General features: G+C 39.5%; 2 protein-coding genes and 1 long non-coding RNA gene across 6 annotated transcripts; 2 read left to right on the top strand and 1 right to left on the bottom strand.

Moving 5' to 3' along the window:
- Window positions 1–929: 929 nt before the first annotated feature.
- On the top strand, window positions 930–55662 carry RICTOR (RPTOR independent companion of MTOR complex 2). 4 transcript variants are annotated; one of them, XM_087715438.1, is made up of 39 exons: window positions 930–1002; window positions 1184–1231; window positions 8807–8904; window positions 13286–13350; window positions 15559–15690; window positions 18344–18407; window positions 20123–20249; window positions 20784–20953; window positions 21758–21825; window positions 21954–22021; window positions 23293–23375; window positions 24403–24490; window positions 24967–25057; window positions 25206–25272; window positions 25399–25479; window positions 26206–26306; window positions 27990–28152; window positions 28422–28523; window positions 28629–28675; window positions 30322–30457; window positions 31255–31302; window positions 31944–32143; window positions 32800–32926; window positions 34193–34357; window positions 34489–34565; window positions 35777–35855; window positions 39687–39796; window positions 39903–39990; window positions 40497–40589; window positions 42091–42197; window positions 43068–43297; window positions 44559–45582; window positions 47200–47380; window positions 47626–47710; window positions 48874–49107; window positions 49549–49707; window positions 51073–51196; window positions 52113–52251; window positions 52354–55662. In XM_087715438.1, exons 1-39 carry the CDS (start codon window positions 954–956, stop codon window positions 52426–52428), a joined length of 5193 nt encoding a protein of 1730 aa, XP_087571564.1. In that variant the 5' UTR covers window positions 930–953; the 3' UTR covers window positions 52429–55662. The 4 variants fall into 4 exon arrangements, with proteins under 4 accessions (XP_087571564.1, XP_087571563.1, XP_087571566.1 ...); XM_087715437.1 differs by having other exon boundaries at window positions 31941–32143; XM_087715440.1 differs by lacking the exon at window positions 31255–31302.
- A 30766-nt stretch (window positions 55663–86428) lies between these two features.
- On the bottom strand, window positions 86429–135597 carry LOC148045304 (oncostatin-M-specific receptor subunit beta-like). Its single transcript, XM_087715436.1, has 20 exons — window positions 134960–135597; window positions 123707–123886; window positions 122498–122617; window positions 121131–121209; window positions 117934–118106; window positions 117052–117211; window positions 114969–115229; window positions 111863–112001; window positions 111277–111425; window positions 109442–109569; window positions 108376–108535; window positions 104086–104162; window positions 102671–102896; window positions 100732–100917; window positions 98303–98404; window positions 95646–95822; window positions 92854–93021; window positions 92381–92462; window positions 90754–90811; window positions 86429–89659 (listed from the first exon to the last, which is right to left on the bottom strand). The coding sequence occupies exons 4-20, from the start codon at window positions 121198–121200 to the stop codon at window positions 89252–89254; spliced, it is 2724 nt and encodes a 907-aa protein (XP_087571562.1). The 5' UTR covers window positions 121201–121209; window positions 122498–122617; window positions 123707–123886; window positions 134960–135597; the 3' UTR covers window positions 86429–89251.
- LOC148045305 (uncharacterized) lies at window positions 132750–133544 on the top strand. Its single transcript, XR_015696556.1, has 3 exons — window positions 132750–132843; window positions 132916–133029; window positions 133282–133544. It is a non-coding gene; the product is annotated as an uncharacterized LOC148045305 (long non-coding RNA).
- Window positions 135598–144179: the final 8582 nt, after the last annotated feature.

Here is a 144179-nt window from a genome sequence, read left to right as displayed (position 1 = left end):
AATTTATATTTGGTACTTGAGAGACCGCCTACTACCAATTACCTCCTCCCGACCAATCAGATCCCATAGATTAGGCCTCCTCCAGGTTCCATCGGCCGGTCAGTGTCGACTGGCAACCACGCGGAGGAGAGCCTTCTCGGTGGCAGCTCCGACCCTATGGAACGATCTCCCCGTGGAGATTCGTACCCTCACCACCCTCCAGGCCTTCCGCATAGCCCTCAAAACCTGGCTGTCCCGACAGGCCTGGGACTAAAGACTCCAACCCACCCGAATTGTATGAATGTTGTGTTTTTAACGATGTACTGTCTTATGTGTTTAATTTGTATGTCCTCCCTTCCTTTTGAACTGTAAGCCGCCGAGTCCCCCCAGGGAAAAGGGCGGCATATAAATAAAACTACCTACCTACCTACCTACCTACCTATATTTGTAAATTGTAGTTATGTTGAAATAAAAAAAAATTACAATACTATTTTTGCGTTGTATGAACATTTTTAACCCACCCACCCACCCCCACCCCCGTCAAAGGTGTCCCTCTTTACCAATCTGAAAATCTGGTCACCTTAAAGTACACTAATTAAGCTATCCACAGCGAGCTACACATCCCGAATCGCGCACACCCAAATACCACCTACAATGGTAAATAAGACGATGCGTGTCCCGCCACCTGGCTAGAAGAGGGGCGGCGGCGGCACTGCTATTGCTTTCCCCCTCCCTCTTGGCCTTCCATGCAGCTTCCCCTCGAGAGGCACCGCTGAGCGCGGGCGGGTCCTTTCCGCCCTCCAGGAGCCCCCCCAACAACAGCGTCTCCGCCGCTGCCGCCTTCGCCCCGCCCTGCTCCGCTCAGACTGCCGGCCCGAGCGCGCCCGGCGGGCGAAGTCAAGCGGCGTCTCTCCTCCGCTCGCTCTCGCGAGATCGGGCAAGGTTTCCGGTGTTGTGACTGCGGGACCGTAAACATGGCGGTGAGTCTCCGCGCCCGCTCGCTGAGGCACCTCCGCATCCGAGGTGAGGAGAACCTGGGCTAGGCCCAGACCGTGGCGGGCGGGGAAGGGAAGGGAAGCGGCGCGTCTTCCAGCTCTTCGTCCTCTCTCTTTCTTGCCTCAGCCCCGCTGCTCGGCGGTGCGGCTTCCATCAGTAACCGAAGCTTCTGCTCTTGTCTCTCCTTTCTCCCCCCCCCCCTTTCCAGGCCGGAACGACAGCGGCGAGGAGAACGTCCCCCTCGATCTAACCCGAGGTAACGGAGGGCCTGCCGAAAACCAAGCTGGACTGGGAATAACGCGCACCCTCACATACATACATACATACACACACAGTCACACACGCCTCCTCCTCCCCTTGCGTTGCCGGCTCCCATTTTCAGAATTGGAGTGAATGGGGTCTGAGGGTGGAGGCTCGGTCGGGCGAGTCCTCCGCGGGGAGAAGAGGGAGGGTCGCCTAAAAGAGCACCGGGCAGGCGCTTCTCCCTTTTCTCGAAGCGTCTCCCTTCGGAGAGGGAATGGTTGCCAATACACAACCGCCGCCTCCCTTATTTGAAACTCGGCTTGTTTGGGATGGTTGGAAGAAACAAGTTCCCCCCCCCACCCCCGCCGCGCCTCCTTCCTCCTCCTCCTCCTCCTCCTCCCTTATTTGAAACGAAGCTTGGTTGGAGTGGTTCACTTCCCTGTGAGTAATATTTCATTCAGCCTTGGTTTGCGGTGTCTGAAGCGGACCTTGTGGAGTGAATGAGTTCCTCAATGGAAGGCCCGGCCTTTCCATTTACTGGTCTGCGTTGTTTGCTCTGAAGAAATAAGCTTTCCCCATACGCTCAGTGTGTGTGTGTTGTGTCTCCCCCCCGTTTTTCTCCTTCCTACACCCCTGGGTTCTGCAATGGCATTTTTTTTTTACCCTGCTTAAAATAAGTTGGCGTTTATTGGGCCTCTTGAAAAGGGAGGGGATGTGAAGGCTGGGTTGACAGGATGAAAGGCAAACCGGTCTCTTAAAAAAAATCTGCCTTGAAAACAGTGAAAGTCATGGTGTTTTATGGCAGGGTGATAAATGCAAGGGATGCTTCACTCTGGTGAGTTGCTTGCTGAGATAGCCTTGATGTGGGAGGGGGGAAGCATGAGGACAACAAGTAGCTGTGCCCGGCTATTGATAAGTGGCTATTGACAAGTAGTGTATTGCGTTCTCTCCACCCTAGATTGTTTGTGCTACTTAACCTATTTCAGGTTCATTATTTAATCTCAGCTTGCTGTTGATGGCTGTTAGCAGCCGTGTTAAGCGCGTTTGAGTGCTTATGCTGTCACTATATAAATCTCAATGGTCTTTCTGAAGGCTTTCTGTTTCCCTCCTACACTCAGCTTGCAAATTGATTTGGTGAGTCAGTCTACTTGGAAATAGGCCTCCTTTGCGCCTAAGCTTGTTGATAAGCTATAAAAGCTTCCCAACTGACAGTCTCCATAGATAGGCAAAAACTCTTCTACCATTAGACATGGATATTAAGGCAAGGTGGCAGCTGGAAGTATTGTCAGTAACATTTTTGAAAACCTCACAATTTTCAGAGATAATTTATAGTAATATATATGTTCCTTTTAAACTTAAAATATACACAGTTTGTAGTAAAATATGCTACTGACATGCTATCTAGACAAAAAACTATCAGTACAGTAGTGTAACTTATTCCATTGCTTGTTATTTAGCATATTTATATTCAGTATTACATACATACTCCTTAAGGCAGTATCTGTTACATTAAAATAATACAAATTACAATACAAGCAAAACTCAGAAGGTATATATTAGTCAGTCTCAGGACTGTTTTTACAGCGACCTGTTGTTTCTGGAATAAATAAACTGTAGCTTCTCTTAATCCAAATTGATGAAGAGGACTGTGTTTTCTGTTTCCATCATGCTATTTCTGGCCGGCAGAGTTGCAATTCATAACTAGTAAATGGCAAACTAGCATTTGTTTTAGATACAGTTTTGGGGAGATAAAATAATAGATTCTAGTGTACTGCATATTAGGATTTGGAAATCCTTTGTAAACTGAGTGGAATATTTGGTGCAGTCTTGCTTATAAAAAAAAATAGAATAAGTGCATAAGCCTCTGACAAAATATGTAGTACAAAGGATAGCACAGGATAAAGTCAGAAGTGCACAATGAAATCCATAATTTTTGTCTCAACAGATCTAAATGGTTCTACTGAAGACTAAATGCAATAATGTAAAAAGATACTGTTTATTCACACAGGGCATGTGATTTCTATGTTTGGACATTACTGCAGTGATTGCTGGACTTCACTATGGTCGTCTTCATACTGCAGTTGTAAAATCTAAATTAGGGCTAAATTGTTTAGAAAATGACATTCAGTAGAGAAAATGTTCACTTAATTTAAGTGCTACAATTCAAAAAATATTTATCACAGATTGTGTCTAGATATACATTTTGATAAGTTGTAGTTCCAATTAATATGCCAATTTTGTAGATTATTGAAGGAAAAATATACTGAAGTCTCTTAAAAGTCAAGTAGATTGTGGGGATCTTTTGACAACTTTTATGAGGATACTGAAAATGTATTGCACAGGGATGTTTTGTTTCATGTGTATTATTCTATTATTACTTTCTTATTACAAATGTGTTTAATGCATAGTGTAATATGTTCTATTATTTCTTCAGACTTGCTTCAGTAAGATAGTCCATGTTATCTGTGTTCATGAAGGCAGTTCAATTCAGTGATCCTTGGATAATAGTGCTTAAGTATGTCCTCTACTTTTGATTTTTTTTTTACTTTAAATGATGAAAGAAAGGTTGAAGAAAGATATGTTTAGCAGAATGTTAAAGATAATTTGCATATTTTATATCATGGTTAAGTAATATATACCGTAACTAGCAGTATTAATTGCACAGGTAGTGCTTTTAAATGCCTTTACAGATGATGCAGAAGTGGTGCCTTTGGTATTTTTGACTTTATTCTGTGGGATCCTATTTTCTGGGTTGTATGAATTAGATAGTACTGCTTTGTAGAACTCAAGAAGCCTACCTTCTTTGTCACAGTGCCTGCCCTATCAAACCATGCTATTCCAAAGTAGATTAGATTTTATTTTGGGAGTCTTTTGGAAAGCTGTTTAGACCTAAGTATTTTCCCAGGCATGGGGTGGGGGTGGCAGGTGGGGTCAGAATTAAAGAAATTGAAACCAAATGTTGCTGATTTCCTTGGTTGTCCTTTAAAAAAAATCAGTGCTATATGGTTTTTTTAACTTATCAGCTGCCCAGAGTTGTGTTTATGAGATGGGTGGTCATGTAAATGACTGAAATAACTGAAAACAGTTATGAGTAAGCTGCTTTGGTGATATGTTATGTCTGTTCCTTTCCTAAGAAGGAAGGCCTAAAAGAAGACCAAAAAAAAAAAAAAAGGAGAAAGATCATGCAAACTTCTTGGGCGGTTCTTTTCATTGTTATATATAATATGCAGGTCACTTAGAATTCTTTTGAATAGGCTACAATAACTGAGAACTCACGAGCTTGAGTGTAAGCCAATAGTTAGTCATTAAGATCCTCAAGTTGCTTAAAAAATCCAAATTTATTGACTCATGATTAGTTAATGGGCTGGCAGTAACTTGCTTGGATGATCAATTATTTTTTAGCTCTCTGAAAATTATAGAAATTTTTTCTGTATGTGATGGAATCAGGGGCAAGGAAAAATAGCTTAAAGTATGGTATCATTATTTTTCCATTTAAATTAGATAGCATCACAAAACCAAATGCAATTTCAAAGCTGCCTATTTTTAGTTCACTAAGAAATATGTGTATATTACTTAGTTACAAATACAACACACACACACCACACACACACACACACACATATATATATATATATGAAAGAAAGAAAGAAGAAAGAAAGAAAGAAAGAAAGAAAGAAAGAAAGAAAGAAAGAAAGAGATAGATAGATAGGGGGAGGGAGGGAGAGGAATAATGAAATAATGTACTGTCTATTTCACTGAGAGCTTTATGGATTTTAAATTTTAAAACTTACATGATGAGTGACAGAAATATTATGTAACATTCCTAATCAAGTACCATTAGGACATTTTGTAATGCAGAAAAAACCCAGAACATCTATGAATACGATTTATAAACAATCACAGTCTAGGAATTTCTCTGACAATATAATTTTTATATAAGCACAAAGTAAGAAGATGAAGAGGCTGCCCGATGTCAGGATGTGGGAAATAAATCCCATGCCTCTCTAGAGTTACATGAACTCAAAGACTTAGGAATGAACATAGAGTCAAAGTCTATTCCATAGAATTATGTTTCATACAGTGACTATTTTAATGGAAATCCAAACAATTCAAACCTAATTATTTATCCATTTAATCATATACTGTCTTATTTGATTGGCAACAGTCTTCCAGAATTCTTTTAAAAACTGCAATTTTAAGAAAAAGTGAAGGGGATTTACTGTAAGTTAGAACCTGGGGTTGTATTTAGAAGCTTTTTTGGTCTCAAACTTAGTTTCTTTCTTAGTAATTTGATAAGCCCCAGGAAATAAGTTTTATTTTCTATCTCAGATTTCTATTGCCAAATGAATAAAATACATTTTAATGTATTTCTTAGATTTATATCTTGTTTTTTATTTAGAAGCTTAACTTAGTATATATGATCTCCTTCTATTTTTCTTCACTAAAATTAATCTATAAGGTGAGAGCAAGTGATTGATTTACACCCAGCTAGTTACCTTTGATGATTGAGCTTGGACTAAAACCTGCTGCTAGTCTAATATTCAAACTGTTACACCACACAGAACTCTTTGTGGTAACAGTTAAGTGTATTGGCTGATTGGGGATATGAATCTACGTGTATCTTCATACATAAATGATGGCTCAGAGTCTAGTTTATTTGCAGTAAATATTAAATAAAAGTATGATGCAATAAGAAATATAGAATTGAAGATGAATATGACAAATACTAAAGTAATCTTGTATATAGTATTTTGAACCATTTGAAGTTTCTGAGAAGAACTATAACTAGTGGCCATTATAGGGTATTAGTGACTCGGTCTGAAATTTATAGAAAGTGGAATACCTGATGCAATAAACTTAAATGCTTCTGGATTATGAAGCAATCATTTCAAGCATTGAAATATTTTCTTTAGCATCAAAACAAGTGTAATGCCTTGGTTGTTATTTTTAAGATACCATTATAGCTAATATGATCTCTCCTCACAGCATAGACATGAGTAGATTGCTGGATTAGGTGTCATTAAATTGATGTTTAACACTTAATGACATGGATTACTTTTTAAAAAAAAGTTATGTTTTCATTTGTCTCAATGAAAATGCAGGATGACAATGGTAAGACTTTCTGAATGGAGTTATCCATTAATTTATTTTATTCTATTAAATCTTTTTATATAATATATTTTCCTGTTTCATGCAATTCACATACAAGTGCTGTACAATTGTAAACTTGTTAAACAAATATTCAGGGCCAGTTGCACTTTCAGGGTAGCCCCATGTAAAGTGCATTGCAGTAGTCTAACTATTTGGTATAAGTCAGTATAGCTAGGTATCCTTGCAGCAAGAAAGGCCACAACTGTACTATCCAGAGCTAAACTTAAGTTCTTCTGGCTATTACAAGACTTCATGCAGAAGTTATGAATCCAGAAGTATTACATTGTACAAGCAGCAATTCTGTCTTACGTGGGTTCAGATTTTCTCTGTTGTCTCTCATCCAAGTCTTCACAGGCTCCAGGTGCTTATTTGTGCACAGGGTCCTTCTGTGAGGGAGATGGACAGTTTCTAAATATAAAAATGAATAAAATAACAACTTCATCTCTCTTACAGGGTGGGGTAGCAGTGTATAATTAGGCATCCCCAGGATACTGCTATCATATCCAAAATTGTCAAATGACCTCCTCCATCAGTTTACTGTATATGTTAAAACACAGGGAAGGGAGAATTGAATCCTGTGGCATTCCACCCAGTAGTAGCTATTGGATCAATCTCTCCTCCCACAAGAACAATGGTGTCAGAGACTGCAGTCCAGTTCACTTACTTAATTTTCAAAATGTTTCAGACCTTCTTCATAACCAATCCTTGTAATATATCATACATGCCTTTAAAGCTTTGTGACCAGAGGATATTTTATTATTACTTTGAGAAAAGACAAATAGAACTGAATTTTGGCTGTTAATTTGATCAAGCTGGGAAATTTCTGTTTTGTGGAGCCTTATTGAGAAAGCACAGGTAGTCATCATTTAGCTACTGTGTAGTACTGTGATTGCTCAGTTATGAGAGTGATGATGTAACTTTGAAACCAGTCCTTGCATTTTTGACCTTTGCAAGTCTATAAAGCAAATGAAAGCTGAAGTTAAGATCATAAACACGGTCACAGTTTTACTAAGTAATCACCTTGCTTATAGATTGAGTTGCTGGTCCCAGTTGTGCTTGCTAAACAAGGACTGTCTGTAGTTTGATTATTATTTTGCCAGTGAAATAAGATTTTCTAACTTATAATTCTATGAACTTGCAGTTGAAATATAAATAATTTTTATAGCAAAATTATTTGAATCTAGAATTATTTTAGCAATATTCTGATAAAACAAAAGATACCCATATTAGATTGTTGAGAGTGTTAAATTGTAGGAGAACAATTTGTCCCATCCATTATTCATCCTTAAAAATCATAGATTATAATAGTTAGTGGTATTTTAGATATATTGGATATTGGATATATCAATACTATTGTAAACTCTTCATTAATCTCTTTTGTTTGTAGCTTTTGCTTTTTAAATTTTATCAAATATTTTCTCTTACTATTTTTTCTCTTTTTCTCATTCTTTTTACCTTTTCTAATGAAAGCGCTATTCTCACTTTGTAAAAGAATCTTTGGAATCTCAATTTTTTTTACTGTTTAGAAAATAATATTTTTATAGGATTCTCTTCCATCATTTTTTTTAATTTCGCTTATTATTATAGCAGTAACAAAACAATAGGGGTTTTTTTACTCTTTGATTCAATAACCATTCAATTAACAGTGGTTTAAAACAGGGGTCTCCAACTTTGGCTTTGCTGGCTGAGGAAATCTGGGAGGTGAAGTCCACAAGTCTTAAAGTTGCCAAAGTTAGAGACCCCTGGCTTAAAGGTTCAACAACATTGGAACAAGTGGCCAATCGATTCACACACTTGCAACCATTGCACCCCTTCTGCGTTCACATAGCATTTTGGACACTTGACAACCAACTCTCATTTATGACCTTGTTGCACTGTCCTGTGGTCATGGGCTTGTCATTTGCTACCTTTTTTGCCAATTTTCAGCACAACCCCCCCCCCACCACCATTGGGTATTTGCTTAACAGTCACTGATTCACTTAACAACGGCAGTGATTTATTTAATGACCACCATAAAACGTATAAAATTGGATCTGACTCACCATACAACCACATCATCTAACAACAGAAGTTCTGGTCCCAATTGTCATTAAGCTGAGAACTATTTGTACTGGATTGATGGTAGCCGAATGTATAATATTGTTCTGCACCATTGCAGTTTATTATAGGGTGTCTAACATAAAATAAAAGTGGTTATTTTTCAGTCTTCAAATCAGCTTGGTCTTTGTCTTGGATCAGAAAAAGGCACTAATTTATAAATAAATTACAAAATAATAATCTCAGTATAGAATAAATTTGTGTGTCAAAGCATGGCACGAATTCACAAAGATAAATATTAAGATAATTTATGGAGTTACACTCTGATCTAAGGGATACAATTTTCATTGTTTTGGGAACTATATAGTTTCTCTAACTCTATACCATATTTTTTTTCTAGACCCCTCTGATAACTTGAGGGAGATTCTTCAAAATGTGGCCAAATTGCAAGGGGTTTCAAATATGAGAAAACTTGGCCATTTGAATAATTTTACAAAGGTAAGAAATTTAGTGACTATTACATTATATATTATTTTTATTAATGCATCAAATAATTGTTTTAGAAAAATGGAGCAATTGGATAATAATGTCATTAAATAGTAATGGGATGGCTAAATTGTTTGAAAATACTTGGATGTCCATAATTTTGCGGAGCTTGAACAAACATAATAATGTGATAATGAATCATGTTGAAGACGCATATGCATATTACAGTATTTGATGTATACAAAACAATTTTGGATGTGTTTCCAGAAGAAGTATGTTCTGAATATATGTAGTGAAGACTTTGAAAGGACCATGAAGCAGTCAGCTGAGCCTGCGACTGTTACATGTCTCCCTTTTGCAGATCCAGAGAGGCATGTTGGAGGATCTATTCAGCCATATATGAATACATTTTAAGATAGAAATTGAGATGTTGGATATTAGTGACTTATTTTTAGGATTTATTTAGTCCTGTTGACTAGGATTCTAGGCAAGGTACAATATGTAGTAACTAATAAAATAACAATATATCACAATTGCAGATAGTACAGATTAATAAAAAGCATTCATCTGCCAGAGGTTCTACATTGATCAGTTCTCAAAAAGCCAGTTGTTTACAACTTTCTGGCAAACTATGAGAGACAAGCCATCTGTGCTTTGGGATAAGTTATTTAAAGGAGGGGGATCTCACAGGTGCATTAGAGTAGAATAACAGAGTTGGAAGGGACTTTGGAGGTCTTCTAGTGCAACCCCCTGCTCAGGCAAGAAACCCTATACAATTTCAGACAAATGGTTTCAAATCTCTTCTTAATAACTTCCAGTGTTGGAACATTCACAACTTCTGGAGGCAAGTTGTTCAACATTCACCAGGAGGGTAGCTGAGAGCACAGAGTGTTTGTTTATTGTTTTTATTATTTTATTTATTGGCCTAATGATTTTTATAAGGTGCCCAGAGTGGCTTACGATGGGTAGCCATAATGTTATAAATCTTTTAAATAAAATTCATTATTAAGCTACTTTCAATTGAACCTTGTCACAGCAGTTGTCCCCTGGTATCCTATATTATCAGGCAAAAGTGGTTTTTAAAGTACCCAGACTCTGAGTTGTACAGTATGTAACAGATAACAACCAGCACTTTGAATTACACATGATAACCAGTGTAGCCTCCCTATGCAAATTTTGTTCATAGACGATTCAACAAGAGCATATGCCACTCCTGAGACAATTGACTGCTGGTATCATGTGCTGCCAATATGAAGTTTTGCATTTTGAGAATCATTCAGAAGAGGGGCTATATTGTTGCCCCCAAGGCTTTGATGCGCTAGCTCAGCGATGGCGAACCTTTTTTGGCTCGTGTGCCATGGGGGGGAGTGCTCCCCCACATTTTTCCATGCTTTTTTCACCCTCTCCAGGCTCCAGAGGCTTTATAGGAGCCTGCGGAGGGCGAAAACAGCCTCTACCCCTCCTGAGGCCCTCGGGAGGCTTCAGGGGTCTTAAACCGACCCTACGAGCAAACCGAAAGTCCATTCCCAAACTTCCTGTTTGCCCATAGGGCCGGTTTTTTTGCATTTTGGAGGCTTCGGGGAAGCTCCTGAAGCCTCCAGAGGGCCTCCGGGGGGTGGGAGGGCTCTTTTCGCCTTCCCCAGGCTCCTATAAAGCCTCTGGCGCATGCGTGCTGGCCAGCTGACAGAGCAACGCCTCGTGTGCCCTGACAAATGGCTACATGTGCCACCTGTGGCACACGTGCCATAGGTTCGCCATCCCGGCCCTAGGTCAATGTTCATTCAGACTAAAGCTCTTCCTGCTTTTATTTTATATATAAGCTTATTTTATAAACTTTCTTCACAAAACCAAGCACATGCATAAAGTGAAAGAGAAGTGTCTATATTGCTTATTATTTGAGCTGCTCTCTTATGCTTTTACTTCAGGTGTCAATGCATTTTGTCAGTTTTATGGTATTTAAGGCCCAGGACATATTTTCGTTGCCATTGTTTAATGGGGCCAATGACCTAATTTTGTATTGAAGAATGGAACTTTGGATAAAACAGTAGCAGTGAAGAAGCAATCAGGGAATGGTTTTGATGTTATTCTCTCTCTCTCTTTTTTTTTTTTTTTTTGCAGTTTGTTAAAGTAAAAATTAAGGTTTGAAACGAGCAGGAATTTCTGGAAAGAGGTTTAATCTTTTCTCCAAAGTGATGTGTGGTACAGAAAGAGACTGTGAAGATGGCCAAAGCCAGTTTTTCAGAACCCCAAGGAAAAAAGGCTGCTATCTGAATCTTGGGCGGGGGGGGAGCTGTTCTAGTTACCAAAATTCTCATACCACTGGGTGAACATACATAATAGTACTAGTGGTACTAGTGGTGTTGAATACAGTAAAGTTGTGAATATGTTCTAGCATTCAAAGAAAGAAAGAAAAGAAAGAAAGAAAGAAAGAAAGAAAGAAAGAAAGAAAGAAAGAAAGAAAGAAAGAAAGAAAGAAAGAAAGAAAGAAACAGATTCATTTAGTTATTTTTGGATTTTTTTGCAAGACTCGCAGAGATGGTTTAGAAATTGTTTGTGCCTGTATTCATATTAGTGTACAAATGCATTCTATTTCATGGCTGCAGGAACTGGGTATGGATAGTTTAGTGAAGAGAAGGACCAGGGGAGACATGATAGCAGTGTTCCAATATTTGAGAGGCTATCACAGAGAGGACGGAATCAAGCTATGTTCCAAAGCACCTGCAGGGAAGACAGGGAATAATGAATGGAATTGAACAAGGAGAGATTCAACCTGGAAATAAGGAGAAATTTTCTGACAATGAGAGCAAGCAATCAATGGAACAGCTTACCTTCAGAAGTTGTGGGAGCTTTCAAGAAGTTTTCAAGAAGAATATGTCAGAAATAGCGTAGGGTCTCCTGCTTGGGTGAGGGGTTGAACTAGATGATCCACAAGGTCCCTTCCAACTCTATTAATCTGCTACTTTACATAGTATTTTCTACTAGTATTCAAGTGAATATGAGTAAACAGCTACTGTAGAATTCTTCACCCAAATTTCCCCTCTACTGTTAAAATGTTAAAACAGTTTGAAATATGGAAGGATGATGGGCATATTACTGTGGTTAACATGATGATAGTTTTTAAAAGGAAATGTGTGAAACAAAAATTTCTGATATATTGTAATTTAGAAATTCTATGAATTGAATATGTAAAACTGTGGTGCTTCATGTAATGAAACTTACAACTAAACTTCCCAATGTTCTTTAATGTTCTTAAAAATAATATTTTCAGCAAGCCATAATTTATGTGACTTCATTGATATTGTGGAGACAATATGGAGGCAGTTTGAATATTACGTTTTAAATAATTCAACAACTGAATGTGGATTAGGACCTGCAATGGCACAGTGGTTAGAATGCAGTACTGCAAACTAACTCTGTCTACTGCCAGCAGTTCAGTCCTGAACTCAGCCTTCCATCCTTTTGAGGACGGTAAAATGAGGACTCAGGTTGTTAAGGGCGATATGCTAACTCTGTCAACCACTAGGAGAGGGCAGTATAGCACTAGGGAGCAATAAGTAAGTGCTATTGCTATTGCTCTTTTAAGAAAAACAGCAAATTGATTATGTACAAATTACATGTTCCTATTCAGTTCTTTTAAGACCTTTAAGAAGGTGAAGTAACAGTGAAAGAAAACTTAATATGGTGAAAAGCATTAGAAATTAATTATTTACTACTATGTAACTTTTAAGCTATATTCAGAGTGCTTAGACTAGTTTAATACACATTTTCAAATAAAGCATTTTTAAAATAAAGTCTTTTATGTATTTCTTTCTGTACCATTTTCCTAGTACCTGTGCCTTTAAGATTTTCCACCATTTATTATACAATATATCCTTACTATAACAAATAGTTGAACCATTTTTACTATTTTTGTTATCAAATATTTATAGGCAATGAAACAAAATTATATTGGTGACTTTTGCTTTAAAAGTGGTAGTAGCTTTGCAAAAAAAAATTAAAAAATGAATTGGATAAAGGTGCGAGTAATACTATTTTTAAAAAAAATCAAGATTGATGCTGTTTGCAGAGAAACCTAAGAATTTGTACATTTTTAAAATCTGGGTCTTTTAATTGGAATAATTAAGTTAATTGTAGAATCTTGTATACATCTGAAAAATAAAAAAATATTCAGTCAATCCAGATATCAATAGCTTTTTTAAAAAATTATCTTTCAAAATAATTGACAAAAAATAATGACAATAATTCAACCTTTCTCTTCTAATAATATCCTAGAAAAATGTTCAGATTGGTTAATTGGGAAGTAGTGTAGATGTGAGGAAATGATTAGTTGAACTTGCTTATTGAAAGTTGTTTTAATTCTGTTGTTGAAAGTATTGAAATTTATATCTTGCAGCTTCTTTGTAATGCTGGTCATACTGAAGAAAAATTAGGTTTTACTTATGAAGATATCATTATATGGTAAGTGTTACGTATTGTAAATAGTAATCTGGTGATTGAAATTCTGGACTAAAGTAATATCAAACCGGAAAGTAGTTTTATCCAGAGAAGATAGTTTGTGACAGAATTAGAACAAAAGGCTAGAAATTCTAAATTGTGATGGGAGATAAACGTGGAAATGGGTTAAGGTGGATTTAAACTGAGCACCTCTTCAGACCCAATAACAGTTGTGAGTAGTAGAGATTATTAGCTTGACTGTTACTCCTGTCCCTGATCCACAGTTGGGATTTATGCCCAGTTTATATCTTAAACATAAGCCTGTTGTATAATATCTGTTTACTGTTAAAGACCTGAAAGAAAACCTTTAAAATTGTTTTTGTTTAAAATAACCAGACTTTTACCAGACACACATTGGGATAGTAAAGAATTTAAATAATTATAAATGGTGGATAAGCAGATAAATACTACAGAATATGCTGTGACTTGATCTATTTTTATAACAGTACATATGTAATGTGTTATAGTGGTCAGCATGACATACAAGTCCTTGATTTACGACCACAAGTGAGCCCAAAATTTCTGTGAGACATTTGTTAAGCGAGCTTTGCCCCATTTTATAACCTTTCTTGCCACAGTTAAGTGAGTCAGTGAATCTGGCTTCCCTATTGACTTTGCTTTTCAGTAAGTCACAAAAAGTGGTCACATGACCTTGGGACAAGCAATGGTCATAAATATGAATCAGTTGGCAAGCATCTGAATTTTGATCACCTGATCATGAGGATGCTGCAATGCTATGCAAAGCTTCATAACTGAAAAATGGTCATAAGTCACTTTTTTCAGTGCCATTGTAACTTTGAACAATCACTAAAGAAGGGAGGGAGGAAGGAAGACAAGGATTACCTGTATTTTCTTTTGGAGGTGTTAGAGAAATTTAGTATTTTGCATGCATTTTCTTTCCATTTATAGGCGGACAATAATGTCTTACTTATCCTTTACTGCTAACAATTAAATACAGTATAGTGCTGTATTAAAACTCAGAAACAAATTTGATAAGTCCAATTTTATTTTGTATATTAATAAAAAATATCTGTTAAAGATGTCGAATAGGTATTATTGACCTTATTTAGCTCTCAAGATTGGACATATTTGACTAAATATTAACTTTATCCTTTATAATTTTTAAATTATATCATTGTGTTTACTGGAGATTTAATTTAAAAATCACAGCAATGCCGTATTTTAAATCTGGTTCCTGAAAAGTCCCCTAGAACTTTGATAGTATAAACTTAACAACTGTCTGCACTCTAAAGACTGTCATAAGCGTAGAAAAAAGCACAGTTCTTTTTAGACGTTGCAAACATGATTCAGTATGCTTTTTTACCCAGTTGGCCATTTTTCTGACTTTCAAAAACTTAAATGTGCTAAGCTGAAAACCTCTGGGAAAAATATGATATACCAGTGTAATGTTGAAAACATTTAGCTTTGTAGTGATTTTTACCCCATAAATATTTTCACTTTTGATCATTCTGATAACTGCAAACGAATCCAGACAACTAGTACTTTTTAAGTGTGAAATTAATGGATCTTTACTGGCTATAAAATAGAATAGCCAAAGAATTTAAATCTTAATTTTTTGAAATGGCTCCCAAGGTCATCTAAAACCACATGTTACTAGGCCCTGTGTTTCAAGGAGATGTATCTCCTTAATTGAAAACAGTGAATAATTAGCCTTTATTTGTATTCTTGCAACTATAGAGATGAGCTTTGGGAGAATTTAAGCTCTTTAGAACTTTTTAACAAAAGAAAAAAAATAAGTAATTAGGATTGATGAGTTAAATTGTTAAAAACTTTTGCAAGTTTAGAGTTGCATAATTCCTTAAATGTTGCAGCAATGTTTTTTCTGTGGTAATTCTGACTGAGGTTCAATAATTAATATTTACAGCAAAGTGTAAAATGTTTTATGTTTGTATCACTCTCTAGATTCATATTATTGTTTTTAATTTGATTAAATATATAATACATTAAATATTTAACAATTTTCCAATCACATTTATAGGAATTTATACCTTATTAGCTGCTGATGTTGTAAATGTTGTAAAAAACACATTTTGGATAATACAGTGTTAAAAATAGTTAGACGAAGGACAAATCACATAAAATGGGTTTGGGGAATATAGACTAGATATACTTTGATCATTTATAGCCTGAATGACTTATTTATCATCACAGTTTGCGGTTAGCTTTATTAAATGAAGCGAAAGAGGTGCGAGCAGCAGGACTCCGAGCTCTTCGATATCTTATCAGAGACTCCAGTATTTTACAGAAGGTATTAAAACTGAAAGTGGATTACTTAATAGCCAGGTAATTACCAAAATGATACTACAGTAATGTGATTTGGAATTGCTTGGATTTTTTATAAGTATCTGTTGTTTATCTGACCCATCAACAGTGTCCATTTGTATTATTAAATGTGTAACTTGAACCTCCTCCAACAGGAATCATGATTCCATCCTTTATGTTAGGGGTCCCTGGCAGGCCATGGATGGTACTTGTCTGTGGCCTATTAGGAATTGGGCTGTACAGCTAGAGATGAGCAGCAAGTGAGGGAATCTTCATCTGTATTTGCAACCACTCCCCTGCACTAGTATTACCGCTTCAGCTCCACCTCCGATCATCAGGGATTAGATTTCCATAAAAGTGCAAACTGTAAACTCTGCATGTGATGGATCTAGTGAGTATGCTCTTCTTCCCCCCTCCCCCCATCTGTGGCAAAATTGACTTTCCCAAAATCGGTCCCTGTTGCCAAAAAGGTTTGGTAACCACTGATATATATTGTATTGTATGTGTGCTGATAAATAAATAAAGGGAGACTAGTATAGCTCTATTTCAAGCTATTTAGCTCTCATCAGCTGACACTAAATACATACATACATACATACAGTTCCACCACAAAACCGCGGAGGACAAAATCGCGCTCGACGAAAGCGCGCATTTGACGTCATCACAGTGCGACGAAAACATCGCGCTGTGATCGAAAAATGTAAAAATAAAGCGAAAACTTTACCCTAACCCCCCCAAACCTAACCCTAAACCTAACCCTAAACCTAACCCTTAACCTAACCCTAAATCTAACCCTAAACCTAACCGTTAACGTAACGCTAAACCTAACGCTAACCCTTAACCTAACGCTAAACGTAACCCTAACGCTCTAAACCTAACCCTAACCCTAAACCTAACCCTTACCTTTATGTGAATCGGCTTGCTTTAATTTTAATTTTATTTCAATTTTTAATTTTTTTCATCGCGCTGTGATGACGTCAAATGCGCACTTTCGTCGAGCGCGATTTTGTCCTCCGCGGTTTTGACGGGTCACGCATACATACATACATATCCAATGTTTGTACAGGATTCATGTATATACAGAAATTCTACTTTCAGTCACCTAAGCTAACATATAGAAGCATTTGGGAACACTAGCCACATATTAGTCTGATAAAGGCATCTACAAAGCCTGCTGTATATTTTATAACTCCTCTGTTGTTCCTTCTGATGATATAATCTTGTTGATATTATGATTTGGAGCAATAAAGCTGCAGTCATTTATAAGTGAATGCCCTGGAACAATTCATGATGGAGGCTTTGAGGCAAATATAGGTAATTCTCAACTTACGACTGGTTGTTTAACAACTGTTTGAATTTAAGATGGAAAGGGTGCTTTATGGTCTGTACTGCACTTCTGGTCATTGTAAAATTTTGCTCCTCCTCCCCCATGGTCATATGATTGAGATCTGGGTGTTTGGCAATCTGTTCACACTTAAGACTGGTTGCCAAGCACCCCATAATCATGTGATTGCCATTCAGAATTTTCTCTACTGACCTCGCCAGAAAGTCAGTAGGGAAGTCAGCAGGGAAAGTTGCAAGCTCCTGTCATCTGTCCAAGCATTCGTCCTCCCCTCTATGCACTGCAGAGTGCATAGAAGGGAATCCATTGGACTGCAGAAATGAAGCTAAGATCTTTAGATCTGATCTTTGTTTTTGCAACCTGCTGCAGGAGTTTCCTTCTGTGAATGGGAAGAGGGCACTCCTTCACTGGACTGGAGAAATGAAGCTTGCATTCCATAGATCTGAGCTTTGATTCTCCAGCCAATCCCAGGCATTCTCTTCCACATGGAGGGAAAGGCAATTCCTATGGTAGGTTGCAAAAACCTACCTTGAATTGTTGGGGCAATATGCTGACTCTGTAAACCGCTTAGAGGGCTGTAAAGCACTATGAAGCTATAGATAAGTGCTATTGTTAAAGATCTGAGCCACATTGCAGGAATTCCCTTCTGCACATGGAATGGAACTGCTTTCCTGCCTGCGGCAGGCAACTTTTTTTCTTTGTCTACTTAATTATTCACATGGTCATTTAAAGTCTGCAAGTGACTGAGCTGGGGTTGTGGTTGCTGAGTGAAGCAGTCGTGTGGTCATATTACTTAAACATTCCTGTGCTTAACCGATATTCCAGCTCCAATTGTCATAAATCAAGGATTATTTATTTGGATTATTTTATCTCACTAATGTTTAGAAGTTGAATCTCATCATTTTATCCCATAAAATAATTTTCGGTTGATTTGAACATTTTTAGCCACTTGTACTTCAAGAGAAAGTGAAAAACATAGTTCTTGTTGATTCTTTCTTCCCTATGCTACCACTATGCAGTATCCTACACATGTATTAGAAGGTTCCACTTCTCCCTGCTAATCTTTGAAAGTAGATTTTCAAAAAGAATAAGAAAATGTTACTTGTACTATTTTCCCCTCAAAAGTATTCTACAGATAAACTTTCATGGAAGGATGGAAGCCTTTGTGTGTTGAGAGGCAATTTCTAGATCCAAACTAACTAATATTGCTGGTTATTTTAATTCTGAATTGCAATTATAAGGAACGAATACATCAAAACTTTAAGAAAATAAACCATGTTTAATAGGTAGTTATAAATATAAGTACATAAATATATATGTATTTAATTTTAGATGCATAGATATACAGCAAAGTAATGAAGTAGAACGAACACAAGCACTTCGTTTAGTCAGAAAGGTATGTGAAAACTCACAATGTAATACTATTATTTACTAAATTATCCATCTCAAGTTTTATATGATTATAAAATAATATTGCAAATAGCTTGATTATTTAATGTAGAAAACAATTCTGATAACGAAATTCAGTTAACATGGTATAAACAAGATTACAAGTACAAAAGAAATATATGCATAAATATAACGGTTTGCTTGCGTACCTCATCCATGGTCACAGTTCTGACCTATTTGTTAAATTTATTGCCACAATTCTCACCATCAGGCTACTATAGCTTACAACAATAAGGGGGGGGGGGGATAAACATGTAAAAATAACAATAGTAAAGGAATGAAACAATAAAAATAAGCAGTGGAAGTACAGTAATATGAAATTCAAAAGATGAGTGGTGTGGGAGGACGAAGTGCAGGAGGAAGGTGTGGTCAGTAACTTAGTCCAGCAACCATCTTCAGTGATGTATTCTCTCACATGGTTCCTCAGTCAACTGACAGCTATGTCTTCTGTGCCAAAAGGCAGAAGGATAGGGAGAAAATCTCACCTGGGGGGTGGGGGTGGAGGTAGGATGTTCCAGAGTGCTGGAGCTACAGCAGAGAAGACTGTTCTCCTGATCTTATCAGTAGGAGTTCCGTGACTGATGGCTCCTCAGCAGGCCACTACTGCCAACTTGAGTATGCTGGTCTTGCCTTACTGGGACGAGATGGCTAATCCAATAGTCTGGACCTAAGCTATAGAGGGCTTTAAAGGCCATAACCAAACACTGGAACTGCACCTGGAAGGAAACTGCCAGCCAGTGCAGATCAGGAAGCAATGGTGCAACATGGGTCATTCTGTGAGCCCCAAAGACTCCTTGTGCTACTGCACCTTGTACCAGTACACTCCATGTAGTTCCTGTAGTTTCCAAAGCCAATCAATGTCAATGTACTTTCAGAAAAAGCTTAAGATAGGAAGGAGAAATATCAAATAAAAGAAGTATTAAGTATCATTTAGTTCCGTTTAGCTGCTATTTGGGGGGGGGGGTCCTAGTGAATAAATATGATGCATCAAGGACTCTAATATTCAGGGCCACTTTTTAAGAGTCCACTTAACATTGATCAGCTATGTACCAAATGTTAAAGTCCCTTTAGGAATTGGAAAAAGCTTATTGAAAGTCAGGACATGGTTACCTGCAACTAAACTCTGGTTCAAAATGTGTGTATACCATTCTACTTTCTTACCTTATTCATGTCCATGATTTAAAATTCCATCTCAGAAAATTACTCAAATTGGCCTCTATCCAAATAATCTATTTTTAATGGGGCATATAGGACTTCTAGGTTCTGTATGGTGCTCTCATACTCCTAGCTTTTCCATAGACATTATTATTTCTATGAACATTTCAGATGGAGAAATTATTGGGGCACATTTCAGCAGCACTTGAAATAGATTTTGAGTATATTTTTGCTATTCAATTTTTGTGGGTAAAATGAATAAAAAGATCTTGAAGATGCTTTAGCAGCAATGTTTCCTTTCTTGGGGCTGCTTCTTTGTACGGTTGTAATATAACAGTTACTTTCAAAAACTAAAATTAAAAATTAAGATGTTGCTGATTAAGAACAGAATACCAAAACAAAACATTTAAACAGGTGAAATACTATTTAATATGAATAAGTGAATATTTTGCATTGTTCCTTAATTGAGCCATGTAAATACTTCTTTCTTTCTACATTTCTTTGCAGATGATTACAGTCAATGCTTCATTATTTCCCAGTTCAGTTACTAATTCTTTGATAGCTGTTGGAAATGATGGCCTTCAAGAGAGGGACAGGATGGTTCGAGCTTGTATTGCTATTATCTGTGAATTAGGTAAGCATTTTTTAAAGTATTTCAGTTAAATATGAGATTTAGTAGAGAGAATTAACAATCTCTTGGAATGAATGGGCAATCTATACAGTAGATTACAAGGTTGTGTAATTTTTATCACATCCCCTTCCCATATGTCTTTTGAAATAAATTTAAATTTGTATCAAAGCATTTTGTGACTGTACTCAATAATAACTGATTATATATATTTTTAATATTGGATCATTCTTTGCAATATACATGACGTGCAATATAACCAAGGAAAAAGACCCATTCAATTTAAATTTGTTGCTAAATCTTAAATACCTGTTCTGATGTTTGTTTTTGAACAATTTGAAATGAGTCTTAAATATGAGTTTGCAAAGTTTCTGTAAGGAATGTAGTATGAATTGGTGAAGAATTTTGAAAAATGAATTTAAGACTAATTTAATATTAACTTTAAATATAAGATTTTTGTCTGTGGAAATGTGATTAGTTATTAAATATTATCACAATTTTAAAAAAATTAATACTCTAAAATGTTATAATCTCTTTCAGCGATTCAAAATCCAGAAATAGTTGCTTTCCGTGGTGGCCTAAGTACCATTTTAAAAAATGTAATAGATTGTCAATTAAGCCGTATAAATGAAGCTCTTATAACGACTGTTTTACATCTTCTTAACCATCCAAATACCCGACAATATGTGCGAGCTGATGTGGAATTAGAGGTAATTTTAAATATAATTGCATTAATGTGCTTATTTGTTCTAACTTTGAATTGCTTATCTACATGTAATTTTCACTGAACAACCACAATTGGCAGCTAAGGTGCCACTCTGTCACTAAGCAAATCATTACATGACCAGATAGACTTACTATCTCACTTCTATAGTTGTTAAGGAATATATCAGACAGTATGATTTTACTGTTGGCTTTGCTACTGATTATGCTTGTTGGAAGCAGACTGTGAATGTGCAAATGGCAATCACATAACCATAGCATACTGTGACAGTCATAAGTGCAAGGCCTAATCATAAAGTTATTTTTTTAACATTGCTGTAACGTTGTTGCTAAAAATGGCAGCCATTAAGCAAGAACTGTTTGTATATCACATACAGTTTTGAAGCTTTGGCTTTTAAGATTTGAATAACAAAATATTATTTATTAACATTAAAATTTGATACTTCCATATGTGTATGTAAATCATTCTTTTCTTCAAAATCAATTGATATTTATAAAGTTAATAAACAAATTATAACATCTCTCAGTGCCCTTTCTTCCCACACTATTTCCTTTAAAAATAAGAAATTAGATGATGAGTTTAAATGCAGGGACAAGATTTTTATGTTAAAAGCCCAGATCAACTGTATCATGCCAGTTCTGTTAAAAAGTAAGAAGCTTCTGGTTAACAAAATATATAGATAATTATACAGAAAAAGAGGACAATATTTTTTAAGAGTATTTAATAGATTTACATGTGATAATAATATATAAAATGATAATAGGAATGACACCAATCTTCTTTATTGTAGCGGATTTTAGCTCCATACACGGACTTTCACTACAGGCATAACCCAGATACTGCAGAAGGACAGCTCAAGTAAGTACACAATCATTCTCTGCTATTCCCAGATTCCTAATTTGTGGACTAGGCTCTTTACAGCAGTGGCATTTAAAACAAAAACAATAAAACATAAGTCTTTACTCATTAATGTTTTTTTTTAACAGAGAGGACAGAGAAGCACGGCTTTCTGCTAGTAAAATGGGAATTGTGGCAGCATTTCGATCATGGGCAGGTAGGCTATTTGTTCTCACTTTAACTGAAGTTAGTAAGTAGAATAATACACACACACACACACACACACACACACACACACACACGTATATATGCCCTCTCTACTTTGAAAATAACCCATGTGGAACTGTTTAGCATAGTCAAACATCAGCACGGGAAGTGTTTTATGGTATTCTATATTATGTCATAATCTGTTTAGTCCACGGTGAACTGTATAGCACAAACTCTATCAGCACAGGAAACATGACATTTTGTATTATGTCATAAACTGCTTTATGGTAATATTTATGTTATAAAATGTTTTCTAAAATTTACCAAATTTCCACTGGAATTATGGATCTGAGATTATAAAATCTTTCTTTAAGTTAACCCATTTGAGATACCATGGTCCATCCAGTTAAAGGTTACATGAAGTAGAATTTTAGTAGTATATAGATGCTTTAAACTGTAGATGTAAGCAGTGTCACTTGGAAGTTAACTTTCCTATTGTGGGCAAACTAGATTGGAAATTTCTTTAGGGAAGAAAGGATGAATTAAATGTTTGGCTTTCAGTGCAGAAAAAAGAATAACATGAACTAGACAAGTAGATGGTTTAAATGTATTAATGCACTCATTTTTTTCTGATTTTTTTTTAACTTTATGATTTCTTTATAGGTAGCCTTCAACTTACATGTATAATGGAGCCTAACCATTATGGTCATAAATCGTGACAGTCATAAAATGACTTACCTATGAAACTGACCTGATTTTACGACCTTTTTTGCAGTGGTCATTAAATGAATTCCATGGCTGTTAAGTGAACTAATTGTTTACTGTGGGCCAGTTTTGCCAAAAACCAAAAAATAAATGCTGAGCTTTGGACAAAAACATCATAAATGAGTTATGAGAGTGTGGGGTGTTGTAAATGGCTATAATGCAGACCCATTGCCAAGTGCCCAAAATGGGGTCATGTGATTGGGGTGACCATCATAACTTTGGAACTGGGTTGAAAGTGTACTGGGGAGGTCCATCTATACTTTGAACTAGGCGACTGACTGTAAGTCCAGGGCTACCTGCCTGGTTTTATTGGCTCTCTAACTCCAACAGACTACAGGCTTTAACAGATTCTGAAACTGTATAAGTATAATCTTTATTGTCATTGTACTTAAATACAACAAAATTGGTTATACAACGAAAATGGTTGCAACAAAAGTGCCTGCTTATGTGTTCAAACGTAAAAACATAACATAGAATACTACGCTACTGTTATTATGCCTTTCATTTTGTTTTCAGGTATAATTAGTTTATGTAAGCCTGGGAATTCTGGGATCCAATCTCTTATTGGAGTGTTATGTATACCTAACATGGAAGTGCGGGTATGTTTTCAACTTCTGCCATTAATATTAGTATGCAAATAATGAAGATTTGCATGTTCTTCCCAGGCCACACTCAGTTCTCACAATACTATTAATCTAGGCAATTTATAGCATTCATTTTCTTAGGCATCTATATTCTGTGTGAGAACATGTCAGAGGCACTGCCAGACATTGCCATCGGTATTTGTAGGGATTGCTTACATTAAGTTTTGTTTTAAGGGGTTATAAATCGCAGTTTGTTTTAAAGTTCAGTACAATTTTAGAACTTAATGGAAACATGAGAATTGCGATCATATTCAGTAAACTTAATCTACTCATTTTGACATACTGTACATTAGCTGCTATACATTATTTAGTGCAATGCAGATTGTTTATTTTTTTCATTATAATTTTTTTTCTAGGGCTTCTATTACAAAGCACTCCAAAGCAATTTATTATAACCGTTTTTAAAAAATCAGAGTAAAACAAAATTAAAGCAGTTGATTAAATCTAGAGATACTGTCGGTTTAATGGCTGGGAAAGACCATTATTAAAAAGATGGCTTTATTAAAAAAGAAAAAACTCCTAAACCATGGTAATATTGACGTATATCATATGCAATCTAGTGTTTTATTTTGTAGAATGCCTACCTGTTCCATCTCTTTAGCAAAACAAAAATTAGATTGGTACCAAGTATCCTAGGAGAGGGAGCCACATTTGCCAAGTCACATTCTTGTAATGGTTGTTGCTTTAGATGTCCCACCAAGATAGCCATTTTGTGATTGGGCAACCCCATCCCAAGGCAGAGTGTCAGGAGATCCATTACGTGTTCTCAGCATTCACAATGTGCCCACTGCTTAAAAACTAGTTTCCTGCTGTAAATGTTTAATAAACAGTTAATTTTTTGGCAACTATAATAGGACATCAGCTATAACCTGAAAAAGATAGTCCATGTTTTTTTAATGTCTGAATTATATTTCTTTGATATTAGCTTCATATAAATATATTTCTGCTCATCTTTGTAATCCTATTCCTGTTTATGTTACAGCGAGGCTTGCTTGAAGTTCTATATGATATATTTCGCCTTCCTCTTCCTGTTGTGACAGAGGAATTTATAGAAGCACTTCTCAGTGTAGGTTAGTATTGGACCTGCGGAAAGGCTCCATGGTGTTTTTTGGGAAGATCCTTGAGTATTTCTTTATCTGGTGCTGTATAGGGGAACTTTAACCACAGCTGAATTGCAATAATGACGTAGTAATCTTTCTTTGATAAATTTGAATCATACAGCTCTAAGCATTTTATTTATGACATATAAAGGGCCCCTCTGAGGGAAGTCATTTGTTGTCTAATATATGAGATGCTTTTGAAAAATAATTTATATTTGAACCATCACTATCATGGATGAAAGATTTTAAACGTAAGGTTTTTTATTATGTTTGCAAGGCAAGCACGAACTCTCTCCCAGCGCTGCAGAATAGTTGGAAGAACTGCTAAGGAAACCATGAGAAATAATAATGCCAAATTACAGAAGAAATGCCATGTCCTAATTTTACAGCATTTTCAGCTGCCCATCTTTAAACTTAAGTTCTTTTCCACATTTTTATTTGTATAGATCCAAGCCATTTTCAGGACAGCTGGAGACTTTCTGATGGCTTTGTAGCTGCAGAAGCTAAAGTTATATTACCTCACCGAGCCAGATCCAGGTACTTAACTATTACCCACCCTAGCAGAATACATATTTTTGCCTTACTTTGATAAAGAAATAGATTTGAAATTGAATTTTCTTCAAAAAAAATTAGCCAATATGAAGGCTTGTCATTTTTTATTTTATTTATTTTTTATTTTATCCAGGCCTGACCTCATGGACAATTACTTGGCCTTGGTTCTCTCTGCATTCATTAGAAATGGACTCTTAGAAGTAAGTTCAGATTTTAAATTAAATTGCAAAAAAACCCTGTTCTTTAGTACAGTATGTTCAATGTAAAGCAATATGGATGTCATATGTGCACCTCATATTTAGAATTTTATTTCTTAATTATTCCAGGGTCTAGTTGAAGTAATCACAAGCAGCAATGATCATATATCTGTCAGAGCAACTATCTTACTGGGGGAACTTTTGCATATGGTAAGAAAAATTTGCCGTCATTAGCTGATTAGCTGCTATTTATTTTAATAGGCACTAAATGTTGGATATCATTTCCAGTAGTAAAGGAGAAGGAAATAATGTTCAAAACTTAAAAATGATGTCAAGACACATTCAAGTTGCCGTCTTTTTTTAGCAAAAAAGATAGTAACAAAAATAAATTTTCTTTCCCTCTTTTATTATAAATATAAGGCTTTTCTGGGTTTGGTCTACAAATCAAAGTTGCTTCATCTAAAATATGGACAGTTTACTGCAACATTGCTTGTTTTTAATCCATTGTTGATGATCCTGAAATCTCTCTCTTCTTGGTTTAAGACAACACAGTTAAGTTTCTTTTTTCAACTTGAGATCTTCCTCTACTAACGTAAGATTATCAGTCACAAGTTATCATTTCAGCATTTTTATATTAGGATTGACCAATTGCTTGTTGCCTGCTTTAATTAATAGGTAATATTTTACCATGAGATCTAGTAGACTATTTCCTTTGCTGCAAGCAAGGCAAGCAGTTAGGAAAGAGTGTTTTCCAATAGTTTTTCCCACAATTCAGTATTTTTAAAATAATGTATTTTTCTTACTTATATTATTTGAAGTAAGCTCTGGTCTTTATACTATTAGAATAAAACAAGTTGCAGGGTGGGGGGTTGGAGTGAGTAGGTGGAATAAATTGGACTCGGTTTCAAAACCTCTAAAGCTGTTTCTGTTTTTCAGGCAAACACCATTCTTCCACATTGTCACAGCCATCATTTACACTGCTTACCAACTTTAATGAATATGGCAGCTTCTTTTGACATTGTAAAGGAGAAGAGACTGTAAGCATAAATGTTAATAATATGCTTAGATACACTAAGGTAAAACTACACATTCAGCTTTCATGAACATCAGAATACATTTTAGTTATCAAACATTTTAGTTATAAAAATAGAATACTGATGAGTCAGAAAGATAGATAGAATTATGTCTCACTGAAAGTTTCCTACTTTTTTCTATTAATGGAAGTTCCTGCTCTATCAAACAACTTTTCATCAGCGAAGGAATACCAGTTGTATAAATAACACTGCTGAGAGATTTTGCTCCTTGTATTATTATTTTCATCTAAAAATTTCCTTTGGCAAAATAGTATTTAAGACAGATTATGTTTATTTTCAAAATAAAGCAAGTATAACCACCTTGTTTTCCTGTTTTGAAATTGCCAGTTCTCCTTACATGTTATATTTCAGTTAGATTTTAGATGCACATTTTCAAAAAGTCATAACATTTTATAATATATTCTGAGAAGCAAACAACATATACAATGAATTCAGACCTTCTTCACTTCTTCACTTTTGTCAATTTTGTTATGCTGCAGCCTGATTCCAGTAGAATCAGGCTACAGCGTAACAAAATTGACAAAAATGAAAGGGACTGAATACTTTCTGAATCCACTGTATTTGTCTAAATTGTACATCTTTCATAAAGTTTATTTGGCATATTTCTACACCAGCAGCACTTACTCAAAGGCCAATTAGCATTCATTCTCTTTTTTTTTGTTTATGGCCAGAGAGCACTATTGGTAGTGAGCCAATTGTATTTTGTTTTCATCATTTTCAATTTTATTAGTTAACATTTTCAGGAGTTATTTCTCTGTGACTTAAACTTCAAACTATGAATTAGAACTACATACGTTGAATGCTGTATCTTTAAATAGTATTTTTATTTGTAAATAATTTCATATCCACTGCAGCAAATCCTAGAGATGTTGATACTCCTGCATAATTATTCTAAAGACACTAGTCTTAAATCTTGGTTAAGAACCAATAATTTGCAAAATTAATTATCATTGAACTATATGTAAATTATATTCAAATAATTTTGTTTATAGAGGTAGTCCTCAAGTTACAGCAGTTCATTTAGTGACCATTCAAAGTTACAACAGCACTGGAAAAAGTGACTTATGACCATTTTTCACACAACTGTTGCAGCATTCCCATGGTTATATGATCAAAATTCAGATGCTTGGCAACTCATATTTATGACGGTTGCAGTGTCATGGGATCATATGGCATGCAGTGTCATGGGATCATATGGCATCTAACAAGAAGAATCAATGGGATGCAAGATTCAGTTAACAACCATGTTACTACCTTAACAATTGAAATGATTCACTTAACCACTATGGCAAGAAAGGTTGTAAAATGGTGCAAAATTCCCTTAACTCTCTCACTTAGCAGCAGAAAGTTTGGGCTCAAATGTCATAATTTGAAGACTATCTGTATTTGATAATTATTTGTTAATGAAACAAATAAAATGATCAAAAGCCTGCATATTTAAGAATATCAGAGCAATATAATTGCCATTTCATCTAAACTCCTGAAATGGGACTTGGTTTGTAGTGGATTCAAATCAATAAGCTATAAGGCCATGTCAGCATAAAAATCCCTATGTTTTACAGAATATACCAATACTTTCATATCCTTATTAACTATAGTAATTGCATTATTATGTTCTTCTGGTAGACGAGCCAGTGCTGCACTGAACTGCTTGAAACGCTTTCATGAAATGAAGAAAAGAGGACCTAAACCTTACAGTCTTCATCTAGATCACATTGTCCAGAAAGCCATGTCAACACATCAGCGAAGAGATCAGTATCGTGTGCAGAAAGATATTTTTATTCTTAAGGTAGACTTATCTAGGTTCTTTGTCATCAAAAGAACATCTTACTTATATAATTTTTACCCTAGGCCTTCCTTTTATAATAGGTAGTAATTCTAAGCTAACTTTTTTTTCAGCCTGTCTCCCTAGATAGTAGTTCAACTTTGAGGTTTGGGTTTTGTTTTCTTTAAAAAATATAAATTTTGGTATGGTTAATTTGAAATGTGTTCAGTGAGGCAGAGGCAACTCTACATTGGGATTAACTTATTTTTCTTTTCTCTTTCCTGCTGCTGAAGGATACTGAAGAAGCACTATTAATTAATCTGAGGGATAGCCAAGTTCTTCATCACAAAGAAAATCTGGAATGGAATTGGAATCTGATAGGGACCATACTTAAGGTAAGATGTGTACAGTATGATGATACCCTAATTAGCATTTAAGAATTGAAATACAAGAAATTAATTGGAATAATTCTTACCATGCTTTTTATTTGCTGTTTTTAGTGGCCAAATATTAACTTAAAGACTAACAAGGATGAACAGTTGCACAGGTATGAAACACTCTACTATATCGACAAAAATAATTACAAAAATATTTCATTTTGTCTTGGGCTTTTTTGTTGTTGTTGTTGTAACATTTTAGCCAGCAGATGATACATTAGAAAAAAAGAAATTCTATTGTCTTTTCCTCCAATAATTTTGAATTTAGCTTCTTGTAAATGAAACTATTTGCAGCTATTTTAGATTCAGAAAGAAACATAAATTTAGTGTGGCATCCACTTAATAAGAAAACAGGTGTAAACAATTATTTTCAGATGCTGAATTACTAGCCCTCTATAATGGATACATGACACAAGAGGTTATTCTTAAGGGTATTGAACAAATGGATAGGTTTTGAAAGTAAATAACAATTATACTATTGTCTTAGCCACTGAATTTGTGAGATCTTGTCACAGAGCAGGTCATAAAAAAGGATCTTTATAATGCTTCCAGTTATATGAGTATTCTGTTGGCCATTTTCTGATCTAAAACTTCATACAGAAGCATAGTGATGTACACCTACATGGTTTAAAATTTAGTTTTCTAGACAAGGTTTGAGTTGCAAAAAAATTGAATGGGATGCCCACCAAGCTTGATACCTCATATCATGTGATGGCTCTGAAATATTACAGTTCCCATTTACTTTTATAACTTTCAGTAAGAACTGTCTCTTGTTTTGAAAAGTACTTGTTACATTATATTTCTCACATATTTCATTTAGTTAAAAATCAGAATCTATAAGTGCAAGATGGAAGGCAAATAATTTCTTTTTCCTTCCACCAATTAAAAAAAACCCTTACTTTAACTGGCTACTTTTAAATAATATATTCCTCTCAAAATTTCATATTAAATCCTGTCTCTTCAAGAAAAAGATTATACATGTTATACAAGTTAGCAAAGGGATATGAAAAGTTGTTGGTTTGGTTCACATTTGCAGATAAGCAGCATAAAGGAGAAAGATTTGTTAGATTTAAACATTAACAAATTCAGAGTTGAAAATACACACCTGCAGTCTTCTTTAGCTTATATGTTGTTAGAGAAATAAAGTGCATCAGAGTTCCTAATAAATTACTGCTACCATTTCTGTAATATAAAATATAATAATCACCTACTTGCATGGGTTCAGATGTACTGCTTGAAAAGGAAATTTGCTAACGTACATGCTCCTCTGCGCCTCTTGGGGAAGGCAGAAGGATTCATTTTTATACATTTTCTGAAATGCATATTTAATATATCTAATGTGTTTGTAACTGAGATTACAGTAAATTGCAGGTATGAACAACTAAAAGAAAGGATTACTGGACAAAAATCCTCAGTCTAAAAAAATGCCTCATTGGAATAAAGAAAGATGATTTGTTAAATAGGAAGAAACAGTGACAGAGGTCATATTAATCATTTCTTGAAGTAAATGTCTTACAAAAATGAAACAGCTACATAAAAAGTTCTTTATCATTTTTCCAGAGGCTATTGACAGTATATTGACAATAGATCTCACGGACAAGTTATATTTAATGTCACAGATTTTGTAAAAAATTTGTTTTGATTTAAGATTGATGAAACTATTATCTTGTATTATAAATAACCATAAACAGGTACATACATTGTCAGATGCCTTTAGTTATGTTTTTAATTGCCTCATTCTTTTGTTTGATGTTAGATTTGTACGGCGGCTGATGTATTTTTACAAGCCTAGCAGTAAATTGTATGCCAATCTAGATCTCGATTATGCAAAGTCAAAACAGCTCACAGTTGTTGGTTGTCAATTTACTGAATTTCTCCTTGAATCTGAAGAGGTAAAATCTATTTACTTTTTTAGCCATAATTAAAGACTGGCAGATTCCTGTTTGATGCAAAATCATATAATTTTTACCAGGTTAACAAAACTGGAAATATTTCCATGGAAGAATTTAATTCTGAATCTTTACAATTAAGTAAATATAGCTTAATTTGCGGGCAAAAATAGAATTCACAAATATATTGCTTATTCTGGGTCATAGTAGAAAATGTAATATAAAAGATATTGGTAATGTTTTGTTTCAGTAAATTTAAAGTTAAAAGAATACCACATGCATAAAATTCTTTGAAGTGATTATTTCTGTTCTTAACTTTGCTGTATAGGGGAAAATAAAATAACTGTAATTAAATTAAATTAAACTAAGTAGATTTTCTACTGACTGCTTGTCAAGTAGTAATGCCACATCTTTTATTTAAATACCTGAGGCAGCACAATATTTTATAACAACCACATTAGATTAGTTATAAAAAAATAACTAAGTAATGCAGACCAATCAATTTCATAGTTTATTAATCAAAATACATAACACATAAATTGCAATCAGTTCAGAAACAAATAAAATGCTAGTTATATCACCAAAATCTTGCCTTAGTTGATACATTAGCCGAAACCTACATCTTTTATGCTTCAGAAGATGCATTTTAAGAGATAATTACACATTTAGAAATTAAAACTTAAAAGGTGGCATGCACTGGCCTGATCTGCTTCAGAATATTGAGGTACTGGCCTGATCTGCTTCAGAATATTGAGTGGAAGTGATACATGGGTCAATCACCATGCCCTTTTGCCCCTCAGGAAGGAAGACAGGAAGGAAAGAAGGAAGGAAGGCAGGTGCAACAAAAGGTAGATACAGACTTAACAATTATCTACAGTTTCTACATGTTCACCTTTTGCATTCCTAACTTTGTGTGATGTGCAAAAGGTAAATCAGAAATGTTTATTCTGGTTCCTTTTTTTCTTGATTTCTTTGACAAAACTCATTAATAACAGAATAAAACAACAGAAGATTAAATTCACTTTTTGCCAAAACCTGGTTTTGACTTGGTAATTTATCTTCCCATTGTTAGCTTTGGAAAAAATGTGGATTGCCTGTGGATTGTTTATATTTGTTACTGCTGTAATCCCCATAAGGAATGACCTTCAGTTTATGTCAAAATCATTTGAGGCTTATCAAGACTGATTGTCTCCACATTTCACATGTAATTTAAATTTCTTAAAAACAACTTCCCAGCATTGTTGCATACATTTTTGGTAGCTTTTCTGTATTATGTACCCTTTGATTTAAGCACAGATTTTAAAATGTCATATGTTATAGAAATTTTATAATAATTTCCTTTTGTGCTGCTTTTCTAGAGAACTCAGCAGTTGTTCGTTTTATACGCCAGAAAAGTTGAAAATATATTATTGTGCTTTTTTTCATTGAGCAAGGAGAATTTGCGAAAAGTAACCTAAATAAAGTTTTTTGTTCCTTCCTTTTAAAGCAGGATGGGCATGGATATCTCGAAGAGTTAGTAAGAGATATTGTGCACTGGCTTAACATTTCTTCGGGACTGAAACCAGAACGCAGTCTCCAGAACAATGGTTTACTTAATACACTTAGTCAGCACTACTTCTTATTTTTTGGTACCCTCTCCTGTCATCCCCATGGAGTGAAAATGCTTGAAAAGTGTAATGTATTTCAGTGGTATGTATTTAGTTACAAAAATAGTTTTTGAAATGTTGAGTTTCCAGAAACTTAAACATAGAAATTATCTTAATGTGTGTCATCACTGAATATGTGGTAAACTATATTTTACTGTGACTAGTTGACATTAACTTTTTATTTTCAGAGAAGCAATTTATTTTAAATTTTATTTGTAAAAATGTTGAACACAAATTACCAGCATTTTAAAGATTGTTGAAGATAAATATATTCTTAATGCTTTCAGAGTAAACATTTCATATTTATAGAATGTAATGAGAGCTAAGCACTTGTGATTTCCCCTGGAAAAATGGTGGAAAAAATCAATGTATATTCTTTAAATGCCATAATAATATTCTTATATGTTTTATGATGTATACTGCCCTGAATAACTTAGTGAGATAGGCAGCTATAGAACTCATATAAATAAATATGTAAAAATTATTGGAAAGTAACTTAGGCAAAGTTATTCTTTGGCCCAATTAACTTCAAACTTCAACAGTAAGAGACATCAATAGAAGAACAGGAAAATAATAGAAATTTAGATAGAGATCACACTGCTTTTCTTAACTACAATCTCAGCTTTTTAGATTCTGTTTTAGTTATAAGCATATATCCATATCTTATTAGAATTCTATTCATTGTTCATTTCTTTCCAGTCTCCTTAATCTGTGTTCCTTGAAGAATCAAGATCACTTACTCAAACTGACAGTTTCTAGTTTAGACTACAGCAGAGATGGTTTAGCAAGAGTCATCCTTTCTAAAATCCTAACAGCATCAACTGATGTAAGTGAAAGGCAGATTATCTTATTCATGTTTTCATGCTATGGTATAGAAGCTGAAATGATGAACTATGTTTGAATCCTTTCTCAGACATAAGCTTGAAACTAACTGGGTGACCTGAGTCAGCCTTTGTCTTTCACCCTTCATACCCTTATGAAGGAATGTCCTGAAAGATGGTAAGAGATAAATACATCATAATACTGTAGATAAACCTATAAAAGTAAGGTATTTATTTAGCCATCTGTCAAGTTCATGGCTACTCAGCTGGTTTAAGCCATGAAAGATAATGTCAACACAGTAATAAAATCATATAAATATAACCAATTTTAAATAAATTCACTTACAATAAAATGCAGTGAATCATGCTAAACAAAAGTAAACTCTTACATGGAGCCATGGAAAAAGTTGAATTTATAAAACTGCATTATATGTGTCCAGATTATACATTTCTCAGCGAATTCTTTACTATAAATTACCATTTCTGCTGCAGTTTACTTTACTCATCTGCCCAAGTTAAATCAAATCATATTTATGCAGAAATATTGAAAAGTCAAATTGATTCATAAATTTTTAAGCATCACTGTACATATATACACTTACACATGTGATATTTAACCCAAAAAATCTGATTCTAAATTAAATCTTTTTCTCCCTCCTCAAAAATCGCCCACTGGAAAGGTTGATAGAAAAAGCTTATCTGTGACTTTTACTGTAGTTATAGTGAAACTAGTGCTATACCGTCCCCTCCCCATTTAAGGAGAATGTTGGAGCAAGGGACCTAATCTTTCTTTTTAATTTTCTTTCAATTAAATATATTATATTTGGGAAAAATCAATGGTGGGTTAGTACCGGTGCCTGCCGGGAGCACCAGATACCATTCCGGTACGGTGCTCCAGAGGGCCCGCCCATGCTCCTTACTGGTATTTGACGTTTTAGGGGCTTATGTGCATGCCCACGGAGCATACGCCCATGTGTGACACTCCAAGTAGCTGGAGCGTCAGAGGCAGTAAGTACGCATGTGCACGTTCGTGCGCGCGCTGCACGGGTTCATGTGGTGGATGCCCGGCCCCCTTGCACCGGGATCTGGAACCCACCACTGGGGAAAATGTTATGGAAGACAGAAGCTTTTAGATCAATTAGACTCCAACTTTTGATCTGAAATTGACATCATTTGTACAAGAACATGTACGTGTTATATATGTAAACCCAATTGCTAATCAAGTTCCATTTTGTGGTTTTCCAATGATCTGTTTGTTTTTTGTTTCATAGAATTGTAGGTTATATGCTACAAAACACCTCCGAGTACTTCTGAGGGCCAATGTGGAGTTCTTCAGCAATTGGGGAATTGAGTTACTTGTCACACAGCTTCATGACAAAAATAAAGCCATTTCTTCTGAAGCACTTGATATCCTTGATGAAGCATGTGAAGACAAGGTGAGACTTTTTCCTTCTTACTTGGTTGAAGAAGAAATAAGCCTTATTTTTTATATTAATCCTGCTTATATATTATATTAATAATTAAATTGTTATACCATGTTAACTCTGTCCCTCGTTTTCTTTTTTAGGCTAATCTTCATGCCCTCATTCAAATGAAACCAGCACTTTCTCATCTAGGAGACAAGGGAATGCTTCTGCTGCTAAGGTAAACATTTACTGTAGTATTTAGGTGAAAACAAGGTACCGTATTTTTGGAGTATAAGACGCACCTTTTTTCCTCATAAAAGAGGCTGAAAATCTGGGTGCATCTTATACACTGAATGCAGCATTTTTTGCCTCCCGAAGCCCCGCCCCTTCATCAAAATGGCCGTGCATACCCTTATGGACGATTTCAGAGAGCTCGTGGGGGCTGGGGAGGGCAGAAATGAGCAAAAACAGGCCATTTTTTGTCTCCCCAGCCCCCAGCAGCACTCTATAAGCCTCCATAAGGCTATGCATGCAATTTCTTTGACAAAAAACGGGCCGTTTTTTGTTCGTTTCACACACACACACACCTCCGAGGAGCACTGCAAGCCCCCCAAGGCTATACATGCCTTTTTTTGAAGAAAAAAACAGGCGCATTTTCGTGAAAAACGGGCCGTTTTGGGGAGTTTGCAAAGTGCAAAAATGTTTTTTTCCCCTTTTGGAAAGCTCTTTAACTGATTGATGAGAATTACATTGATCAAGTGCTGTGCCAGAAGAAACACCTACCTATCTACTGTATTTCTCTCTATCTCTATTTCTCTCTCTCTGTCCCTCTACCTACTTACCTACCTACACACACTCTCTACCTACCTACTGTATTTCTCTATTTCTCTCTCTCTATCCCTCTACCTACCTACCTATCTACAACACACTCTCTCTCCCTCTACCTATCTACTGTATCTCTCTCTATTTCTCTCTCTCTCTATCCCTTTATCTACCTACCTACCCACTCTCTCTCTCTCTCTCTCCCTATCTATCTACTGTATTTCTCTCTCTCTCTATCCCTCTACCTGCCAAGCTATCTACTCACTCTCTCTCCCTCTCCTTACCTATCTACTGTATTTCTCTCTCTCTTTCTATTTCTATCTCTCTATCCCTCTACCTACTTATCTACCTACACTCTCTTTATATCTCTATTTCTCTCTATCTATCTCTATCTCTTTATCTACCTAACTACTCTCTCTCTCTCCCTACCTACATACTGTTTTTCTCTCTCTTTCTCTCCCTGTCTATCCCTCTAGCTACCTACCTACTTTTTTAAAAAAAATTGCCGCTTCAAAACCTTGGTACATCTTATAGTCCAGTGTGTCTTATACTCTGAAAAATACGGTAATTAATTTGCATTTGTTGTGAATTTATTTTACAAACAATGGTTTGGTTTGGTTTTTTCAGATTTTTATCAATCCCGAAAGGCTTTTCCTATCTAAACGAACGAGGCTATGTAACAAAACAAATGGAGAAATGGCAGAAGGTATTTAATTATCAAATTAGAATCATTCCTTGGAACTCTGTTATATGTGTGTCAGCTATTATTTATTTATTTATTTTATTTATTAATTAGACTTATATACCGCTTCATAGAGCTTTCAGCCCTCTCTAAGCGGTTTACAGATTTTTAGCAAATTGAGTCAGCAAATTGCCCCCACACTCTGGGTCCTCATTTCACCCACCTCAGAAGGATGGAAGGCTGCGTCTTTACCTGAGCCTACTTTGTTACCAGCAAATATTAGGGACACAAGTGTTCGTAAGGAAGACTATCAATGCATTGATTTCAGAATAATTTTAAATACAGGTAGTGCTCACTTAACAACCATTCATTCAGAGACTGTTTGAAGTTATGATGGCAGTAAGAGGAAGAAAACAGCAGGGTGGCCAAAACAGCAGACATGGCGAGAGTTGGGGGGGGGAGTTTAAACAGAGGGGAGCATGGCAGGCAGGAAAAGCACAAGACCCTTGCCTAACAACAGTGCAGTTCTAGTCTGATGACCAAAAACAGGACTATTGAATATTCTGTCACTAAACAGTGTCCTAACTTGATATATAGCTAGAAACCACATCATTTAAGGATGGAAATTTTGGTTCCAATTCTGTTAAGCAAGGATACCACCTGTACGTATTCATCTCCTTCCATGTGACTTCTTGTGCTTAGAAGTGCTGATGTTTGGAAAAATTATACTTAAAATTTACCTTGGTTAATCAGTTTGAATAAATAGTTTAGTGGCATTAACAATATTCAAATTAAAATTTTAGACAGCCATTTCTTGGAGGGTAATAATAATAATAATTTATTTGTCAGTGTACAATATATGTGCAATGAGATTGGTTGAGCTCCCTCAGTGCACCCCCCCCAACACAATACAATTCTCAGTAAAGACAGAAAATCCCTAACCCAATAAATCATATTAATAAGGACCCAATCCTATCGCACCAGTGTGAACATGTTACACATTGCGCCGGCCCTGCAAGTCCATCGCACTATGTAGTTATGATGTTATTTCGCATTCAGGAGTCTGACAGCCCATGGATAGAAACTGTCCTTCAGCCTGTTTGTGCAGCTGGCTATGCTTCTATACCTCCTTCCAGATGGTAGGAGGGTAAAGAAATGCCGTCCAGGGTATGAGTCATCCCTCAAGTGATTGAGTTTGTACACAAGCTCAATTTTAAAAGAGTAGTGCATGAAAATTTTGCAGAATCTTAAAACAGTTTTAATTATACTTAGTATTTAATTTTTATAAAAATTGTAGTTTTAGAATATCGTTCTTAGAATATAATCTTCTTAGATCAGTATTAAAGTGTGGTCTTAGGACTCCTGGGGGTATAAGACTCAGTGGTCCACAAAATCAGAATTATTTGCCAGCCCATGTTAAAAAGTAATATACAGTGAAACTCAAAAAATTAGAATATCGTGCAAAAGTTCATTTATTTCAGTAATGCAACTTAAAAGGTGAAACTAATATATGAGATAGACTCATTACATGCAGAGCAAGATAGTTCAAGCTGTGATTTGTCATAATTGTGATGATTATGGCTTACAGCTCATGAAAACCCCAAATGCACAATCTCAGAAAATTAGAATATTGTGAAAAGGTGCAATATTCTAGGCTCAAAGTGTCCCACTCTCATCAGCTAATTAAGTCATAACACCTGCAAAGGGTTCCTGAGCCTTTAAATGGTCTCTCAGTCTAGTTCAATAGGAATCGCGGTCATGGGAAAGACTGCTGACCTGACAGTTGTGCAGAAAACCATCATTGACACCCTCCATAAGGAAGGAAAGCCTCAAAAGGTAATTGCAAAAGAAGTTGGATGTTCCCAAAGTGCTGTATCAAAACACATTAATAGAAAGTTATGTGGAAGGGAAAAGAGTGGAAGAAAAAGGTGTACAAGCAGCAGGGATGACGGCAGCCTGGAGAGAATTGTCAGGAAAAAGCCATTCAAAAGTGTTGGGGACTTTCACAAGGAGTGGACTGAGCCTGAGGTCAGTGCATCAAGAGCCACCATACACAGACAGATCCTGGACATGGGCTTCAAATGTTGTATTCCTCTTGTCAAGCCGCTTCTTAACAAACAACATCAGAAACGTCTTACCTGGGCTAAAGAAAAACAGATCTGGTCTGTTGCTCATTGGTCCAAAGTCCTCTTTTCTGATGAGAGCAAGAATTTAGAGGAAGAATGGAGAGGCACACACTGCAAGATGCTTGAAGTCCAATGTGAAGTTTCCACAGTCTTTGTTGATTTGGGGAGCCATGTCATCTGCTGGTGTTGGTCTACTGTGCTGCATTAAGTCCAGGGTCAACGCAGCCGTCTACCAGGAGATTTTGAAGCACTTCATGCTTCCTTCCGCAGACGAGTTTTATGGGGATGCTGACTTCATTTTCCAGCAGGATTTGGCACTTGCCCACACTACCAAAAGCACCAAAACCTGGCTCAATGACCATGGGATTACTGTGCTTGATTGGCCAGCAAACTCGACTGACCTGAACCCCATATAGAATCTATGTGGCATTGCCAAGAGAAAGATAAGAGACATGAGGCTGAACAATGCAAAAAGAGCTGAAGGCCACTATTGAAGCATCCTGGTCCATAACACCTCAGCAGTGCCACAGGCTGATAGCTTCCATGCCATACCACATTGAGGCAATAATTGCTGCAAAAGGGGCCCAAACCAACTACTGAGTACATATGCATGCTTATACTTATCAGAGGTCTGATATTGTTCTATGTACAATCCTTGTTTTATTGCTTGCATGTAATAGTCTAATTTTCTGAGATTGTGGATTTGGGGTTTTCATAAGCTGTAAGCCATAATCATCACAATTATGACAAATCACAGCTTAAACTATCTTGCTTTGCATGTAATGAGTCTTATCTCATATATTAGTTTCACATTTTATGTTGCATTACTGAAATAAATGAACTTTTCCATGATATTCTAATTTTTCAAGTTTCACCCATAGTATTAAAATTGTTTGAAGGTAAATCACATGTAATATTGTTTGGATGGAAGGAGGAAAGTGAGGGATTTAAAGGTGGCGCAGTGGTTAAATGCAGCACTGCAGGCTACTGCTAGATCAGCAGGTCAGCGGTTCAAATCTCACCGGCTCAGGGTTGACTCAGCCTTCCATCCTTCCGAGGTGGGTAAAATGAGGACCCAGATTGTTGGGGGCAATATGCTGACTCTCTGTAAACCGCTTAGAGAGGCCTGAAAGGCCTATGAAGCGGTATATAAGTCTACTGAAAAAAAAAAAAAAAAAAAAGACAAAGCAATTTTTAAAAGTTACATTTGATCCACATTCTCCAAATTAGTCCTATCCAAAACTACCCCTTTCATTAGAAGTGCTTGCTGAAACTAAACTAACATTTCCACATAACCTGTGGAAGTATTGTCCTACTGAAAGAAGCTGTGTGGGTTTAATAATAGGAGAACTTATCCTTTGACTACTTTGCATGATGAACATCCTGCTGTAACAAATGAATGGAGAGGCATTATCATTGATGCCAACTATTCCAATTGATTATAGAAAAATAAATATATAATCAAATAGAAGAGTTGTATAGGATAGTCAGGCTTACTTTTGTAAAGTTGTGAACCTGAACCAATGAAAATTGCATTGTATTGATCTTGCTCAATCTTGTTGTCTCTCATAGAGACATTCTTTTAAAGTATTTTGATCATAAAATCAACTTCCAGTGAGCATGATAAAATATTGGTGTTAGGAACATTTTTTTGTAATGTGTTTATAAACATAATTTATTGCTAGAGAAAATGTTTTTCTGAAGACCTCTGTATTACATTATATCCTAGGAATACAATTTAAAATATGTCGACTTGATAGAAGAACAATTAAATGAAGCACTTACTACGTACCGCAAACCTGTTGATGGTGATAATTATGTTCGTCGGAGCAACCAAAGGTAAAATAACTGACTCGTTTGTTAAAGCAATGCCTGTAGTTATGCAAATGGTTTTTAAATTGTTAGAATTAATTTAATGCAAACCGATCATTTTTCTTCCCCACAGATTACAGCGGCCACATGTTTACTTGCCAATTCACCTCTATGGCCAACTAGTGCACCACAAAACTGGCTGTCATTTGTTGGAAGCTCAGGTGAGAAAATTTAATGTAATTGATTCAAATAAATTAGTATTAATTAAATGCTATACTCTTTTCACTATCTTTAGCATTTATTTGCCTATTACTTATTCAGAAGTATGTAGCATAATTCACGCTACAAGGCAATTTGACTTGACTTACCCAGCATTGACTCCATAAGCAAGTCAGGATTTGTGAAATCACATATAAGGTTAAACAGTTGCCAGAATTCATGCATGCGCTCTCTCCTTTTAACTGATGGGAATAATTGCTGAGGATTAATTTATAAGGCTAAGAAGAAATACTTCAGCTTCTTGCTCCTTCACCCTTGATAATCCCAATTTCTTTAGTCTGCAGAAATAGATGGCCTCCATTGCAGTGACATTGTTTTGCCTCTACAAGATGTGAAAATGTGATTAAAAGCATAAACATTAGCACTGCTGTCATATGAAAACAGAATTGAACACTTGATAAATAAATTAAATTGCACTGTGGTTGTTGTTTTTGTCGTTGTTGTTTAGAGTATTGTTCCTGACCTGAGTTACACTATCCGTTCCCCTATGCTGGAAAAATGGGAGGGGATTAAGCAACTAAAAGCTGCTCTTTGGGCACTGGTTAGTTAAAAATATCTACTACCTTTTAATATATATATATATATCTACAACTAAGTATCAGTTGGAGATCACCAGTTTGCTTCTATTCTGAAATGTTTGTAAATTGCTATAGAGAGGTGAAATAACATGTAAGACTTCATTTTTTTAACTAAAAATGATGCTAAAAGCAGCCAGTAAGAAAATGTTAAATAATTAAAATAATCAATGGAATTTATAAATAATATATTTGTACTTAGACAGACAAATGAACTAAGAAGAAGGCAAATGCTTTCTGAATGAAAATATAATTGTCAGCAGAATTGTGTTATATTTCTAGTTTGGAAGATGAACTGGAAGGATTTAAGACTTTCAAAAGTCATTAAGAAGATGGCTTTTTATGTTCCTCTATGAGGATTTGAAGGAAACCATGCAAATTATAAAAAATAAAAGCAAATATTTTGGGAAAAGAATTAATTTTAAATTATGTCTGGCAATAACAACTGCAGCCTTTATGGTTTCTCCTTTATTCACTATACAAATTTAGAGATTACATTGATCAGTGGCTCAGTGGTTAGGGTGCAGTACTGCAGGCCACTTCAGCTGACTGTTATCTGCAGTTCAGCGGTTCAAATCTCACCGGCTCAAGGTTGACTCATCCTTCCATCCTTCCGAGGTGGGTGAAATGAGGACCCGGATTGTTGTTGGGGGCGGTATGCTGACTCTGTAAACCGCTTAGAGAGGCCTGAAAGGCCTATGAAACGGTATATAAGTCTAATTGCTATTGCTATTGCTATCTATGTCGATTAAACCAATACATAAAGATTGTCAAAGTTTGGCACAAGCCTTTCAACATTAATAACCCTGTGTCTTACTTGTTTCCAGTGGGAAAAATAAAAAGTTTCTTTAGCTTTCCAACTAATTTAACTTACCTGAATCACAAAGAAAACATTAGGGTAATATTGCAAACATTTCCTGGGAAAAAACAATAACTTGCTGCAGTTGGCTGCCAAAATTACTTTGCGTCATTATGAAAAGCACCATTTTTCTTGGTTAATAAGTCATGGATATCACACTGTTAATTATCAAATTTATGGTTTATCCATTTGACTTCGGGTTGTTAACCCAGGAAAGGGACTGTTGATGTTAAATGTTGGATATTATACATGATATCCTGTGGGTTGAATCCAATGGTTCTGATTACTCCTACAAAGGAAGACTCCTTTAGTAGAAGAAGGGAATTTTACAAGCCTGTAATTTTAGCCACATTAACCATATTTTATTGGCGTAATAAAATAGATTAAATGGATTTTTAAAAAACATATTCCTTGCGGAAGTTGAAAATTAGACTACAATAGAGTGATGACAATATTTTTAAAAGAATGTCCTTCTATGGCTCAAGTAGATACTTATGTAAGTAGAAACAGTGTACCAGTTATGCAAAATCTGTTCTGAATTTATAAATCGCTGTCTTTTGTCAAACATTCCTTGATTTTCTATTTATTGACATTTATTTATATTTAAGGGAAATATTGGATCTTCAAACTGGGGATTGAATTTGCTTCAGGAGGAAAATGTAATACCCGATATATTGGCACTTGCCCAGCATTGTGAGGTCCTTTGTATTAGAGGGTAAGCACTTGAAAACTGGAAATGGTGGTGTAAAATGTCTGTGAACAGTTAATTTTGTCTGAGCATCAATATATTTATATTTTATGACATCATAGAGCTGAAAGAGATCTCAAAGGTCAACCTTCTCTCAGGCGATCTCTGCAGTATCTAGTAGAGCATCTTAGATATATGTCCATTCAGTCTGTTGGAAGGCCTCTAGCAAAGGATATCTCACATTTCAATTAAAATGTTGTTATGGCTTGAAACCATCACCATGGAGAACTAGCTATTTTTTGGTCCACAGCTGACAATTTGTATAGTCGGGAATTTCCTTTCGACATGTAGCATGAACTTGCTTCCTTCAAGATTTAATCCATTGATTCTGGTCCTGCCCTCTGAAGCTATAGAAAATAAGTTCATTCCCTCTCCAGAGTGACAGTTTTGAGATTATTATATTGGAAGAGACTTAGTAGATTAAATATACCCATATCCTTTAACTATTCCTCACAGGGTCGTTTCTAGAACTTTTACAATTTCGGTAGCATTCCTTTGATCTTGCTCCAATTTGTCACTATCCTATTTGAAAGATAGTGTTCAGAACTGGATAGAATATGCCACGTGAGATTTACATGCGCACACGTCACCCACTTGCATGGCAGACCCAAAAATCAGCTGGTGGAAGGAGGTGCGTGTGCATTCGCAGTGGAGCTGCCCTGGGCAACGGCTTGCGTGCCCGCACAGAGGGCCATACGTTCACATCATGGCCCTAGGGAGACCTGGGACAGCAAATTCAAAAGGAACAGAGAAAACATTTTTCTATAGTTCAACTGCATTGCATTACCACTTAACTTCATAATAGATTTTCATTTAACTTTTATTCTCTAAATGTAGGACTTGTGTCTATGTGCTTGGCCTAATAGCGAAAACAAAGCAAGGCTGTGATATTCTGAAACATCACAATTGGGATGCAGTGAGACACAGTCGAAGGCAACCTTGGCCAGTAGTTCCTGATGATGTGGAGCAACTCTGCAATGAACTCTCTTCTATTCCCAGCACTCTTAGTTTGAACTCTGAATCTACCAGTTCAAGACATAACAGTGAAAGTGAATCTGCACCATCAAGTAAGCTATTTGGCAGCCCTAGTAGCTAACAAATATCTTCCTTTTTTCTTCGAAAAACATGTAGATTACGAGGCTGACCTTTTTCATTGAACGTGCTTCATAAAGTACAATATAGATTAGGTCATGCTACCTCATAAGTCTCTTTTTTTTTTTTTTTTTGGCTTTCATCTTGTTTAGCAGAGGCAGCTTAGAATCGTATTGTAAACCAACAACAAAGTCCTTTACACCTAATTAATAATTTTGGTTTATTGTGGACAAGGAACATAATTCCAAATTATATTAATGTAAATAATGTTAATTTTAATAATTGAATTAATGGTAATATGTTAACATCAATAATGTGTTATTCCAGTCATAAATTAGCAAAGAGGTGGGCAAACTTTATTTTTGTGAGATGTATTTGTTGGTGAATTTAGTTCGCTTGTTTTGCTAGTAGCTGTCAGTGGTTTCTTAGCCAGAAATACCTAGGTACATCCTGCACCTCTGAACTCATTTTTGGAAAGAATGATTTAGTTTTTCCAAGATCTTGAGATAATATTAGTTCAGAAACCATTCATATAACTAGCAGCTGCTTGCTTTTTAAGAAGTAAATTGCAAATCTGTGGCAGATCCAGATTGGGACCATGATACAGGAGCCAATAGACATTTAATCTATGCTGGGACTCATTTCAAGCATAATTTACATTTGAAAAAAATCAAATATTTTTTTCATTTCTTAATTGTATGATCAGTGATCTACATGAAAATGTAGATCTAAAATGCATGCTTAAATAAGAACTCTTATGTAAAAATTTAAATTGGTGAAAACAATGTCATAAATACTTGTCATGATTAACATGCTGAGATGAAATAGCAATAGCAATAGCAGTAGACTTATATACCGCTTCATAGGCCTTTCAGGCCTCTCTAAGCGGTTTACAGAGAGTCAGCATATTGCCCCCAACAATCTGGGTCCTCATTTTACCCACCTCGGAAGGATGGAAGGCTGAGTCAACCCTGAGCCGGTGAGATTTGAACCGCTGACCTGCTGATCTAGCAGTAGCCTGCAGTGCTGCATTTTAACCACTGCGCCACCTTGGCTCTTCCAGGTACTCTATTGCTAAATTGGAGGAGAAAGTTTCCTGGCCTAATTGTAAAATGATATTGGTAAAGATTTCATCCCCAATAAACTCTATATTTGTTGCTTTCATTTATTGTTCAGCTTCTTTGCAGAACTAACCTTAATTGACATAATTAACATGAGCATTTGTTTTCATTTCAGGCATGTTCATCCTGGAAGATGACCGGATTGGCAGCACCTCCACTAGCACATTTTTCTTAAATATCTCAGAAGATGCAGAACAGAATCTCTATGACCATACCGGGCCTGTGAAGGATAAGGACCGCAATCCCTTCCCCTTTTTCTCCTCCCGCAGACTTGTCAGGAATCGCATCTTGAATTCTCTTACCCTACCCAATAAAAAGCTGAGGAGCAGCAGTGACCCCAAAGCAGGCAAGCTGTCTTCCTTGGAGAACAAGATGGGTTTAAGGCGAAACCGGACAGTAACGGAACCTTGCAGTAGCATGGATTTTACACGGGGAGATGACTTTACTCCAGTGTTCAAGGTTCCTAAAATTCACACTAAACTAGAAACTTCATTTGTTGGGAGCAAGCATAGCGAAGATGCCGATAGTACTCCAAGTATTGGTGAAAATGACCTTAAGCTTCCCAAAAGTCTTGGCCATGAAAATCACAGGGAAAACTCCAGCCGAGAGAGACTCCTAGAAGGTTCCACGCAGACTCATTTCAAGAGTCGTAGTTTGAGTTTCAATACGGACACGACCACAAGTGGCATAAGTTCAATGAGCTCAAGCCCTTCCCGAGAGACTATGGGAGTGGATGCTACCAATATAGACACTGACTGTGGGAGCTTAAGTACTGTGGTGAGTACTAAGACCCTTAAAACAATTCAGTGTTCCACCCCACAGTCTAACCACCTCCCTCTGTCAAAGTCAAATTCTGTCTCCCTGGTACCGCCAGGGTCTTCGCACACGCTTCCTCGGAGGGCCCAGTCACTAAAAGCTCCTTCCCTCGCTACTATAAAAAGCCTGGCTGACTATAATTTTAGCTACACCAGTTCTCGAGATGCATTTGGATATGCAACCCTGAAACGCTTGCAACAGCAGAGGATGCATCCCTCTCTGTCACATTCTGAAGCCCTGGCTTCTCCAGCAAAGGATGTACTCTTCACAGACACAATCACAAGTAAATCTGGTAGCCTAGACTCTCGACTAACGCCCAACCGGTGAGTAATGTCGTCTTCTGCTGTTCATCATTAAAATTATCATGGGAGAGGAATTATTTTTTAAAGAAATACTGATCTCTCTATTCTCCCAGGACATTTTGAGGAACATCTGTTTTCCAAGAAGACTTTTATAATATTTTTACCTCTGCTAAAACAGCTGTAAGGAGTCAAGATGTGAAGAGAGAATTAGCACTGCTTAAGCTAGATAGAACAGGGCAAACTCGCGGCTCGTGGGCCGGATCTGTCAATTGCTGGCCGCACCCATGCCCAGTTTAGCAAAGGGGGGGGGAATGTCCCAATACGTCACATGACACCACCGTGATGAAGCGAGTTTGATACCCTGAGATAGAACAACTGGGTAATCATGCACAGGTGGTTTCTAATTGTAAAGCTGGGGAAAATGGTTTAAAATGGTGAAAAGAAAAGGTGTTAACATTTAAACATCTAGGGCAAATGATGTCTGTGTTTGGTAGTAGTAGTGACTGGTAGTGTATTTGTATGCTGCTTTTCTTCCCTGCAATTAAATCAATTATCTAGCAGTATGAAGTCCTTGAAGGCACTCCTGCTATCTCTTTCCTGAACAAGTCTGAAAAAATCAGAGACTTACAGTTAAAAGGGACCTGAAATTGCTCTAATGTGAATGGCCTTGCTCATTCATATTTAAGTGAATTAATAATGTTCATATAACTTTACATTTAGCTATTCTCTGACCATCTGAGGACCCAGATTGTTGGGGGCGATATGCTGACTCTGTAAAACTGCTTAGAGAGGCTGTAAAGTACTTGAAGCGGTATATAACTCTTAAGTGCTATTTCCATTGCTATCTTGTTTTTTAGAGGTGTTAGCAGCCTATGATTCCAAATGAATGAAGAATGACTTAGGACATTTTTAGATGATCCATACTGGCTACAGCGGAGTGCTGCCATGGCAGAATTATTCTTTGTTGTTATCACAATAACTGTGTGTGTGTGTGTGTGTGTGTGTGTGTGTGTGAGAGAGAGAGAGAGAGAGAGAGAGAGAGAGAGAGAGAGAGAGAGAGAGAGAGAGAGAGAGAGAGAGAGAGAGAGAGAGAGAGAGAGAGAGAGAGAGAGAGAGAGAGAGAGAAAATGAATGAATGAATGAATCACATATAAAAGGATTGTGGCTTATTTGTGCTGTTATTATCACCCATCTTTTCTGATTTAACACATACACACCCCTACTTTTCATAAGGCTTTTACTAGACAGCATGATACCATTCAGATTCAGGAAGCATCAGAAATTCTATTTTATTTAATCAAGACTAGATAAATATTAAATAGCATATGAATTTTGTATTTTTTCAGTGTTTCTTCAAGTCCTGGTGACTGCCTGGACTAATCTTTGCAATTATCTTGGCAAGATTTTTAGAAGTGGCTTTCTTCTTCCTAGGGTTGGGAGAGAGTGACAAGGTCACCCATCTGGTTTTATACCTAAGGCAGGATTAAAACTCATGGTCTTTTAGTTCTAGCCTGGTGCCTTAACCACTACACCAAACTGATACTTGAACTAAAATTAGCCATGGTATTTTAAAATATGATACTCATTATAATAAAACCAGGGCTGTTATTCTAAATATGCTCCTTCTGCATGTTACAGATTCATGAGAGCTTTGAGCTATGCATCATCCTTAGATAAAGAAGATTTATTAAGCCCTATAAACCAAAATACACTGCAGCGTTCTTCTTCTGTTCGTTCCATGGTGTCTAATGCTACCTATGGTAGCTCAGACGATTACATTGGACTTGCTCTCCCGGTTGACATCAATGAAATATTTCAGGTATGTGGACAATATTTTTATCTTAAGAGAGGGAATTAGTCATATTAAGTATTGGGTTGCTATTCTGCATCAAACATTTAATTTCACCCTAGCCCTGATATATAGAGAACATTCTGCAATTTATTGCACTTACTGGAATATTGTTGAATGTTAAATACTCCACACTGGAATTACTCAGTGTTTCCAGAAATAATGACTATTTTTAAAACTTGATCTGCATAATATTTTGCCTTAAAATATTTCAGGTAAAAGAAACCCCATATTTCCAGAAGAAAACTATGCTTTCTTATGATGATCGGGGCAGTCGAGTCTTTGCCCAGGATGCTTCAGGTATGCTTTCTATTCTCTTTTGGCTTACATAGTCGCCTGCCACTTTCCCTAAGCTCTGCACCACCTCCTTTAGGAAGAAAGTGTTTATCCCAACTGCTGATTTCTAACCCCTGTGATCTGAAATATGAAATATGACAGTCATGTTTCATAGCACAGATTCTAGGACTTTCACTTCTGAGAGTATATTCAAAGCATTGTGGCTTATATTGTGCCTTATATTCAAATGGTAGTAGCTCCGACCCTTTGGAACGATCTCCCCGTGGAGATTCGTACCCTCACCACCCTCCAGACCTTCCGCACAGCCCTCAAGATCTGGCTATCCCGTCAGGCCTGGGGTTAAAGTTGTAACTCACCCCCACCCGAATGATGAATGTTGTTTCTATTTTATGTACTGTTTTTATATGTCACTGTCTGTATTCCCTTCCCCACAAGTTGTAAGCCGCCCTGAGTCCCCTCAGGGAAAAGGGCGGCCTATAAATAAACTTACAAATACAAATACAAATCTTCATGCAGACAAAAAAAGAGATATAGAGGGGTAACTACATGGTAGGACATTACTTCACAGCATTTTAATTTTGCATATCCCATAAAGTCAGGTTTATGTTATACTAGCATAGGTCTGGGCATTTTATGGCCCACGGGTCACACCTGGCCCTCAGACGATCCCAATGTGACCCACAGGTGCAGTTGGATATCAGCAATGGTGGAGCTTTGGTGGTGTGCATCAGGGCCCACGATGGCATTGGGGCCCACCACAACAGTCCATTTCTCATGTGGCCCCTTGGACAAATAAATTGCCCACCACTGTACTAGCAGAATATGCCCCATAGAGGACTGGATTGCCTAAAATGTTCTCTGGATCTTGATAAATGAAGTATTGAGAACATTTTTGTAGTGTTAGGCAACATACAGAGAAACAGATATTTATTAGTGTGCTTATTTTATGAGGCTATAGCAAAGTTCCCTTAACAATTGAAATTTATTCAAATGTGGGCTTATTATTTTATATGCCTTAAGAGAATTATAGGAATTGATTGATTGATTGGTTAAATATATTTGCCGCCCATCTCATTTTGAAACAACTCTGGGCAATTAATTGCAAAAGGTGCTATTGTATTGCTCCATTATGTTCCATTTTCTGTTGCTTAACCAAATGCTTCCAGGTTTGTCATGTGAGTCTGCTGAGCGTGTAAAGAGTCCTTTCCAGATGCTTCGTCAGCAGATAAGTCTTACGGAGATTATGAACACAAGTCGTTCAGATGCCTCCCAGTTCCTAGAAAACATGGAAGACACTGGACTCCAAGAACACACTGAAGATAATTGTCTCTATTGTGTTTGTACACACATCCTCGATTGTCAGCATAATAACAAACTGAACTCTGCATATAGTCACCCAGGTTAGTGCTACCAGATCTGCATCAGGCAGCAACTTGAATCTGATCTGCAATAACTAGAAGACTGGAAGCGTTGTCCATTCTGCTTCCATTTTCTGATGCTGCTTCAGACAGAATTCCAAAATTTATTTCATAATCTTGAAAGCTAGAAACCTTCGTTGAATGTTTAACTTCTCAAGGTGGCAAATCCTATGGAACTTAACCTTTCCCATTGTTACTGTTGTTTTGAGAACCATAGTGCCTGCCTCATAAATTCATCATTACAATACTTTTCCTTTATTAGTGCATTGTTATCAAAATAGTTCATGTTTGGTTGGATTGTTTCTAAGTTATTCAGTTCTGTATCGTGCTGGTTTTTTTTCTTTCTATGTAAATTATGTATATCATGCTGGATTTTTTTTTCTATGTAAATTATTCCATCTATCTTATATCAAACTTTATCAGAATTTTCAGACATTCCTTATTCAGACTGGTGTGGAAAGGCTATGCATAATCATTTGGATGTGGTTTCACATTCCTCGAAGTTTTCTGGAATTTCAGGATGTAGTGATGCTGTATCCCATGGATCAGCTACTAGTACCAAGAGTACTGATCTCATCATAGGTGAGTTATTTTTCACAAAGGCTGCTTCTGGTGGTTCTTGTTGCTTGGCTATTGGATGCTTTCATCAGAAATCCCAGCTTTGCACCCTGCTTCTTAACACTGGAATAATCAAAATGATTATTGATTATCCAGGCATTACTAACTTTCCCACTTTTTGCAGAATTTCTGTTTTTATATTTTCCCAGTATTTATTTATTGATTTATTAAAATTATGTGCCACCCATCTTGTCAGAGGAGATCCTAGGCAGCTTACAAATATTAAAACTAGTATAAATTAAAATAATAAAAAACAGAAATAATAAATATCATTAAAAGATAGGGTAGGAGGGGAACATGAAGCACACGGGAAACGTTGGGTCTTTTCCTAATCCAATAGTCACCTCCAGAATAGTTCATTCCTGTTTGGGAAGAGCTATATATGCTTTGGGCTTTTGATTGGGATTTAGCTCATTCTGCTTGTTTTTCCATGGTCCCCCTTATAAGTAAGTATGCCCATTTGAACCAGAAAGAATAACATTTGTACTTGACAATTGCTTTCATGCCCATTGGCCTGCATCTTTAAAATAACAGACTTTGACAATGTTATCTAGTGATATTTCAGTCGGTACCGTGTTTCCCCAAAAATATGATATGTCCTGAAAATAATATGTCCCATGCCAGATTTTTGAGGGGGCAAAAATGACTTCCCCAAAAATAAGATCAGTGGACAACCTCCCCCCCCCTCCAGCCACTCACCGACCCACTGGTATCCCAAAGGCAGCAAGCCATGTGAGTGAGGGGGAGGCAGGCCCACGACCTGGGCCAGCTCTCCCTTCAGGGCCAGGGCTGCTGCTGCCACCGCTGCTGCCATCCCAACACTGAGGAACGCTTCTTCTGAGAGGCCAGTTGGGCCAGCCGCCTGCTACCGAGTCTTCCGGGAGTCGGAGCAGAGAGTCTTCCAGCAGCCGAGCCACAACCATAGAGTGGGAAGCACACTCCCAGAGTGGCCACTGCTGGAAGTTTCTGTCTTGGCTCCCTGAAGACTCGGCAGCAGACAGCAGGCCCGACAAGCCGCTCAGAAGAAGCCATCCTCAGTGCTGGGATGGTGGCAGCCCTGGCCCTGGCTCACGCGGCTTGGCGCCTTTGGGATACTGCTCGGTCTGTGAGTGGCGCTCTGCCCGGCTGGAGAGGAGGGTTGTCGGGTGGCTGCTCTCTTGCAAGCGGACTCCCGAAGAGCCTGGCTCCAAAATAATAACCTTCCTCCCCAATAATAAGGCCAAGGCTATATTTCGGGGATCAAAAGAAAATAAGACCCTGTCTTATTTTCAGGGAAACACGGTACAAATACTGTTTCAGTTTAACATAATGTTAAATTTCTTTTTCAAGGCATGAAATCAATTCCAGATGATACTCCAGTATGCCGCATACTACTGAGAAAGGAAGTTTTGCGATTAGTAATCAATTTGAGTAGCTCGGTAGGAACTAAAGGTCATGAAACTGGTCTCTTGACGTAAGTGAAACTTCCCCCATTATTCTTAGCTTTTACAAGTAATATTCCTTTTATCTTTGAATCGGGAATGGAATTGTTCTCATATTGCACACAAATCAGTTCAAGTTCTTTATATACATATACATATAGGTGTACTTCTGGCACTTCTTATGTTGTATCTCAAAATAGAACTCACAATAATATGTTAGAAATGATTCAAAGGACTAAGCAAGGAATTGCTGAGGATTAGTTGCCAAGCACCAGTCTGTGATCATATGACTGTGGAGGGAGAAAAAGGTTGCAACAGTTGAAAGTATTTTACAGATCCTAAAACATCCTTTCTGAGGGTGTTATTAATTTGAACCATCGATATGTCGAGTCATATGTCAAGAACACCCTATAGAGGTAATCCATGACCTACAAAAGCACATTTAGTGATTGAAGTTACAATGGCACTGAAAAAAGTTTCTTATGACTGCTTTTCACTCATAATGACTATTGGAGCATCCCCATGATCATGTGATCAAAATTCAGACGCCTAACACTGACCCATATTTATGGTGGTTGCAATTGTCCCAGAGTCATGTGATCACATTTTGCAAACTTCTGGCAAGCAAAATCAATTAGTAAGCCAGATTCACTTAACAACCGTGTTACTCACTTAATAACTGCAGTGATTTACTTAACAATTGTGGCAGAATGGTCATAAAATGGACCAATTTCTATTAACAAATGTCTCACTTAGCAACAGAAAATTGAAACTCAAAATTGTGTTCATAAGTCAAGCACTACCTGTATTTAGATTAGGTTCCTTAAGTTTAGTTAAGGAACCTAACTTACTTGCATTGGGTATTTTTTCGTATTTTATTTCAAATGCTTATTTGTCAACATTTTTAGAACATTTTTAAAACATGCTTCCTTGTTTTTTATGGTCCAGAATTAAGGAGAAGTTTCCCCAAGCATTTGATGATATATGCCTTTACTCTGAAGTATCCTACTTGCTAGCTCACTGCACTTTTCGATTGCCATCTAGACGATTCATTCAAGAACTCTTTCAAGATGTACAGTTTTTGCAGGTGAGTAGAATTAAAATCTAATGAACTCTGAGAAAAGTGGGCACCAAGTTGGTGCCCCATATAAGTTGCCTTGGAAACACTGCACATGCTATTTTCTTCTAGATGCATGAAGAAGCAGAAGCTATTTTAGTCTCACTGTCAAATCAACAAACAGATAGCACATCAACTGAATCTTGACCTCTTGTGTTCCATGATGTGATAAATGTGAAGTTACTGGTAGCATTCAATAACAGCTAACTGACTGGGCAACAGAGAAGTGCCATCTTCTGAATTGTTCCAGGAATTCTGGTACATGAAATTGGATGCTCAGTTGTAGAATTTTTCTTCGACGGAACTTGCTTCCAAAGCCATCTGAGCCCTGAGGGGAATTGTTAAAACAACGAAAGAAACAAGATATGCAAGAAGAATGAAGCACCAGACACTTATGCAGGTTTTCATTTCACTTATTTTTTAAATGCATTTTAAATGTCACAAAAATAGAGGACAAATTACACGGGACCTAGTTTACATGGTTGACTTTTGACTTCCGTTTTGGACAGAGTTGATGCCTTGCTTGTTTACCCTGGATTTGAGAGACATGGTATCTTAAGCTGTATCCCATTGTTGTCAATGGAGCATGCTATAACCATGATATTAGGGGATTTCCTTGATATATTTCTTAATTTTTGTGAACACTACTTGGACAATTTCTGCTCTCGGAAAATCTTCAGTAGGTTTGGGAGTAACCTTAACTTATTTTATTGTTATAATATTAGCAGTCTTTCCAGTTTTGTTACAGTTTCATGTAATTATGTTAAACTGAACCAATTAATGAATTTCACTACAGTTTGAGTTTAGGGGGGAAACCCACCATTCCCCTGGAATTAGATTTATCTCCATGTAATGCATGCATTGTAATGGGATGTTCTACATTAATGTTCATCCAGTAATTGATTGATTGTCTAAATGTAGATCTTCAAAAACAATAATTTATGTCAGGTAAATCAAGTAAAATTAATACTTATTGCTGCTTTTTATCAAGCAAAATAATAATTTCACATTCCATGGTTTTAAATTTGCTCCTAATCATTTGCTTCAATTATACAGACAAAAGATTAATGGCAAGATAATACCAATAATTGTAGTGAAAAGCCTTAAATGTGCAGTGCTGAAGTGCTACATTGCTCCTTGGTAAAATTAGCACAAATTGTGTAATAGTGATGGTATGTAGTTCCATTCTCTCCAATATCAAATTTATGCAAGTATGAGGTTGAAACAAATTGAATTTATTTCCAAATTGAAAAGTCTCTTTTAGAATCAAAGGACATTTACAAATGTATAATTGTTTTGTTTACAAAATCTGTAAGGTTATTTGGTCATTTCTTGTGTATGGAAATAATTCAGGTAGACTGTACTGGGAATATGTCCATCAAAGTTTATTTCCCCTTAAAAGTATGCAAATATTTGCTTGTTGAGATGAAATTAGCTATTTGTTCTTAGAGGCATATATGTATTTGTTATGAAAACTAGCAATGTCTAGGTTCAGTACGTTGTCATATCAAAATATGATTTTGTTCTCTAGTTCTAGAAGAAAGGAAACACCATCATTACAAACATACTGTTGGCTAAGAAAGATGAAGCAGAGGTTTATCTGAATTGAATCTTCAGGACTAGTAAATCACAAGTAAAATCTCATAGTTGAAGAAACAGGATTGATAGTTCATTACACATAAAACTGAAAACTATTTTTCCCCCTGCCATCCTAAAATTGCCAGGTAGAACATCTGGAGCTTAAGGCATTGGATCGCTTTAAAAAAAAAAAAAAAGATGGCTCCTCACAAGAATTAGGCACCAATTCCCGAATCCTTAGAATAAACCTGAAATTCTCTTCCTGCCATTTTGGCTAGAACTACAGTAACTGATCCACAAATTAAAGTACTACAGGATGGGATACTTTCCAGGATGGCATTTTTCTAGAGAAATAGAAAACTTAATGAAGATACTGACTTGTACAAGAGAGTCAGTTCACTCTGATCCGTATCTATAATTCCCAAAAGAAAATTACCTCTAAGATACCTGACTTAACTTATATTCTAGCTTCTAACTTCTCTCAAGAACAGGTTATTCCACAGATAAGAACTCACAAACCAGATAAAGACATTCTACATAAGATTATGGGACACAGTTATTATGGATGAAGCATTTTCTTCCTCTTCCTAAAACCTTTTAAGAAAATACATGTCTTCTACCTCCAAGCAGAAGTTTACATTACCTCATTATACTGCTTTGAACATTCTAGGTGGGAGATACATCAGAATAATATTTGAGTCAGTCTAATCCTCTCTAAGGTATTGGATTATGTTACTTTGGTACATAGAGAATGCAGTATGGATAACTTAGAGAACTGTCATAAGGAGTTTTACCATTCACAACCAGAGCTGAATAATCTTAAGGGGAGTTCATAATGTTTTACTGTTACATTTCTAGACATGAAATTTGAGTGTCTATTGAGAATATTATTAGTAATATTATTATTTCTCTACTTTAGTGACCTTTTAAAAACAACAACTGAGGAAAGGAGCAATTGGAGAAATTTCAAATATTTCCTTCTCAAGTTTGAAATCTCTTTAAATACAGTATTTTAAACTGGTGAGGGTTTTTTCCCCTGTTCTTTCAGGTTTTTAGTTTAGAGACTACAGGAGGGAATGGGGTGCCCTCTGCTTCCTGTCGGTGTGGTTGTTGTTTCTGAACCATGGAGTAAAGTTTATGTTGGGAATAGCAGCAGATATAATCCAGAGAGAAGTGTGTGCCACTGAGAGTCTAGATTTCAGCATCTTCTCCTCGTGAGTGTTTGGCAAAACTGCATTACAATAATTTATGGAACATCTGGAGAGCCATGAAGCTACAGTAGTTCCATAATTTCTATGAGAACCTCCTGAGGAAAAAATAGGGGGGGGAGAAGTGGGTCAGGAAAAAATAAAGGAAGGGCTACAGCTTGTTATGCAGGGTTCATTAATAATTTTCCACCAATATTCAGAGATGCTTTGCTCATAGATAAAACAACTGTGATAACACTCCTGTGCAGAACCAAAATGGCAGCCACAGTGTAGACCAAATGGTGGTGTAAATTCCAAAGGATTCGTACAATACTTCCAGTAAAAAAAAGCAAAGAGTTGATTGTACATAGTAGTTATGAATACTACCTCAGTAATGATAGAGTATTATGATCTATAGATTGATAACTCTAGGTGAAATTAATTCATTTATTCGGTGTTTTGCATTTTTGATTTCAAGGCAAAAGTAGATGAAAAGGTTTTCTTTAAAACAAAGATAGTTCAGCTTTCAACTATAGTCATTACTGAAAAAAACAGTTTAGTTACAGTGGAAAATTAAATTCAGCTAAATGTACTAATATATCTACTTTGATAATATTGAATTTTTTTTAAAAAAATAGAGTTTTGGCTTCTGTTCAGAATACTGCCCAAGATCAATTGACCTTAGCTGTATGGGCAACAGCATCATCAAAAATTGTAAAATAACATTAAGTAAATTTGGGTCTTTGCATTAAAATACAAATCAGTGGTGGCTATAGTATCTGAACCAATGTTGCATCTATATGATGTTATACTTATTTTGTTAATCAATTTGTTGTAACTGAACATACCTGGAATCTGGATAGAAATTCATGTATTATGAATTCATTTTACTTACTGTCACATGACACATCATTGACTTTTTACAGTAATGAACCTATTTGTACCCATAAAGTTACATACAGATCAACAGCTTCTGCACTTGACAAGTAGAACGAAAAGGTTTATGGAGCCCCATTTGTTTCCCCTTGGGTGATGGGTTGCTTTCAGCTTAGGTACTTCTCTGAAGCAATTTCTCTTGATCACTAAACCCCAAATTTGGAGTAAATACAGTAGAATATGGAAGAAATCTATACTTGCATTATAGATTATAAGTATGATGGAAATGGTATCAGGGTGGTACATGCTGTAAAGCGTTTTGGCAGAAGCATTTGTAACCTCACGTAAGGGTAGCAGCCATATCTTCTTTCAAACTTCTGTTTTAAGCGTTAAAGACACATTAAAGCAGCAGCTGGTTTTTTTTTAAGTCTCAGAGAAGTTTTAACTAAGAACCGGGAAGTGCTGTGCTTAAACCTATATGGCACTGGTGTCAAACTCAATTGTGTCACGTGACATCATGCGACGTATCACAACAGGTTTTTTTGCCTTTGCGGAGCTGGGGCGTGGCCTGCATGTGACTCATCCAGCCTGCGGGTTGCCAGTTTGACACCCCTGCTGTATGGGCTTCATAACACTTCTTTGGAATTAATTTTCAAATGATGCACAGCCCTGATATCCTTGTCATTTTGAAAGGCTTGGATGGCATAATCCAGAAATGCTCTAGAAAAAAAAATCTTATCTAAATGTTCCTCCTCATTACTGAAAGGATGAAATAATTTGCAAAGATGTTTAATGCTTGCGACTGCTTTGGAATGGACCCTCATAGCAAGTTCCTATATTTTGGAAACCTCACTCCACACACTTCCCTCAGCCACAAACACTGGCAATTATTTGTACATGGGGTAGTTAAAGATACTTTCTTGGAGTATTTATGTATGGTGGTAGAAGGAGAATGAAAGAGATAACAAGCTATGGATGACAAAGCATAATTGTTATTTTCTATCTTTCTTATGATGCATTCCTGGGGGGAAAGGATAAACAGTGTGAGTAACCAAACTTGCAATTGATTTTTCACATTTAGCATCTTCATCTCCAGTGATACAGGTCCCAAAGTATCTTAATTTTAACATTAGATTATGAAACAACTTTTCCTTATTTTGTATTTTTCAAGTAGCATACAATTTAATCTTATCGTTGTTCATGTCAAAGCACCCAATTTCTACTAACTCCCTTCTCCCACTGTAACCTTTCATATAATTCCCAAGAGCGGATCACAGATTTTGGAGGAGTCACAAAAGCTCCATTTTTAATATTCCATTCTCAGAATGATCCTAGGCCCCATTTTATAACCACAGCACGGTCAAGAATCTAAAGACGTCACATTAATCAAAGACAGATTTAGATATTCATCTGTGGGGACATAGAATGCATAAGTTGGCCTCCAACATTGGCCAAGTAAAAGCTATCTGCAAGCACCCAAAGAGTCATTTGATCTGTCCTCATACATTTTGGGACCAACTGCATTTAAGTTGTTACCTGAATAGTACCATTAGGATCTTACTTTACTAAATAGGTTCTAGTAACTATTGTGAATCAACAAAAAAAATGCTCTTCTGTTATAACCTAATTGGAATCAGCCCCACAGCTCAGTAGGCTTCCTGAACTCTTTCATCCTCAGTAATAGTGGACAGCATTCCTCATCCCCTCCCCTCACGTGCAATAGTTGAAAGCAATGGGTTACAGTTTGTATCATGGAAAGATTATACATGATGACAAAACAAAGCCTTTGCAAAATTAATAACCAGTTTATAACATGAACATTAATTTCAGATAGACGAGGCATAATTCAGCCAAAGACAACATTTCTAAGGTTAGGTGTGCTTAAGTTGAATCTTGCCTTGAATATGTTAATCCTTTCTGTATAATCACGGGGAAATAAAATGTCCCTTGAATAATCTCTTTTGCAATAATCATAATTATCCTTTGATTTTGAGTGTGTGTGTGCGTGCTTTGCCATTTTGAATGGGGTTATGTGACACTGTAAATGGACAAGGTTCCCCCCTTTAATATTCCTTGGAAGCTTCACAATTTGGAGGTATAATAATCATCTGTTTCTAATACATATCCCTGTTAGAAATTATCTAGCAACGATAGCCTTATTTTGATTTTTTTTTAGAACTTTAGTGAGGATTACTGTATATTCTTAAAATGCCAGATTTGCTACACATTTTTAACTTTTTGCTTTCAGTAAAAAGTAAAGAATGTGGTTTTCCTTAGGACTATTTTTGTAAAATAGCTGGATAGCAATGCTACAGCATGCAGAAAGTGCACTTTTTTTGCCTGACTTGCTTGTAAAATAGACACTATTTAATTTGGGGAAAAATATAATTTATGCCAAAAAGAAAAAGGTATCTTGCTGCCATTTTGCGACTGCGTAGGTTAGAATAGCACAGAATGCAAGGAGGGGGAGGGGAGGGGGACACAATTTGTAAATATAATTATTGTGAAAAATGGGGATAATAGATGCCAATAACCCAAATGATGCCTGGGTTAGAAATTATGTAAATTAGTCATTCGGAGTGGGTGGGGGGAGAGATTATGAAAAGACTCATTTTCCCTATCCCGTATGGTCAATTTTCCATATAAGTTAACAAGCTGCTACATATTTGGAGGTTCTATTGTTTGTAGGTCATTGAATGAATTTTGAAATCTGATTTATATTATATACCTGTAACATAGAAAGAAAAAAAAGTATTTATATATTTTCTGTATGACAATTTCATGAGCTGTGTATAATTTTAAAAAGGCTTTGTCCCAAAAAGGTTCGGCTCACCTTGATTCTTTTTTTGTTTGTTTTCATTGGTTTGGAAATTTGTTTTGTTTTGTATAGTGTGTACAGTTCATGTCTATAGATATTACAGGCCTCTTAAAGCATTATCTTCCTATCAAAGGGATACATTGTTAATAAAATGAACTTTAAACACCTTACAAACGTGTCTTGTTGTTTGTCAAATATTAGCTTTGTTTCCCAAAGTCCTTTCACATTGAATGTTGAATAATAATAATAATAATAATAACAACAACAACAACAACAACAACAACAACAACTTAAAAATTGAAATTCAACGACTATGGCACAAACCAGCAGTGGTAATTCCAGTGGTAATTGGCACACTGGGTGCTATTCCAAAAGCACTGGAATTACATTTAAAACAGTTAAAAATTGACAAAATCACCATCAGTCAAATGCAAAAAGCCGCACTGCTTGGATCTGTACGCATATTACGAAAATACGTTGCAACGTCCTAGGCCCCTGGGTGGGGCCTGACTAGTAACCAATGCCAAATCTGGCGAAACAACTGGCCGCTGTGATACAATTGTATAATAACAACTACTACTACTATTACTTAGTTTCTACCATTAGAAATGGTTATTCCTAGGTAATTTAATTTTGAAATACTGTATGCTGTTTTTAATAAATTCTGGGCTTCATTCATTATGGCCCCAACCCTGAGGATTACTTTGGCATAGAAGACCTCCAAAGTCCCTTCCGGCTCTATTCTGATTGAAGACATGGGAGAGGGGTTCTGGTCCTTTTTCAAGAATGCAGTTCCCTTATTGTGTGTCATGTCCACCTTCTGTTTGGAATGCTGTAATACAATAGCAGAGTTGGAAGGAACCTTGAAGGTCTTCTAGTCCAACCCCCTGCCTAGGCAGGAAACCTTATTTCAGACAAATGGCTATCCAACATCTTCTTAAAAACTTCCAGTTTTGGGGCATTCATAACTTCTGGAGGCAAGCTGTTCCACTGATTAATTGTTCTAACTGTCAGGAAATTTCTCCTCAGTTCTAAGTTGCTTCTCTCCTTCATTGGTTTCCACCCATTGCTGCTGTTTCTACCTTCAGGTGCCTTGGAGAATAGTTTGACTCCCTCTTCTGATGCCCTGATTCTTCAGTCAATACAAAAGATTGTCCCATCTTTTCCTCTTCAGAATTTTACCAGCTTCATTCATTTATGTTCAGACATTATAATGTCCAGCAAACATATATTCTGTTTATTTAGAAGCTGCTCACAGTGAACTGGAATGAATATACCATAATAAATAATTTGGATATTAATTTAATAGTCTGTATTTCTTCTGGAATTTGTGCTGTGCTGTGAGGTCTGTAATCTAGCCAATGTACAGTACCAGCAGAATCGGTTCCCTGGATCATAGAGGGAGGCACCTCCATGTTGTAGAGGTAATTCAAATTGTCTTTTGGATGGAGGGGGTCTTTGATGTGCAGGGATTGGGGCTGCTTGTAAAACCAAAATCTTGGAGAGATTTGTAGGATGCTAGACCTATGCTGAATTTCTGGTTTGTTCTCTCTTCTAGTTGCACTTCCGGATAATAGAAGGGTTGAGAGTATGTCTTATTTTCTAATAGTATTCCCAAAGTAGATTGTTTATAACTGAATTCCCGAGGCTCCTCCAGCATGACTAATTGGTCAGGAATGGTATCATTCACTTCTATTATTCCAGGACTTATCTGCATGTGAATAACAACCAAATTAAAAACTGACTTCATAGTGTAAATCATAGTAAATATAAAATTATACTCTTCCCCTCCTGATCTAACTCAGCTGGCACTGGGAGATGAAATGGGTTGGCAGCAGAGCTCAGATTTCAAAACATAGTGGTTTGCTGGCAGGGAGGGGAGATGGCCTTTTGCTAGTGAATTAAGCTTTGGAAAGTGCAAGTCTTTTTCAAGGCAATCTGATCATACTCAGCTGTGCTAACAATTGTTTCCCTTCCCTGCAGCAGCAGAGCTAGCTCAGATTTCAAAACGCAGAGTTATGCTGTCAGAAAAGGGGCATTACCGTATTTTTCAGAGTATAAGATGGTCCAAAGTATAAGACACACCTGATGAAACAGCTGATGGTCGGGAGGCGGATCCAACTGACCATCAGCTGCTTGTGCTAATCAGGCTGTGCTGAAGTTGAAACTGAGATAGGCTGCAAGGAGGCAAATTTTTGGGAGGCAGAGACCAAAGGGTAGGGGGCGGTGGGTGGGCGGGGCTATAAGATGCACCCAAACGTCCACCTTCTTTTGGGGGGGGGGGAGTGTGTCTTATACTCAGAAAAACACAGTACTTTTTCTGTTAATGAATTAAGCTTTTGGAAAATGCAGGTCTTTTTCAAGGCAAAATGATCATGCAGTTCAGCTGCTTCATTACTTTACTAGGCTGCACAAGTAGATGGGTCAAAAAATATGCCACTTGTGGCATTCTGCCACATGGTTCAGCAACCAAGGTTCAGAGCCAAGGTGGCGCAGTGGTTAAATGCAGCACTGCAGGCTACTGCTAGATCAGCAGTTCAGCGGTTCAAATCTCACCGGCTCAGGGTTGACTCAGCCTTCCATCCTTCCGAGGTGGGTAAAATGAGGACCCAGATTGTTGGGGGCAATATGCTGACTCTCTTAGAGAGGGCTGAAAGCCCTATGAAGCGGTATATAAGTCTACTGCTATAACTGAGCAGCCTATTCTCCTTCCCGTCCCCACCTCCTGAACTTTGGAGATCTTCCAAGGTATGTGAGTGATTGTGTCGGAGGGGTGAGAATTGTGTAGAATCCAGGGAGGAGCAAAGGAGGCTCAATGCTCTGGGGCCCAGCAGGTCAGGATGGGGGAGGGAGATATGTGGACATACTGCCGCATCTCTGTGGTCCTAAGGCTGAATAACCAGGTGATTTCTGCAGAATACATAACTTTGAAATACCGTATTTTCACCCATATAACCCGCGGGTTATATGCGGTTTTTACATGCACAGCGCCCCCCTGCGGGTTATATGCGTGGGCGGGGTATACGGAAAATATTTTACACGATCGGAGGCTTACACGATCGGAGGCTTGCTTCTTTCTCCGTTTCTTCCCCCACCCCGATCTCAGCTGTTTCCTTCTCCTCCGTTCCTTTCCTCTTCCCCAGCGTGCGCAGGCTTCTTTCTCCGTTTCTTCCCCCACCCCGATCTCAGCTGTTTCCTTCTCCTCCGTTCCTTTCCTCTTCCCCAGCGTGCGCAGGCTTCTTTCTCCGTTTCTTCCCCCACCCCGATCTCAGCTGTTTCCTTCTCCTCCGTTCCTTTCCTCTTCCCCAGCGTGCGCAGGCTTCTTTCTCCGTTTCTTCCCCCCCCATCTCAGCTGTTTCCCTTCTCTTTTACTCGTCGCGGGTTATATGCGTGGGCGGGTTATATGCGTGGACGGGGTATACGGGAAATATTTTACACTATCCGGAAAACCCGCGGGTTATATGCGTGTGCGGGTTATTTGCGTGGGCGGGTTATATGGGTGAAAATACGGTAAGTTTGAACAGTCTGTTGTACCTTTGAACAATCATTAAAAGATCCGCTGTATAGGAATAGCTATACTCAAATTGGTTAATTCTTCCCTAAAATTTATTATTCCAATACAACATCATCATAATTTTTGTTGTTAACCACTACAGATCTATGTAAGGAAGTAGTGGGCATAAACCCCTCATATTTATGCAAAATACTGTGTTGCAAAAGTTGCAAAATCCATCACCAATCCCAAATCATTTTCCCTAACATGGTTATTGTGGTAAGTAATTATCAGAATTATTTTAAAATCTGTGTAAATCAATTGGCTAATCATTTATCACAGCCTGTGCAGTTTTTCTGGCAAAACAAGTCATTTTTTTAATCTAAAAATGCAGGGGTGTCAAACTGGTGGCCTGCAAGCCAAATGTGTCACACACAGGCCACGCCCAGCCCAGCTCCGCAAAGGAGGGAAACGTGAAACGTCACGTGATGACAATGCGACGCCGCGAGTTTGACACCTGTGATCTAAAGAATGCTGTCAGAAATGAAATACCAAGTACGCTAAGAAAATATAAATAAAAACTCTGAATATCGAATAGATGCTCCTCTCCTGCACTGTGGGCCTTACCTATTTTTTTCTCCTTTTAATCTGTTTTCATACACTATCTCCAAAATGTTTAGGTCGATACACGGATGGTTTTAAAAAGCTATACGAAAGTGAGCTGTTTTCTTAACCTAAAGTTCCAAGGTCTCAAACAAGTTTTCTATTTTCATAAAAATGAAGAGTGCAACCTTGCATCAGGGCACAAGGGCTGACTTATGTGTAGCTATGCAACAATAATACAGAAGAGATGGACTCTGAATTTCAACAGTGTAATGTCGCTTTTGCCCTTCTTTGGCTGCCAATACCTTATTAGATATAGTATAACATTCATGAATCCCAACATCCTGGATGGGAACTCCAGCAGCTGCATTATCAGCACATCTGGATGGCACCAAATTGAGGAAGGTGGATCAAATGCAATTTCTTAATGATCTAACCTTACCTTCAAAAATGGGGTCACTTTAGGCTGTGGTATTGCAGGACACAAACAATTCTTTAAGCTGGAAAAAAAAACAATGGGGAAATTAAATAAAAATAGCTTGTTTTTTCATTAAGAGGTGGGAAGATTTTTTTCAAAAAGAAAACTCAGTTTAAATTTAGGCACTGAAATTTAGTCAAATATATCAAGGGCAATTGAACATATATGCTGCTTAAGACTCTAGGTTTGGTGCATTATAGTCCAACTCATGGATTTATGAAACACCATCTAGTGTTAAGATATTCACGTAGTGTTGAGTAAGAGAAAAAGATAGCAAATAATTAAGTCAGAAGGAAATGCAGCAAGTAAATTGAAAGCCACTTTATATTGGTTTATATAAAAGTTGTTGATAAGACAAACATTTTTGCTCTTGTGTAAGCATAAACTGATGTAGAATAAAATATCTATATTCAATTTACATGAGAAAATTCTGGACTCACACATTAAATAAACTCTAATTGAGTTTGCTTGCTTTGCAACAGCATTATTCGGCAAGCCCAGCTAACAATGTTAATTATGTGACCCTAATCTGAGACAACGGGGGATTGTTGAGACATAGCTGCAATGGAGTAAATTAAAAGGTAGAGATGTGGAGAAGGAAATGGGGAAATTATAAGAGAAGGAAGCACAAATATTTACCTGTTCCAGAGATATTATGTGATTTGAAATAATGAAGTTCTCAGCATGGGGTTGATAGGTTGTCCTTTTGGGATTCTGGTTCATGGAGCTCTTGAACCCTCAAACATTCCAAAAAATTAACTGGAAAAGAAAAACACAAATAAGGAGAAAAAAAGCCCAGTGATTCTGTACACTGTTTAGTGGCCCTGTGTAGATCGATAATAAATTTATGAATGCAGGGAAAGGAAACCAGAGAAAAAATGTGGGGTAGAAGCAAGATTAACTGCAGATAGGATTTGTTTTCACTGCTCACTTAGTCAGCCTTCCAGGAAAGGAAAAGAAGATACAAGAAATCATACGTGCCTCACTACAACGCTCTGAGTTTCACATTAAAAGAACTCTTGAACCTGGTTATTTAAAGTTGCTGTTTAAAGTTCAACTTTTGGGTCTTCTGCTGAATATAGTCTAGTTTGATGGAAGCTGATGTAATGGAGACTTCAGAACTTCCTAATCTGGATGTCTCCCTCCACTCTTTATTCTTGTCCTGTCAGGAATCAGAAACAAAAGTTTGGGAATACAGTGCCTAAGATTTCCAGTCAGTCTGAGTTGCCTGAGAATTATGAGAGCTGCAATATCACAGGGGACGGTTCCACCACAAAACCGCGGTAGACAATTGCGCACTCGACAAAAGCGCGTACGTGATGTCATCACAGCGTGACGAAAACATTGCGCTGTGAGCGGTAAATTTAAAATTAAAGCAAAAACCTTACCCTAACCCCCCCAAACCTAACCCTAAACCTAACCCTAACCCTAAACCTAACCCTTAACCTAACGCTAAACCTAACGGTAACCCTTAACCTAACGCTAACCCTAACCCTAACGCTTAACGTAACCCTAAACCTAACCTTAACCCTTAACCTAACCCTAAACCTAAACCTAAACCTAACCCTTACCTTTATGTGAATCGGCTTGCTTTAATTTTATTTTAATTTTAATTTTATTTATTTTTTTAATTTTTTTGTCATGCTGCTGATGACGTCAGGTACGCGCTTTCGTCGAGCGCGGTTTTGTCGACCACGGTTTTGACGGGTCACGACAGGGGACTTCTGATCAGGGAAGGCTTGATTAGAAGGCGGAATAAGATTGGTGTGAATTGACTGACTTCCTCTGAGCCCACTTTAAAAGACTTTTTAAAGCACTTCGGTCTTTTGAAATAAGGAACGGACCCTGCCATAGTGTGGGAATAATGCTAGGAAAAAGAAGATTCTTCCAAAATAAGGCTAGCCATAATCTCTTTGCTGGCCCTGGTGAATTAGGAGCAGGGAGACCTAGCACACCACAGCCGTGGAAATATGTTGAGTAACTTGAGGCAATCGCTCCCTCTTAGTCCAATTTACCTCACAAGGCAGAGCTTGTAAGGAAGAAATAAAGGGGAATCTCCACATAAACCACATTGAGCCCTGAAGAAAGACAAGATATAAAACTCAGTAATAACAATAATTGAATTCCTAGGAATACCACTAGACGGCACTGCCAAACTTCAGTAGCTTCACTTTTCATGGTTTTGGAGGATGGAAAATTACCAAATAGGATTTTGTGTGTGTGCGTTTAACTTAAGATTTTTTCCTTCATTTTATTATTTTAATCTTCAATGAAAAGACTAGAACAAGCTTTTCTCTCTCAACCAACACATCAAGTAATTTTGATTTCTACCAAAGATACATAGTGAATATCTTATATAGTGTAGTTGTCTACCATTATACAATTTCTCTGACTATTACGACAAATATACTATCATTTGGAACTATTTGAAGCTAACTGGGATCCAGAAACAAGACTACGAAATATCAGGAATATATGTGCATATAGACTATCTGGATGTAGTCAACAGCTACACAATTAAGTACCATGTGAATCAGCAGACACGAATAATCTCAACAGTGAAATATAAGAATGCATCCAGATGCTACTCTGTCTACCAACAGATTGAAGAAAACCACAGCAGGATTCTTCATTATTGATCAGCAACATACACACACACACACACACTAACGTCGTCTGCATTTCTTCTTCAATTGAGGGAGGGCTTGTCACATCTTAATGAAGGCAGATGTGTTGGTTAGGTTTTTTAGGGGTTCATCCAGCCTAATTCAATTTTGGTCACCACACTATAAAAAGATGTTAAGACTCTAGAAAGAATGCAGAGAAGAGCAATCAAGGTGATTAGGGGACTGGGGACTAAAACATATGATGAATAATTGCAGTAACAGGGCATGGCTAGTCTAGTGAAGAGAAGCACAAGGGGAGACATGATAGCAGTGTTCCAATATTTGTGGGGCTGCCATTCATTTCATTTCATTTATTAGGTTTGTATGCTGCCCTATTCCCGAGAGACTCAGGGAGACCATAGAGAGGAGGAAGTCAAGCTATTTTCCAAAGTACCTGAAGGCCAGACAAGGAATAATGGATGGAAACTGACTAAGGAGAGATTCAACCTAGAAATAAGGAGAAATTTTCTGACAGTGAGAACAATCAACTAATGGAACAGAAGTTGCCTTTGGAAGTTGTGGGAGCTTCATCACTGGAAGCTTTCAACAAGAGACTGGACTGCCATCTGTCAGAAATGGTGTAAGGTCTCCTGCTTGGGGCGGGGGGGTGTTGGGCTAGATGACCTACAAGGTCCCTTGGAATGGTCCCAAGAGGCTGGAGAATACCCAAATTCCCCAGCCACTTGGGGAATTTTGGAAATCAAAGTTCACCAAGCGTAAATTCTTGGAATCAAAGCCCACCCAGCTGAAAGTTGCCAAGGATGAAAAGCACAGTGTATACAATGGACCATTATTTTTCTTATAAGTAACTCACATAGGAAGATAAAAAAGGAAACTGTCAGGAAAGAGGAAGTAAAACAAATGGGTTGGCAAGATGCCAGAGAAAGAAAATACAGTAAATTATGCAGGGAAGGAATTGAGGCTGTACTAATGACAGTTCTCATATTTGGAAGGTGGGAAGTAATACGAAGGAATGTAATGCAATGTCAGGAAATCCTGGTTGACAGCTCTCTCTCTCTCTCTCTCTCTCTCTCTCTCTCTCTCTCTCTCTCTCTCTCTCTCTCTCTCTCTCTCTCTCTCTCTCTCTCCCTCCCTCCCTCCCTCCCTCCCTCCCTCCCTCCCTCCCTCCCTCTCTCTCTCTCTCTCTCTCTCTCTCTCCACAAAGCTGTGTGAGGATATACATATTATGAAACACGTTTAATGGTTTGGGTGCTTGATGCCTAGAAACTGTTGCGTTTCATAAAGTAATGTGCATTATGGGGAAGAATTCTCAATCTATACACAGCACGTGAAACCTATATTTCTTGGAACCTTCAAAGCAATATGTTGTTGTGTGATGCAACCAGCCCACATGTCACTCGTGTGATTTTCAGTGGAAGAAGTATGGGCCAAACAAGTCCAGTGATCTTACATCTGATAAGAAAAAAATTAAGTTTGTTAGTGAATAATTCCTGAAGACTGTCATAAATATGAGTCAACTGCCAATCATCTGAATTTTCATCACGTGGGGATGCTGCAGTAGTTGTATGTATGAAAAATGGTCATAAGTCACTTTTTTCAGTGTCATTGTAATTTCAAAGGGTCACTAAATGAACTGTTGTAAATTGAGGACTATCTGTAAATATATATATATACATATACATATACATATACATATACATATACATATACATATACATATACACATACACGGTTCCACCACAAAAACGTGCTCGACTAAACCATGCCCGACTAAACCGTGTCATCAACAGGGCAACAACAGCGCGGAGACAGAAGCACGCTGTAAACCCTAAACCTAAAATTAACCCCTAAACCTAAACCTAACCCCCCTAAACCTAATCCTAAACCTAACCCTAAATCTAACCCTTAACCTAACCCTAAACCTAACCCTAAACCTAACCCTTAACCTAACCCTAAACCTAATCCTAACCCTTAACCTAACCCTAAACCTAACCCTAACCCTTAACCTAACCCTAACCCTTAACCTAACCCTAAAGCTAACCCTAAAGCTAACCCTTACCTTAAGTTGAATCGGCTTGCTTTCAAAGCGCTATTTAAAGCGCCCTTCTTTCTCCGCGATGGCTGTTGTCGCCCTGTTGATGACGTCAGCGACACGGTGTAATCGGGCGCGGCTTAGTCGAGCACGGTTTTGATCACACACACACACACACACACACACACACACACACACACACACACATATAAGGTTTGATCAGCCAGTGTGTTTCTTCCTATGTTTTTCTCATGATTGTCCCAAGGTTAAGTATAGCCACAATGACAAAATGTTAGACTCAGCAATGCATTGCACACTTAGGTGCGGAGCAGATACAGGGGACGAAAGGAGAATTAAAAACTAGGAGAAATCCTGAGACTTAATATTAATAATCCATGTGTGTGATAGGGAAGATGATAGCCAAAAATAATTGCTGAACAGTTGGGTCAGTTGAATCAGCAAATCAGTTTTGAACAGTTATGTAGCTAATCAGTTCTGGTCAGCAGACCTTAATCAGCAAAGTTAGAAAGAATAGAGCTGGAAGGCACCTTGCAGGTTTTCTAGTCCAGTTCCCTGATCAAGCAGGAGATCTTAAACCACTGATGTCAAACTTGCCACGTCAAACTTGCCACGTTGCCATCATGTGATGTTTTGCAATGTTTCCCCCATTTGCAGAGCATTTCAGACAAGTGATTGTCCATTTTCTTCATAAAAACTTCCAATGATGAAGCACCCACAACTTTTGAAGGCAAGCTGTTCCACTGGTTAATTGTCCTCACTGTTAGGAAGTTTCTCCTTAATTCCAGGTTGCTTTTCTCCTTGATTAGTTTCCATCCATTGTTTCTTGTCCTGCCCTCTGATGCTTTGGAAAATAAATTGTCCCCTCTTCTTTAAGCCTCTCAAATATTGGAGTACTGCTATCGTACTGCTATCAATACTCAAATACTGGAATACTGCTATGTTAGCTTAGTTCCATTTTTATTTTCAAGATTTGTGATGGTCAATTCTCAGAATGCAGTCTTGCACTGAACACAAATGAAAATTTAATCATAATGTAAAGACTAAGGATTAAAGATGCATAGTAAAGGTTGTCAATTTCCTATTTTCCAGAACCGCCATACTACCTCTCACTTAATATAGATATAATCACAATGAATTCATTAGCAGTAACTTGGAGACGTTATGATCAAGAATTCAGCACTGGATTTATTAGAGGTTACATTCTTTACATGAAAATGAGTAATCAAAGCTGTATAGTACAAGAATCCAGACCATTTATACATGCAGGTAAGTGATCCTCATTCTGCAGAATAATGTATCTTTGAGTTAGCTGACACTAGCCAGAACACAGAAAAACTCAAATAACCAATGCAAGATCAAAAGATGTAGAGAAACCTGGTCCAAAGATCCATGAGTCAGATACAACAGAATGGATAACATCATCATCATCATCTGAGATATAAGTAATATTTAGGAATTGGTAGGCAGTCCTCCTAAGAACAGAAGGAGATTTAACATAGTCCGTAAATCATGTTTTTTTTCCATAAATAAACGAAGGTAATTGAAGAGGAAAAACACAAAGTTGAAAATTCAAAATAGGAGTTTAAGATCTAAAGCAGTGTTTTTCAGCCCCAGCAACTAGGTTTTGTGGCCTTCTAGCTAGGGAATTCTGGGAGTTAAAATCTCATATGTTGCAAACATTGAAAAATACAGATCTAGAGAGTTGCAATGCTTAAGAACAGCGATGGCAATCTTTTTTGCCTCAGGTACCAAAAGGACATGCGCTATCACGTTTGCATGCCAGCCCCCATAATTTAATGCCCCCTGCGCCATGCCCCCTGCGAATGTGCACATGACACTCTGTCCCCCCCCCCCTGCCCTGTGCATGTGTGCATGGCTTTCTTGGAGCCTGGGGAGCTTCAGAGGGGACATAGACCAGAGGGAAAAAAAGCGGATTCCCGCAATTTCAACTTCTCCAGACTTTTGTTTGTTGGACAGCCAATTTTATTAGCAAGAACCAATCCATGCGTTTATTTGACATTTTAATCCACTTGAACTACGCAAAAGCATTTCATTCTTTTAGACTGTGACAGTAGGATGAAATATAAAAATAAAGAAAACCAACCCTTACCACTGTAGTTTACATCAAAACGAAGCTGCTCATGTTTCTGTCCAAGGCAATTTCTAGAGGTTAACCTTACATTGTACAGGAACTGGTCGCCCATCTTGAATGAACAGCTATTTTTGAATTTTGTCCTGCAATATATTCTTGTAGAAGAGCTTTCAAGAAGTAGCATGGAAGGAAAAAAACACAATCTTTTATCGTATTTGTAGTCAAAAATAATACGTAGTCAAAAATAATAATAAACTTTTCCCCCAGGGAAAAGGGCGGCATACAAATAAAGGGAAAATGAAAAAAATAATAATGAAAAAATTAAAGACATTTAAACTTTTGTCTACAAGTTCAAAATTTATTCTGAACCAGGGTTTGTCTCTAAGCCACTATAAATTTCAGTGTATTTTACTATAGGCATACAATAACCTTAAGCAAAATGTCAAGGATTTCCTCCATTTAAGTTAAATATGAAATCACTGACTTGCTTTAACTTTCTGATAGTCATCAGTCTCTTTTATCCAAGATAGATTTTGTCTCCTGGCATCAAAGTCTTCAACATCCCTAAATATTCCTTTCAAACATATCCCAAAATCCTGATAAAACTAGTCTAAGCTCCTTCATATTATGTTTTGGATTGACTTTGGAAGACTGATTTGAGAATACTCACACATCAGACAAAATAAACTCCATTGGACAGCGTTCCTGTAAGTAATAGGCCGTCTCTACATATCCAGGATCCCAAGTACATTTAATATTAATCATGTCTTCAATTTCACAGCTCAGATTTTGGGGCTTATCTGGCTTCTCTGTAAAAACAAGTTTGTATTAAAATTTTACCTTTTTATATTTCCTCTGTACTGTTACCTTCCAGAAAATGTCAAGTTGATCATCTTGATTCCCCCACCACCAGCAGAAAGATGACTAATTTCAATGTACAGACACTTAATCCCTCTCCATCTTTACATATCCTGTCACTTTTATTTAAGGATGTTTCCAATGACCATCTTCCCATAACAACTATCGTGCTGTGGAGTTTCCCACCCATGTCTTTTGTCTTTTCATCAGGAATTCAGCAATATGCACAGAGCTTCCTCATTTTGAAGGAAAGTGACCAGACCCACCCATGAATGGCTGAAACCAGTAATATTATTATCTAATAACTACAGCTGTGTGAAAAAGTCCTGCACGCTTTCAGTTTTAAGCTGTATTTACATGTTTAATCAACTTTTCACTCATAGAAACCACACAAAATTAGTACTTGATGAAAATTTCTGTAGATGGATTGAGATGCATAATTTTTATTAATATAACCAAAGTCTTTTTAAAGTTTTGAGTGAGTTTATGTGCTAAAACAAACACAACTTGAATTTTCGAGAATGTTAGGATTGAAAGTAGCCAATCATCAGTGAGCTTTGGCTGACCAATTAAAATACACAGAGGCTAAATCTATGAGCCAATCAATGTCTCTGACTATAAATAGGCATGAAAAGCATTGAGAAATTTAATTTAGCTCTGGCTGCAGGCAAGGACGAAAGCCTTTGCTTTCACCAGTACTGAGCAGTGGCAACACATCATTGTGCTTCATTCCCTGTACAGAAATAATCAAGAGAGTGAAATGCCATCGCACCACAGTGAGCAGAGTGGTTGAAAAATACCAAATAGCTGGTTCAGTTGATGACAGGCTCTGCTCTGGAAGACCAAGAAAGTCAACAAAATGGCAAGATCAGGCTCTGCAATGCATTTTGATGGCTGACAGGAAGCTCAGTTCACCTCAGATTACAAGAATTTGGGGTGAAACATGTGCACAAGCACAATGCATCGCAGACTGCTTGCCGGAGGACTCAAAGGCTGCAGGGTTCGAAGTAAACCATTGCTCACAGACGCTCACCACTCTCGTCGATATGCGTGGGCCAAGAATTATGCCAAGTGGACCAAAGAACAGTGGGCCAAGGTCATCTTCAGTGACGACAGCAATTTCTACTTGATTGGGAATCAGTGCAATAAGTATGTCAGAAGATTTCCAGCTGAAGAATTTAGGCTGTACTGCCTGAATCAGGGATGTGCAGGCAGGGGAGGCAGGGGAGGCAGGGCCTCACCACTGTCATCATGAAAAGAAAAACAAATGTAAAAGGGAAAAGGCTAATGTAGTTGCTGACAGAGTCACAGTGGATGACTCTGCTTAGTGTTTAACTGCAGGGGGAGGCGAGAGAACCACTTGCCTCCTTTAGACTATTGTTATGATCACGTGAGCAGAGTTAAGCAAGGGTTAAAAGGCAAAAAATTCCTTATGCAAAGGAGGCACGTGGTTCTCTCGCCTTCTGTACAGGGCATTTTTAGAGGCTTTTTAGAGTTCTCTGGGAGCAACTAGCTCAGTCTGACCTCAGAGCTCTTGCCTTTCTCCTTTCACATTTTTTTTCTTTTTATGAGGACAGGCAAGAACAGAGTTGAAATCCTCTATGAAACAGCTGGAAAAGGTCCATGTGTGGGGGGAGGGGGGAGGAATTCAAAAGGTTTGATTGCATGCAGAGCCACGTTGCCTTTTCAAACACACACACACACACACACACACACCTGGATAAAAGTATATAAGCCCAGCTTCACTGATGACAAGTTTTAAAAGGCAACATGGCTCCACCTGCAATCAAAGGCTCGGATCAGAAGGCAGCAGGGGAAGGGGGGTATGGTAGAGGAGCTGCTTTCAAGCCATTGGAAAATATATCCAATCCAACTTCGTGTTTGTGTTTGTATGAGAGTGAGTGAGTGAGAGAGGGATCCAACTTCTCTCTGTGTGTGTGTCTGTTTGAGAGAGGGGGAGAGAGGGAGAGAGGGAGGAAGGAGGGGGAGGAAGAAGAAAAAGAATGAAGGAAAACTTATTTTGCAACGGGGAAAAATGCTGTCGCTTTAAATAGGAACTGAGCATGCCTGGCTGTGGAATTCTGGGAGCTGAAGTCCACAAGTCTAAAAAAATTGCTACCTCACCAGCCATAAAGCTCACCGCACGTGACTGGCCTGAATCTATCTGTGAAGCATCCATTGCACATGCTAATCTGGGGCTGTATCGCTGCTTCTGGTATTGGTCGGATACAAATCGTGCAGGGAATCATGAATTCCAAGCAGTATGTTGAAGTCCTGGAAAAGACCATGCTTCCTTCAGCTCAGCAACTTGTAGGGAAGGACTTTTACTTCCAGGATGACAATGCTTCTTGTCATTGAACCAAGTCCATCCAGCAGTGGATGAAGAAGCATGGTGTTCGACTCCTGAATTGGCCAGGTCAGAGCCCGGATTTGAACCCAATTGAGCCAAGATTGGTTACAAAATAAGCAAGAAGTATCTAAAAAGCAAGCAGGAACTGATCGAATTCATTATTGCAGCCTGGCACCACATTGTCACCAAAGATCACCTGCAAAGGCTTATTCAGTCTATGCCGAAATGATGCCGCCTGATGATAAACAATAAGGGCTGGGCAATTTCATATTAGTAACCATGTTTGGTTACCTAAACAATCCTTTTCAGGGCCACAAACAATAAAAATGTTAACAAAACACTAGCATCAGTTAATCTGTTTTCATAGTCATTGTAAGCATGCAAGAAAATTCACAATCCCCATTCAAACCCCACCAAATTGCAAAATCTTATGCTTTTCACTTTAAAAAGACCAGTATTTATTTAAATATAACAATATTTGCATAGCAGTTAGCATAAAATATCATAAAATCAATGGCCTATCCAAAAAATGTCATCAACGTAAAGCATGCAGGACTTTTTCATACAGCTGTATGTAACATGACTCTCACCAGACTGCTTGCTTTCCTCTGGAAACAGCCACATAAGCCTTCATGGCTCTTGGGGGAAGATTGTCAATTTTATGCTGTTTGCATCTAAGTCCTCACTTGACCCCTCCTTCCAGCCTAGCTGGCAATTCCCCAACAAGAATTTAGGAATTAGGTTGGTCTGAGAAATTGGTACAAAGCGACACCCTTTGAGCTTCTACACTGTTTGATGGAGATGAAAAGTATTATGAATAAAATAAATAAAACATTTTTAAAAAGACTGCTTACTGGTGAGGTAGAGATAAACTCTATGGATACTGTCACTAAAACCACAAGTGAATTGAAAGCGACCAGGGAATGAAAAGCCAATCTTTTTAGTAAATAATACTCGTTGCTGTTTTGTCCTCAGATGTTCATTGTAAAGTGTAAAATCAGTTACATATTCATTTTTCTTTGCAATGCAGCAAAATGTGATGTTAGAACCACGCTCAAATACTTTGTTTTGAGGGAAGATGTGACTTTTTTCACCACTGAGAGCATCTGGGCCTGCAGAAAGCAACAGAGAAAAAAGATTTAATTTTCTTCATTCAAGTATTTTATTGTACAGAGTGTCTTTCACATCAGAAAAATGAGAAGAAAAAGTCAATGTGAGCAATGGTTAGATGTCACTGAACATTCATACTGTGAGTAGTCCTCATGTACAGTTTTGATTCCTAATACCAACAGAGGGATGGCGTTTTTGTACAGACCTCAGACATCACAGCTAGGCTGCCAAATCTAATAGTTGTCCTATGCCCAGAGTAGGCGAGTAGGTGCACGATTTGTATCCGACCAATACCAGAAGCAGCTATACAGCCCCAGATTAGCATGTGCAATGGATGTTTCACAGATAGATTCAGGCCAGTGATGTGCGGTGAGATTTATGGCTGGTGAGGCAGCAATTTTTTTAGACTTGTGGACTTCAGCTCCCAGAATTCCACAGCCAGGCATGCTCAGTTCCTATTTAAAGCGACAGCATTTTTCCCCCTTGCAAAATAAGTTTTGCTTCATTCTTTTAATCAGTTAAGTGAGGCTAACTAAAGATAATCCTTGATTTATGATCATAATGGAGCCTGCCCATAACAATTGAAAGTCAGGAAGGTGACGTTCCTATCCCTGCTCACCCCAATGCATTCGTTAAATGAATATATGGGTCGCTAAGTAGAGTATGGGGTGCCTCAGGGGTGGGGAGAACCTGGAAGACCTAAAATAGGCAGAAACCTCCTTTTTTCCAGCCTCCCAAAGTCTTCTCCACCCCAGGATACTCCATGTTCCACTTTCTGCCCCTTGGGATCCCCTAATTTTGTTGTATTTATTTTGTAAAATGGCAATAAAGACTATACTATACTAAGCCACTATGGCTTAGGGGACCCCACTTCACACTCTACCCTACTCTGATCGCTTTTCCAAGATCTCCAGAGTTCAAGAGGTTGGGCTTTGGAAGGAGGACAGGTTCCTGGATCACGTGGGAGGATTCCACAAATGATCAAATTTTACAAGCCTCTAGCGAAGCTCTTGATTTGCTTTTCCACACTAGCCTAGTGTTCCCTCCCAAGGCATCAGCATATGTTGCAAAAGATGGGGAAGAAGGGAAGTCTAGTGCTTGCCAGGAGATTAAATCTTGGTTTTCATTCCCTCCTTAGTTACCAGCTTTGTTCCCAAGGCATTAGCACACGCTACTAAGGCTGGGTGGCAGGGTGAGAAGGCTACTCCTTGCAAGGAAACAAACTCCTCTTGGCTTATCGTTCCTTGCTAGCTTCCTTATTTTCCTTTCTAGCCCCCTCCCCCCTCCAGGTTTAGCAGTCTATGCTAAGCATTTCAGGAAAAGACAGACTCTTATGGAATTCTGCCAAGCAATGGAGTAGCCTTTCCTCTTTTCTTAACCCAACTTCTTGAGCTCTGGAGATCTTGGAAAAGGTAAGTGAATGATCAGTGATGGAGGGTGAGGGTTGGGGAGCAGGGTGTGGAATCCGGTGGGCTAGCAAAGCAGATCCATTGTTCTTCCGTTCTGATCCAGCCTTAGCAGAAACAAAAAACAGACTCCTTATCCCCCAAACACCCTCTTTATTTATCTCTTGTGAATTAATGGCATTCACACACCGAAAGTCCAGGCAATACTCCTTCAAAGAGTTAACTGCAGTAACAGACCTTATCAGTTCTTTGAGATAATTGCCAGACTGTGACCTCCCAGTTGCAAGGCTGCAAATTAAGTTCTGGCAAGCAGTCTCGGAGGCACAAAACATGATGATCTAAATCTTCTGAAATTGGAACTGTTGTCTCCTATGACCACCACTCCCCTTTCCTTCTATTTATTCCCCGCTGAAGGGAGGGGCCATTCAGCATCCATGTGTGCCTTGCTTCCCGAGTTGACTCCTTGTCCTCAGTTGTTCTCCTCTCCTAACAGCGCATATGGAACAGGCTCCAGCTGTTCTTCCTCCCCACTTATCTCCACCTCCATAGGCAACTGCCTCTGTGGGGGCTGGGAAATGTCAGACAGCCCTGGCTCTATCTCTTCTTCCGACACAGAGCATCCATCAGGGCCTTCCCCAGACTCCAGGACTGACCCAAGTTCCTCCCCAACCTCCTCATCTTCCGAATCTGCTGCCCCAACTTCTTCAGCTCTGGAGATCTTGGAAAGGTAAGTGAGTGATCAGTGATGGAGGATGGGAGTGGGGGTGAGGAGCAGTGTATGGAATCCGGTGAGCTAGCAAAGCAGACCCAGTGCCTGGGGGGATCCGGGCGGCAGGGTGAGGGAATATAGGTGGTGTGTGTTTGTATGTGTGTGTGTGTGAGAGAGAGCTGCAGGGTCTCTGAAGTCAGTCATAGGGTTCCACCACAAAACCGCGGACAACAAAATCGCGGTCGACGAAAGCGCGTATATGACGTCATCACAGTGCGACGAAAAAGATCGAAAAATGTAAAAATAAAGCGAAAACCTTACCCTAATCCCCCCAAACCTAACCCTAAACCTAACCCTAACCCTAACCCTAACCCTAACCCTAAACCTAACCCTAAACCTAACCCTTAACCTAACGAAAAACCTAACGCTAACCCTTAACCTAACGCTAAACGTAACGCTAACGCTCTAAACCTAACCCTAACCCTTAACCTAACCCTAACCCTAACCCTTAACCTAACCCTTACCTTTATGTGAATCGGCTTGCTGTAATTTAATTTTTATTTCAATTTTTCGATCTTTTTCGTCGCGTTGTGATGACGTCACATACGCGATTTCGTCGACCACGCTTTTGTGGAATGCGGTTTTGACGGGTCACGCAGTCATGGGGCAAATGACTGCAGGGAGGCTCAAACATATATAACTTTGGGAGTGGGTCATAAATACATTTATGGCAGTTGTCGTAACTTTGAATTGTTGCTAAGTGGTCTGTCATAAGTCGAGGACTACCTACCTTACATTTAAGCATGGACCTAAGGCAAATGCCTCTGAAAAAGACCTCCAAGAAGATAACAATTTTTGCAATATTATTACAGTTTATGAAAATGCATTTTATTCTCAAGGGGCATTTCCAACCTTCCGAGGCTGAAGTTTTAGTGGAGGGATTGGAGCATAGCAAGCCTTGCCATTGACACCCTACACACACTTAAGTTCCTGTCCGGTGGTGGGATTCAATTTTTTTTACTACCAATTCTGTGGATGTGCCTTGATGGGCGTGGCATGGCTTGGTGGGTGTGGTTTGGTGGGCATGGCAGGCGAAGGTTACTGCGAAATCCCCCATTTCCTCCCGATCAGCTGGGACTCGGGAGACAGAGAATAGATGGGGTTGAGGCCCGTCAGAGGTGGTATTTGCCGGTTCTACAAACTACTCAAAATTTCTGCTACCGGTTCTCCAGACGTGGTCAGAACCTGCTGAATACCAGCTTCTGTTCCTGTCCTAATAAGGTAAGGGATTATTTGTTAGGTACTATGAAGAGGAAGACAAAACAGAAAGAGAAATTCAACGTGTCTGGAAGAAGAAAGTTTGGAGAAACTGCACAACGCAGCACATCATGCTTTTCACTGGTAAGTGGACTTTACCGTCTGCTGCTACCCAATAACTCCAGTTACTCCAAATTTCAGAAGACACCACTTTGCTCCTTATTCTGACTTCATGCGTTGCACACTGCAAAGGTACCTCAGAGATAAAACTCCATTGGTGATGTTGCCTTGATTTATTGAGAACTGTTGTATAATTTGCCTAAAAGTACACCATAAGAGAAGCTAATTAAAAAAGGAACCCAAATCAATGAGGAAAAAGACTTTGGGTCTTTTGATTTCAATCTTTCTGTCAGAAAGCAAGGTCTGGTTACTTGTTACCTTCTCCAAACAGATTCCACTTACCCTCTACTTGTGAGAGGATTCCCAGGTGGGTCTCAGTGTGACTGCTCCAAGATCCAGGACTTCAACGAACTAGTTCTGGATGGGTTTGCTCTACCCCAGACAGACCTAGTTCACAACTTGAGGGTTCTCTTGGACTTGCGACTCCTCCTTGAAGAGCAGATGGCAGTGGTAGCCTGGAGACTCTTTGGACTTCAGGTGGTACGCTCATTGCAACCACTCTTGGATCAGAAGTCCTTGACTCAGTCATTCAAGCCCTGGTCATCTCATGTCTGAACTATTGCAATGAAGAGCATTCAGAAGCTTCGACTGGTGCAGACTGTGGCAGCATGGGGGATACTTGGACTGGTTCCACCACAAATCCGCGGTAGACTAAAGCGCGCTCGACGAAAGCGCGTACGTGACGTCATCACAGCACGACGAAAACGGCACGTTGTGAGCGGTAAATTTAAAATTAACACGAAAACCTTACCCTAACCCCCCCAAACCTAACCCTAAACCTAACCCTAAGCCTAACCCTTAACCTAACCCTAAACCTAACCCTAAACCTAACCCTTAACCTAACGCTAAACCTAACGCTAACCCTTAACCTAACCCTAAACCTAACCCTAACGCTTAATGTAACCCTAAACCTAACCCTAACCCTTAACCTAACCCTAACCCTAACCCTAAACCTAACCCTTACCTTTATGTGAATTGGCTTGCTTTAATTTAATTTTAATTTTAATTTAATTTATTTTTAATTTTATTTGTCGCGCTGCTGATGACGTCACGTACGCGCTTTGATCGGGCGCGCTTTAGTGGACCGCGGTTTTGACGGGTCATGACTTGGACTCATATTACACCACTGCTCTGTGAGCTTCAATGGCTGCAGGTCTGCTTCCAGGTGCAATAGAATAATATTTTATGTACTGGAATGCCCACTGACATCGGCTAGGGTGGCAGATAAAACTTGGCAGGTAGAGATGATAGATAGATAGATAGATAGATAGATAGATAGATAGATAGATAGATAGATAGATAGATAGATAGATAGATAGATAGATATGAAAGAGAGATGGTAGGTAGAGAGAGAGATGGTAGATAGATGATAGAGATAGATGATAGATAGGGAGGTAGGTAGGTAGGTAGGTAGGTAGGTAGGTAGGTAGGTAGGTAGGTAGGTAGGTGATATGATCTTTTCCCAACCTTTAAAATTCCAATACTCTTAAAACAAATGAACTTACTCCTACTTTTCTAATCACACATTATATATTATAGCTGCAAAAGGTTGCTAAGCAAGATGAAATGAGGACTACACATAGTACTATTTATGCATTTGGAAACACAACAATGCAGGAACAAGAACACATAAAAAAGTGCTGTTCTGTCTCATGAAAGAAGAATAACAGCACATTTTTATTTTGCCTCTTGTTTCAACTTCCAGAATTTGCTCTTTACTAAAATAAAAATAAAAATAGGAAGTGAAAGTTTCTTAAGAAGCAGATAAATAACCCTCACTTTTGACATCTATGCATCTCGTTTGGATTTAGCTGGAGTTTTAAATTTTATTTCTACCAAATTCAAGAGGAAGATGATATAAATTCCCCAAGCCCTGTTTTTAGAACGATACTTACATTCAAAATAATGCTTCCATTTTCTTCTCTTAAACGAACTTGGATATTAAAATTAATGTCTACTTGGGAATTGTAGGCTTCAGAGTCATCACTAACATCCCATTCCAGGAGCAGTTGCTGAACAGAATAATTTGAGTAAATCCTGAGGTTTGTTGGTTCAAGCACCTGGTTGCCTGGTTGGGGGTGGGGGGGAGAGAATATTTTAGAAGAGAAGAGAAAAAATAGTAATCTATAGATTTCCCCCAAATCCACTTTTTCACTTTGTCATAGAACTTCATAGTCCTATGCATATGACATCCAATCAATAGTTGCTAGTCTTGATCGGTTGCCTAGTTTACTGATCTTACATGGGGCAGCCCTTGAAGAGCATTCGGCGACTCCAGCTTGTCCAGAATGCAGCCGCGCGAGCGATTGTGGGTGCACCTCGGTTCACCCACGTAACACCTATCCTCCGCGAGCTGCACTGGCTGCCTATTGGTCTCCGGATACGCTTCAAGGCGCTAGTCGTCACTTATAAAGCCCTTCATGGTATTGGACCTGGGTACTTGAGAGACCGCCTGCTGCCAATTACCTCCTCTAGACCGATTAGATCCCACAGATTAGGCCTCCTCCGAATTCCATCCGCCGGCCAGTGTCGACTGGCGACTACTCGGAGGAGAGCCTTCTCTGTGGCCGCGCCGACCCTCTGGAACGAACTCCCTGTGGAGATTCGAACCCTCACCACCCTCCAGACCTTCCGCAAAGCCCTTAAAACCTGGCTATTCCGACAGGCCTGGGGCTAAAAAGCTTCTACCCCCTTCTCGAATGGTATGACTGTTGTGTGTTTTAAATTATGTATTGTTGCGCATTGTTTTAATTTTTTTGTCTGTATCCCCCTCCCTTAGTTGAGTTGTGAGCCGCCCTGAGTCCCCTTCGGGGGGAAAAGGACGGCATATAAATAAAATAAACATTCAACTTTCAAACATTCAATCTGTGTCTATCAGGAGACTATAATCTATTCTGGAAAATAAAAAAGGATATCTTCTCCCCCTCCAAAGACTATTTTACTTCACCTAGCTGTGATAAAATCTCAGTTTGCTCATTTCTGATGTGTGGCACATTGATATCCCCTTAATTTAGTCTCTGGAAACTATGCTCCTAACCCACCCAAGATTTGAGTGGGGATGTGATTCTCTTCTCCCATCTCTGGTTTAAACTTGTAAAATTTACCCAGTCGACATAATGCATATATCATCAATCTCTGAGGATAACCATAGGATCAATTTGGACTTCTTTAAAGTAAGTGACCACCCTAAATTGTCTTCCACTGGGAATGCTTTGTCATTTGCTACAAAGCTGCTTAAGTTGAGCATCTCCTTTAAACTCAGTTCTTTAACAATTCAGGAATTTAAGCATTCCATTCAAAACACTGTTGTGTCTATACCTTGATTCTGAACCAGACAAAAACATAACAGTATGCAGAGAGGTATCGCGGGGAATATCCAATGGTCCATCTGTTACTCCTAGAAGGTACAAGCAATAACAGAATAAGGGTCTTTTTTCATCAGTTGTATCAAATCTAGACAGCATACTAAAAAGCACAGACATCACCCTGCCAACAAAAGGGCGTATAGTCAAGGCGATGGTTTTCCCAGTTGCAATGTGTGGCTGTGAAAGTTGGACCATAAGGAAGGCTGAGCACCAAAGAATTGAGGCCTTTGAACTCTGATACTGGAGAAAACTCCTGCAAGTTCCTTGGACCACAAGGTGATCAAACTGGTCAGTCCTAGAGGAGATCAACCCTGATTGCTCTTTAGGAGGCCAGATCCTGAAGATGAAATTCAAATACTTGGGCCACCTGATGAAAAGAAAGGACTCACTGGAGAAGAATCTAATGCTGGAAAAGATTGGGGGCAAAAGAAGAAGGAGAAGATTGAGAATGAGGTGGCTGGATGGAGTCACCGTTGGAGTGAGCTTAAATGGGCTCTGGGTGATGGTAGAGGACAGGAAGGCCTGGAGGAAGGTTGTCCATGGGGTCCCGATGGGTCGGAATGACTTTGCAACGAACACCCCCAATCAATCAATTCTTCAGCAATCTTCTTTAAGAGCCTAACTTTGGAGCACTCCCCCCCCCCCCCGCGATACTGGACAACAACTCCTGTGTTGCTGGAGGAAAATGAAGATGAGGATGAGTGACAGGTATGCAAAGCATCAAATTGAAGGGAAAGGGTTTTCAAAATTGCAGCCCCAAAGCACTTTTGGGGGAGTTAGACCGGAGTTTCTCAACCTCGCCCACTTTTAAGTTCCTGAGATTGAAAAACTCCGTCCTTGCCTGCCTCAGAACAAGGCAAGAAGCGAATCTCCTTCAATTCCAACGGGGCTAAACAAAACGTCGGAGAAGAGCTGGACCTTCTACCTTGGCGTCTAGGTTAAACCTGCGCTTAACGTTTAAAAAAACCCCACAGTTTAGTCCAGCCATCTCAGATCAGACGGACGATGCGGCAAGCTCTCCGCGGCAGCTTCTTTCCGCAGCCAGGAACGTTTACGTTTCGACCCGGCCGCTAAAAACACGTGAGTCCCCCCAGAGAAGCGAAACCCGCTCGCCTGTCAAAGGAAAAAGTCACGGGAGGAAAGGAGGCGAGGATCTCAGGTACCCACGGTCTCAGCAGGCGGAGGGGAGGCATCAAAGATGCTCTCGAGTGGAGGGTGGGGAAGACCCTCGCCGGCCCGTTCTTCTCCGTCCCTACCTTCCACGAGGAACACGCGTGGGGAAACGGCAAATCGCAGAGAATTCCGACTTCCGTCTTGCACCTCTCGCTTCTCTACTGTTAATCAGAGAACAAGGCGAAACTTGGGAAAGAAGGAAAGGAGATTCTTACGGGAAGGTCCGCAGTGGGACGAAACTTTGCTCACAGACCTCCCAACTTCCCAAACTTATAGCGGAGCTGAATCAGGCGGAGTTTCACGTGTCGGTGTCCCGCCCCACTCGTGCGTGAGAACTTTCCGACCTCTCTTGCGAATTCTTTTGCCAAAGCTTCTCTGCCACCGCTTTCCTGGAAGCCCCGAGAAAAAGCGTTTATGCTGCAGGTTCTCGCTTCTAAGTGAAGATCTTGGCGTTTCTCTCTCTCCAGCGTAGTTTAGCATTTCCCTTTTCTCCGTTTCTCCGAATGTTTTAAATAACTTTTCTCCCCCCCCCCCCCGGAACTGTTTCGTCCTCCAACGAAACGGTATCTATGGCCAGGGAGCCTAATAAATCGGCGTTGGATTAGGCAACTCAAAGCCATTTTTTTTCTCTCCTCTTGCTTTCTGTCCATTGAACTCAATATTGCACCCATCTGGAATTGCCCCCGCTGGTGAAAAGTGACAATATTGACTTAATTGTTGCGCTGCCCAATGAGCTGCTTTCATTGGAGCCATCTGATTAATTTCAAATCCTGAACCATAGAGAAATTTTCCACTACGAACTGCCAATGAGTCAATATTGTGCAGTTCCAGAGTCTTTGATCAGCTGTGAAGGATGCCAGCCTAAAATCTTCAGCCATTACTTCCTTAGCCCCTTCTGGGGTGGGTGAAATGCCTTCCATCCTTCTGAGGTGGGGAAAAATGAGGGGCCAGCAATATTGGGGGCAATATGCTGACTCTGTAAACTGCTTAGAGAGGATGGTGAAACACTGTAAAGCAGGATATAAGTCTAAGTGCTACTGCTATTGCTATCCCAATCAAGAAACTGTCAAAGAGCCCAACCAAAGGGGTTGTTTACCAAAGAATCTCTAAAACTGCTCCCAACCACACAGACAGACAAGTCATCATAATATGAACTGACAGCAAACAGCACTCTGTACTAGCACTGATGATGTTAACTAGTTTGGGTCATGAAACGTCTGCAAGAAAATAAGTAAGCCCAGAGAGCACCAAGGACCCAAGTTCACGTCTTCGTCCAAATGACTAAGGAAGCATTTTAGACCATGCCTACTGCAAACACTAGGTTGGGGGGCGGGGGGGAGACAAAAACTGGAATAACCAAAGGCAACTTTAACCGTTGGCTCGGCATGTGATAAGAGGAATATGACAGATGGGATGTGAAGAATAGTTTATGCCACATGTTCAAACTTCAGCTAGTAGTTGTTACTTATAAAGCCCTACATGGCATCGGACCTGAGTACCTGAGAGATCGCCTCCTGCCAATTACCTCCCAAAGATCGATTCGATCGCACAGGCTTGGCCTTCTCCGGGTTCCATCTGCCAGCCAATGCCGGCTGGCGACCCCCTGGGGGAGAGCCTTCTCTGTTGCTGCTCCGGCCCTCTGGAACGAGCTCCCCGTGGAGATCCGGACCCTTACTACCCTCCCGGCCTTCCATAAAGCTACTAAGTCCTGGCTGTTCCAGCAGGCTGGGGGCTGTTAAAGCAGCCAGCCCCATCTTAATTGTGACTGTTGTGGATTTTAAAATTGTTTGTATTGTCTTATTTATTCCCTCCCCTGTTTATTGTGAGCCGCCCGAAGTCCTTCGGGAGTGGGCGGCATACAAAACCAATAAACCTAACCAATAAACCTAACCTAACCTAGTAGACGAGAGAATAAGCCCATCAGCTCTCACCCTTTCATTGGTGGAGTCTTACTTGCAACCAAACAATTGGGCAGTGCTAGCTTAACTAGTGCCAATCAAAACGATACATAGGGATTAAGATGATATACATCAAAGCTCTTGGTCAGCTTCATGGTTACAAAATGCAGAGGAAGACCCCTTTGAGAGAAAATCCAGAAATCAAGGCAGAAACATATGACTAGTTTTTCTTGTTCTTTCTTGCTCTTTTTTCTTTTTTCCTAATTACTTGCATTTGCGATTATTCTTTATACTATTTATGTTGTTTGTGTTTATTGTCATGAATTGCACCAGTGGGCTAAAACCAATTTTGTTGTATTTATTTTGTACAATGACAATAAAGGCTGTATGTGGAGAAAATCTATTAATATGATTGGTGGGAACTGACAACAACTTGATGGCACATCAAGTTACATTGGTTACAGTTTGATATCCTAGAACAGTGTTTCTCAACCTTGACGACTTTAAGTCCTGTGGACTTCAACTCCCAGAATTCCCCAGCCAGCTGTGCTTTCTTGATTTTTCTTGAAAACGTTTCACTCCTCATCCAAGAAATTTAATTTAGAACTTCAGAACTGAAGAAGCTTCTTGGAAGAGAAGTCTTCAAGAAAAATCTTCAAGAAAAATCAAGAAAGTGCAGTTGCCATTTGAGGGGGGTGGGAAGAAGCACTTTTGGGATGATCATGACCTGGATCACTGAGAATCTCCATAGATATTCTACAAGATAGCAATAGCAATAGCAGTTAGACTTATATACCGCTTCATAGGGCTTTCAGCCCTCTCTAAGCCCTCTCTAAGCGGTTTACAGCCCCCACAGTCTGGGTCATCATTTCACCCACCTCGGAAGGATGGAAGGCTGAGTCAACCTTGAGCCGGTGAGATTTGAACCGCTGAACTGCAGATAACAGTCAGCTGAAGTGGCCTGCAGTACTGCAACCTAACCACTGCACCACTTCGGTAGCCTGAAAGTTTCCTAGAAAAGAAGAGTCTGAGTGAGTCTTGTCATTAGTCTCCACTTGAAATTGCCTCCACCAGCATTAGTAGTTGCTTGAAAACACAACTCCAGGGAAATTAGGAAAGAACAATTCTTCCTAGAAAGAGAGTATCTTAGATTGCAGAAGTAGTAAATCTGCCAGTTCAACTTTGTAGACTTTTGGGGAAATGTTCCACGAAGCATGTGCGCACAGAGGCAAATGTCTCTAAATTCCCATTCAATGTTGCTGCTGTCAGCAATCCGAGTAACACATCCGCCAAAAGCAGAACTCAAATAACATATTTATTGGATACATCATATTGGCACAGCCAGTGAAAACCAACTCTGAAAGTTCCTAGTTTTCCCCTAATTAAAAGAGCAAATGTTCCCCCTCCCAGATGTCACCAGTCACATTGTCCAATGGAAGTAACTGGCAGGCTGCTTGGTCACTTCTCTCCTCCTTCAACTGCCATCTTTTGAGATGACCTTGGTTCCCACAAGAAAATGTTTTGTTTTGACTGTTATCCAGTCTATCTACTTCTCCCCCTCCCTTCCCTCTCTCAGGGTTAGTGGCAACTATGAGGCAGCAAAAGATGGCTTCAGCCAGGTTCTCTTCAGTTGACAGCTGCGTCATAAGGAAACCCAGAATCATATCTCCTCTGTCAGTTCCAGTAAGATAAGGAGAAATAATTGGGAGATACGTAATCCCACAATCATGTGGGTTTGTACCATGATGAGCTTTATGGGTGATAATCAGCACGTAGAATTGCTCTTGGTTGTTATTGTTATTGACTATGAAACTACTTTAGCCATAATGTCTTGGAGGGGAGAGCTGCCTTCCTTTAGGCCAGTGTTTCTCAACCTTGGCAACTTGAAGATGTCCGGACCTCAACTCCCAGAATTCCCCAGCCAGTATTCGCTGGCTGGGGAATTCTGGGAGTTGAGTCCGGACATCTTCAAGTTGCCAAGGTTGAGAAACACTGCTTTAGGCTTTACTTTCTTCAAGAAAATTGCAGAAGGTAGATAAAATGATGGTTTATTTTAACAACTTATCTCTGTCCATCCTGCTACTGTGATTCTGAGCAGGTAACAACAATTTTAAAAAAAATAGCAGTCGTAATTGAAAGCAATTGCAGTATCAAGAAGACAGCGTGCATCAGACACAAATAAATCTCCATTTTACACACAAATATATTACAAGCAGTTAACCACCAAGTTTAAAAATGAGGTCTTTGACATCTTATAGAAAGCAAAGAGTTTAGGGGGGAAAAGGTTCTTCCACAGGGAAGGCACTAACACAGAATATGCATCTCTCCTGGTTCCTGCAAGATGGTATCCTTTAATAGAAGGGACTTTGAACAGGCTCTGATGGGACTAGCAGAAATACTCTCATCAATAACCTGGCCCTGTGCCATGTAAGATTTTAGATGTGGCCATTAGCATCTTGCCTTATAAACAGGGATGGGCTTCAAATATTTTAACAAGGGGTTCTCTGCTCGGTTGCTGGGTGGGCTATGATGGCTGTGGCCTAGTCAACTGCCTGCACCATGGCGGGAGGGAAATTTTTGTCCTCCCTGGAGTCTGGAGGCTTTCCTCAAACCTCTGGGAGGGCAAAAATAGCCTCCTCAGGTTCCAGAGGTTCTCTGGAGGCCAGAAACAGGCCCGAACTTCCAATAGGTCCATTTTTCGCGTGCCCTACACTTATCTGCATCCAAAATAGGCCACGTGGGGACTCCTAGGAAGAGCGGATAGGCGGGCCCAGCCTAGAGTGGGATTTGGGGGTTCTCCAAACTGCACAAAATCTTAGCTAGAGGTTCTCCCGAACCCCTGTGAACCCCTGGCAGCCCACCCTTGCTTGTAACCAGAAGCTCACCAGGACACTAGAACTGAGCAGTGATATTACATGTTTTCCTCCACAACACTCCAGGGGCAAATGATCAAGCACCTAATCTCCAGTCATGGGAGGGCAGAGTGGGTGATTCTCACCTAGAAGGGACCCAGGTATTCCACCCACCTTAGTTGTCTGCAATCCTGACATAGCATCCCAATTCATCCCATCCCATCCCTAAGCCTAAGTCCTAAGAGGAGCCTAAGTCCTCTGCCAGTAAACATGCATCAGGCAATAAGTGTCCTCCGGAAACTGGCAGACAATTCCAGTGAGTCTTAGGCAGGAAGGCCATTGTCAGGTATGGTTGACCTCATGGCAGCCATAGAACTCAGTTGTTCAGTTCCATTGCCAGCCTATTTCCATTGTCCCCTACCAGGGGTGGTATTCACTTACCTTCCCTACCGGTTTCCAAATGTGAGTGCGAGCACGCACACAGCCTTCCACGCATGCGCTTTTGGCTAAAAAAGGGCCTAAATGGGATGCCATAGAGCCAGGGTGGGTGGGGTCACCCGTGATTTCCGCTACCGTTCTGGGTGAACCAGTCCAAACCGGTAAAATATCACCTCTACCCCCTACCCTCCAGCACATCCTGCTTTGCAGATGCCAGATGTATCTCTGGGCAGCCACTAACTGCTGATACTGCTACCCTAGATATTCCCACTTCTGTTTTTCTTCAAAGTTTTATTAAGGTTTATTTTAGCGTAAAATACAATAAAAATAAAGATTAAAAAGAGGGAAGGGAATGCAGGCTAAAAAAAACACAAAGAAAAAAGAAGTTGACTTCAAACTTATTCCAACACAATAAAATACAAATACAATTACAACATCCAATTTTTACATATACTTCTTACAAATCAGTTCTATAACAACACAATTATTAAATTAGGTGTGCGTTTCCCCAAAATGGGGAAATAAGGAAAAATGTAAAGGATTGCTTGGTATCCCCAGCAAACCATTACACCAAAATAACAACACATAATGACTCCATTACACAATTGCTGCAGTTTTATACTTGGTCCCAACATCGGATGGAAGTAGCCTTTGGGGCGATCACACATTTTTTGTCATTTGCCCTTCCGTGGGCTCCAAAGGAACATATTTTTAAAGAAAAATAAGAAACACATTTTTTTGCACCGCCTACTTGGCTGATCTTGGTTTCTCCTCCAACGAGTAAAACAGTAGCTTAGCGGGAGATGAAAAGAACATACCAGGGGTACAGAGCAGACAGAGAAGTTTAAATAATTTCCAGAACAACAGCAAACCACTTCCATTAAGCTGTAGAGAAACACAATGGTTATTTAATAAAACACTGCAGACAAGAAATCATTTGAAGTCAAGTGGTTTTTTAAAATATTTTTTCTTATTCATCTGGAAATGATGCAATCCTATACATCTTGCTTCACATTCATGAGAGAGAGTAGTTCTTTTTCAACTATGCAGTCTCCTTATTACTGCATGTCATGTCCAAGTCTAGAATAGCTTGATCCTTCAGTCAATACCAAAAACTGTCCCATCTTTTCCCTGAATTTTCCCCAACTTCACTAGTTGACGTTCAGATATTATAATGCCCAGCTGCTCACAGTGTAGAGGGACGCAATGGCTCAGTGGCTAAGAGAGTTCGGTAGAAAGGTTGGCAATTTGGCAGTTCGAATCCCTAGCGCCACATAGCGGAGTGAGCTCCCGTTACTTGTCCCAGCTTCTGCCAACCTAGCAGTTCGAAAGCATGTAAAAAAATAAGGACCACCTTTGGTGGGAAGGTAACAGTGTTCCGTGTGCCTTTGTCGTTTAGTCATGCCGGCCACATGACCACGGAGACGTCTTCGGACAGTGCTGGCTCTTCGGCTTTGAAACGGAGATGAGCACTGCCCCCTAAAGTCGGGAACGACTAGCACATATGTGCGAGGGGAACCTTTACCCAGTGAACTGAAATGACTATACCGGTAATAACTGGCTATTAATCTAATAGTCTGAATTTCTTCCTGAAGTTGTGCTGCTCTGAGGTCTGTAATCCAGCCAATATACAGAACAAGAAGAATCACTTCCTTCGATCATAGAGGGAGGCACTTCCGTGTTGTAGAGGTAATTCAAATTGTCTTTTGAATAGAGGGGGGATTCTGGGGTGCAGGGGTTGGGGCTGCTTGGAAAACCAAAGTCTTGGAGAGGTTTGTAGGATGTGACAGCTGAGTTGAATTTCTGGTTCGTTCTCTCTTCTATCTGTATTTCTGGGTAATAGGTGGATTGAGAGTATGTCATATTTTCTAATAGTACTCCCAAAGTAGATTGCTTGGGAGTGAATTCCTTTGGCTTCTCCAGCATGACTAATTTGTTGGGAATCATATCATTTACTTCTGTTATTCCAAGGCTCATCTGTATGTGAAAAACAACTGAATTAAAAATGCACATAAAGAGCAGATAGAATGCAGACTGAAAAAGAGATATTCAAATATCAGAATATACTCTCACCCTCCATTCAAGGACAGAAGTCTGGTCCATTCATAGAGTAATAAAATAATCTTATTTAAAAGGAGATAGAATCTCTTGGTTTTTTTTGTTTGTTTATCAAGGTTGGAATCAGGAGGAAAGAGGAAATGTAGCACATTGAACTGTACTGAAAAGATAGATGAAGCCCACAGGCCTTTTTTCTAACTCAGATTGGTTAATTCTTTCCTGACACTTATTATCCCAATACATAACCATCATCATCATTTTTGTAGTGAACTACATCCAAATTTATAGTATGGATCCTACATATTTATAGAGGATACTGTGTTGGAAAATTTTACCGCCAATTCCAAATCACTTTTCCTGACATGGCTATTGAGGTAACTATGAGAATTACTTTTAAATCTGTGTATACCAATTAGCCATTCATTTATCATAGCTAATAACGTGGGGGATTTTTTTTTGGCAAAAATATCTATTTATCTAAAGAATGCACCCAGAAGTGAAACACTGAGTCCCCTAACAAAATATAAATAAAAACTCTGAATATATAGCAGATGCTCCTTAATGCGGGCCTTAAATGTGGGCTTTCCACCCCCGCTAATTTTTTAAATCTGTTCTCATACGCTATCTCCAAAATGTTTAGGGCAGTACAGAGATTTGTTTTTGCAAAAGCTATACAAAATAAGTTGCTTTTTATCCTAATGTTCCAAGGTGTCTACTACTGTTGTAAAAATGAGGAACGTAGCATTGCTCCATCAGGGTACAAGCTCTGCCCTTTACGTGCATCTATGCAACATCACAACTAAATGCAGAAGAGATGTACTTTGTATTGCAACAGTGTGATGCTGTTTTTGCCCTCCCTTGGCTGTCAATACCTATTAGATGTAGTGTAACATCCATGAATCTCAACTCCCGCATCCTCGATAGGAACTCCAGATGCTGCATTATCAGCACATCTTGAGGGCACCAGATTGAGAAAGGGGATTAAATGGAATTTCTTGATGATATAACCTTACCTTCAAAAATGGAGTCACTTTAGGTTGGGGTATTACAGGATACAAACAATTCTTTATGCTGGGGGGAAAAAGAGAGATGGGGATATTACCTTTTTTCTTCATAAAGAGGGGAAACCCATTTTTATAAACAAAACTCAATTTAAACATAGGTACTTAAGACTCAGTTCCCACATTTAAAAATGTCAAGGACAACTGAACACTTAAAACTGTCTGCACAATCGCCTAAGGATGCTTGTCATGAATTAAGATTGGTTTGGCATGATCTCTTTTAACAAAACTATGCTGCCTTCTAGTTATAACTTTATTTGTTTCTAGATGTTCACAAATCCATTTTTTTTCTAAATAATCTTTTCCAGTATCTTCCCAGGTATTGATGTTAGGCTGATTTAGTCTGCAGATTCCTGAATCTGGGTCCCTCCCCCCACTTTTTTGAAGATAAGAACCACATCAGCTTTTCCCCAAACTTCAGGCAGTTCTCCAGGATTTTTGAAAGAAATGGTACAATGGTTCTGAGATAACATTTTCCAGCTCCTTTAGAACTTTGGAATGTAATCTATCAGGAATATAAATCAGTGATTTATATTCGTCAAGATCAGATAGATGTTCTCTTACCATTTTCTTGCTTATTTTAATTTTTATTTCTAACCTGTCTTTTATGGTTAGATTTTTGAGATGTTGGGCTATAGTTTCTTTTTGCATGAAGACTGATGCAAAAAATGAATTAAGCAGCTCTGCTTTCTCTCTACTGCTTGTTATGTTTATGTCTGAGATACAATACAATAGCAGAGTTGGAAGGGACCTTGGAGGTCTTCTAGTCCAACCTCCTGCCTAGGCAGGAAACCCTACATCATTTCAGACAAATCGCTATCCAACATCTTCTTAAAGACTTCCAGTGTTGGGGCATTCACAACTTCTGCAGGCAAGCTGTTCCACTGATTAATTGTTCTAACTGTCAGGAAATTTCTCCTCAGTTCTAAGTTGCTTCTCTCCTTGATTAGTTTCCATCCATTGCTTCTTGTTCTACACTCAGGTGCTTTGGAGAATAGTTTGACTTCCTCTTCTTTGTGGCAACCCCTGAGATATTGGAACACTGCTATCATGTTTTCCCTAATCCTTCTTTTCATTAAACTAGACATACCCAGTTCCTGCAACCGTTATTCATGTGTTTTAGCCTCCAATCCCCTAATCATCTTTGTTGCTCTCCTCTGCACTCTTTCTAGAGTCTCCACATCTTTTTTACATTGTAGTGACCAAAACTCGATGCAGTATTCCAAGTGTGGCCTTACCAAGGCATTATAAAGTGGCATTAACACTTCACATGATCTTGATTCTATCCCTCTGTTTACGCAGCCTAGAACTGTGTTGGCTTTTTTGGCAGCTGCTGCACACTGCTGGCTCATATTTAAATGGTTGTCCACTAGGACTCCAAGATCCCTCTAACAGTTACTACTATTGAGCAAGGTACCACCTATACTGTACCTGTGCATTTCGTTTTTCTTGCCTAAATGTAGAACCTTACTCTTTTCACCACTGAATTTAATTTTATTAGATAGTGCCCAATGTTCAAGTTCAAGAGTCTGCTGCGTGTTAATCTATTACAGTGATATTTTGGTTGCTGTGCACTTACCGATTATTTTTCCTGGAACATATACACATCAGTATTAATGGAATAATCAGTAGTAGGTAAAGTAGATTGAAAAGCCATTTTTCTGTTGGAAAGAAAATCAGGTACATTTCTATTTAAATGTTTAATTGTAATTCTTCAACACAACAAGACAGATTTCTGAGGCTAAGCTTAAATAAAAAAAAGATTTTTCAATTAATTTTCAGGAAAATAGAAAATTGGTTGCAGTATTCCAGTTGTGGTTTTGCTAGGTTTTTGTAAAGCAGCACTAATACTTCACGTGATCTTGATTCTATGCTTCTGTTTATACAACCCAGGATTATGTTAGCTTTTTTGGCTAGTGCTTTACATAGAAATGCAAAATATTATATTCAAAATAAATGAAAGACATGGGTTCAAACGCACAAGCTGCCAAAATTCCAAAGAAGTTCCATGTTTGTACCCATAGTAAATAAATACAGATGAGCAGGACTTACCATCATTTGGAGTAAACACTGCCGTAAAGCTAAGATTGTCAGTATAATTAGGATTGACAGCATAAGCTTGAAATGCAAGTAAGTACTTTGTATTGGGTTTCAAATGTCTCACTATGAATTCAGTTTGGTTTGGGTCTTCAATTTTGTAACTGCATACCATCAGATTACCTGCATTCAAGAAGAAAGTTTAGGCCACAAACAAAAACGTCTCACTTGCTCTCTGCAAATATTGATTTCATTGTAAGACGAAAGGCTCTTATGACATCCCAGCATCACTTTCACTGCTACTTCACAATCACTCTGAAAAACCTAATTCCTGCTTTTCATAATCAAGCATCATCAAGTATTTTTCAATGTTGTTCTCTTCTATGTAGGTTCGTAACATTTCATTATTTGATGACTGAAGGCTCAAATGTGGCCAGTCAACAGTCAACAACATGAGTATGACCTGATCAACAATGTAAGGTGTGCGTGTCATAGAAAAGCAGGAAGTATTAAGGATTCTGGTTTAACCACGAATGAACCAGACTGTAAATATACACCTCTCAATTCCTGCTTTTTGGTTCCGTTTTCCAGCAGTACAGATAAACAAGCATCGCAACTCCTTTCTGAATTACCCCTTTTCCAAAATGCTAAAGCTAGAGGCTACATTTTGGTGCATCATTTTTTTAGCTCTAACCCAGGGGTGTAAAACATAATTTCATCAAGGTTGTGTTTGACTTTATGAATTCTCAATGGCCAGGAAGCATTCACTGACTTACTAACCAAAACCCTACACTTGAACCACAAGAGGGAGCTAAGATGGAGACAGATGGATTTTGTAGTTTTGCACGAGTGGCTTGAAAAATATTTAAATAAAACCACAGATGGTTAAATCAATTGTTTTATCCAAAGAAGAGAATATATCTAATTTTATTTTTGTTTGGAAATCGCTTCTCTATTTAATGCTTGTGTTGGGGAAAAATGAAACATTTATTTTGTTTTTTCAGATTAGATAGGTTTGTTGTTATAGAAATGGGTATAAAAGTAAAAAGTTGAGGCTGTAATGTTATTCTCCTGTGCTAAAAAGAGTCGAAAGTCAATGTCTTTTTTTTTTCTTTTTCCCTTTCTATAGCAATAGCAGTTATAACAGTTAGACTTATATACCGCTTCATAGGGCTTTCAGCCCTCTCTAAGCGGTTTACAGAGTCAGCTTATCACCCCCAACAATCCGGGTCCTCACTTTACCCATCTTGGAAAGATGGAAGGCTGAGTCAACCTTGGGCCTGGTGAGATTTGAACAGCCAAACTGCTGAACTGCAGTCAGCTGAAGTAGTCTGTAGTGCTGCATTTAACCACTGCGCCACCTCGGCTCTACCCTACACTCTCTCTTCTTCCTCTGTTCCTCCTACTAGTTCCCATTATTTTTATTCTCCTTTTTGTAATTTATGGTCTGATAAAATACAAAAAATTGTAAACTGGTTAAAATAACGTGTTCATTTTCAATCTAATAGTATGGACCAGCCATTCACTTATTCAATTGCTTTTAAACTGTGTGAACCAACTTTTAAAACTGGCTTAACACAATGTGTGAACTGGAACATGGCCAACCTCCCACTGTAGTCTAACCTTGCTAGAATTAATAGTAGAAATTAAACAATGCAACTGATTAAAAGCATAACAACAATTGTAACCTGAGAGACCGCCTCCTGCCGATTACCTCCCATAGACCGATTAGATCTCACAGGTTAGGTCTCCTCCCGATTCCATCCGCCAGCCAATGTCGGCTGGCGACCCCCCGGGGGAGAGCCTTCTCTGTTGCAGCTCCAGCCTTCTGGAATGATCTCCCCGTCGAGATCCGGACCCTTACTACCCTCCCGGCCTTCCGCAAAGCCACCAAGTCCTGGCTGCTCCAGCAGGCCGGGGGGGCTTGTGAAACATCCAGCCCCACGGAAATTGTGAATGTTGCGGTTTTTCTTTTAAAGTGTTGCCTTTGTCCAGTTTTCCCCTTCCCTTGTCTATTGTGAGCCGCCCGGAGTCCTTCAGGAGTGGGCGGCATACAAGACAAATAAATACAAATACAATAATAATTAATTTTAAAAAGAAATGTAATGTCGAAAATAAAGAAAAGTTTGTATCAATCAGCCAATTCTCTTGAAGAGAAAAACCTTCATAAGATGGAGACATTCAGAAAAAACCAAGAGCAGAGTATTTCAAAATTAAAATTACAAGAGCCGAGGTGGCGCAGTAGTTAGGGTGCAGTACTGCAGGCCACTTCAGCTGACTGTTATCTGCAGTTCAGCGGTTCAAATCTCACCGGCTCAAGGTTGACTCAGCCTTCCATCCTTCCGAGGTGGGTGAAATGAGGACCCAGACTGTGGGGGCGATATGCTGACTCTGTAAACCGCTTAGAGAGGGCTGAAAGCCCTATGAAGCAGTATATAAGTCTAACTGCTATTGCTAAAATATGCTTGGAGTTTTTTCCTCCATTGCAACTCTCTAAAGTAGTATTTCTCAACCTTTGCAACTTTAAGAGGTATGGATTTCAATTCCCAGAATCCTCGAGCCGGAAGACCACACAACTTAAAGTTGCTGAAGTTGAGAAATATTGATTTAGACTTTGAGCTACTATTAGGAACTTTCAACTTTGTTTTTTCTCTTGGATTTACCTTTATTTATTTATGAAAAAAACATGATTTATGAACTATGTATCATCTTCTTTTGTGCTTAGAAGGACTGTCCTCTACCAATTCCTAAATAAAGCTCACATTTCACTTAAAGATATATTATTCTCCAGAAAAAGGACCACTTACCTGAATGTTTTAATGGTTTGGATCCTTGTACTGAACAGCTTTCATTATCCATTTTCATGTAAAGCACGTAACCTCTAATAAAACCATCCTTGAACTTTTGACCATATCGTTCCCAAGTGACTCTTAATGAATTTGCAGTGATTGAATCTATATTAGACAGGTTGTAGGGTGGGGGTTCTGGAAAACAGAAAATTGACAACTTTTACTATGTATTTGCTATAGGTTTAATCCTTATATCTTTACATTACGATTAAATTTCCATTTGTGCTCAATGCAAAACTCCATTCTGAGAACTGTCTTTCACAAATCTTGACAATAAAAATGGAACTAAGCTAACCTAGCCAAAGGTTAACCTAGCCCTTTCAAAATTTTTAGAAAGGGGTTCTCTGCCTGGTTGTTGGGTAGGCGTGGCCATGGTGAGCATGGCCTAGTTGGCTTCCTGCACGACAGTGGGGGAGCATTTTTGCCCTCCCCAGTCTCTGGAGGCTTTCCTCAAGCCTCTGGGAGGCAAAAACAGCCTCCCCACACTCCGGAGTCCCTCTGGAGGCTGGAAACAGGTCCATTTTTTGCGCTCCCTGAGCCTTCGTGCCCGCCCTGCACTTACCTGCATCCAAAACGGGCCATGTGGGACTCCTAGTAGGGGTGGACGGGGTCAGCCAGGAGTGGGATTTGGGGGTTCTCCGAACTGCACAGGCTCTTACCTACAGGTTCTCCCGAACCCCTGCAAACCCCCACTAACCCACCTCTGAACCTAGCTGATTAAGGACTAATGATCATGTAAATGACAACATTACTCCAAAGAGGTCTGTTAGATTACAAACAGCATGAATGAAGGAAGTATTGCCAGTACAAGCAGAAAGGCATTCCTATAGGAATTCACGACTTTGTATCAAAAGTATATTAAGGGCTGGGAGACCTCAATGCTTTCCTTCTAAAAGCGGATTTAGACCTATTATGAGATTTCTTTTGGAGTCAGGGGGCATTTTTATATCTGTCAACCCAGCAGGTAGAAAATAACCCAATCAGTGTTTTTCATATTTGGCAATTTTAAGATATGCGAATTCCCCAGCCAACAAAGATGCTAAGGTTGAAAAACACTGCCCTAAATCAATATTGTCCCATAATGCTTTACAACTCTCTCTGGGCAGTTTATAGTGTAAGAATTATTTGCAATTTGCCTTCAACAATCTGGGTCTTCATTTTACTGACCTCGAAAGGATGGAAGGCTGAGTCAGTCTTGAGCTCCAGCAGGATCAAACTCCAGGCTGTGGGCAGAGTTTGCCAGCAATACTGCACTATAACCTTTGCACCATACCTGTTCAGACAGTACTCTGCCCTAAGTTCCTGCATCAAAATCTACTCCATCTCAGATTCCACACCAAAACACTGCCCTATCCAAGCTTCCATGTAACAATAAAGTAAAATGAACTGCCAACGCTTTCCATGACTTTCTACATCTTCAATACATGTGGTGTTTATAAAACAAATCTGAACATTTCTAAAGGGGCAAAATTGACGAAGAATCTCCTGCACTGGAGATCTTCACATGGACAGCTGCAAAGATGGTACAATGATATAGTGAAATGAACCCAGTTCCTGACACCATTAACCATCTGTGCAAGCTGCAGGTGAAATCGGGAAGAGAAAATAACAAATTATAGGCAATGTCTATAGACAGGCACCCGTGACAGGACATTGTCTGGGATAGATAGTAGAAACAGATAGTCCTGGATCAGGAGTCAGAAGAACAGGAGTCAGCTGCTGGGAGAACCTCTAGATTCTGTGCAGTTTAGAGAACCCTCAAATCTCTCTCCTGGCTGGCCCCATTCACCCTGTTTTGAATGCAGGTAAATGCAGGGCACACACGGAGGCTCAGGGAGGGTGAAAAACGGCCCTATTGGAAGTTCGAGGAAAGCCTCTGGAGCCCGGGGAGGGCAATCTGCCCACCGTGGTGCAGAAGACTGACTAGGCCATGCCCACTATGGCCACGCCCACCCACAACTGGGCAAAGAACCCCTTGCTAAAATCTTTGAAGCCCACCCCTGAAAAGGCGTAGTTAGAACCTCATCACCATCCATGATACAACTGCTTTAAAAAAAAAATCCAATCAGCACCTTGACATTTTACAGCCAGCTACTCCATTGGTAAGAAGAAGAGGAACAACAAGACTTTTATCCACATTCATCTTACTCCTACCATCTGGTCTAGACGGGCAGATAGAACCACTGTAAACATTTACAATAGACGGTCAAGATGAACCCTGAAATGCGTTTTTAAGAATAGTGCACATCTGTCTTTCCTTATGTAAAAAACTAACTAAATAAATAAATAACCTGGGCTGATACTGAGAATAAAGACCTAACGAACGGTTCAATCATATTTCCCTTTTATGAATCTGTAAACAAATACTGTGTTTGCCGAAGCTCAGGAACTGGGAAGCAAACAAGAATTCTCACAGGGGAAACACATCACCCACAACTCTTCAGTGTTCCATTTTTGCAATGAGACAAGTTACAGAATAGATCAAATCACTGCTGAACACAGTACAACAAAACTACAGCGAATTCTGCACTGACATAGAGGCGGTGTGCTATTCATGTTCATAGCAAATTGCAGTCATAGTCCAATTTAACATCTACAATTTTAGCACAACTTACCCATTTCTTCGAGATATTTAGCCTTCCTTTCCAATAAAAAACTTCTATCATCTTGTATTCCGTACACATTAAAAGTGTATCTTATCCCAGGTTTGAAGGCATCTAGAATACATTTCAAGAAATATATTGCAAAGAACAAGGAGTTAGGAATATAAAATATACGATTACAAGTGGAAACCAGTGAGAATGTTTGGGAAAGTTGGAAAATATTGACTTGTAAGAACTATAGGGAGCCTTTGATTTCATTTTTCTTTTCAAGTGTCATGTGCTTTACCACAAATGTAGTTGTCATGTAGTTGAAAAACTAGCACAAAATGGCTGCCGGTGTGGTTAATTACAAAAGCTGGAGTGATAGAAAGTAAATTCAGACAGAAAAAGTAAAACACAGTACTTCTGTTAACCTCGTGGGGGTCTCCATTTAAATGCTTGTGGGGAAGAAGAACCTTTATGCTAGTGGTGAAATTCAAATGTTTTTACTATAGGTTCTGTGGCCATGGCTTGGTGGGCATGGTGTGTCTTGGTGGGCATGGCAGGGGAAGGATACTGCAAAATCCCCATTCCCTCCCCATTCTGGGGCCAGCCAGAGGTGGCATTTGCTGATTCTCCAAACTACTCAAAATTTCCGCTACCGGTTCTCTGCACTACTCAAAATTTCTGCTACCGGTTCTCCAGAACCTGTTAGAACCTGCTGGATTTCACCCCTGCTTTATGCCCATAATGTAGTCCTGAGGGATGTAATCTATTTTCCACTAAGGATCTTTTTGGCAACAGCCCTTCCTGAGGAAATGAGCATGATAGGCTGGACCATTGTCCCGCCATCCAGTTTTCAATGGACACCTTCTCCCTCTCCTCCTTATTTGAGACACTAATTTGTGGACTTGTGTATCAGAAGATCCAAGCTGCAGGAAGTAACAATAGCCTTGCACATTTCACATTTAAGTTTTTTTTAAAAAAAACTTTGCGCGTTTTATACTTTTTGTTATTAAAATTAATTTTGTATTGCATCTTCTTATGCTGGTCTGTGACCATAATAAAGATTTGATGTATTGATCTGTATCCTTGCAAATATTACACTGGTTTCATTAAATGGGTAAGTCCTGGCCAGTGGTGGGATCCTACTAGTTTAATAACCGGTTCAGTGGTCGTGCACTTCACAGCTTCACTGTGCATGTGTGCAGTTTTGAGACAATTTGCCTTCCGCATTAGTGCTGGGGAGGAAAACAGCTGAGGCATGGCAATCAACTCTACTGCATTACTCAGCTGAGAAGATATAGGTGAATAAAGCGTAGGGGTGGGCAGGAGGGCCCACTTGATCGTGGGAGCGAATCGGTTTGCTCCCAGTTGAATATTGCAGCTACCAGTTCAGGAGAATCAGTCCGAACCAGTAGAAACCCACCCCTGGTCCTGGCTTGTTCTTGGGTGGAAAACCTCACTGTAACTGAGAAGTAACAATATCCAAGAGGAAAACAAGGGCTAATCATTTCTATATTGCAGCCAAGGAAGCTATACAGATTTGCCCATCAAATTTAGGTTTAGGTTTGGTTTAGAATTTATTAGGATTTGTATGCCGCCCACTCCCTAGAGACTCTGGGCGGCTTACAGATAAAAACGGGGGGGGGGGGGACATATAAAAATTAAAAAGAACAAACATTAAAATTTCACAACATACATACAGCTTAGAGTGGGGCTGGATAAATCAACAGCCTCAGGCCTGCCGGAACAGCCAGATCTTAATTGCTTTGCGGAAGGCCAGAAGAGTAGTAAGGGTCCGGATCTCCATGGGGAGATCGTTCCATAGGGCCGGAGCAGCTACAGAGAAGACCCTCCCCAGGGGAGTCGCCATCAGACATTGACCGGCAGATGGAATCTGGAGGAGGCCTAATCTGTGTGATCTTATTGGTCTCTGGGAGGTAAATGGCAGGAGGCGGTCTCTCAGGTAGTCAGGTCCTAAACCATGTAGGGCTTTAAAAATAATGACTAGCACCTTGAAGCGTGTCCGGAGACCAATGGGGAGCCAGTGCAGCTCGCGGAGGATAGGTGTAATGTGGGTGTACCTAGGCACCCCCACTATCGCTCGCGCGGCTGCATTCTGGACCAACTGCAGTCTTCGAACACTCTTCAAGGGCAGCCCCATGTAAAGCGCGTTATAGTAATCCAGTCTTGAGGTGATGAGGGCGTGAGTGACCATCTGAAGGGCCTCCCGGTCCAGATAGGGTCGCAACTGGTGCACCAGGCGAATCTGGGCAAAGGCCCCCCTGGTCACAGCCGACAGGTGATGTTCTAACGTCAGCTGTGGATCCAGGAGGACACCCAAATTGCAAATCACTCCAACCTGACTGAAAAAAAGAATTCATTACAGTAGTTTTAACAACCAGATAACAATGATCTCCTCTGAAATTATTCACTAACAAACTTGCAATTTTTCTCACCAGATGTAATGAGATCACTGGACTTGATTGGCTCATATTTCTTCCACTGAAAATCACACCAGGGACCTGTGGGCTGGTTGCACCAGTCAACAACATACTGACTGAACTTGCTTTGATGATTCCAAGAAATATAAATTTTATGTTCTTCATTTTTGTCCGTGGTCTCTTCGCTATAATGCACTTTATCTTTAAAAAAAATGCAACAATGGTGAGGCATCAGCATCAAAATCTTTAAATGTCATTCATGATATTTATTTTTCTTTCACACCGCTTTTTGGAGAGGCCTATACAAGAATGAAAAATGAAAATGTTCTGTTGATCCTCCAACAACGTTTGTCAACTTTTGGTAACAGGCATTCTCATTTACTATGAAATCCAGGCATTGTTATGAGGACATTCCAGAAAAAAAAAATGTTTGCCGGGAATATTTGAACTGTAAAATTTAAGTGTAACTAGATAAACATGTAATAAATAAAACAGTACAATCGGTTGTTTTGTTTTCTGCTGGCAGAGAAAAGACACATTTCTCGACGTGCTGCTTGCCTGTTTGTTTTAAGAATTCAATTAAACAAACCATGTTGTAACTCTCAGTGTTTTTTCAATCTCAGTGAAAAACCCATCCCTATTCACATGAAAGTATATCCTATGAAATTAACTAGGATTTTTTTTTTGATAAGATTATATGTCAACTCTGTAGCACAGACCCTAGAACTTCTCTGGGTTTGTGGAAAATGAAATGCACAATACATAGTTCAAAAGAAAACCTATGTGTACAAATGTTTTAAATGCATGATATGACCCGTGAACAAACTGCTAAATATTTTACACTGCAATCATCACCATCATCATCATTTAACAACCCCACCTTGCAGGGTGGAGTCTGGGCAACTGAATGGAGCTAGCAGAGTGTTTTAATGGCCAGATGCCCTTCCTGTTGTCAATGTGGAGTTTTGTTCAGCAGATATATTCTCAGTATGCCCAGAGAGAGAAATATCTGCCTCTACCTAGGATCGAACTCACAGCCTCCTGATTGTGAGGCGAGAGTGCCACCTCTAGGCCACTGCACCAGTCAAACATTTTACACTGCAATGCAGTGAATAAAAAAAAGTCATATCCAAGGAGCAGCAGAGTATAAATTGACATATAAAGACTGAAATCCCAAACATTCCATCAAACCAAAGATTGTAAGTTTGATAAGAAAGCCAGTTTGGTCCAATGGCTAAGGTATTGGGGCTAGAAAACAGAAGACTTTTAAGTTCAAGTCCCGTTTTTGCCCTGAAAGTCAACTGAGTGACCTTGGGTCAGCCACTTTCTCTTCAGTCCAACTCACCTCAGAGAGTTGTTGTTATGGGGAAAATAAGAGGAAGAAGGAACATTAGGTTAGAGCTGGTTGCATAAATTCAAATCCAGAAGCACACACAGAGAACTGATGCAGCAGGATTCATTAACTTTTTTATATACACAAGAATAGATGAATAAATGTACAATACCAACAGGTGGTTCTTCCAAGTAAACACAAGGCAGGAGAGTTACAGGCAAAGACAAGTCATATCAGCAAACAAGCCCAGACAGACTGCTAGTTTATTTTTCAGAGCAGCAGATAGCTTAAGCTTCTGTTTCAATTCTCTGCACAGACTCAGAGCTGTTTAAGCTCCCATTGGCTGATTTAGTTGCTATGTCTATTCATTGGCTGATCTTGTTCCCATGTCTCTCCCAGTTATCAATATTTTAACGCATTAGATATATTTGTCACCTTGAGTTGTTTATAAAAATAATAAAGGCACAATATAAATACATGAGTAATTAATACAATAGGAGTAGAACCTTACTATGTAGTCATGGAAATTAACAAAAAAACTTCTGGGGTTGTGATATTTCACATTGCTTTCTAGTTCAGGGAAGGAGGATTCATTGGAGTAACATGTTTAAAAGAACATACCATTTTTATCAATTGCTGGGATGATGATCACAGAGGGAGATGATGTAGCTACTCTGTTCTGTGCCCGCACAAGGATTTTGTATGAACCTTTGCCAAGAGAAATCGTTGCGTGGTTCTGTGAGGCAGAAACTGAGTCACTGTGACGCCGCACTGTAGGGTCCTCTAAATTTTCCCAGGATAGGTGATATTTTCCTATCTTTCCATTACGACGAAAATCTGAGGATTCCTATGGGGAGGAAACCAAAATTATCTAAAAAAAAACCCCACCATTTCTCATCCATGCACCTTTCTAGAATAGTTTCAAACTGTTTTTCGTTACAGACGTTATCAGTTTTCTCACTTTGTGAGCAACAACATACAACATAAAGCTACATCTCTCCTACAACGGCTTATAAACATCCTCATATGCAAGATTTGGGTTTACGAAGACAGCAGAATTTGATGCTATTCTTTCATGCATCCTGAACGGACCCTGATTTTATTTACTGTATTTATTGTGTGTGTAACAGAGTATTGTGTGTAACAGAGTAAGCTATGTGGTACGTCCAGAGGTGTGATGCTGCCAGTTCAGAGTGGTTTTGGCAAACCGGTAGTTCCCACCAGTGGCTGGGTCTGCCCACCCACCTTGGCGCTATCCCGTCCTATATAATCACTGTGTTTGAAGACACACACACACACACACATACGCGGAAGGCGCACGCTCACATTTTCAGTTCTGGGTGAACCAGTTGTTACAATATGTGACGCCCACTCTGGGTATGTCAAACAAGTAGGTAAACTATACATGATTCTGTTGGATGCTTTCATGACAGAGGAAACTGTTTTATCATTCTCTTATATTCTTTTAATAGAACAGATTTAACACCCTCAGTAGCTGTCCTTAATGGTGAGGGATCAATGAAAATGTTGCTCTTCCATTTTGCATAATCTATCACACAAGGAATTTACTGTCGGGGAAAAAATCTCACAACCAAAGAAATATCATTCAATAGTGTGCAAAGGTTGTTGTACAATATCCCATATAATTCTACTTAATTCTACAAGTATTACTGCTGTCTCATATTTATTTTTTGTGAAAAGCAGAATATTTTCTTATAATTTGCCATCCTGTATGTACTTTTCTATGACCATTAGGCCTTTAACATTATGATGAAATGTTGCCTGCAATCAAGGCTGATACCATTCTTTGTCTTTCTAAAAAGCATTGTATAGAAGCTATAAATGACCAAATCCAAGATGGATGAAGTCAATATTTATGGACCGTCTGTTGTCCTTTTTTAGTCTATTATCTTATTCATTGCTTGTTTCTTACAATTATTGTTATCCTTCTGTACTTAGCATAGGAACAATGTGACGAGTATCCATTTATATACATTTCTATATGTCCTATCAGTTTTCCATATATGGCCACTTACCCTCCAGAATACAGTTACATTACGTTGCTCCAGGCCTGAGTTAATATGTCTCCAGACATCGAGCAATCCTGATGGAGCTGAAAATCAAAGCACATAAAACAGGATGGAAGCATTCTTGATGATCAAATGGAAAGAGTATAATTATATAAACACACTGTTATATTAATAGATTCTTCTACACTTTCACAAGTCGCAAACACCTTAAGATGGACACCTGCATTCTTTGATAGCGCTTACAAAAATTTCATCCTGATAACCATTTTTTTCTTACTTTAGCTGTCTTTGCAAAAGAGCTGATGGTTATTCTTGAAATAAGAATAAAGGTAAAGGTTACCCTTGCACATATGTGCTAGTCATTCATGACTCTAGGGGGCAATGCTGATCTCCGTTTCAAAGACGCGGAGGGAACAGCAATGAGAAAAACAGGCAAAGCACAAAGATCGCTTCACTACTCGTTTAGCGCCTCATAGGGCTGAAAAACAGCTTCTAAAGCACAGCTGATCATCGGAGGGAGCAGCAATGAGTAAAACAGGCAAAGCACAGAAGATCGCTTCGTCTCTCCTGCCTCTTTGCTTCTCCATTCGGTCTTTGGGCGGCAGATTGAAAGCAGAAGCCAATCCGGGTCATTCCTTCCAAGAGGCAACTTTCCCATCGAATGACTCGCTGCCCTAGACTCTAGGAGACCCTCTGCAGTCCCTCTCATCCGTCCGGGATGCCAGCAAGAGTGTTGGGCTGAAGGAAGGAGGGACACTCTCTCTCTCTCTCTCTCTCTCTCTCTCTCTCTCTCTCTCTGTCTCTCTCTCTGTCTCTCTGTCTCTCTCTCTCTCTCTCTCTCTCTCGTTAGTTGGTGGGCAGACTTAGCACTTTGTTAAGTTTGTTTCTCTCTGTGTTGTGCATAATATATACATGTCTCCATGGGTGCAATTGTGCAAGCATTTTTTTTTCTCTTTAAAAGAATTAGAGTTGAGTTCCTCTTTAAAAGAGTTAGAGTTGAAATATAGAGTTTATCAATCACCATACTGTTAGATTGGTAGGCAATTATGGACTATCTTGATTATATCCTCCTTAGAAAGAATATGCTACTGTATGGTTGAGAAAAAGACCAATTTCATTCCATGGAAACCAAACAACGTTCATAGGGAGGGTTTCTTTCTAAGATGGGCTTCTTGGGTCAACAGTGAATATCAGTTATCAAAAATGTAGGTAAAAAGTTAAGCAGCCAATAGGCAATTACAAAAAGGGAAGCCAACTTTCTGAATTCTGTTTCTTTGACTTAGTGACTTATAAATAGTAGACTAATGTTCTGAAAATGTGACCTAAATTTCTATATATTTTAAATAGCTGTAAAGCTATGCTGAAAAAGTTGTTCTCAAGGTATTGTGATAAATTCAATAAAAAGAAGGAAATTCTTGATGAACTTAAGGAGGAATGAGAGTATTGGATAGTAAATGGACAAATAAAATTACCAATCAAAGAGAATATTTGCACCTCAGGGTTGAAATGAGATGTTCTCTCTTCCTCTTTCCTCTTCCTCTCTTCTCTCTCTGTTTCTCTCATCCTCTTTCTCTTTGTCTCTCTTCTCTTTCTCTCTTTCCTTTCCATTCTTCTGTCACTTTTTCTCTCCTTCTCCCTTCTCTCTCCTCTTTGTCTCTTTCTGTCTCATCCTTTCTCTTTGTTTCTCTTTCTCTCTCCTTCTTTCCCACTCTTCTGTCACTTTCTCTCTCCTTCTCTCTCTTTTTCTGTCTCTCTTCCCTCTTTTTTCTTCCTCTCTTCCTCTCTCCTACTCTTTTACCACTTTCTCTCTACCGCCCAACTTGTCCCCATACCTATCTTCGACTGATCATGTTTGCAATAATTTACCTTCTTTTCTAAATAGGCACAGTTCCCCTACCGGATCCCTCGCTCACTCAAACACACACACACACACACACACACACACACACACACACACACACTCTTGCACAAAACCATTTTTCTCCATTCCAATTCAGATCCTATAAATCAACTGCTCTGTGAAACATCTGTGAAAAAAATTCAGGTGCTCAGATATGAAAATGTGCCGCTCAAACACTATACTTTTCCGCACACACTGAAAAAAAATTAGAGGGAACATTGTCTATAACTAATTTACTAAAAGCTCTTAAGATTCTTCAGGACAAAATAAAGTCCCTCTAACTTCATTCTTCCCAGTCTAATTTACATGTGATTGAATTTCCAGAAAAAAATTGAGAAAGATTATAGGGCTGCTCTTATGGTAGCTGTAATACTAAAAATACTGGCTTTTTTGAGATAAATAGGCTAAGAACATAATAATATAAGCAATCCTCTGACAGATCAGATCTCTGGTCCATCTAGTCCAGAAATCTCTTTTGACAAAGCTGCCAGGGTTGAGAAATATTGAGTTATTCATCTATGTATAGGAACTACAGAAATACCTTCCATAATATCTGATCATTGCTTATCAGGGAAGTTTATGTCAGTAATAATTTTAAATGTGCAAGGCATTTGTATTTCTAACATGCAGATTTGATAAGCGGATGCTTGAATAAGAAATAGATACAGAACTGTTCTGACCGAGGCTTCCTAAAAGCATGAAACAAACTCCTTGTCCTGGCTAACCCCCCCTCCCCTCCCTGTTTTTTTTAAATTACAGTGAATTCTGCTCATTCACAGCCAGCAAAGTCTTTCAAAGGAGGATTTACGGTCACAGATCTTATCTGGCTTGGAGATATGATAGGCCGATATCTGCAGAACTTGGCAAAGAGTCTCGGAGAGTCACTAACCAATTACTGAACTAATTGTCTCCTGCAAACTCCTCCCCCCTTTCGCTCCTCTTTTATTTCCTCTGGGAGGGGCCATTCATTGTCCACCTGTGGCCTTACTCCCAAGTTGACCCCTGTTCTTTAGCTGCTCCCTTCATCTGGCAACTCTGCGCATGCACACACTGGGAACAGGCTCCAGCTGTTTGTCTGCCTCACAAATGTTTGACTCTGAAGGCAGCTGCAAACTGGCATACGGCCCGCTCTCTGCCGCTGACCTAGCCCTCATCAGAGCCTTCCCCAGACTCCAGGACTAGCCCATGTTCCTCCCCAACCTCCTCACTGTCCAAATTTGCTGTCAGCTCTGCTGGCCTCTGGCGGGTCACAACAGATACAGAAGGATACTTTTTAATATAGATAATCCTCAGTTTACAACTGTCCTTTAATGATAATTATGATGGCCATAGGAAAAAAAAAGACTCATGACGCATCCTCAAAGTTATGACCATCACACCAACCCTCCGGTCACGTATTCACAATCTGAATGCTTGGCAAGCAGCTCACATTTAACAACACTTGCAATTTCTTGCAGTCACATGATCACAATCTGTGACCTTCCCAGCTGGCTTCCAAGAAGCAAAGTGAACTGTGGAAGCTGGATTCATTTAATGACCACCTGATTCACTTAACAATAGCAGTTAGACTTATATACCGCTTCATAGGGCTTTCAGCCTTCTCTAAGCGGTTTACAGAGTCAGCATATCGCCCCCACAGTCTGGGTCCTCATCTCACCCACCTCGGAAGGATGGAAGGCTGAGTCAACCTTGAGCCGGTGAGATTTGAACCGCTGAACTGCAGATAACAGTCAGCTGAAGTGGCCTGCAGTACTGCACCCTAACCACTGCGCCACCTCGGCTCTTAACAACCATGTCCTTTGCTTAATGACTATAATAAAACGGTCATAAAATCGGGGCCAGTCATGTGATGATTTGCTTAATGACCACATTGCTTATCAACCGAAATTCCATTCCAATTGTCTTAATTCAAAGACTTCCTCTACAGGTTAGATGGGGTAGCCAATGTCTAGAATTACTGAATTTACAGCTTGAGGTTCTCCGGAACAAATACATGACTGTCATGACTGCTTACTAGGTTAATTGGCCATGAAATAATTGAAGTTAATTTCAACAAAAATATTAATTCTTTTTAAAAAAATACTCCACCAATCAGGTTTTTAATATTTGGCAAGATTACATATCCGAATGTAACTAAGTGGATGTATGTATGGCAATTGAATCAAGATAAACTTTCTTTGTCTTCTGAAGAACAATGATTTTGACTAAACTTTTTCCTGATTATCTATGCCTTGATATTTACCACCTGTCCAATGTATTCACTCTTTCAACCCTCTGTCTGTGCTAGCTGGAGATAATTGGAATTTGTAGCCCAAATACTTGGAGGACACCAGACAGGGAAGACGACAAAACTCTAGGTTCCATGTCCCTTAAAATTTTCTTCCACAACAGCTCACCAGCTTCAGGGGTCTTAGTCGATATCTCTGTCCAGTTACTCCAGAAGGGACTGACATCTGCAGCACAGCGTACTTTAAATATATAGTTTGTGGCAGGCTGCAGTCCACCCAGTTGGAAGTGGAAATGGGAATCCGAATTGGACTGCGCTGTGATATTGTACTGCAAAATACAAAGAGTAAATCTGTTAAGAGGTCAAATACTATTTTTCTGTAGGGTAACTTTTTTCCCCCTGAAATGTAAATACAGATGGCAGGCGGCATCTAATAAATTTTGACTTATCCCCCCCCCCCCCAAATCAGATCTGCTTTGGATTTGGACTTGAGTCCATCAGAAAATCCAGAACTGTAGGCTACACTGAAAAATCTAAACAACAACAAATCATGAAAGGCAGCAATTGCAAGCCACATCTACTGTATATTGCCTCTAAGAAACCTACAGAGAAATATCTATGAAGCCACCAAGACTAGAATTTGATCTGAAGGAATTGTTTTCATTATTTTAATTGCTTTAAAAAAAAAATTCCTATCCACCTTTCCAATCAACTTAAACTCTAAAAAGTTTAATTTACACATTGAATCCCAATGTTTGTCCAAAGGCTTCCGCTCATTCTTTGGAACAGATCTGAGGGACCTGCACACAAGGAAACATTAGATTCACCAACAATTTCTGGGCCACTAAGAGGACACCACTGGATATAACCCACTTTTGGGTGGCTTCCGAAATAATGGCACTTAGCAATAGCACTTAAGACTTGTATACCGTTTCACGGTGCTTTATGGCCGTCTCTCTACAGCAGTTTCCAATATGCTGATATTGGCCCCAACAACCTGGGTCCTCAGATAATGGATTTACTGTTTATGATAGGATGAACTGTGCCATGATTGAGATTTGGGTTGGAGTATGTCTAAAGGTTAGAGTTTTGGCTGTTTTGCAATTGTAACATAGAAAACTAAATGTTTTTTTAATTAAATAAGACACCTGTAAACAATCACCCCTTCTCATGCGGGATTTATAACGGGGTGGGGAGAGTTGCTATTATTTTATATAGATATTGATGCTTCTCACCTTATTCTCACCAACATTGATCTGGCATAGCAATGATAGGCTTGCATTTATTGGTTTTATCTGCCAAGATAACTGAATGAAAGTAGCATTTAGATGATCCACTGCTGGTTTACTAATTACAGGACAAACTGGTTGAAAAGAGAAAAATGAAATATATATATATCAATACTTTGGACTATAAAACCAACCAGATAGTTAGCTATAAAAAGAAAGAAAGAAGGAAGGAAAGAAAGAAGGAAAGAAGTAAAGAAAGAAAGAAGTGCTTTATCATTCCTGAACATCCCTTCTCTGATATGAAACTCCAAAAGATCTTCAGGCATAAAAATAATTATAACCATCTACCAGACATTATCTATTTTTCTACTTTCATCACTTCAGTTTATTTTGCTTTTACTCCAGAGTTGTTTTCTCTTCCCTTTCATTCCCATCAGGGAAGTGTGCCCAATTTCCCAACACAGTGGTTGCGATTCCTGAAGACAGGAAAAGAAGGACACAAAAAAATGTATGTTTTTCCTCCTGCAGAAATGAGGAAGGTAATCATAATTTCCCTGGCACGATGGGGCGCAAAGGAGTGTGTCAAATCTGAGCCAAATAAATCCAATCTACATTCCATGCTATGAATGCTTGTCACTTGAGCCTTCTGGGTTGACGAATCATCACGAAGGGTGAGAAACAATAGGAACAAGTCCTATTAAAGGAATCCCAAAAGCTGAATCAATAACAGCTTAAAGTAGTGATGGTTAACCTTTTGGCTGCCGTGTGCCCCAATCCTCAAAATGCAATGTGAGCGCTCCCCCCCGATGCATGTGCCCCACCCCGCATCCCGTTTTGGCTTCCAAGTTGGTGCAGGAGGCTTTTCAGGTCCAAAACAGGGCGGGGGGGGGGGGTTCGCACAATCTCCGTGATTTCTCCCCAGCACCCCCAGGCTTTCTCCTCCATTCCTGCCTCCCATGCTTTCCCCGATCTCTGCAGTTTCTCACCAGCGCGCCCAAGCTTTATCCTCCATTCCTGCCATGGAGAGACACCTGCGGAGGATAGAACCTGTGGAGATCGGTGAAGGCCCCGCCCCTGCACATGCGCGGCAGAGACCTGAAAACCGGCTGGCCGGCGGGAGGCACGTGGGTGGTAGAGCTGGGCTGTGGTCATGGTTGACGTGCCCGCAGAGAGGGCTCTGCGTGCCACCTGTGGTGCACATGCCATAGGTTCGCCATCACGGGCGTAAAGTAAATCAGGAGTAGAAAGGCAACTAGAGCAGCCCAACAAATAGAAATTCTAAATTGCTTAAATCACCCAATGGCATCTTTGGGAGTGAGGGTGACGGCAAGCAACACCCTGCACGCAATACCACAACACAAGCCCTCTCCCTTTCGTACAACTTGTGTGTAAAAAAGAGGCCTCATGACATTATGTCTGTTTTGACCTCACCCGCCTTTTGTGGAAATTTCTGATTCTTCTCCAACATAGTACTCTCCAGATGTGTTATGAATACAACTGTAAAACTGTAACATGTAGGTCATCAGGCTAGGCAACAATGAGCCAAATGTCATGTTTCTTTGCCAGGTTCTCATTTATTCTGCTTTTCTCAACAGCGGAGAGGTGATCAATCTTTATTTATCAATAAGGAAACAACGGGAGAAGAAATAGCATATTCCTGCAATTTTAACTTCTCCAGATCTTTGTTTGCGGGACACCCAATTCTGTTAGCAAGGACCAATCCGTAACATTAATTTTTACTTGACATTTTCACCCAATTGCAGCATGCAAAACTATTTCATACTCTTAGACCATGACAATAGGATGAAATACAAAATTTAGTAAAGACAATCAACCCTTACCTATGTGCATTACATTAAAACTAAGCTGCTCATGTTTCTGTCCAAGGCAATTTCTGGAGGTTAACTTTACGCTGTATAGGAATTGATCGTCCCTCTTGAATGAACAGTTGTTTTTAAACTTTGTACTGCAATATATTTTTGTAGAAGAGCTTTCAAAAAATAGCATGGGATGGAGAAAAGACAGTATTATTCCATTTGCAGACAAAAATAATGCAATAAAGAAATTTTCACCTTAGCCTACAAAATCAAGATTTATCCTGAACCAAGATTTATGTCTAAGCCACTATAAATTTCATCTATTTTAAAGTAGACAACATAGACCTATTTTAGTACAGGCATACAATAACCTTAAGCAAAATGCCAATGGTTTTCTCTATTCAAGTTAAACATGCAACTAGTCAATTTGTTTTAACTTCCCTATACTCACCAGTATCTCTTATACAACACAGATTTTGTCTCCTGGCATCAAGATCTTCAACATCCCCAAATATTCCTTTCAAAGATACCTCATAAATCCGGATGCAAGTAGTCCAAGCTCCTTCATATTATCCTTTGGACTGACTTTGACTGATTTGAAAATACTTACACATCGGACAAAATAAACTCCATTGGACAGCGTTCCTGTAAGTAATAGGCCGTCTCTACATATCCAGGATCCCAAGTACATCTAATATTAATCATGTCTTCAGTTTCACAAGTTAGATTTTGGGGTTTATCAGGCTGCCCTATTAAGGCAAATTGAGATTCATATGTTATTTTCTTATATATTTCATCTACACAATTGCTTTCCAAACAACCAAGTTGTTCATCTTGTTTCCCTCCCCCCACACCTCACCACCAGCAGAAAGTTGATCAATACAAGCATTGGGAACAGACATTCAATCCCACCCCATCTTTGTCACCTTTATTCAAGGATGTTTCCAATGACATTGGCCCATAAAGATGATAGAGCTCTGTAGTTTGCCTGCCCCTGCTTTATTCTGAAAGGGAAATTGGCTCACCCAAGTATTTCATTCATTTTTTTAATTAAATTTATATTCTGTCTTTTCATCAGGAATTCAGAACAGCATAACAGTGCTTCCTCATCTTGTTTTTATCCAGAATGTCAGGCACAAGCAACCAGAGCCGCTTACAAATAGCTAACATCAGCAACTATATTATCTACCACTTATGCTATAAGAATCTCACCAGACTGCTTGCCTTTCCCTGAGAATAACCAGCTAAAGTTTCATGGATCCTGGGGAAAGTTATCCGGTTATGCTGCTTGCAGCTACACAATGACTCCAAGCTGAGTCCTCACTTGACCCCTCCTTCCAGCCTAGAAGGCAGTTTCCCAGCAAGAACCTGGGAAATTGGTTGGTCTGAGAGACTGACACAAAGTGATCCCCTGAGCTTCTGAGATTAGGCTAGAACTTGATTCTTCGTGCTCTGATTATATTATTTCCACTCAAGAAAGTCACATACTCATCTCCTAACTAATGTTAAATATGTCCAAGATTATCTGCAATTATCCAAGTGGGGTCACAGTGTAAGAAAACTTGGTTGTATGTTCCATTCTTTCCTGGTCTTTATGATCTTTTTCCCATTGGGAAAGTGAGAGAATTATCACTGATTTATGGACAGCAAGAAAAAAAAAACGTTCTTTGCAGCTGCAACATCTGGTTAATTATTGCTGACTTCTGTAAAACATAATAAGTTTGGCCCTTATTAATGAGGGATGGGAGAACACCTGAAAATCCTAGGATAGTGGAGTAAATTGAGAAGTAGAAAAAACAGAAGGCAGCAGTGAAAATCCTTTTTTCTTTTTTTTTCTTTTATTTAGACTTATATACCGCTTCATAGGGCTTTCAGCCCTCTCTAAGCAGTTTACAGAGTCAGCATATTGCCCCCACAGTCTGGGTCCTCATTTTACCCACCTCGGGAGGATGGAAGGCTGAGTCAACCCCGATCCTGTGAGATTTGAACCGCCGAACTGCAGCTTAGCAGTCATCTGAAGTGGCTGCAGTACTGCACTCTAACCACTGCACCACCTCTCTATTGTTGCTAAGGCAAGGGCATGAATATAACCATAAGCATTCATGCCCAACTCAAGGAAGGAGACCAACTAAAAGGTAGGAAACTAGAAACAGAACAGAATGGCCACTCCATTCTATCCATGTCCCATGGTTTTCTATGTAAAAGGATCACAGCTGCAATATCATGGTATTGATTATCTAAATTTAAAGGTAGGCAAATGCCCCACTATAGCCTGCTCTCTACTTGTAGACCAGCCCTTTGGGCAAACCAGGGCTATCACTTCTTGTGATAGATGCTGCAGGAAGGAGATGAAGGAAAGGGCACACAAATTGTGATCCTCCCAGCCCTTCAGCAATTGAAGTCCATTCAGTTGCCAGACCTAAGCGTTTCTCTCTGTGGAATGGGAAGAAGCAATGTCTCTTTGCCTGGTCTAATGTTGATTTATCTTGGGGGAATGGGCTCTCTTAACTCTTTCTGGGCCAGATGAAACGGAAGAAAAGGGACTTTGGAACACCTTTAGGCAACCTTTGAGTCCAAGAACCATAGAAGTAGCTGGACTGGGGGCTACATATCAGTAATCAATCACCCATTCAGATAGACCTGAAAACCTCCATCCATTCAAAATTATTTTACGTATCTTTCTTCCAACCTATTGGCTGCAGGGAACTGATGATCATTAGATCATCAAGCTGCTGGAAGCAACTAGATTACATTTGCTTCCAAAAGCAGCCCCAGGAAATTAATGATCATTCCCTTTTGGCAAGAAAAAACAACCCTAAAACAAAACAAAAAAGTTTTTTTCTGTTTTCTAGAGCTATCTATGGGCCAAGCACACTTTAGGGCAGGGGTGTCAAACTCAAGGCTCACGGCCCGAATTCAGTTGACAGGGTGCTTAGGTCTGACCTGTGGGCCCATCCTGGAAACAGTGAAGGACTGGCTCATGGTGGCTCTGCTAGTGAAAACGAAGCTCGGGAGGGCCATGTGCGAGTCTCCTGGACTCTGTTTTCAGTCGTGACAGCCTCCTGCAACTCTCTGCTAGTGAAAATGGAGCTCAGGAGGGTCGCGCATGGCCCTCTCGAGCTGTGTTTTGGCTGGCAGAGGCACCGTGGGCCAGTCCTTCGCTGTTTCCATTTAAGCACCCTGCAGGCTGGATCTGGCCCTCAGGCCTTGAGTTTGACACCTCTGCTCTAAAGTGTGCTTGGACCATGGATAGCTCTAAAAAACAGAGCTGAGCTGCATTTTCACTGGCAGAGGGTTGCAGGAGGCCATTGCGGCCAAAAACAGAGCCTCAATGAGTGATGTCAAACTGGCCGCACCCACCCTGACCAAACCCCCTGGCTCCCCAAGATCAAACACAACTCTGATACGTCCCTCAGTGAAATCAAGTTTGACACCCCTGCTTTAGGGAATGAAATCTTTCAGTCCTGCAGAAAATTCAGCAAAATCATTTTTGATTTTGAGATTAAAATTCAAAACAGTTCTAGTTAAAATAATCCTGTTCTCTCCAACAGACCAGAACAAGGTGGGATTCTGCAAATGTTAATAGGTCATAACTCCCACAACCTCTGATTGCTGACCATGTTGGCTGGAATTACTATTAAGTGAAGTCCAGGCCCTTTGCAACAACCCAGAATGTCCATACTGACAAGCAACAAGACTGAAAATTTTCTGCTCACTGGTGAGGTAGAAATAAGCGTAACGAGGACCGCTGTTAAAACCACAGGTGAGTTGAAAGCGACCAGGGAATGAAGAGTCAGGCTTTTCAGTAAATAATATTCTGGGTTGCTGGGTTTTGTTGTTGTGTTCTCTGTAAAATGTAAAACTAATTGCACGTTCATTTTTCTTCGCAATGCAGCAAAATGTGATGTTTGAACCTCGCTCAAATACTTTTCCTTCAGGAAAGATGTGGTTTTTTTCATTACTGAGAGCATTTGGCCCTGCACAAAGCAAGAGAGAAAAAGAAGATTGAATATTCTTCATTTAATTATTTTATTGTTCACAGGGTTCTTTGAACATTTTGAACATTTTTCATCAGAAAAATCTCCATTTGAGCAAAGTGCCTTAATCTTCCCTTGGCATTCTGGCAGTTGCCAGTCCCAGAACATCTGGAGGGCACTCAGGTTGGAGAAAATGGTCACAGAGTTAGGTGCTTTTATTTGTTCTCCATATGGCCAACCGGGAGACTGAGTTGAGAGGTAGATGAACTGTTCTAGGCTGAGAATGTGCATGGAAATAAGATTCAAAATACAGATATAAGTAAGCTATGCTACTTATCAAACCAGGAAGGAGGACTCTTGCACTATCTTTGATCAAATGCTGTTATGTCTAGGTAATGTCCTCAACCTTTTGGGCATCAGGAATGTGGAGAGAGGTTTTTCCGTGGACCGGAGTGAGTGTGGTTTAGTGTGATGCCTGCATCACATGGATGGGGCTTCACTTGTTTGTACGGCCCGATTTCTGGCATGCAGACCGATGCTGGTCCATGAAATGGGGGTTAGGGACCCTCGGTCCAGGTTATTGTAGAAACATGGATGAGGACCAGCTGAACTTCAGATACAGTAGCATGTACACAGCGAGGAGTTCTTCATGAGTGGAGAATTCTGATTAGCCCCATGTTCCTTTCCAAGCAGAACATAAACTACACTTGATTTCTATTATCCCAGAATACCGCTAGGTGGATTCTAGTTGAGTGCTATAGGGAAAAATCTGATGGTTTTCCTATGGCCAGAATAGATGATTTATTAAATCCGTTAAGTCAGCCTAATTACTCGCGGTGTGGGGTGGGGCATAAGCCTTGAGCTTCAAATTGCTCAACGTCACCTTACATCATGGGTATCAAACCCGCGACATCATGTTGCCATCACATGATGTATCGCGATGGTTTTCCCTTTGGGGAGCTGGGGTAGGCGTGGCCTATGCATGACACATCTGGCTCACAGGCCTCCAGTTTCACACCCCTTCCCTACATACACTGTCCCTTCCTAATAATAAGGTAATTGTTTGTGAAGAGTCCAGTGGTGGGATTCAAAATTTCTTACTACCGTTTCTGTGGGCGTGGCTCAGTGGGTGTGGCTTGGTAGGCATGGCAGGTAAAATCTCCATTCCCTACCCACTCCAGGGGAAGGTTACTGCAAAATCCCCATTTACTCCCGATCAGCTGGGACTTGAAAGGCAGAGAATAAATAGGGGTAGGGGCAGGCAGAGGTGGTATTTATTGGTTCTCCGAATTACTCAAATTTTCCGCTGCCGGTTCTCCAGAACTGCTCAGAACTTGCTGAATACTTAAAGGCACTTTTCCAAGAAGTAACTAGACTTTCTTGTTCTTCTTTGAAGATGTTTAGCTTCTCATCCAAGAAGATTCTTCAGTTATGACTGGATGGTGGGGACTGGAAGGATTTATATTCCTTGCTGCCAGCTGGTCATTTGCCAGTTGGTGACCCTGAGGACATAGATAAACCTCCAAATGGCCTCGACTCCTCTCTAAAAGAATGCAAATGACCAACTGTCTGCAAGAAATATAAACCCTTCTTGGATGATAAGCGAAATGTCTTCAAAGAAAAACAAGAAAGTCCACTTGCATCTTGAAAAAAAAAAGCATTTTTGGGACAACCATGACCTGGATGACTGAGAATCTCCACAGATATATTTGTGAAGAGCAACAAAAAACAGGAACAGAAATTGAACATGTCCAAAAAAGGAGAGGTTAGAGAAGCTGCACAATGCAGCACATATTGCTTTTTCCTGGCAATTGGACTTTACCATTTGCTGCTACCCAACCAGTCCAGTTACTCCAAATTTGAGAAGATGCCACTATACTCCTTATTCTGGCTTCATGAGTTGCACACTGCAAGGGTACCTCAGAGGTAAACCTCCACTGGTGATGTTGTCTTGACTTATTGGGAACTGCTGTATAATTCACCTAAAAGTACACCATAAGAGAAGCTAATTAAAAAAGGAACCCAAACCAATGAGACAATAAACTTCGGCTCTTTTGATTTCACTCTTTCTGTAAAAGAATAAAGTCCAGTTACTTGCCAGGTTATCTTCCCCAAGCAAAGTCCCCAAGGTACACTGGAGAACCTTGCTAGAAATTAGAAGGTTATATCCAAAATAAGACCTCAGTATAACTGCTCCAGCGCTAAAGAACACCCAGTCCCTGATCAAGATGTTTTCCATTTTGTGTTTTCAGAATTTAGTCAAGGTGGGGTTTGCTCACTGGGCATTTGAGGTTTAAGGGTATGCATTTTTTTTAATGATGGTTCCTGGATGCCATGAATTTTATGAGCACAATTTTGGATTCCTGGTGTAAAATTTTATGTACTAGAATGCTTATGGACTTTAGCTAGAGTGGAAGATAAGACTGGTGAATGAATGAATGAATGAATGAATGAATGAATGAATAAATAAATAAATGGACTAGATAGATGGATGCATGGATAAATATAGAAAAATTCATTTGGGTTAGCTACTTACTACAAAATAAGAAGCAGAGGGTTATATGAATAACCCTCACTTTTGATATGTATGCATCTAGTTTGGATTTAGCTTGAACTTTAAAATTTATTCTCACCAAATTGGAATTTGATTCAAGAGCAAGATGATATAAATTCCCAAAAGCCCTGTTTTTAGAATGATACTTACATTCAAAATAATTGTTTCATTTTCTTCTCTTAAACGAATTTGGATGTTAAAAATAATGTCTATTTGGGAATTGTATGCTTCAGAGTCATCACTAACATCCCATTCCAGGAGCAGTTGCTGATGAGGATTATTTGAGGAAATCCTAAGGTTTCTTGGTTCAAGCACCTGATTGCCTGATGGAAAAAATAATGGAAAAATGGAAAAAAAGAATGAGTGATCTAAGTATTTCTCAACCTCAGCAACTTTAAAAATGTAAGGATTTCAATTCCAAGAATTATCCAGCATGGCTGGCTGGGATATTCCAGGCACAAAGTCAACAAATATTAAATTTGCTAAGTTTAAGAAACTCTAATCCAAGACAGGTGAATCTATGAAGTAGTTACATATAACATTTATACAGAAATAACCGGTTTCTTTATAATATTTTCCTTAATGCGAAGATTCAATGTGTGCATGTTAATTTTAATTAATATGCTCTTTAGTTAATAGCCAAGAATTTTGGGGTGGAGGCTCTATGAATCTGATTCAGGTTGAATTCTGGTCTTTTTTCCCACTCGCTGTGTCAGAGTGATAAAACAGGGAGGAAAGATTAAAAGCAATACTTAACAGTATGCATTATGATGGAAGAAAAATACCAACACTTATCATTATCTCCCAAATCCATTCATTCATTTATTCATTTTATATGGCTGCACATCTCAAATCGTTGATTCTGATTAGCAAACAATCATAAAATCAATTAAAATCAAAGTGCAGTCACAGTAGAAAAAGAAAATTAAGCTGACAAAATGATGATCCACAAATTTCCCCAAAATCCACCTTTTTTTTTTTTTTTACTTATTCACAGAAATTTCTAGGGAAGCAGTATGTTCTTAGTTTTGGACATGGCATTTATATTTAGGATGGAGGGATTTGACTTGATTCCACTGTCATCTCCTTCAGACATAAGAGCTGGTTCCCACACTATTTCTTAGAATGGGAGAAGATTCTAGAATATGTTTCTTCAGAGGAAGAGGTAAAACCATAAGCACCATGGGACAACAGTTATGTCACTAACGTTTCCCACAATATTACAGTGTAGTTAATATAGGGGATGGCCTTCAAGGACAAGATAAAATATGCTAACAAAGCAACAACAGATAAACAGAACTTGAGCCCAAGCCAAGAAATCGCTTTGCACGAACGCCTCAGATAACACTCCTTCCCCAATTCTCATGAAGATAAAACAGAGGGGAAAGGAAGCATGTTGCAAAATTCAGTTCTAATAAAGGAACTGGTCTCCAAGGTGTCTGTTTCTTTGTCTTATAAGGTTCACATGGAGCCACTCTGGCTTTGACAGACCAAGCAAGTTCACAAGAACTTGTCCTGCACCCTGAAAGTTATCTAGACTCAAAGTTCGGCAACTGAATCATAGCAGACGTGTTTAATAGAGATCCAGTATCGGAGAACTGAATTTCACAGGTCTGAAAAACATGTGGAAGCCAGCAAGAAACACGTGGAGGGCCAGCATGAGAACAAACTTTGTAGCTACTCTTTGATGAGTCTCAACTATGCACTGGGTGAAGGCCCAACATGGCTTATGTATTATGTTCACTCCCATTGTTGAAAGCAACTTCTCTAAAACTGAGCCCATGCCTGTGAATTCCTTGCTTTGCTCTATTGAGACTTTTGATTTAATTTCATCTTGCCTCTTGCTTTTCCTTTGGACAGACCACCCAAGCAATAGTTTACTGGTTTTGATCTGTTGCCTGGTCAATAGTTTATTGGATGAATACTCTATTAAGATAAGATAATCTTTATTGTCATTTTTTATTGTGGGCACATTGACACACATTAAAAATGAAAATCTGTTGCCTGCTCTCAAACGTGTACACGTAGATAACACATATACAGACAGAATAGAATACAATAGACTAACAGAGTTGGAAGGGACCTTGGAGGTCTTCTAGTCCAACCCCCTGCTTAAGCAGGAAACCCTATACCACTTCAGACAAATGGATATCCAACATCTTCTTAAAAACGTCCAGTGTTGGAGCATTCACAACCTCTGGAGGCAAGTTGTTCCATTAATTGTTCTAACTGTCAGGAAATTTCTCCTTAGTTCTAAGTTGCTTCTCTCCTTGGTTAGTTTCCATGCATTGCTTCTTGTCCTGCCCTCAGATGCTTTGGAGAATAGCTTGACTCCCTCTTCTTTGTGGCAGCCCAAGATATCGGTATATTGTATGGATATACCAACATCCTTACATATATATATATATTAATCACTGTCCATCATGAATACATAGTGGGAAGAGGAAGCTTGAAAAGTCACAAGGTTGATACTGTATGCAACAAAACTGTGACTGAATCTGGATATTCTGCTACCACGAAGCTTCCTCCCGGAAGATAACCAGGAAAACAGGTCATGAAGAGGATGTGTAATGTCCCAGATAATACCGCGGATCCTGCTCAAGGGTTGCATACATGCTATGTCCTGGATAGAAGGAAGTGAACTACCAATAATATTTTCTGCTGTCCTAACCCCTCTCTGCACCGCCTTCCTGTCTGAAGCAGTAATGTTTCCAAACCAGACAGTAATGCAATATGACAGGTTGCGCTTGATCGTCCCTCTATACAAAGTGGTAAGGACAGGGGAAGGAAGATATATTTTTCTCATGCGATGTAGAAAATGCAGGCGCTGCTGTGCTTGCTTCACCAGTGTCTCACTGTAGAACAACTAAGCCATCTTACTCATTAGCCGCACACCCAGAAATGTGATGCTCCTAACCATCTCCATGGGTTAATCAAAGATATTGTGAAATGATTTTTTCAAAGATTGTTTTATTTCCTGAAACTGTAATAGAACTTAAGCTTGCTCATCTCTGGTCAGTGGCATATTGATATCGTATCATTTACTCTCTGGATGTCAGTTATGGTTCTAACCCACCCGAGACGTGAGGTGTGCATGTGATTCTCTTCTCCCATCCTCAGCTGAATCTAAAATGTACTCAGCCATCATCATGTGCACACCCTCAATCTCTGAGTTAATCATAGCATCAATTAGGACTTCTTTAAGTGAGCAACTACCCTAAATTGTTTTGCACTGGGAATGCTTTGTCATTTGCTACAAAGCTGCTTAATTTGAGATTCTCCTTTAAACTCAATTCTTTTAGAATTCAGGAATTTAATCGTTCCATTCAAAACACTGTTATCTATACCTTGATTCTGAACCAGACCAAGACATAACGGTATGCAGAGAAGTATCGTGCAAAATATCCAATGGTCCATCTGTTACCCCTGAAAGATACAAGCAGTAACAAAATAGAATTCCTTTTGATGAATCATGTCGTCCAGTTCTTCAGAAATCTCATGCTAATTTTCATACAACTTGAAATAAACATACATCAAAACAGTTGGTGAATTTTATTCAATGGGATGGGCCAGTTCTCTTATACGGCTTCCTAACTTATTGGGATACGGTGCTTTATATGCTGATCAGCATTATTGAAAAGTACAGAAAATATAGCCAACTTATCTGGAGGGTATCGGGTTGGGAAAGATTTCTCTAGTATTTTTTTTTTAATTTGCCACTTTAAGATGTGTGGATTGTAGCTGCCAGAATTCCCCAGCATCTACCATATTCATGGTTCTTGAACGCTTTGGGGGTACAATCCATCGAACTCCATGGGACTGTGAAAATATTTTTTTGTTGGAGTGATTGTACATAGCTTCCCCTCACCCATGGACAATTAAAAAAATATTCCTTTAACATGTTCAAACTGACATGAATTTTTTAGTCATTATATTTAATGTAAAATAGAAAAGGCCCCCAGGTAGCTGCTCGAGACTCCAGATTCGGTGCATTATAGTTCAGCTCACTGGATTCATGAAACATCACCTGGTGCTAAAACACATACGTACTGTTGAGTAAGAGGAAAAGATAGCAAATAACTAATCTCAGAAGGGAAGGAAACACAGCAAGTAAATTGAAAGCCACATTAGCAGCAGTTATGATAACAGTTTATATAAAAGTTGTTGATAAGACAAACATCTTAACTTTTGCGTAAGCACAATCTGATGTAAAATAAAATATCTACATTCAATTTACAAGAGGGAACCATGAGCTTCCTTCCTTAATGAAGAGAACAGCATGCAAAGTTGCAAATGGACCATTACTGGCTAGGGTCCTAATTATACATTATCTCCTCTTAAGATGGCCATCTATATTGCTTCATTTACTTCAAACATGATAAACCAGCCCTTCTCTCATTTTGAGCTGCACAAAATCTGGCCCTTGAGGCATCAATGTGTAATCCATGGACTCTTCCATGCTATCAGAAATCTGTCAAATTCTGGACAGACACACTAAATAATCTTAACTGAGTTGGCCTGCTTTTGCAACAGCATGTTCAGCAAGCCCAGCTCACAATGGTTTATTCAATAAGCCATTGTTAATTGTGTGAACCTAGCCTGAGACAACAGGGGATTGTTGAGACAGGACTGCAAAGGAGTAAACTTAAAATGTAGAGACATGCGCTTGACCTAACGGAGAAGGGAGACAAGAGAAAGGAGCATAAATATTTACCAGTTCCAGAGATATTATGTGATCTGAAATAATGAAATTCTCAGCATGGGGTTGACAGGTTATCCTTTTGTGATTCTGGTTCAGGTAGTTCTTGAACCCTCAAACATTCCAAAGTTTTTACTGGAAAAGAAAAATACAAATAAGGGGGGGGAAAGCCCAGTGACACTGTACTGACACTGTTTAGTGGCCCTGCATAGATCGATAATAAATTTAAAAAACATGAATGCAGGGAAGGGAAACCAGAGAAAGAATGTGGGGTAAAAGCAAGGTTAACTGCAGATAAGAGATTAAAGAAAGACAAATGCATTCCCCCACACACGTACAAAGAACCAGTTTTAAAACTTTATCTGAGAAGATGATTAACAATAAAAACTGAATTCATTACAATGGGAGACCTGCTTTGCTTTATAGCTGCAGATACAGTGGTGGGATTCAAATGTTTTTACTACCGGTTCTGTGGGCATGGCATGGTAGGCATGGCAGGGGAAGGATATTGCAAAATCCCTATTTCCTCCCAATCCGCTGGGACTCGGGAGGCAGATAATAGATTGGGGGGGGGGGCAGTCCGAGGTGGTATTTACGGGTTCTCTGAACTACTCAAAATTTCCACTACTGGTTCTCCAGAACTGGTCAGAACCTACTGAATACCACCTCTGTGCAAGATGGTTATATCTCCCCCCAATTTTTACTATATTGTTATTTAAAAAGCTAAATGGGAGTCAAGATGGTGGGCTTTGCAACATCTCTGCTTTCTCATCTAAGATATGAGATTCTGGACTGTAATTTTTAAAAAAGTGGTTACTTTAAAAATATTTTTTCAATCTTACTTATCAACTTTCAGTATTTTACTTCTAAAGTCTGTGGTGCACACAGAGCACTTCATAAAACACTATATTGGAAGGCCTCCTTTAAATCTTGGACAAAAAAATGGTTTCTGTCATACCCCTTAAATCTGCGGTTGTTTTATTATTAAAATCCCCCCCCCATTTCTTTTTTCCAGCAGGCCTCCAGGCTGACAGATGCAGAATCTATGCTGAATAGCCTGTTAAAGGATTCAAGAAGTCACCCGTTCTGCATCCCAAGAGATGTTGCTGGTTATGAACGAACATCATTTCTTGAGATCATTTGGACTTAAGTTTATTTTTACTGCTCACTTAGTCAGCCTTCCAGGAAAAGAAAAGAAGATACAAAAAGCCATACGTGCCTCACCACAACATTCTTGAGTTTCACATTAAAAGAACACTTGAACACTTGGTTATTTAAAAGTTGTTGCTTGAAGTTCAACTTTTGGGTCTTCTGCTGAATATAGTCTGGTTTGGTGGAGGCTGATGTAATGGAGATTTCAGAACTTCCTAATCTGGATATCTCCCTCCACTCGTTATTCTTGTCCTGCCAGGAATCAGAAACAAAAGTTTGGGAATACAGTGCCTAAGATTTCCAGTCAGTCTGAGTTGCCTGAGAATTACGAGAGCTGCAATATCACAGGGGACTTCTGATCAGGGAAGGCTTGATTAGAAGGTGGAATAAGGTCGCTGTGAATTGACTGATGTTCCCGAACCCACTACAGGATTCCCATCAAGTGTAGGAAGCCACCACCATCCCTCCTAGAAGAATGAAATATTTTGAGGAATATTTTAAAAAGGCAGGATGAGATATCTCCCCTAAAAGAGTCAAGGTCCTCCAGGTGTTGTTACTTCTATTCTGTGTAATTAAATTAACTTCCGCTGAATATGCTCTATAATAATGTGCTAAAGTATATTGTGAATTTAAAATAGTAAGGAATAGAAATTATGGGGAGTTTGAAATATATTCCCTGGATTGATTAAATATTGTTTATAATTGGCATTATTAGCAACCCTACACATTCGGGACATTGAAGTTATGGTGGAATAATGAATAATTTTTAAAACTATTAAATGATATTATTTAGTAGGGGATAATAAATATAGGGCAAAAAAAGAAATGTTACTTATGTTTAAATGAACTACTGGAAAAATGATAAAGGATTATGGAAAGAGATCAATATTGTTGAAGTTGGAAGATTAGAAGTACATATATTTATTTGCATTACTATTGTTTAGGTGGCTTAAAAAAGACTTGACCCACTCAATGTAATGTCCATAAAATATGAATGTTTATACTGGTACTCCCTTTACTTCGCCTTCCAGGAGCTTGCTGCTTCCCTCAGGTAAGCAACTAAACACGAGGGGGGGGGGCGGTGGGACTCGGGAGGCTAGCTTACACCAGCTCGCGAAAGCCAACAAAATATTTCTGGTTTTAATTCCATATCTTGCTTTACCATTGCTTCTAATCACTAACTTCTGAATAGCTACTTGGACCAACCTAAGTGGTGTGCAGAAGACTGGCAAACCAGTGATCCTTCCTCTATAAGTAGCTGTCTTCACTGTTCCCTCTAAGGTGCGCGGCCGTGCGGCCGCACACTTGGCAAGTAAACATTGCGCAGCAGTTTCCCACTGCCGCGCAGAATCGTTTGTTGGACACGGACTGCAGCACTTCGGATCTTTCAACAAAGCCTTTCCCCACCTTGCGCTGGGGGACGCGCTTGCATGCAAGCCGGTGCCCCAAACAGAGCTGGCTCCAGTCATCTCCTCCCTGCCTTTTCTTCCCTTTTTATGCCCTGTCTCGGACGTGCGGGCGCAAATGTTGTGGACTCGCCCACTTAGACGTCGAGGTTGCTGCGTGCTTAGCTGCGGCCATATCTCCTCTTGTTTTTTCCCCTCCCTCTTACATGCCCCCTTGGTGCAGCGGGCTAATGCCGGCGAAAGGAGTGGGGTGGACTACATGGCACAACTGGGTAAATTATAAACCACAGATTTTAATCCTATTTAATTTTTAATGGTATCAAATTTAGCTATAAAGTGGCTTTACCTATTTTTTTTCCCCTGGGCCTGCTAAATTCTGGTCCCTGGTGATACAATGAGTTAAGTGCATTCTGGCGTGGATTTCCTATTGTGCAATTTGTGTCATGGACTTAATCATTTTAAATTCCATAAAATGCCAGCACACATCCTTTCTGCCAAGAGATCAGAAAAAACAATGCTCGAATCTTCTGATATTTAAATGATTTATAGTGTTGTTTAGATATATAATTTGGATTACATTTGAAAGCTATGCATTGATTAAATACTACGGAATACCATCCTGCGGCAGTTCTTCTTTCTTTTTTGGTTTTAGAAAAGGATAATTCCCTTTTTAGCCAGGCTTTTTGAATTAGATTAACACCAGTTTTTAAGTAGATTTCAATTTTAAAAAAACCTGTTAGCTGCTTTGAATACCTTGAAGATGAAAAGATGGGGTACAAAACTTAAATTAAAAAAAATGTACATTCATTTTGAAAAATAAATGCAATACTTGATTAATTTCATATCTTTATTTAAAATAGTTTTGGCATGGCATATGATTTTATTGACTCAGTTGGAAATGATGTGGATGTTGTATCTGATTCTGAGGTATACATATTCTTAAGTAACATAACATAGCATATAGCCCAAACTTGCTAGACTATTTAATTGATCTTACTACTTTAAAGGGGGAGAGTTTCATGATAAATTATTTTATTACATTTATGTTGCATTTATGTATTATATTTATTACATTTATATTCCAAATTATATATTTGTATTGTTATTTTAGTGTTTATTGTCAATTTTGATAGATATTACATTGATATATCAATACTGATTTTAATCATACTAAATAACAATTACTGCTATTATTTATCAGCATTAAATATTTACAGTTTTTAATATTGAGTTAGTCATATTTTAGAATAATAGGATTATCTTTTAATAGGATAATTGGCAAAATCTAATTCAAATGTGATGGGTTGCATTCCAAAGGAATGTGAGAGGACAGGTTGCCTGCAAAATGCCAGGACCCCGGCTGTTGGTGCCATGTCTCCCTCTAGCCAGTCTAACAATGTAAAAGCTGAGCAGAGAGCCTTTTTTCCCCAGTGTGAGCGGAAAAGTATAGTGTTTGCGTGGCACATTTTCATGCCTGGCATTCATCAGGCTGAAACCTCGCTCGCAATTGGTGCTTGACGCTTGGAATGTTGCGCAAATGTCCAGCAGATGTGACAGCAGTTCAAACTGTTGCTCTCTTAGGTGCTCAGGCATGAAACTGTGTAGGTCAAACACTGTACTTTTCCGCTCACACTGAAAAAAAATTAGAGGGAACATTGGCTGTCTTTATTGCTGGGTGTGCTCTGTGCTGGGTTCATCCTTGAGATAGTAAAGTCTTGCTTTCTGTGTCTCTCCTTTGTGCAGGTTATTGGAGCAAGGTGGTGAGGTGATGGTGCAGAAGATGCAAAAAAGGACAGTAATTTTCTTTTTCTATTATTTTTTGTGCTTGTTTCATCCTAATGCAGGGTATGCAATTAAAGTCTTGTTTTCTGTGTCCCTTCTTTGTGCAGGTTATTGGAGCAAGGTGGTGGTGCAGAAGACCAGCAAGCCAGTAATCTTCCCTCAGTAAGTAGTTGTCTTTACTGTTTTGTGTACTGGTTTCATCCCAATGATGGCAATGAAAGAGTTCATTTCTGTGTCTCTTCTTTGTGCAGCCTATTTATTGGAGTCAGTGATACTGAAGACTGGCAAGAACAGTCATCTTCCTGCTGTAAGTAGCTCTTTTCTTGTTTTTGTACTTATTTTAATCTTATTGTAGTTCATCCATTGGGGCAAAGAATTCAGTGACATCGTCTTGGCCACTCCCACCCAGTCACATGGGTGGCAGGCCACTCCCACCCAGTCACATGGCCAACAAGCCACTCCCACAAAGGAGGCCACACCCATAGAGTAGGTTCCAAATTTTTTTGAAACCCACCACTGCTCCAGTGCCTTTCTCCCGACTTGGAACTGAACTAGATGGATATTTTTTCCAACACATGTTAGTAGTGCTAGTAAGAATGAAAGTCTTTTTCATTCTTATCTTCACTGCTAACCTGATGAGATTCACGTAGTGAGCACAGAGGAACACCAGTCAATTTACACTGAGCTGAAAAAGACTTTTTAAAGCACTTCAGTCTTTTGAAATAAGGAGTGGACCCTGCTGGAGTGTGGGAATAATGCTAGGAAAAAGAAGATTCTTCCAAAATAAGGCTGGCCATTGCTGGCCCTGGTGAATAAGGAGGATGGAGACTCAGCACATCACAGCCGTGGAAATGTGTTGAGTAACTTGAGGAAATCGCTCTCTCTTAGTCCAACTTACCTCACAAGGCAGAGCTTGTAAGGAAGAAATAAAGGAGAATCTCCACATAAACCACATTGAGCCCTGAAGAAAGACAAGATATAAATCTAAGTAACAATAATATTTAAATTCCTAGGAATACCACTAGACGGCACTGCCAAACTTCAGTAGCTTCACTTTTCATGGTTTTGGGGGATGAAAAATTACCAAATATGTGTGTGTGTGTAAGATTTTTCTTTCATTTTATTATTTCAATCTTTGCAGGCCACAGATGAAAAGATAAACGTAGAACAAGCATTTCTCTATCAACCCCCACATCAGTAATTTTTATTTCTACCAACGTCAAAAACATTGTGGTTTCCCAATATTACACAATTTCTGTCTATTATGACAAACACGCAATCATTTAGACACATTCTAAGCTAACTGGGATCCAGAAATGAGGCTAGGAAATTTGAGGAGTCAGTACACTCATAGTCCATATGTCTACACATATCAGTGTCTACATGTCAGTGTCTACATACTTAAACACCATGTGAATCAGCAGACACAAATAACGTCATCGCTAAAATATAAGAACGTATTCAAATGCCACACTGTCCGCCTACAGAGAGAAGCTAACTAAAGCAGGATTCTTCATCACTGATCTGCAACACAGTCACACATATTCACCAGTGTATTACTGTATGCCCTTTTCTAATCTCTATCTAAAAAATCTAAACATGGATCAAGGGTTATGCCAAACTAAAATTGCTCAAGGTTCAATTGCCTTACATACACTGTACTTTTTATATATAAGAAAATAAATTCAAATGACACAAACATAAAGTATTACCAGTTTATTAGTTTCTTGACTATTTTAATTAAAGAAAATAATTTATCTAAGTTCTATTTCTATTTGGAAACAGCTTCTGGACTGAGAAAATGAAACTCTGATTTTAGCCTTTGATGGTTAGAATGATCTTAGAATCATAGAAACTGCTTGAAATGTGAAATGTAAAGCAAAAGGTCGAGATTGAATTATTTTCGTAATCTGCATCAAATAAAAATAGAAGTCATTACTTTATTATTCTCATTTTGCTGTTTTCTCTTTCTTTTTCTTGTGTTTCCATCTTTTTGTCTTATAGTGAAACTTAAGAAACTAAAGATGAATAAAATGCATTTTATTCACGCATTTTATTCAGGAATACAGGGAAGTCCTCAACTTACAACCATTCAGTTAGTGACAGCAGCACTGAAATATATGATTTAGAGCCAGAGAGTCAAACTTGATTTCATTGAGGGCCACATCAGGGTTTTGTTTGACATCGGGGGGCGGGAGCGTGTGGCCAGGGTGGGCGTGGCCAGCATGACATCACTTGTGTTGGGGGGCACCTGTGGTGGCCCAAGCACTTTGCCAGTGAAAACGGGCTCCCAAACACCGTTTTCGGCTGCAGCGGTTTGCAATCCTCTGGCAGTGAAAACGGAGCTCAGGAGGGCCACGTTTGGTCCTCACGAGCTCCGTTTTTGCTGGCAGAGGCACAGCGGGCCGATCCTTCGCTATTACTAGGGTGGCCCAGATCAAAGCACCCCATAGTCTGGGAGTTTGACACCCCTGATTTAGAGCCAGTCTTCACACTAACAACCAATACAGCATCCCCAGCCATGAGGTGACTATGCTCTCCACCTCCTGCACCTCATAAATAACAAGACCCCCCCCCCCCGAAAATAAGGCCAAGTGCTTATTTCGGGGGTCAGGAAAACATGGTAGTTATAATATTTTTTTTACAAGTGGAGTGACGTTGATGCCAAATGACATGACGAAGGACATTCCTGGAAGATTTTAAGAGGCTAAACATCACATGGAAAGACGTTGAACTAATTGCCCAAGATTGAAAACGCTGGAGATCTCTTGCTAGGTACAAAGCATGAGAGGATCTAATGCATGGGTGTCAAAATCACAGCGTCACGTGGCGCAGTGGTTAAATGCAGCACTGCAGGCTACTGCTAGATCAGCAGGTCAGCGGTTCAAATCTCACCGGCTCAGGGTTGACTCAGCCTTCCATCCTTCCGAGGTGGGTAAAATGAGGACCCAGATTGTTGGGGGCAATATGCTGACTCTCTGTAAACCGCTTAGAGAGGCCTGAAAGGCCTATGAAGCGGTATATAAGTCTACTGCTATTGCTATTGCTATATCACAATGTTTTCCTCCTTCGCAGAGCTGGGGTGGGCGTGGCCTGAGCATGATGCTTCCGGCCTGCAGGCTGCCATTTTGACATCCCTGATCTAATGTTGATGCTAAAAAATGCAGCATCCTGAGGTCGTGTGATCACCATTTGCAACCTTCCCAGTTACCATCCCACAAGCAAAGTCAATAGGCAGAGCTGTACTTGCATAATGAAAGCACGATTGGCTTAACAACTGCAGTGATTTGCTTAACAACTGTGGCAAAAAAAGGCTGTAAAACCGCCTTGCATAAACAATGGAAATTTGTGTCTCAGTTGCTGTTGCAACTACCTGCATTGAATTGATTTCCTAGCATTTTCTGCCCCTCAGAGCCCACTTCTCCAAATAGGTCACCGGCTTCTTTGGCAATGCTTAGCTACGTTTCCACCAGCCTGAGAAAGTTGAATAGCAGGTGTGGGAAAGGTCAGCAGGCTAGAAAAATTACAAATCCCCCTTGCCAAGGGAAAAAACGGGCTCCAGAAAACATTCAAAATGTAAACAGCAGCCTAGCTGACACCCATTTTTCCCCCTCCAAAAATACAACCAAATACAACAACAGAACAGAGGTTTAAAATTCAAACAATACATGGCAGCTCGGATAAATTTGTAAAGAAAAAAAAATCAAATTGCAGCATGCATTTCTCTGTCATTTGTGTGTGTAGTAAGTTTGTGCATATATTCCTCTATTTCAGTGTTTCTTCACCCCAGCAACTTTAAGGCAGGTGGACTATGCCAGAGGTGGGTTTCTGCCCGATTGGCCGAACCTGTAGTAGCGGCGTCGGAAGGCTCCGCCTACTCACCCAGATGCTTCTGCGCATGAGCAGAAGCGGCTTGTGTGCACGCCCAAACCAGTAATAAAAAAATTGGCAACCCACCTCTGGACTATGCATGGAGCCTGGGGAATTTTGGGAGTTGAAGTCCACCCAATATAGTTTCTCACCCAGCTGCGGCATTCTGGGAGTTGTAAATCCACCTAGCTTAAGGTTTCTGGGTACATGATGGAGCCAAGGTGGCGCAGTGGTTAAATGCAGCACTGCAGGCTACTGCTAGATCAGCAGGTCAGCGGTTCAAATCTCACCGGCTCAGGGTTGACTCAGCCTTCCATCCTTCCGAGGTGGGTAAAATGAGGACCCAGATTGTTGGGGGCAATATGCTGACTCTCTGTAAACCGCTTAGAGAGGCCTGAAAGGCCTATGAAGCGGTATATAAGTCTACTGCTATTGCTATTGCTATTGTCTTTCGCATGAGTTGGTCGCATGGGAGGGGAGAAAAAGGTATGCCATCAGGAAAGAGGAAGTTGAATAAATGGGTTGGCAAGAGGCCAAAGAGATAAAATACCGTAAATTAATACAGGGAGGGAAATGGGACTGTACTAATGACAGTTCTCATATTTGGGAGGTGAAAAAGTAACACTTCCCTCTATTCGGAAAACAGCATCTAAGAAACTGCTTTCTCATACTTCATACTAACTGGAAATAGATGCAGAGGGATCAAAATGTCACCATAATCATGTAGTGACATTCCTGCTTTATTTTACATCCATGTAAATCAACCCAACTTTTTGTACTCTTTCTTTATGGACACCTAGACACACTTCGTAAGTACTAATGTACAGTAATAAAACAAGGGTTGTAAAATAGCAGTGCAAACGTAGTTTTGCTACTAATGGACCCCTCCTCACCCTCCCAAATCAACTCTTTGGGAGTAAAATGCAAGCCCAAATTATCATAGACTTTCGTCTTACAAAGAGCAGAGGCCGAGCAGCTGGAGCATCGCGGAGGCGTCGGAAGAGGTAAGGACGCATGCGTGGGCTGCATGCGTTCATGTGGTGAACGCCAGGCCCCATTGCAACCATACCGGTTGCAACAGGATCTGGAACTCACCACTTTCTTACACCTGACTCTATTCCTACAAAACCTGTGACTTTGTACAAGGGTAAGAGTGGATGCTGTTTTGAAGGCAGAGGATGATCACAACAAATACTGAGTTGATTTGGATTTACTTTCCATTTTGCTAATTGATTAAAAAGACTATTAACACTTCTATTAGAATACAGAAAACAGAATTGGAAGGGGCCTTGGAGGTCTTCTAGTCCAACCCTCTGCTTAGGCAGGAAACTCTATACCTTCCAGACAAATGGTTATCTAATCTCTTCTTAAAAACTTCTAATGTTGGAGCATTCACAACTTCTGGAGGCAAGTTGTTCCACTGATTAATTGTTCTGTCAGGAAATTTCTCCTTAGTTCTAGATTGCTTCTCTCCTTGATTAGTTTCCACCCATTGCTTCTTGTCCTTGACAAGAATAGCTTGACTTCCTCTTCTTTGTGGCAGCCCCTGAGAAACTGGAACACTGCTATCATGTCACCCATAATCTTTCTTTCAATTAAACTAGACACACCCAGTTCCAGTAATCGTACTTCTTATATTTTAGCCTCCAGTCCCCTAATCATCTTTATTGCTATTCTTTGCACTCTTTCTAGAATATCCACAACTTTTTTTTGCATCGTAGCAACCAAAACTGGATGTAGTAGTAGAAGTGTGGCCTTATCAAGGCATTATAAAGTGGTATTAACACTTCACTTGATCTTGATTCCATTCCTCTGTTTATGCCGCCTAGAACTATGTTGGCTTTTTTGGCAGTTGTTAAAAATATCTTTACATCTGAAAACAAATACATAAATAAATGTTTTTCTAAAATCTCCTGTAACCACAATTGCTGGACTTGGTGCAGCAATTTCTTTCCTTTGGATACAGGAAACACAAAAACTGGAAGTAAGTAAAATCTTCAAAAGCCAAGCCTTCTGGGGGCGGGGGACTTCCCCTTCCAATTTGGAGAGGATGGACAATTCAGGGAAGAAACACACAGGGGCATTTCCTGCTTTCAAGTCTTGAAGCATTAGCAAGTGAAGAGTGCAATCTTGTAAAGATGCCTGTGGCAAGTAAGTGCCTATTCAATTTTTCCATTACTTCGCTACTGAATATGTTTACAACTTCATTTCTCTGTTTTTAAGGCTGTAAGCCGCCTAGAGTAACCTCACAGGATTGGGGCACTTCCCTTCCGGGCATGCCTGCAAGCCCTGGGCAACAGCGCCTGTTAGGGTGGAGGAAGATGAAGAGCGCTACAGGTGTGCAAAGCATCAAAAAATTGGGGGAAACTAGGGTGAAGGGGGAAGATGAGGTGTATAAGGAGGAGTGGTAAGGGGAGAGAGTCGAAGGAGAAAGGAAGGGGAAGTAGAGTAGAAAATGATGGAGAGAAGACAGAATGTAGAAAGGGGGAGGAGAGAAGGGGAAGAAAGTGTCGGATAAGATATAAATATAGTGTATGGAGAGCAGAAGAGCCAATAACTGGGTTTTTCTTATCTTTTTTTCTTTGGTAGTTGATGGTAAGATGAATTGATGTAAGTACTTAATAATACAACTTGATATGGACTATGTAATAGTATACATGGGATTATATGCTATGAAAATGGAAAATAAAAACTTTTTATGATGGTAAAAAAAATTGGGGGAAACCAGCTTTACAGAATTGCAGCCCCAAAGCAATTCTTTGGCTCCCCTTGATCAGAGCTTCTCAACTTCACCAAACGTTTAAAGAGTTGGAGAAACTCTGCTACAAAGTCCTACCTATCAACGACTTCTTCAGCTTGGGCAAACAATAGATACAAACTCAAGGTAAATCTCTCCAAACTTGACTGCAGAAAATACAACTTCAGCAACAGAGTGGTCAACACCTGGAATACTCTACCCCACTCTGTTGTTACATCCTCAAACCTCCACAGCTTCAACCTTAAACTGTCTTACCATGGACCTCACCCCATTCTTAAGACGTCTGAAGAGGGGGCGTGCATAGAGGACTTCACACCAAGGTAACTAGACACAAGAGCAGTTTTTTCCCCCCGAATGCCATCACTCTGCTAAAAAAATAATTCCCTTAGCGCTGTCAAACCATTAACTAAGGCTGCATCACTATTACTATTTTAGTCTTCTCACCATTCCTATCACCCACTTATGACTGCGTGACTGTAACCGAATATAAAGCTTACGGTTTATATTGATTGTTTCCTGATTGCTTATTTGTACCCTATGACTATCATTAAGTATCGTACCTTATGATTCTTGACAAATGTGCCTTGTTTTTTTTTATGTACACTGAGAGCATCTGCACCAAAGACAAATTTCTTGTGTGTCCAATCACACTTGGCCAATAAAGAATTCCATTCCATTCCACTCCATTCTATAAGCCAGTGTTTTTCAACCTTTTTTGTGCAAAGGCACACTTTTTTCATGAAAAAAAATCACGAGGCACACCACCATTAGAAAATGTTAAAAATTTTTAACTCTGTGCCTATATTGACTATATATAAAGTAATTTTCCCACGGCACACCTTACACTATGTCACGGCACACTAGTGTGCCGCGGCACAGTGGTTGAAAAACACTGCTATAAGCACACCAGTGTGCCTTCCATTCCTGTCCTACTGTCCCCATTTATTTGTACTCATTTCCCTTGTTCACTTTTACTTTACTTTACTTTAATAAGATTTGTATGCCGCCCACTCCCTAGGGACTCTGGGCGGCTTACAGGCAAAATGAAAAGAAACATATTAAAAATTAAACTAAAAAATACAATTATTAAAATTCCATGTCCATATTTATACTTATTTCTGTTATCTTGTACATGTTTGACAAACTAAATAAAATAAAATAAAAAAGTCTATAGTAGCCTCTTTCCCAAACCAAGACTCCCCTTCCAATTTCAAAGTTTCAAACCAAACTTAGGAAAAGAGCTCTGTCTTAAACTTTGACCCATAAATAAGCTTGCCCCTAAAATTAAAACCTAGCAATCTCAGCAGTCTTCGGTCGGACGGACGAAGCTGCTAGCTCTCCTTAGCCGCATCCCTCGCACCAAAAGAGGGAAGGGTTTTTACATTTCGACCCCGCCGCTAAAGACACGGGGGAGCCCCGTCAAAACGCCGAAACCGGCTCACCTGTCCAAAGGGAAAGATCCGGGAAGAAAAAACGAGGCGGATTCAGGCGAGGATCTCAGATACTCACGTCTTCAGTCGGCGGGAGGCGTAAAAAGATGCCCCCGTGGAGAAGCGGGGAGGTCGAAGACTCTCGCCACAGGTCCGCTTGGCTCCGTTCCTACATTACCCGAGTTGAACACGCGTCGGGGAAAACGGCAAATCGCAGAGAATCCCAACTTCCGTCTGGCAACCTTACGGGTTCCCCCACCCTTAATGGGGAAGGGCTTTCCGAGAACAAATGGGGGGTGTGGGAAATTGGGAAAGAGGAGGAGGAAGAGTGGAAAGGAAAGAAAGCGCGATGCTTGCGCGGAGTCCACGCGGTGGGACAAAACTTTACTAATTCGTTCTCCCGGCTGCCTGTGAATAGAGTGGGGATGAGTCACGTGGACCTTCGCGGTCTTATGTCTCTCCCCTCACCGTCACAGCTTGTGGGTCTGAACCCTCCCCAACTTCTGCAGAAACCGCGGAGGAACTGCAATTGCGAAAGCTCGCCTTCCAGCGCTTTCCTGGAAGCCCCCGAGGCCGGCTTGGAAAGTTCGTCCCGGGCCCTGGAAAAGCTTCCGCGGCGCCCGGGAGCCTGCCGAAAGGCTGGCCTGGGAAGCCCCGCAGGTTTGAAAAGGCCTCTTCTTCGCGGCCAGTTTTTAAAAGGAGGAGAAGGAGAAGGAGAGGGAGAAGGAGGGAAAGAATGATTGTTCGCTCCTTGATCCAGCTACCCTAAGCAGGAAGTTTTGCAATAGAAGATGTTGTATTTTGGAATTAGGAGTGTTCAAAAAACACTCCATACGGTTTAGTAATTTTAAAATAAGCATAGGTTGAGCCATTCTCCCATTTCAAAACTTTGAGAGGAAAATAGAGGTTGTCATAAAAAGTAGCATTTGGAGAAAGCAATTGAAATTTTCTGAAACGGCCACATTAATACGGGGGGGACGGGATTATTCTAGAGATATTCTCAGACTTCTGATAAATTTTTATTTTTTCACCACGGAGCGATTTGTTTCTCGCTTCTAAGTGAAGAGCCCGGGTTTTCTCTCTCAGACGCGTCTTAGCGTTTCGGTTTTTCTCTGTTTTTTCCAAATGTTTGAAACAACCCATTTTATTTTATTTGGGTGTGTGTGTGTGTGTGTCTGTGTGTGGTGATCTCTTAAATCCTCCGACAAAACCATCCGGGATCCTAATAAATAGGCTTTAGGATTAGGCAGCTCCATAAATTGAATAAATAGATAATGGTTTCCCATTGCCCTTTTTCTCTCTCCCTCTCCTGTTGTTTTCTCTTCCCCCGAACTCAATAAGTGCGCCGAACGTGGCAGTTGGCTGCTGGGGAAAAGCTAAACTGAATTTAAATGATTGTGCTATCTAACAACTGATCTAATTGGAACCATCTGACTAATTTCAAAGCCCAAACCACAAACTCCAGAAATGGGTGTCTTGAAATTCTCCAGCAGGCACAGCCAAAATGATTCAGGAGCATTGTGCAATTTAAGAGTCTTAAAAGGAAGAAAAATAAAATAAAGGAAGATTTTATGTGTTGTGTTTGTTTTGAAAATTAAAAATAAAATAAAAAACTTGAACCAAAAAAGAGAGTCTTTGCCAGTCTAAAATTCTGAGGGAGCATCTGAAATGGTTGCCTGGCAAATGGTTGGATGAGTCAAATGAACAGTGAAGCATTGAGATCATGTCTATTGCAGATAACAGATGAGCCAGCAGTGTGCAGCGGCAGCCAAAAAACCCAGCGCAATCCTAAATTGCATTAACAAAGAGATACAATCAAGATCAAGTGAGGTACTAATATCCCTCTATAAAGCCCTAATACAAAAAGGTGAACCTTTTTGTTGAGGTCTCCCAAAAGCGTGGGAAGTGTGGGAGGGGGGTTGCGCACACGTCCACACCCATAATGCAATGCCCTCCCCCTGCACATGTACGCACAGCCCCCCCCCCCCGCGCATGCACCAGGCTTCATTGACACCTCCAGACTTCCGGGAGACCCGTTGGGCTGTTGTTCTCCTTCAGGAGGCTTCCCTGAAGCCTCTGGAGGGCGAAAAACAGCCCAATGCGTAAACGGTGCATTTGTGTATTGGGCATTTTTCGCGAAAAACACCCGAAAATCAGCTGGCAAGCTGATTTTCTGAAGGCACACAGGGCAACGCCTGGTGTGCCCTCAGAAATGGCTCCGCGTGCCATCTATGGCACACTGCCCTTGTAAGACCACACCTAGAGTACTGCCTCCGGTTTTGGTCACTGCACAATAAAAAAGATGTTGAGACTCTGGAGAAGGTGCAGAGAAGAGCAACCAGGATGATTAGGGGACTGGAGACTAAAACATGAAGAAAGGTTACAGGAATTGGGCATGGCTAGTCTAGTGAAGAGAAGCACCAGGGGAGACATGATAGCAGTGTTCCAATATTTGAGGGGCTGCCACAGAGAGGAGGGGGTCAAGCTATTTTCCAAGGCACCCAAAGGCCAGACAAAGAATAATGGATGGAAACTGACCAAGGAAAGATGCAGCCTAGAAATAAAGAGGAACTTTTTGACAGTGAGTAAAATCAACCAGTGGCACAGCCTGCCTTTGGAAGTTGTGGGGGCTTCATCACTTGAGACTTTCAAGAAGAGATTGGACTGCCATTTGTCAGAAATGGTGTAGGAACTCCTGCTTGAGCGGGGGTGGGTGGGGTTGGACTAGATGACCTATAAGGTCCCTTCCAACTCTGTTAATCTGTCTGTCTGATCAGGAGACAAAGACTTAAAGATGGAATAAGTAAAGACAACTTTAATCATGGGCTTGGCCTGTGATGACAGCAATATCAGACAGACGGGGCTTGTGAAAATGGTTGATGGGAGAATAAGCCCACCAGCTTCCACCCATCCGCTCACTGATGGAGTCTTACTTGCAATCCATTGAGTAGTACTGGCTTAATTAGTACTAATTAAAATGATACGCAAGAATTAAAAATGGTGTACACCAAAGCTCTTGGTCAGCCTCAGATTACAAAATACAGCGGATGGCCCTGTTGCAATAAAATCCTGAAATTAAGCCACCAACCAGGGCCAAAAGGGAATGCCGTTTGAACTCCGATTTGAAATGAGAGTTATAAACTTAGTGCATTTTTGTTAATGACGGGGTAACTTTTAGAGACTGAGCAATGGAGGTACCAAAATCTGTGAAAACAAAAGGAAATTTCATTCCAAGTCTGTTTCTAACCATCTGCATGGCTGGAATTGTCCTGGTTTGAAAAGCAGAGAAAGGATGAGATTTTCAGAAAGAATCCTACAAAATACTGTACTGTTGGAAGAAATGTCCATCTGGGATCAGTTCCAAGAGAGACACCAGAAACAGTTATGGCTGTTTGGAAAGATGGTTTTAATGGTGGAGAGAATCACATATCTTGAAGATGTTGGGTGAAAGGGAAAAAGGGAAGAGATGCTGAGAGTGCCTTGGTTTTACGCCCTCTCTGGGCCTCACCCTAGAGCTTCCTGTTCCTGTGTAAGAAATGTATTCTGATTGGTGGTCAGACTCCCAGGGGGCTAACTTTGTAGGCTGTTTTTTGAGTCTAAGTTTGGTTGAGCCATTGCTGGGTGATGATGTAATGAAAGGGCTTTGGGATTCCTATTGTGGCTCTGCCTGAAGTAGGTAGATCTTCATTATGTAGAATAGACTGGCTCAGGCCTTAATGGCCCATTAACAAAGAGGGGGAAAGCATGTTCTTTAAAACATGTTTCTCCTTTTCTCATCCAGGGAAATATAATATTCTGCCTTTTTAATATTTCCTAAAATATTTCATTTTTCTAGGAGAGGGGTGGATGCTAACTTCCTGCAGTACTTCCTTTCCTCCCTGGTGCAAATAACCTCTTGAGAAGGGGTAGTGGTGGGTTCCTACTTGTTCGGACCAGTTCGGCTGAACCGGTAGTGCTTTGGCAGCCTGGGTCGTTGGAGCTGGTGACCCAGGCCTGCCATACCCCTGAACCAATTCTCCGGGTAGCGCCATAGGCACCACCATTTTGTTTTTAGCTTCTATGCATATGCAAAAGCATTTTTATTGCAGTGTGCATGCGTGTGCATCAAGCGCGTGCACGGCGCATGCACGAGAAAACTGGCAATAGTGCCTGCCGCAACCTGCCCCTGGTAAGTGAGTCTTCTTTCACAGGCTGCAGATGTATATTATGTGTAGTTTGCCCTTCTTTGAAAACTCTGGACCAATGACAATCATCTACATGTGCAATCTTACTTGAAGGTGCAATCACCAAAGGACAAGCTTGTATGTATAAACCATACCACAGTCAAATGTTGATTGACAACACAAGTTCTCTGCCCAGAAGATAAACACAGTAAGTAAGTAACCCTTAACTGATTCTTTACCCATTGCAATCCCCAGACATAATTTTCCATGTTATTTCTTTCAAGGAAAGCACTTGCCTGAAGGTTGTTTTTTAGAATGTGTGAAATGATCTTTCATTAGATTTCAACACGGAATCTTGGTGCAGTTTTAAGCTTCCAATTCGACATTATTAAGCTCTTTGCTTAGAAATAAGTCCCATAAGTGTAGGGATTGTAATCGTATTCTAGAAGGGAGTGCATCTCATAGCTAAAAATTATATTATTGCACTTTGTAGAAATGAATGCTCTCTGCTTTCTGGACACACTTCTGAAATAGAACTTGGATTGCAGCCAATAAATTTGCATTAAGCTTTGCAATAAGTGTAATTAAAATATGAAAAAAAGACAAAAAGATACTAGGGTACATTTCCATTGTATTGTTACTAAACCTTTGAATCAATTACTGTCCCAAAGTGTTTTTCAACTGGACTTTCTTGGTTTTTTTCCCCTTTGGAGATGTTTCACTTCTCATCCAAGAAGCTTCTTCAATTCTGACTCCATTCCCCACCAACCAGTCAGAGCTGAAGAAGTTTCTTGGATGAGAAGTGAAATGTCTTCAGAGAAAAACCAGAAAGTCCAGTTGCTTCTTGAAAAGGACTTTTGGGACAATCGACCTGGGATGACTGAGAATCTCCATAGACAATCATACAGTGTTTCTATCCCGGAAACAACTGCATTATTGTTATCCCAGCTCCCTAAATTTTGGGGATGGTTCTGGAAGGGAAATTACTCTGCAATTTTCATATATTATGTTTATGCTTTTTATTTTTAAGAAATATTTGTACTCCATGCATGCATATGGTGCGTACAGTGCCTGCGCGAAGCTCCGCTGAGCAGCTGGAGCATCGTGGAGGTTCGCGGTGGCGGTAAGACGCATGTGCGCTCTGCGCGCATCCATGTGGATGCCACCAGGCCCATTCCAACCATATCGGTTGGAACAGGATCCAGAACCCACCACTGATAATAACCGTCTGAAAAGAGGAAAGAATAAAGCTTTATCTGGTGTGGTGACGAAGGCAGCAAATAGAATATGGAATGAAAATGGTTTGGATCAGGCCAGGAGCAGAAAAGAAAAATATTCCTAGATAGACCACCTCCCAAGTGCATTCCTATGGTAGAAGGGCTCAGAATATGGCCAGATCCTCCATTCTAAGCTCCTTCCCTTCTCCCTTCTGGTCACATGACCTAGAACACCATGTATGCAGCTTATTATGTTTCCAATTGCACACATACATGTATACATATACATAAGTGGGGCAGGGGTTCCGGCAGTAGCTATTGCCGGTTTGCTCATGGCTGGGCCATGCGCACGCTTGATGCGTGCTGCATGCACATGCACAGTGCAATAAAAATTACTCTGCATGCGTAGAAGCAAAAAACAAGATGGCATTGCCTATGGTGCCCCCCTCCCGGCGAACCAGTTCAGAGGCATGGCAGGCCTGGGTCACTGTGGATTCCAGTGACCTAGGCCGCCAAACCACTACCGGTTCGGCTGAACCGGTCCAAATTGGTAGGAACCCATCACTGGATTGGGGTACTGCAGAATAAATATGCATACTGCTACAACATAAACACTCGTCCTGATTAGATCCCCACACATACACTTTCCCACATCTAAATACATGCTCAGAGGCATAAATATTAACCAATCCTAACTAGAGTCACATAAGGACACATTTCTTCATTTCACAGAAGAAAATTAAATCATGTATGGCCCCTGCTACTTAAACAATAATTTCTGCTCTGTGAATGTCCTCATCTTGCTTCTTCTTTCCAACACGACAGCTTTCCAGAAAGTGAAGAGAATATTACTAAATTTGTTACGGGGGAATAAAAAGACAAGCGGAACATTAAGTTTAAAAATAGGCCAGACAGGAAGCTGCAGAGAGAATAAATGGGGGGTGGAGGGGGAATCTCACCCTGCATCCCATCCAGAAGGGGCAGCTCAGCATGCTGCCAGGGGCTCCATTCATAAGCCCACCTATTTCAAACTTGGTACTTGCTCAAACCACAGGCAACAAGAGTGTTGCATATGTTGATGAGTTCATATTACTCTCCCACTTCCCTTTTATTGCATCAGTGGTTGGAGCATAAACTTGGATAGCCATCATATTGAGGATGCAAAGTCTAACTATTTGTTTATTGACCACATTGTAGCCAACGCTGCATCATTTCTGACTGTGAAAAGACAGCGGTTCCTTTTCATTTCTTATGTGCTTATAAATATTACAATCTTCTGACTGAAAGTGTCCAGTTCCAGTCCGTCTCTGGTACCTTGGATTAAGTGGTGGGTTGCAGGCGGTACGCCCCAGTATGCATGTACCGGAGCCTGCCTGGAACACCGGATACCGTTCCAGTACTGTGCTCTGGAGGGCCCACCCGTCCGCCCGAGCTACTTACCTGTCCTTTAAGCCTTTGGCGCTTCTACGCACGGTGTGTACCATGCCTGCGCAACTCTCCGGCGAGCAGCTGGAGCGTCGCGGAGGCTTGTGGAAGCGTCGCTGGCAGTTACAACGCACGCCCACGCTGTGGATGTGTGTGAGCTTGCTATACGCGTCCATGTGGGCGAAGTCGGGCCTGTTCCAACCGTACCAGTTGGAACGGAATCCGGAACCCACCACTGCTTGGAATTCAATGTGTAGTCACTTCTTTCCTTTTTCATTGTGTTGAGTTTTCCTGCTCCGTGTTCCTATTCTAATTCTGTTTTTACAGCACCGGATTTTCTTTTCCTACATGCAACATCAGCAACTAGACATCCTGAAGGTTTTAATCTAGCTGTATCATAACATCTCTAGTGTGGTTGTTCCATTGCTGGAGACTTTCAAAAAGAGACTGGACAACCAGTGGTCTGAAATGGTATAGGGCAGGGGTGTCAACTGGAGGCCCGCGGGCCAGATGCATCATGTGCAAGGCCACACCCACCCTAGCTTCGCGAAGGCAAAAGTCATGATACTTCACGTGACTTCAACATAACACGGCAAACCTGACACCTGGGGTATAAGGCAGAGGTAGGTTCTTACTGGTTCGGCCTGATTCCGCTGAACCGGTAGTGGTTTGCTGGCATGGGTTGCCGGAACCAACAGAAACCCAGCCCTACCACACCTCTGAACTGGTTCCCTGGTCTGCGCGGCATGTTTCCCTCCCACTTTTTTGGAGTATAAGACGCACCCTTTTCCGTCAAAAGAGGCTGAAAATCTGGGTGCGTCTTATACACTGAATACAGCATTTTTTGCCTCCCCAAAACCTGCCCTCTCCACCAAAATGGCCATGCAGAGCCTGTAGAAAGCTTTAAAAGAGCTCCTGGGGACTGGAGAAGGCAGAAATGAGTGAAAAATGGGCCTGTTTTGGCTCAATTTTGCCCCCTCCCAGCCCCCAGGAGTACTCTATAAGCGTCCTAAAGGCTATGCAGGCATTTTTAAAAAAAAAACAAAAACGGGCCCTGTTTTTGTGAAAAATGGCCCATTCTTTTGCTAGTTTTCCGGGGGGGGGCATCCCCCAGGAGCACTCTGCAAGCCCCCTAAAGGCTATTCATGCCTTTTTTTGGAAAAACAACAGTCCCGTTTTCGCAAAAAATTGGCCATTTTTGGGAGGTTTGCAGAGTGTAAAAACTTTCTTTTTTTAATTTGCCTCTTCAAAACCTTGGTGCGTCTTATACTCTACAGTATTTATGAGCAGCAAATCAAGCACACGTGCACAAAATTGTGCATGCACCGAACCAACCCTTGGTATAGGTTCTCTTGTTTGAGCCAGGGGTTGGACTAGAAGATCTCCAAGGTCCCTTTGCAACTCACTTGTTCTATGTTCTATCTGAAGCTCTTCCCCGTCATATTGAATGCCTTCCCATCTACTACATAATCAATCGCTTTGCCTTGTCTACCCCTCTGGTTTTCTTGGTAAAATGCAAAAATGGATTACCATTACCTTCTTCCACAGAGCTGTCGACTTATCAACCATTCAAGATTATAATGACACCAAAAAGTGACTTATGACTGGTCCTCACACTTACAATTGTCACAGCATCCCCTTGGTCACGTGATCAAAATTGGCACTTGCCATGTAATTATGAAAGTTGCAGTATTCGGAGGTGGCGTGGTCACCATTCGCGACCTTGGCAGCTGGATTCCAGTAAACAAAGTCAGTGGGAGAAACTGGATTTGCTTAAGAACCACGTGAATCACTTAACTGCTGCAGTGATTCGCTTAACAACCATGGGAAAAAAGGGTCATAAAATTGTTCATGACTCACTTAATCAGCGTCTTGCTTTGCAATGGAAATTCTGGTGCCAAGTTAGTCGTAAGTCGAGGACTACATGTATGAATTGAAGCCTTATCACCGAAGTGATCTGCCTCCAGCCGAGGTGGCACAGTGGTTAAATGCAGCGCTGTAGGCTACTTCAGCTGACTGCAGTTCGGCTGTTCAAATCTCACCGGCTCAGGGTTGACTCAGCCTTCCATCCTTCCGAGGTGGGTAAAATGAGGACCCGGATTGTTGTTGGGGGCAATATGCTGACTCTGTAAACCGCTTAGAGAGGGCTGAAAGCCCTATGAAGCGGTATATAAGTCTAACTGCTATTGCTACTGCTATTCCCCTATTGCTGCTGTCCGATATACCATGTTTCCCTGAAAATAAGACAGGGTTTTATTTTCTTTTGACCCCCAAAATAAGAGCCTGGCCTTATTCTTGGGGATGTCTTATCATTTTTGAGGTGCAGGAGGCGGCGAGCGTGGTCACCTCATGGCTGCTGCTGTGTTGCAATATTTTTGGGGAAGGCTTATTTTCGGGGGAGGCTTATTTTAGCCCATGCTCTCAAAAGCCCGATTGGGCTTATTACTTGGAGTGGTCTTATTTTCAGGGAAACAGGGTAGGTGCCTGCTTTATC

Source organism: Thamnophis sirtalis, unplaced genomic scaffold (genome assembly GCF_051295495.1).
Source record: "Thamnophis sirtalis isolate CommonGarterSnake01/CBP01778 unplaced genomic scaffold, rThaSir2_p1.2 scaffold_5, whole genome shotgun sequence".
Classification (NCBI taxonomy): Eukaryota; Metazoa; Chordata; class Lepidosauria; order Squamata; family Natricidae; genus Thamnophis; species Thamnophis sirtalis.
This window is presented reverse-complemented; position numbering and strand designations above follow the sequence as displayed.

Excerpts from the sequence above, each read along its gene's own strand:
- RICTOR (XM_087715437.1), top strand. The coding sequence starts at position 954 with ATGGCGGTGAGTCTCCGCGCCCGCTCGCTGAGGCACCTCCGCATCCGA. Across the intron at positions 28,524-28,628 it reads TGATAGGGACCATACTTAAG|TGGCCAAATATTAACTTAAA; the intron begins GTAAGATGTGTA and ends TGCTGTTTTTAG. Across the intron at positions 45,583-47,199 it reads TCTCGACTAACGCCCAACCG|ATTCATGAGAGCTTTGAGCT; the intron begins GTGAGTAATGTC and ends TGCATGTTACAG.
- LOC148045304 (XM_087715436.1), bottom strand. The coding sequence starts at position 121,200 with ATGGACCATTGGATATTTTGCACGATACTTCTCTGCATACCGTTATGT. Across the intron at positions 109,570-111,276 it reads TTTTAATGTAATGCACATAG|TTTGTCCTGTAATTAGTAAA; the intron begins GTAAGGGTTGAT and ends CTTTTCAACCAG. Across the intron at positions 90,812-92,380 it reads TGTTCCAGGAAAAATAATCG|CATAAAGAATTGTTTGTATC; the intron begins GTAAGTGCACAG and ends TTTTCCCCCCAG.